The 138,593-nt window shown below is 50.1% G+C and overlaps 7 protein-coding genes across 15 annotated transcripts; 5 read left to right on the forward strand and 2 right to left on the reverse strand.

Moving 5' to 3' along the window:
* The first annotated feature begins 426 nt into the window (after nt 1-426).
* On the forward strand, nt 427-54,189 carry SLF2 (SMC5/6 complex localization factor 2). 3 transcript variants are annotated; one of them, XM_075533583.1, is made up of 20 exons: nt 427-706; nt 3,814-3,857; nt 4,345-5,072; nt 6,767-6,824; nt 12,285-13,258; nt 14,197-14,267; nt 17,725-17,847; nt 19,820-19,987; nt 20,874-20,976; nt 26,471-26,546; nt 27,516-27,657; nt 34,223-34,328; nt 34,761-34,937; nt 37,016-37,113; nt 38,079-38,166; nt 40,957-41,088; nt 41,821-41,898; nt 46,435-46,521; nt 48,341-48,409; nt 50,945-54,189. In XM_075533583.1, the coding sequence occupies exons 1-20, from the start codon at nt 567-569 to the stop codon at nt 50,978-50,980; spliced, it is 3,498 nt and encodes a 1,165-aa protein (XP_075389698.1). In that variant the 5' UTR covers nt 427-566; the 3' UTR covers nt 50,981-54,189. The 3 variants fall into 3 exon arrangements, with proteins under 3 accessions (XP_075389698.1, XP_075389699.1, XP_075389700.1); XM_075533584.1 differs by having other exon boundaries at nt 34,226-34,328; XM_075533585.1 differs by having other exon boundaries at nt 12,288-13,258.
* Nucleotides 54,190-62,644: 8,455 nt separating this feature from the next.
* On the forward strand, nt 62,645-74,378 carry SEMA4G (semaphorin 4G). Of its 2 annotated transcripts, XR_012780403.1 has the most exons (15): nt 62,645-63,140; nt 63,236-63,384; nt 63,642-63,704; nt 68,309-68,407; nt 68,504-68,597; nt 68,705-68,818; nt 69,007-69,176; nt 69,260-69,429; nt 69,724-69,868; nt 69,962-70,184; nt 70,741-70,856; nt 70,959-71,119; nt 71,292-71,353; nt 72,829-73,878; nt 73,979-74,378. XR_012780403.1 is itself a non-coding variant. In XM_075533735.1 (14 exons), exons 1-14 carry the CDS (start codon nt 63,017-63,019, stop codon nt 73,662-73,664), a joined length of 2,526 nt encoding a protein of 841 aa, XP_075389850.1. In that variant the 5' UTR covers nt 62,645-63,016; the 3' UTR covers nt 73,665-73,966. The 2 variants fall into 2 exon arrangements, 1 of the variants encoding a protein (XP_075389850.1); XM_075533735.1 differs by lacking the exon at nt 73,979-74,378 and having other exon boundaries at nt 72,829-73,966.
* Nucleotides 74,379-76,282: 1,904 nt separating this feature from the next.
* Nucleotides 76,283-77,444, reverse strand: MRPL43 (mitochondrial ribosomal protein L43). The gene is made up of 3 exons (XM_075533737.1): nt 77,264-77,444; nt 77,070-77,176; nt 76,283-76,964 (listed from the first exon to the last, which is right to left on the reverse strand). The coding sequence occupies exons 1-3, from the start codon at nt 77,392-77,394 to the stop codon at nt 76,732-76,734; spliced, it is 471 nt and encodes a 156-aa protein (XP_075389852.1). The 5' UTR covers nt 77,395-77,444; the 3' UTR covers nt 76,283-76,731.
* TWNK (twinkle mtDNA helicase) lies at nt 77,076-84,706 on the forward strand. Its single transcript, XM_075533736.1, has 5 exons — nt 77,076-79,585; nt 79,747-79,987; nt 80,210-80,317; nt 80,567-80,708; nt 83,593-84,706. The coding sequence occupies exons 1-5, from the start codon at nt 78,343-78,345 to the stop codon at nt 83,911-83,913; spliced, it is 2,055 nt and encodes a 684-aa protein (XP_075389851.1). The 5' UTR covers nt 77,076-78,342; the 3' UTR covers nt 83,914-84,706.
* A 2,138-nt stretch (nt 84,707-86,844) lies between these two features.
* Nucleotides 86,845-97,260, forward strand: LZTS2 (leucine zipper tumor suppressor 2). Of its 4 annotated transcripts, none has more exons than XM_075535125.1 (5): nt 86,845-86,991; nt 92,545-92,994; nt 93,614-94,282; nt 95,018-95,275; nt 95,984-97,260. In XM_075535125.1, exons 2-5 carry the CDS (start codon nt 92,587-92,589, stop codon nt 96,665-96,667), a joined length of 2,019 nt encoding a protein of 672 aa, XP_075391240.1. In that variant the 5' UTR covers nt 86,845-86,991; nt 92,545-92,586; the 3' UTR covers nt 96,668-97,260. The 4 variants fall into 4 exon arrangements, with proteins under 4 accessions (XP_075391240.1, XP_075391242.1, XP_075391239.1 ...); XM_075535127.1 differs by lacking the exon at nt 86,845-86,991 and adding an exon at nt 88,401-88,518; XM_075535124.1 differs by lacking the exon at nt 86,845-86,991 and adding an exon at nt 89,538-89,692.
* On the reverse strand, nt 96,300-115,255 carry PDZD7 (PDZ domain containing 7). The gene is made up of 16 exons (XM_075535123.1): nt 114,800-115,255; nt 110,527-110,667; nt 109,987-110,161; nt 109,368-109,544; nt 108,950-109,097; nt 107,393-107,453; nt 106,784-107,194; nt 105,949-106,146; nt 104,662-104,712; nt 103,907-104,082; nt 100,628-100,719; nt 100,425-100,516; nt 100,187-100,258; nt 99,116-99,706; nt 98,732-98,832; nt 96,300-98,317 (listed from the first exon to the last, which is right to left on the reverse strand). The coding sequence occupies exons 1-16, from the start codon at nt 115,020-115,022 to the stop codon at nt 98,081-98,083; spliced, it is 2,946 nt and encodes a 981-aa protein (XP_075391238.1). The 5' UTR covers nt 115,023-115,255; the 3' UTR covers nt 96,300-98,080.
* Nucleotides 115,256-116,454: 1,199 nt separating this feature from the next.
* SFXN3 (sideroflexin 3) lies at nt 116,455-134,326 on the forward strand. 3 transcript variants are annotated; one of them, XM_075534947.1, is made up of 11 exons: nt 116,455-116,954; nt 118,198-118,361; nt 119,013-119,187; nt 119,491-119,585; nt 119,946-120,021; nt 120,169-120,254; nt 120,680-120,807; nt 121,002-121,051; nt 122,174-122,223; nt 122,661-122,708; nt 130,582-134,326. In XM_075534947.1, the coding sequence occupies exons 2-11, from the start codon at nt 118,201-118,203 to the stop codon at nt 130,802-130,804; spliced, it is 1,092 nt and encodes a 363-aa protein (XP_075391062.1). In that variant the 5' UTR covers nt 116,455-116,954; nt 118,198-118,200; the 3' UTR covers nt 130,805-134,326. The 3 variants fall into 3 exon arrangements, with proteins under 3 accessions (XP_075391062.1, XP_075391061.1, XP_075391063.1); XM_075534946.1 differs by having other exon boundaries at nt 116,941-117,079; XM_075534948.1 differs by lacking the exon at nt 130,582-134,326 and adding an exon at nt 122,969-124,380 and having other exon boundaries at nt 116,941-117,079.
* Nucleotides 134,327-138,593: the final 4,267 nt, after the last annotated feature.

Raw genomic sequence — 138,593 nt, forward strand, 5'->3', positions numbered from 1 at the left:
GGGACTTCTTCGGGACAATTGCGCGGCCCAGAAAGCCCAAGTGTCGGTCCATCTCCGCCAGGGCAGTTGCCGCGGTTTGGCTCGCTGCTGCAAGCCTGGTCTTGCGCCCCGCCCCCGGCGAGTGTCGCCGCTGCCGCAGCGCCCGCAGGCCCGCATCTTCCCGCCCCCGCGCCTCAGCCAAGGCCAAGAGCCCGCGCGAGGCGGGGCGCGCTCCCCGCGCACGTGACGGGGTGGGAGGGGCAGTTTTCATTCCCGCCCCCTTTCCTTCCCGAAACTCCGCCTTCCCCCGAGAGGCTGCGCTTTCTATTGCGCCACGACCAGAGTGGCAGCTGAGCCAGCCAATCATAACGCGCCTCCGGGAGCACGGCCCGCCCCCCGGCTGGTCCCCAGGTTCCTTCCCGCTCGCACAGGAGTCACTTCCGAAGAGAGAGAAAACGCCATGAAGAGAGAAGGGGGTGCCGCCCACCTCTGCTCCGACAGCCTCCCCGAGTCCCAGCAGCAAGACGGCCACCACGCACCCAACTTCGCCTGCCACAGCCCATGCCGCCGTCGCCAGCGGCGCCGACATGACAAGGCGCTGCATGCCCGCTAGGCCAGGTTTCCCCTCATCCCCAGCCCCGGGGTCGTCGCCCCCGCGCTGCCATCCGAGACCCGGTAGTACCGCCCCTGCTGCAGCGGGAAAGAGAACAGAGAGTCCTGGGGACAGGTACCGTGCAGAGGGCTTGAGAAGGGGCCGGGTCGCGGGGGCAAGGGTAATGAGGGAGGACTGCAGACGGCCGCTTTTCCAGTTCCCGCCATCCTCCGCGAGCTCAGGTCTGGCGTTCCGGGGCCTAGCGATCCCCCGCCCCCTCCGCGCAGGGGCCTCTGGGAGTGTGAGTTTCCTTTGCTGTGGTGGGAAGCCCGGTCTTGGGGTCTGGCGCCCGAAGCCTGGCTGCCCGCGGAGGGGCTTAGCCCGCCTCATAGGTAGACCGAGATTTCGGTTTTCCCGTAGCCTGGTCCAGGGCCCCCACCGGCCTCGGGCTTCTTCAGGCGGTTTTCTCGACCTCGTCAGTTCTGCTGATGCTCGTGGTGGTGTGGTATTGGGGGTGGAACGATGGGACGATGTAATGAGGAAATCCCTTCCAGGAGTTACCTGAGAAGCCAGTAGACAACGATAATTCATACTTCCCAAGCATACAGCTTGGGAAGATGATCGTGGTTTCACTTTCAGTAACTTTCCGCTTCGGTGGCCAGGTTTTGTTTTTTTTGGGGGGGTTTGTTGTTGGGTTTTTTTTTTTGCTAAAGATTCCGTGGACCAACTTCGTGAGAGCTATGTAACGAGATGAAGATTTTTACCAAATGACACACTGACAATAAAATATGTTTAAGTTCTATATGCACTTGGTTCTGTCTTTTTTATCTATCATAAGTTTCAAAGCCTGTGACAAGTTAAACAGTAAATTCGTGTTCTACTGCAGTTTGCTATCTAAACAGGTCCACAATCCCTTATTTTAATTCATTAATTTATTAAAACCATAGTTCCCAGTTAAGTTTGGCACCAGATCTCATCTCATTTGGCAGCTTATCCTAACCAGAACTAATCATGTAAGGCTGTTGAGGGCCTTTATCCCATTACATACGTGCTTTGGTGGCACAGATGTAAGTGCTTTTGGCTACCAGCTGCTTGCTTTCTGCAGGAAAATCATGTGGGATCAGCCTGCAAAAAAGTCAAATTCACTGCTATGGAGTCGATTTCCAACTCACAGCGACCCAGTGGACGGAGTAGAAATGCGCCTTGGGAACGAGGAGGCCGAAAATTTTTTTTGTTTGTTTTTTTTGCTGAAAAGTTTTTTACTGGAGCAAAAGGCCCCATGTTTGGGGGAGCAGCTGGGGAATTCAAACTAGAGATGCTGTGGCTTGCAGCCCTGGACAAAATCTACTAGGCCCCCAGGACTTCTTTCACAAAAGTCAGTATGTAGGACAGCTGTACGAAGCCTGTACACTTACTAGGTGTCTGAATACGGGATGACACTGATGGGTTGGGCTTGGGTTTTGTTTATTATTTTTAATACCATTAAGAGTGAATATTTTAAAAAAGGGAATGTTCTTAAATTTTGCGGAAGATGAACGTACAGCTCCACGCCCCACTTAAGGCGTGCTGGTGGCGCCGTGGGGTAAGCTCTGCTCACTGCAGGTTGGGCAGTTGGAACCCACCAACTGCTTCATGAGAAACAGGCAATCTGTTCTCAAAAGAAGACTTGTGGCACAGTGGGTTATGTGTGTGCTGGCTAACAACAGTCAGCATTTCAAAACCACCAGCATCTTAAAAAACAAAACAAATGTTCACTACACAGGAAAAAGATGAGGCTGACAATTTTTTAAAAGAGGCTGGCTACTTGTGCACAGATTTTGTTTGGAAATCTCACAGGGCAGTACTGCACTGTCCAGTAGGGTCACAATGAGTCAGAATAGACTGGATGGCAGTGAGTTTGGTTTCTTTTAAATTCCCATAAAGATTGAGCCACTGAAACTTGATAGAAGGTTACTATAAGTCCAAATTGACTCACTCAGAAGTACTTGGACATCCAAACTAGACCTCTAAAATAGGGTAAATTCAGTGTGCCCAAACACTTCACCCCAAACATTTTCAGATAAGGGGTTGTGAGACTTATAACTGGTTATTCAGAACAATTATAAAAGTAATAGATGTTTCTAGTAATAACTTTGAAAGTTAAATTCATGGTTATTTTACAAAATTGTTTGATCCCAAACCATTTTTTTCCTTTGTGATATATATGTATTGGAAAAGAAGTCTTAAATCTACTTCGGTGGCAAGAGAGTATATTTGGTATTATAAAAGCATGCTATTAAAATATCTTGGTTTGAATTAATTTAGTTGCTTCTCTGTTCTCTACTACCTCTCAGCCAACAGTGGAAAACCAAATCCTTCCTCTGTAGCACCTCTAGCAACTTCCTTTACTCTGGGAATTTATTTGCTTAATAATTTATGTAAACCAGTCCTCAGATGCTTCTATAGCTCTCATGCCGTCATTTCTTAACCACTTAGCCTTTCTACCAGCATCTAAGACAAACATGGACTCTCAGTAAAGATGTACATGCTTCTAATGTGACCAGTCAAGTGTACAAAATGTAGAAAAAGCTTGACCTTCTTGGGACTGGATTGTTTTGAATTTTCTGTGAGCATCCTGACCTCTTAGTAAATAAATGTTTAGGGAAATCTATCCTCTGCAGCTTATCTTCGTTCAGTAAAATGAATATACTTAGTCAGAAATACTTTTTTGTTGCATCTCCCCTTTAGTAACAAAGTAGATGAACAAATCAGAATGAAAATAGAGCAATATGGTCCTGTCTCACTTTGGCTGCCTACTCCTTGTCAGAGAATCTGTTTTAATAATCTCCATTATTTTATTTATTCAGCAAACCTCAATTGAGAGTGGTGGTGTGCCAAGCATTGGAAAGAACAAAATAGAAATAGATCCTTGTCCCTAAGATCTCTTCTGCCCTGCGGTAGTGAGCTTTGGAGTCTTACAAAGTACAACTCTACCAATTCCTTGGCTCCACAGTCTAATCTTAACCAGTTTATAAATTATATAAACCCCATTGTGTCCACATAAATTAGCTCCTGCAGGAAGTGGCAAAATTCTATTTTCAGGCTTTTTATAATGAATTTAGCAAAGCCTTATTGTTCAGAACTTGGTTAATGGAATCTAGTTTATGTTCTATAAATCTGCTAGAAGTTGCCAATTAATTTGAATTAATGAGGTTTTAGTATTTGATTATGTGATACCATATTAGTTATGCTTTTATTTTCAGGACTCAGTCAATTATAGATTTCTTCAAACCGGCTACAAAACAAGGTATGTATACCATCAACATATTTCTTGCTAAGTCTTTTTGGAGGGAAAGGATAGATTAACATTTTAAATCTAACCTTTTAGATTAATTTGATTAAACATAATTGAAAATAAAAAAGACATGGTATTTTTTCCAAAGATAAACTTAAGTTCTTAACATAAAATATTTGCTGTTATGCGCTCATCAGTACAAAATTCTTTTCTAGTCTGTAATTTGATGTCCATCATATATACAATTTTGATTCTCCAGGACAGTTAATGCATAGCCATAGGAAGGTTGGGTGATGGTGCAAAAAAAAACTTTGTGAAAATAAAGCTCTTAAAAATAAACCTTGTCTTAATTCTCTTAAAGTAATTTTCCCTAGTAAGACTTACATCACCATCCAGATATAATCTGAGCATTTCTGTGGTAACTTGTATCATTTAACATTTTGCTATTTCGAATAATATAGTTTCTGTGGGGTTTTTGTTTTTTTAATTGGCATTTTAGACAGACCTATGTTGGATTCTCCACAAAAGTCAAACATCAAATATGGAAGAAGTGGATTGTCCTTTACAGGGACGGAGCAGTTTGAAAGGAAGCTATCCTCACCAAAAAAATCCAAACCCAAAAGGCTTCCCTCAGACAAGAGCCCTATTTTAAAAGCTTTCATGAAAGGTGTGAAAGAGCAACGTAAAGATTATAGCGTACATGAGTCACGTCTGCCTTGTGTGTCACTGGACACCACATTTCCAAAAGGGGTTACCAAAGTCTATGCTCCTTCCTATCGGTTGTCCAAAGAGAAAGCCCGGAAGAAGAAACATCGTTCTCCAGAGAGACGGAAGTCAACGCTCATGCATGAGAATAACAGGAAGGAGGGTGAAAAAGGTCAAGACAAAACCGGTACCAGCGGCAAAAAGCAAGCTCCTGGGGCAGAAGCAGAAGTCTTCAAGAACAACTCTCGAAGTCTAAGCCGGAGTAGCCTATCTAGGCATCACTCAGGAGAAAGCCCGCTTGGAGCCAAGTTTCAGTCATCACTGGCTTCTTACCGCAGAGAAAGGGAACTAAGGAAGATGAGAAAGGAAAAAATCAAGCAGAGAATCAACTCAGAAAATTCCTTCTCTGAAGCAAGCAATCTTTCCTTAAACTCTTCTAGTATTGGAAGAGATTCTAAAGCAGCGCAGGGACAAAGCAAGCAGAACAATGTCATACCTGGAAAAAGTAATCTTTCGACCCTGGTAAGTACACTGGGCTTACTGAATTAATCTTGGCTATGGCTAGATCATATTTAGGAGTGCCAGTGGCACGGGGGTTAAGTGCTCACCCACCAGAACAAGAGGGAAATGTGGCAGTCTGCTCATCTGAATAGTACAGCCTTGGGAATCCTAGCGTCCCTAGGGTCAGAATTGACTTGATAGCAATGGATTTTGTTTTAGCTCTTAGATCATCTTTAGAATACTAAACCCCAAAATAGTAATTTTTACATATACATTGGTATCTTTAAGGAAATATTAATGCACAGTTTTGCAGAAACACATTTCATTCAATTTCCCCAACTGTCCTTCACAGAATTCACGAATTTAAATTCTCAGACAAGGGAAAAGTCCTTTCTTAATCAGAATAAGGATTCTTTTTTTTTTTTTTAAACAAGTAATATACTTCCTAAAATTAGGTATTACTGAAGGAGGACACTTGAGGGCTGGAAACGTAAAACAACAGGAAATGGTTTAGAACTGGTTCTCAAAATGTGACCTCTAGACCAGCAGCATCAGCTATAAATTCTCAAGTTCTGTTATAGCAGGAATGGGCCGAGGGAAGTGGGTACTGGGTAGCATGGTGACAATAGAGCCATCTGTGGTTAACAAGTCCTTCATATTGTTCTGGTACACTTAAAGCTTAGAGAACCAGCAGTTTAGAGTATATACACACATAAGTGAATATGGATCTTAGAAAACTTAGATGATGACAATATTCCAAATATTAATTTAATCGGATTTTTCTTTTCAGAATTATAAAAAAGTCAAATTCACTGCCATTGAGTCAATTCCTACTCAAAGTCACCCTTTAAGACAGGATAGAGCTGCCCTTTTGGGTTTCCGAGACTTTATATCTTTATGGGAGTAGACAGTCTCATCTTTCTCCCTCTGCTCAGCTGGTGAGTTCTAACCTCAGACCTTATGTGTAACCTACTACTCCACCAAGGCACCTTCCTTTTGGAATAGACCACATTTATATTAAATGAGTATAAAAGTTGTCCCTCTCCCCATGAACAGTCAACAATTGTTAAGTCTACCCTTTTCAAAGAGTTACTCAGATAAATAGGACTAAGATAGATCAATACCAAGAAAGTGCTCTGTTGATAAAATACTTTGAAATTTTAAAGCCAGACAGGCCAAAAATAACTCCAACTCTGAAATTCTAGGAGTAATTGGTACTTGGGGTTGTATATTGCTGGAAAACATATTTGTAGATCCTTGGGCTCCTTTGAATGGAATTTGAGGCTTTTCCCAGCGGGGCTTGCTAATAGAGGTTAGCCACATTTGGGTCCATTTTTATAAGATTTCAGTATTTTGTGGTGCATCAGTATTTAAACATTTTGAATGAGTTGAGTTCATCTGATTGGCAAATAATAAGCTTGTTCTTTCTGGGTTAATGCTTTATCATAATACTGTGATGTTAATCTTGGGTTATTACAAATTTCTAAACTAGTATTATGAAAGCTGCTTTAGAACATTTTTCCATTAATGATAAAATGCTCTTCATTTTTATACTAAAACTTAGTACCCCTAAATATTTTGTTATGGAGGTTGGGATTTGCCTTCAAATCTAAGTGCTTGCTTTCTTTAATCTAGAAATTCATGTTTAAGTGTCATGAAGAAAAGTCTGTTTTCAGCTCCAGCTCCTAATATAATATTTCTCAATTTGTTAATAGGAAAATGGACATCTTTCAAGAAAAAGATCCTCTTCTGAGTCTTGGGAACCTGCTTCAGGTAGAATCAAAATATTAAATATATACCTCCAACTTCAAATTAATTCACCCCTTAATGGCACTTTTTAAACTCAGTTTATTTAAATACACAGATCCCTTCTTAGAAATGGAGTTGCCTCAGATTAGCTAAGAACATTGGTAAAAAATATATTAAGGAGAACAGCTCTTGACTGTAGTATGTCTAACCCTTAGTTGGTCTTGACCCTTCTCTCCCTTCTTCAAAACTTTCTAACAATGTGTTCCTCATCTTGGCATTAAGTGCTCTATTTTTGAATCCTTGATGATTCAAAAGCATGATTTTTTAATGCTTGGAATTGTGACTTCCTATCTAAGGTGTTGCCAGTATGCTGAAGATGCTGTGCATACGCTTGAAACTGTTAGGATGGTCCACAGCAGTGTTTCCTCATACTCTCAAAAGAGCCCTTTTTAATATTGCCTTTCAAGGACCTCTCCATGATAACTAACTTGTACCTTTAGTATCTGTTCGTTGAAAAAAAATACAACAAAGCAGCTACTGTTAATAAATTTCTAAGTATCTTTCTTATCTTGTTAGAAATTAGGACATTAGCTGATGCCAGGGGCTTGGGTGGAGAGCGGATGTTTTGAGAATGATGAGGGCAATGAATGTACAAATGTGCTTTAGACAATTGATGTATTTAGTTCACTTGAGTTTTTCCTTAAATTGATTCATAACTCACTTGATTATTCCAACATTTATTCTATGCATTTGTGATACTAAATATTTGCACTAGGTGAATGGAGGAGCATAATATTTTTAAGGTGTTCTGTCAGCTTAAGGAACTGCTGATGGTGGTATTGCCACCATGTTTTTCAGCTTTCTTTTTCTCTGATGAGATGACAAGAATTCTTCACTACCTGGATTTACAGGTTTTATCAGTGGTGGCCTAGAGAGTTGTGTGTATGTAATCCTACGTTCTGAATTTTTTGAGCACTGCTTTTAAGAAGTTCTTCTTTAGTGTCTTCAGAGGCAGAAGATTTGTGAGACGTATTACCACTGTCATACTGATCAGGTGATACATATGCTTATACAAGCTCTGGGTTTTCAGAAAAGTTGGTAGGGTAGGATTTTGGTTCTTTGGTCTTCCAGAATCCCTGACCTTTTGAATTTTGAAGTCAAATGTAATTTCATTCCATAGTTCATAAATAACCAATCTCAAAACCAATTTTTAAAAACAGTTTTATTGACATATACTTCACATTTCATATATTCTAATCATTCAGTCACATTAAGATTTGGGAAATCTTTACCACAGTCCATTTCAGATCAATTTTTTTCTCATTCAATTGTAAACTCTCCATTTCCCCTCATCCTTCTCTGTCATGCCCCTACCCAGATACTGTCTCCATAGATCTACCTATCCTGGATTTTAGATTCAGAAAATCATATAAAATGTAGACTAAGCTGACAAAAACAACAGTAACTAGACAAAACAGAAAAACCCTCAAAAGAAAGCAGAAAATATTAAAAACTGAAACAACTTTAAAATAGGTCAAAGGGGAGATCATATGATACAGTATTACCATATATACTCAAGTATAAGCTGAGTTTTCAGCACTTTAAAAAAAATTAATTTTCTTGGGAGCTCATAAAACTCTTATCACAATCCATACATAACCATTGTGTCAAGCACATTTGTTGCCATCATTCTCAAAACATTTTCTTTCTACTTGAGCCCTTAGTATCAGCTCCTCATTTTTTTCCCTCCCTCTCCTTCACCCTCCCTCTTCATAAATTATTAGTTTGTCATGTCTTGCACTGTCCGACGTCTCCCTTTACCCACTTTCCTGTTGTCCATCTCCCAGGGAGGGGCTTATATGTAGATCCTTGTAATCGGTTCCCCCTCTCTACTCCTCCTTTCCTCCACCCTCCCAGTATCACCACTCTCAGCACTGGTCCTGAGGGGTTCATCTGTCCTGGATTCCCTGTGTTTTCAGTTCCTGTCTGTACCAGTGTACATCCTCTGGTCTAGCCGGATTTGTAAGGTAGAATTGGAATCATGATAGTGGGCCGGGGGTGGGGGTTGGGAAGCATTAGAGAACTAAAGGGAAGTTGTATATTTCATCATTGTTACATTGCACCCTGACTGGCTGTCTCCAACCCACAAGGGGATGTCCAGTTGCCTACAGATAGGCTTTGGGTCTCCACTCTGCACTCTCCCTCATTCACAATGATTTGAGTTTTTGTTCTTTGATGCCTGATACCTGATCCCATAGACACCTCGTGATCACACAGGCTGGTGTGATTCTTTCATGTGGGCTTTGTTGCTTCTGTGCTAGATGGCTGCTTGTTTATCTTCAAGCCTTTAAGACCCCAGATGCTATATCTTTTGATAGCCAGGCACCATCAGCTTTCTTCACCACTCAGCAGATTTTTTAATGCAGTTGTTATGGTAAAATTAGGTGCCTTGGCTGATATTTGGTCGGCTTATACTCGAGTATATACGGTAGCTTTTGACCTAACTACGTCTGCCGTGATTGACTTTCCAATATTCTGTCTGTAGCAATGCTACTCACTCACATCCCTTGGCTGTGATCAGGGAATTCGTTCACTGAAAACTTAATCCCTGCAAATGGATTTGGAGCATCCACTGTCATTCATCACCTTCTTCAACCCAGATATTCACAGTTTAAGCTCTGATACCATTCCCTCCTTCACAGTTGGCCAAAACCAGTTATTAATAACCAATAACAGACATTTGCATTTTTCCCCTTACAAATTTGATCCCACTCTGACTTGACTGTTTAATAACATTCATGTTCTGACTCCTAACTCATGGCAACCTCCACATCCTACACCATCCCATGATGGGTTGGGAATTTAGACTACTGTGACTCATATGGGGCTTTTTGTTTGTTGGTTTTTTTGACTCAGGGTTTTCATTGGCTACTTTTCAAAAGTAAAACTGCCAGGTCTTTCTTCCTAGGCTCTTAGTCTGGAAGGTTCACTGAAACCTGTTCTGCATCATAACAGTCCACAAACCTCCACCGCCAAGCAGTGATGGCTGTGCATGAGTGCAAGCTGGGCTCAAATCCAGGTCTCCCCCATGGAAAGCAAGGCTACTACCACTGGACCATATTGGTAGATATTTTAAAATCTGTATTGATTCTAACCCCAAGTAACTGTAGGACAGAGTAGAACTGCCTTATAGGGTTTCCAAGGCTGTGAAGTATTACGAAAACAGATTGCCATGTGTTTGTTTCATGGAGCAGCTAGTGGTTTTAAATCCACGTAACTTGCCTTGCCAGGGCCCCCTTCTACAGGGTGTAAAAGAGTCGTATAAGAGGAGTCATGAAGATAAACAAGCGGCCATCTAGCTCAGAAGCAACAAGTCCCACATGGAAGAATCACACCAGCCTGTGTGATCACAAGGTGTCTGTGAGATCAGGTATCAGGCATCAAAGAACAAAAACTCAAATCATTGTGAATGAGGGGGAGTGGGGACCCAAAGCCCATCTGTAGGCAACTGGACATCCCCTTACAGAAGGGTCATGGGTAGGAGATAAGACAGGGTGCAGTGTAGCACTGATGAAACAACTACTCTCTAGTTCTTTTTATTTTCTTCCTCTAGTTATTAAATGCTTCCTCCCCCCCCCCACCCTCCCCCACTATGATGACTCCGATTCACCTTTGCAAATCCGGCTACACCAGAGGATATACACTGGTACAGATAGGAACTGGAAACACAGGGAATCTAGGACAGATGAATCCCTCAGGACCAGTGGTGACAGTGATGATACTGGGATGGTGGAAGAAAGGTGGTGTAGAAAGGGGAAACCGATTACAAGGATCTACATATAACCTCTTCCCTGGTAGATAGACAACAGAAAAGTGGGTGAAGGGAGATGTCAGACAGTGTAAGACATGACAAAATAATAATTTTATAAATTACCAAGGAGGGAGGGGGTGTGGGGAGGGAGGGGAAAGAATGAGGAGCTGATACCAAGGGCTCAAGTAGAAAGAAAATGTTTTGAGAATGAAGATAGCTACAAATGTGCTTGACACAATGGATGTGTGTATGGGTTGTGATAGGAGTTGTAGGAGCCCTCAATAAAATGATTTTTTTTTAAAAGAGAGAGGCTCAGTCCCAAGAACTCAAATAGAATGTAAATGTTTAGAAAATGATGATGGCAACATGTGCAAATATGCTTGATACAATTGATAAATGGAATGTTATGAGAGCTATAAGAACCCCTAATAAAATGATTTTTTTTAAAAAAAGGAATCATGAAAGAATTTTAAGCTAATTCACTGCCTCACAGGTTGCAAGCAGGGAGCTTAACTGTAGTACCAGTTCACCTTCAGTGGCAGATACTAAACACACTTAATAAGCTGATTTGTCCTAACTATTGCCCACAGTGTATCTTCCTTCCAGGACTCTTCAGTTCCTGAACAAAGCAGGGTTTCTCCTCATTACTAGCTGTATGGAAATTATCTGACTTTTATAGGAAAATGAAATAAAACTTCCAACTGGCAGCTCCATAGCTATCTTCTCTTTAACCCCAAACTTAAAATGGGAATAATGAGTGTAGGTTTACCTACGTTGTTTTCTTTTTCTGAGTTATTTGCTTTCTCCTCTTGCACTGTAGTGGCCCCAGTCATTTACCCACTGAAAGCTGAGTGGGCATGGAATGCTTTCTTGAGGTAATGGAAACATCTGTATCAGGGCAATGGATTGTTTACAAATTGCTTGGTTAAGTTTTTATTGTTATAAATGAAATTTTCCAGATTGTGAATTAGTCAAGCTATCCAAATAGCAGTTGCTTAACCCTTGACTCAGTTTATTTTTAATCAAATTGTTGTGAAGCAGGGACATCTGTCCATGTGAAGAAAGAAATTTGATAAAGGGGAATTTGAGTCTAGGTTAATGGATTTCTAATGTATAGTGAAAAGGAAGAATGAAGTCATGAAGCATTCCTTATTTGAGCACTATGGGGGAAATGTTATTTGGCTAAGTTAAATGTATGTGGTTATCAAATTGCTAGGGCTTGGGGCACCTAATGTGGACAACTAGAGAGATACATGGGGAAAATAGTAATTAAACACTAGGAGGTGAGACTTGGATCAATTTGGGGGTGGGGAATTGACATTTGAGTATCTTTACTAGTTATTCTACGTATCTTTTAAGGAGCTTTAAATGCAGCATTGAAGTGTTACATTTCTGAACCTAGGTAGTAGTTGATCTCAAAAGCAGAGTAGTGTGTCCACTTTGAGAGCAGGTACCTTGGGATTTCTTTCTTAGGTGTAACTCCGTAATATTTGACACTGATATTGTATAATGCTGTATAATGCTCACTTTTCCCCCCATTCCGTAAGTGGTCAATAATCTTTGCCTGTTTAGAATATAATCACTTCTTCAGGGTGTTCTAGAAACTCATTGAATAGCCTTTACTAAGATAAGCAAGGATACTTTTCACTAATCGAGCAAAAATTAAATTTTAGCAGGCTCTAAGAATAAATTACCTGACAAAAGAAAAAGGAACTCTGTGAACTCAGATCTGAAAAGCACCAGGGAATCTGTAATACCGAGAGCAAAAGAGGCCTTCCCAGAGAAGCGTCCCAATGGGCCACCTCGGAAAGAAGAATTTGTGAAACACATTGCACTGAAGATCCCTGGTGAAGTCTTGCGCTTAGAAGAAATGCCGTCCAACAAACCAAGCATTGAAGCTGATGGCTCCTCGGAGCGCCTAGCACCTTCAAATTCTAGCCGCCATTCTTCCAAGATCAGTGACCAAATTCGTGCGGCAAGTACCAAAGAGACTAAGATGCTGAAACCCCATTTACCTTTACCTCAGGAAAAATCTGCAGTCAAGAAAGGTAGCAATCTTCAGAAGAATAAAACTGCCACCTCTGTGACATCAAAGGAGACAAGCCCTCTGCCTTTACTTTCCCATGTTCCAAGTGCTGGTTCCTCTCGGGTACCATTAGATGCTAAAAATTGCACTCTGCCAGTGTCTAAAAAAGATAAAGAACGCTCTTCATCTAGAGAAGGTTCTGGCCATTCTGCAGAGTCCTCCAAACACAAGGAACACAAAACAAAGACTCAGAAGGCTGATTCTAATCACGCTTCAGGGAGAGTTTCTGGGGAATCTTTGCATTCAGAATATGGCACTCCTGCCAAGTCTCCTCCAGCTACTTTGGAAGTTGTGCCATGTCTCCCACGTTCTACTGCTCCTTCAGATAAAGAGAGTTCAGGAGATTCTAACGCAGGTAGCAGTGCACTGAAAAGAAAACTAAGGGGTGGTTTTGATAGTGATGAAGAAAGTTTAGGTTACAACCTAGACAGTGATGAGGAAGAGGAGACACTAAAATCACTGGAAGAAATAATGGCTGCGAACTTCTGTCAGACTCCTTCAACCACAGGAAAGCCTCCTGCTTTTCCCAAGGGGCTTAGATCTCAGTCATCAGATTATACAGTAAGTAGTTCCATGCCGTTTATCTGTACTTGAAGAGGGAAAGATGGGTTGATTCATGAAAGAATAGACTATTAGAACTTAGTTTAAAATTTAGTATTTGATAAGACTCATAACTGGACTGAAACTGGTGTAGTTTCCAATATCATTAGATTCATTACTGTAAATCAGTGGTCTCCAAACTTTTTTGATCACATACACTTCTATTAGTTTAAAATTTTTTTGAGCATGTTCTCCTATATGTGCATATTTGTAGATTATATACATGTAGCACTATACGATTGTATACTTTCTAAAACATACAGAAACAATTTAAAAGGAAGAGGAAAATAGTATTTTCCTATAGAAGTTATATAGCAGTTACTATAGGCTAAGTTCTACTGGAGTTTCTGTAGACGTTCCATATAAATAGAAGTTCTATTATTTTCTTCCTGCACCCCAATGGATCACCTTGCACACCCCCTGCTTTGGAGACCACTGCTGTAAATGAAGGTAGAGTGTAGAAATGTTGTTAATTGTGGTGTGCAGTTTTATTTTAAAGGGTTTCATTCTATCTTGGGAATTGGCTGAATTAAGTTCTAAGATGCCTGTGAAAGTTGGTGGGGAAGGTGATAATGTTCCATGATAACAGCTAAAAATTAAGAATTTGAAAGTACATACAGGGTAGACACTGAGCCCTTGGGTATCTGCGATCAGTCCCTCAAAGCTAAGCCTAGCAGGATTTCATAAGTAGTGCCTTTCCTAAGAGATGGCAAAATGGAATTGCCTGTGGAATAAAATGCTAGATTTAATTAAAGCATGATGGTGAAAATTATCCTGTAAGAGGTAGCCTGGCTCAGGTTATTAAAATAGAAAATAATCTAGTTCTCTGAATAACATAGAACATCCCAATTCTTCGACTGAGATACGTTATGAAGTATTTCTAAATGTTCTTGTTTTAGGAACGTGGTCACAGTGGAACTTACACAAATACTTTAGAGCGTCTGGTGAAGGAGATGGAAGACACTCAGAGGTTAGTTGGCATCAGGCGCGTTACCTTCACGATGGTTGTCTAAAGCCTCGTTTGTCCCAGGTTGATAGCAAGTTTTCAGTTGCCCTATCAGCCCATGACTAAGGTGCCCAGATGTCCTGCTTTTTGGTGGGACAGTCCCGATTTTTAACAATTTGTCCTGCGTCCCACGGCGTTTTAAAAATGTCCTGATTTTTGGAAAGAATGCACGACAAGCTAGCGAACGGCGGGAGAACGGGAAGGGAATCTACATAATACATAACGCCATTCAAACAGCTGCTGATTTGTTGCCCGTAGATGTGGAAAACATTGTTATTAAAATATATTCTTATTTATATATATATACACCGTGCACATTGAAATGCCTAAAGAATTTTGTGAAACTGCGGAAGTCGAATATCAGAAAATACTTGGATACAATAAAACGCGCTGGTTAGCTCTTTTGCCAGCTGTCAAAAGAATTTTGAAAATATATGATCCTTTGAAATCCTGCTTTCTATCACAGGATAAATGTCCTAGAATTTTAGAAGAGTTTTTGAAAAAGATTCTTCAAAAATTTGGCTACAGTGTATACACAATCAAGCAGCTCTTTTTCAAAATTCTATAAAACTTAATTGAAGGTGACAAAATTTTGGTAATCAAAGTAGCAAATGAAGTTAATAATTTAAAATTTTAGTGTCAAGACCAGTTAGAAAATAATTTTATTCTGTTAACTCTCCGTAATAGTATAAGCCAGCTAGAAGAACAAGGTGTGCAATAAATCATGCAGATATCATGAATCATGTTGAAAAGTTCTATAGTAACTGCATAGATTATTTAGAATAGTGGACGGTACATTACAAAGATATTGAACATTTTCATTGGGTTACATTAAAACAAGAAGTTAATTGGAATGATGTGCAAAAATCATTAGATCATATTACTCAAAATTTCCCATATAGTAATATTTCTGAAAATGATCTTTTTAATGAGGTTTCATTATTTTAAAAATATATTGATAAGGAAAAGGTTAAACCTTGGGCATCAGCAAAAATCACAATAGAGAACAAATGGTTAGAAATATTTCATCATTTGAAACAAACCACGTTCCATACAATAGTGCACTAAAAATTGTGGAATACGCGCTGTCTTTACCTAGGAACTAATGCTGCGACTGAACGCGTTTTTTCTACAGTAAATAAAGTGTGGACATCAGAAAAATCACAATTAAGTGTTGAGACTTTGAAAGCCATTTTATGTGTGAAATATAATTTAACAAATTCTTGTGAAAAATTTTATGACCTTTTAAATGACAGCAATCTACTAAAAAAATTCACTCAAATGAGAAATATGCCAAAGAATAAAATAATACTATATAGTTTTTAATGTATTATTATTTGTAAATTGGACTTATGTTGAAATTAAAAATATATATTACAATACTATTTTTACGTTCTGAAAATTTTTGTTGCTCCATATAGACCAAATTTTTAATCAAGAGCCCCCCTGCCCAACCACCCGCTTTACCAATGTTAAAATCTGGTCACCTTACCCATGACCTTTCGAGTTTCTTCTCTGTGGAGCACCCTTAACTTACTGTAGTAAGTCATGGGAAAGAAAGATGCCCCTTCTGCGCCTACACTTGGAGCTGTCCAGCTGTTGTGAGCTTTGTTAGGAATGAGGTGTTCTTTTTTGCCTCATACAACTGGATCAGAAGATCCAGGTTTCTAAGATATATATTAATTGATACTATAAATTACTTTCTGTTTATCACCAACTAGTGTCTAATTCATAGGTTCCCAAACTATTTGACCTGCTGTTTTCCGAACTAGTTCACTTTTCAGGGAGAAAAAAAAAAATTACCCCCTCCCTGCCCCCTGGCATTTAAAAAGCTATATGATAGCGCATATCCATGATGAAATGTAGGCTTCTATCTGCTTTTGCAGTCCCCTGGATCATTCACGGTTGCCCTCCCCCTAGAGTAGAGGTGGTATTACACACTCTGGGGGGGGGGGGGGCAATTTAACTGATATCTGAACATCTTTATCCAAAGAATTTTGTTTTAATATTTGTAGTTTTGCTGAGTCATTTTATCCCAGACATACTGTTTCTCTCTCCGGCTACTCTTAAAAAAATAAGAAGAATTATAACTCATTGCCTCCCTTCCCACACCCTCTGTACACACACAGAGAGAGATCAGAAAGTTTGAGGGTTGATACTGACCCTAGTGAAATTGAGGTGCTTCACAGACGGCTCTTGCTGGTGAGAGGGGCCTTGAAACTAGCCCGAGAACTTCGCTCAGAACTCAGCTGGTTAGAGTACATGGAAGTTGGTATAGGTGTGTTCCAAACTTGATAACCAAGTTTAAGGATTTGGCAGAGAATTAATCAGTAGGTCGAAATTGTTCCCTCTGTTATAAAATTATCTTCATATATCATGAATTCATTGATCAGGGATATGAAAACAATATTCCACAGACCACACATTGAATTGCTAGTTTGATTTAGTTGTTGATTCTCTCCTGTATGGATTATTGGTTAATATCGATTGCTTTTGTTTTGTTTTTTCATTTTTAAATCATTTTATTAGGGGCTCATACAACTCTTATCACAATCCATACATACATCAGTTGTGTAAAGCACAATTTGTACATTCATTGCCCTCATCATTCTCAAAACATTTGTTCTCCACCTAAGCCCCGGGCATCAGCCCCTCATTTTTCCCCTCCCTCTCCACTCCCCCGCTTATTTGATATTTTGTTTTGTACTCAGATTACTATGAATCAGGATCAATTCAGTGGCAGTGGGTTTGGTCATACTCAGGTAACTTAGACATGAAGGGGTGGGGTTTTTTGTTCTCTGAGCGGCTGGGAGCATGGATTTAGAACTGAGAATGGAAACCTTGATTTTAAAATCTTGAGGAAGCTGTAACAGGCAAGCGATGCCAAAGACTCTGGAGCTAGACTGTCTTTGAGTCCTCATCTGTAAAACGGGGTAATGAAAACCTGCTTGGATGTGCTGTGAAGGTTAAGAGAGTTCCTAATAAAAAGCCCTTCCAGTACCTGTCAACAGAGTAAGGCTTCCGTGGGTGTTATTTGTGAGGTGATGATGACGGTGATGGCAGCAGTTGCTGCTGGAAAGTCTGCTTGATTTACTGTGTTGTCGGACTTCTGGAATTACAGGAGCTTCAAAATCAGAAGAGATAATCAAATGAGTGTTGTTTTCTTTGCTTTTTTGCTTTCCCATCCCATCTCGCTAAGTGAATTAGATAATTCTGGACATTCAGGCTATAAAGAAATACTCACAATCTTCTATGCAGTGGCACACGACTGATAACTGAGTAGATGTTAAAGAACTAAAATAGATTATGTATTTCTTAATGAGACAGACACTACGTGTGGATATGAGTCATAATGAGCTGCTTTTAGACAAATCATTTTTAAGGTGAGCTGTCTTTACTGTAGCGTTCTTTGAATATGCAGGCTAGATGAACTGCAGAAGCAACTACAGGAAGATATAAGACAGGGCCGAGGCATTAAGTCCCCTCTCAGAATCGGAGATGACGACAGTACAGAGGATGAAGATGGCCTCCTAGAAGAGCACAGGTAGAGTCTTTTTAACAATGTTTGTCCTACTAAGTGTCTACATTTTTTAATGCTGTTTGTCAAACATATGGACATGAGTGGTTATTTTACTTATAGTAAGTAATATGTGATAAATCTTATCCATCCATCTCTTGATGAATTAGAAAAGCAAAATGTTAAGGCTAAGTTACGTCCTTGGTCTTTTATCTTGATTGCTGTTGTTCTTACAAACAGCGGCTTTTGGATCAACTAGTCGCAAAACCTGAGAGAAAATGCCTTTTTTCATGCCAGTCTTCATGGGGTCCATATGAGTCGAAAGTCCATGACAGTTGAGTTTTTGTTTCTAGTTTACTAATCTATGATTAGCTTTGGCCTTTTTAAACAAGTTGTTCTTCACAGCATTTCTACATCTGTATTTATGTGTGCTGCAGATTGAGCCGTACGGAGAGTAAAGCACGTGGAGAACAAAGTTCTCAAACCTCTTCAGCCATAATCAGGCATCATGAGGAAAGGCGTGACTTGGTCCTGGGGGCTCAGGACTTATGATTGGGGACACTGAGGTCAATTGGTATAACACAATCCACAAAGACAGTGTTCTATGTCTTACTTTGATGATTAGTCACTGGGAGTGGCCTTCTAAGGTCTGAAGTAAAGTTAAAAAGAGTTAAAGATGCATGGACATAATTAGTCCAAAGTACTATTGGACCATGTGACCTCAGGTTCCACCACCCTGAGACCAGGAAGAACTAGCTGGTACCCGGTTATCACTGCAGTCATTTTAAATGGATCACACCAGGAGGTCCAGTATATGGGGGAGTAGTCCTAAAGACCAGGCTTCTTGTCTGGTAGAAACTGGTGGAGCCTCACAGACTATGCCCCTTAGCCATTGGGCAAGCCTAGCAGCAGGCAGAGTTCACAGTAAGATCAAAAGGAAGAATAAGGACCAGAAAACTGGAAGGAAAGGACCAAAGGATGAATGGAAACTGTACACAGAGAAGAAGTGAGGAGTGTTGCTGTGGTGTGTGGATTGCAGTCAGTGTCACAAAACAAAAGGATGAATGGAAACTGTAAACAGAGAAGAAGTGAGGAGTGTTGCTGTGGTGTGTGGATTGCAGTCAGTGTCACAAAACAAAAGGATGAATGGAAACTGTAAACACAGAGAAGAAGTGAGGAGTGTTGCTGTGGTGTGTGGATTGCAGTCAGTGTCACAAAACAAAAGGATGAATGGAAACTGTAAACAGAAGAAGTGAGGAGTGTTGCTGTGGTGTGTGGATTGCAGTCAGTGTCACAAAACAAAAGGATGAATGGAAACTGTAAACAGAGAGAAGTGAGGAGTGTTGCTGTGGTGTGTGGATTGCAGTCAGTGTCACAAAACAAAAGGATGAATTGTCGAATGGAAAATCTGTTTGCTCTGTCAGCTTTCACCCAAATCACACTAATAAACAAAACCCAATGGAGCACAGCTCTGTTCTGACATACATGGGTTCTTGGATCAGAGTCAACTCAATGGCACTTTAAAATACATGTACTTTTTCCTTCTCAGATCTTAAAAATGACCAGACTAATGGATTATATCTGGGAACAGAGACTCTAAAACTAATGGCTTGAGACACACTTGGAACCAAAACTATTCCCTGAGAATCTCCTCAGCGGAAAGTAGAGTGACACACAGAGTAGAGGCCATTACCCCACAAGAGAGGCGCTTTCTTCAGAGCAGATCTCGGCCAGTCCAACAGGTCACTGTTACGGCAAAGATGAAAAAAGGGGGCAGGGAGACTAGCGTGCTGAAAGGGGAACAACCAGAACCCATGTTGACAGGATGTGAAGAAGGTAACTGATTGTCAAGAGGGAACCTAACTTACTAGGTACACTTTCACCAAAAACATAGAATAATATTCAAGAAAAGTTGTTTTTCAATTATAAAACAATTGCAGTATAACTATTTGGTCATCAATGCCTCTCCCACCCACACCCCCTTTTTTTTTAATTTCAGGGAATTTTTAAAGAAATTTTCAGTTACAATCGATGCTATTCCTGATCATCATCCAGGCGAAGAAATATTTAATTTCCTCAACTCTGGAAAAATTTTTAATCAACATACGCTGGATTTAAGAGACTCTGGTTTTATCGGCCAATCTGCCGTCGAAAGACTTATTCTTAAGTAAGTAGGAAAATAGTCACTTTACCTTTTGTATAAATAACTTAAAAAACATTGCTGATATAACTTCTAAAAGGCTAATTTCTTTATGACCCACTCAGTTTCCTTTTATTAAAATTACTCTCTGTGTTTTCCTATAAAATTATAGATAGCACCATAAAGTACTTTAACGTACCTCATGCTTTTCTTAATTAAGATGAAGATTGAGACATGTAATGACACTGACTGTGAAAATAACTGTGATTGAAGGGAAAACTGTATTTCCTTCTGGTGTGAAAGAAGCTCAGGACTAGTGTGTGGGTGTCACCATATGTTTTTGTTCCATCTTCTCCAACACAGGGCTGGCAGGGCTTTTGCCTTCATATACCCAGCAATCCCAGGCAACGTTTCCACTTGGCAGTCCACTAGCAACACCACAGGAGGCTAGGAAGTGCTTTTATTCTTGGCAACCAACGTGCCTGGCTAAGTCACATCTGTCACCCAGGAGGCAGGCAAGAGTAGCTGTTTAGTATAGGCAGCAATCTGCCACGATGCCTGAGCTGATTTAATCCCCCTCTGTGTATAGTTTCCCATTGTTTCTGGTGTCATACGTTTTAAAGAAAGACATCGTCCCCAGGTTGGCAAAAAATCAGAAGATGGCTTGAGAGTTGATAGGTGCCCTCTGGACATCCCCAACAAATATATATTTGCCCACCATGTAAGTCTGAAGCCAGTCCAGCAGACTGAATCAGCTTGAGGCTAAGCGTGGCCATCCACATTATAGCCCCGTCCATCTCCATACTCTGAGAATGATACACTTGCTCATCTCTCCCATGATGTCAGATATGGTGGGAGAGGTGTTTTGTTTTCATAAAGATAACAGCCCTGTTGATCTCACTGTATTTTGCAGATCTGGGAAAAGAGATCAGATTTTTTTGACAACACAAGGCTTCCTGACTTCTGCTTATCACAATGTCCAGTGCCCTATACCTGTATTAAAGTGGCTATTTCGGGTAAGAGAGATGTTGGGGGGCGGGGTGGGTTATCGTTGGCCCCTGCTGTATTTTCTACTCACAAGTCAGAAAATAGTGCTGCTAGGGCTCCAGGGTATACATGCACGGGGGTTTTCCCCAAACAAAATTTGTTTAAACATGTTGGAGTGATCAGTGGCTGGCTGCATACAAGTTCTCCCAGTCGTAAACTTGTCATCGTCTTGTTAGAATGCCTTCCAAAAAAAGCCCAATCAGATCAGTGGTATCTGAGGGGATCTGCTGGCTAAGTGCAAATCAAGGCAGAGAGGTTAACTCAAGGTTATAGTGATGAGGGAACTTAAAAGGATTGTCGATAGATTTTTCTCAAAGGACACGGGTTGAAGACAGGGCCATATCATGAAGGAAGTTGGAGGCTCTGTTGGTGAGCAAAAAGTCAAAGTTGCAGTGAGGAATTTTTTCATCACAACACACGTGCTGATTTTTCAAGGGTTAGCAAGGGCTGTCCCTATGAGAATTTTGGGGGAAACTTTACCTCGTCTACCTTAGAGTCCTGGTCTTGTCCCACAGATGGGGTGGTGTGTGTGTGTCCCAAACTCAACTTGGGAAAATTGTGATTTGAGTCCCTTGAAAATGCCCAAACTGCCATTTTGATGTGGTGTGACTGGAAGAACACAGCATTCCTTAGGGAAGAGCTAAGGAGATGGAAACACCGCCTTCAGAAGTATGTAGACCTAAGTGGAGAACATGTCAAGAGATAGTAGCTTGACATTTTGATATTTTTGTTCTGTGAATTTATAGCATACATACCTTTGTAATTATAATTAGCATAATATTCATTTAAATGATAACTTAGCAATGGTATTAGTAATTAAAAAGGAATGCTGTTATATTTTAAAGTCAGAGGAGTTAAAAAGAGTTTCTACTCTGGACATTAAAGTGCAATTTCAAGGAATTTCTTAGTGGTATTTTCAATCATCTCATGCATATGAAAGTAGGACCGTGCATACAGAATCAGTGCCTCTGAAGTATGGTATTGGTTATTATTGAATTCCAAGAATGGCCACAAGAATGAATAAATCTGTCTTAGAGTAGTGCTCCTTAACAGGGAGGATATAGCAAGACTTCATCTTACATACTTAGGGCGGCATCTTCTCAGGCGGGAACAGTCCCTGAAGACGAAAGGGATGATGGGTATAGGAGACCAATACAGAAATAAAGGCCTCAGCAAGATGATTAAACACAGTGGTTACAGCAACGGGCCCAGTCATAGCAGTGACTGACGATGGCGCAGGACTGGACAGTGCTTTTGTTATACATCTAGTCACTGTGAGTCAGATCTGAGTCTGTACCTAACTACAACACATTTAACTGGTAAAATGTAATTAAAATTAAAATTTTTGTCACGAGTGTCTAAGAGTAGTAAACCAGGAAAGCAGCTTGTTTGTTTTCCCTGTTCTGTTTCCAAAGGGAATTTGTTTGATGATGAAAAAAAAAGTTCAAGTAAAACGCAAAGGGACTATAAAAAAGAAAGCAGACCTCCTTTTAAGTCATTACATTTCAGGGTCTGTTATATTATGGTCATTGTTCTAGATCGCCCTCTGGGTTCATAGCTTGCTATATAATTTCACGTAAACAGAATGTAAGCTATTTTACAACTTGTTTATATCGGTTAACAGGAACTGTTAAGCTCCTTTCTGGTGGTTTAGTGAGATATCCATCGAGCTGCTAACCACGCCATCAGAGGCTCTAAACTGCCAGCCGCCCACAAGATAAAGAGGAGGGTTTCTACTCCCGTAAAGTTACAGGCTCAGAAACCCACGGCGCTCTACTCTGTCATGCTGGACAGACGGTTTGAGGCGGAATCGACTTGATGGCACTGAGTTTTATCATGATATATTTAGCTCAGTCCCAGTTGTTATACCTTCAGTTATATACTTATTATATAAGACACACACAAACTTACATCAGATTATTGTGTTGCTACTGCACGTCCGTTAAGATTCACTTCCCAAAATCATTTAGGGAAAATTTGTCCTGTGTTCAATATCCTAGTGATTTGTGCTGCCCCCTAGTGACAGAGTTTAACAGGCAAACATTTTGTACATCTGGGTTTGTGACATTAATGACACAGACTATGGTTTTGATTGAAAGTAGTTTATTACCCCCTACATGCCATGACTCCCAAGCACAAGAAACGATATTTTTCCCTCTATGAAGACTACCTTAAAATTGATGTCAGTTTTCTTACTTTAATTTTTTTTTAACATTTTATTAGGGGCTCATACAACTCTTATCACAATCCATACATATACATAAATCAATTGTATAAAGCGCATCCGTACATTCTTTGCCCTAATCATTTTCAAAACATTTGCTCTCCATTTAAGCTCTTTGCATCAGGTCCTCTTTTTTCCCCCCTCCCTCCCCGCTCCCCCCTCCCTTATGAGCCCTTGATAATTTATAGATTGTTATTTTGTCATATCTTGCCCTATCTGGAGTCTCCCTTCCCCCCCTTCTCTGCCGTCCATCTCCCAGGGAGGAGGTCACATGTGGATCATTGTAATCGGTTCCCCCTTTCCAACCCACTCACACTCTACTCTCCCAGTATCACCCCTCACACCCCTGGTCCTGAAGGTATCGTCCACCCTGGATTCCCTGTGCCTCCAGCTCCCAAATGCACCAGTGTACAACCTCTGCTCTATCCAGTCCTGCAAGGTAGAATTCGGATCATGGTAGTTGGGGGGAGGAAGCATCCAGGATCTGGGGGAAAGCTGTGTTCTTCATCGGTACTACATCGCACCCTGACTGACCCATCTCCTCCCCTAAATCCCTCTGTGAGGGGATCTCCAGTGGCCGACCAATGGGCCTTGGGTCTCCACTCTGCACTTCCCCCTTCATTCACTATGGTATGTATATCTAAATATACACACACACACATACATACATATACACATATATACATACACACACACATATATATATATTTTTTTGCATGATACCTTATACCTGGTCCCTTTGGCACCTCGTGATCACACAGGCTGGTGTGCTTCTTCCATGTGGGCTTTATTGCTTCTGAGCTAGATGGCCGCTTGTTCACCTTCAAGCCTTTAAGACCCCAGACACTATCTCTTTCGATAGCCGGGCACCATCAGCTTTCTTCGCCACATTTGCTTATGCACCCATTTGTCTTCGGCGATCGTATCTTGGAGGTGTGCAGCCAATGATATGGTTCTTTGTTCCCTGATGCCTGATAACTGATCCCTTTGGGACCACTCGATCACACAGGATGGTGTGTTCTTCCATGTGAGCTTTGTTGCTTCTGAGCTAGATGGCCGCTTGTTTATCTTCAAGCCTTTAAGACCCCAGACACTATCTCTTTTGATAGCCAGGCACCATCAGCTTTCTTCACCACATTTACTTGTTCACCGGCTTTGGCTTCAGCAGTTGTGTCGGGAGGGTGAGCATCGTAGAGTGCAGATTTAATAAAAGAAAGTATTCATGCATTGAGGGAGTGCTTGAGTAGAGGCCCAAGGTCCTTCCGCCACCTTAATACTAAGCCTATAAATATAGATACATAGATCTATTTCCCCATCCTCATATATATATTTGCATGTACATGTCTTTGTCTAGACCTCCATAAATGCCCCTTGACTCCTAGCTCTTTCCTCCATCTCCCTTGACTTTCCTCCTGTCCTGCTACCATGCTCCGTCCCCACCTGGTCTACAGCTATACCTCTTCTCTACGCAACCTTACTCTTGGTCATTCCCCACCAGGCCTGCCACTCCCCCCTCACTACCATTTTGGGTCCCATGTTGTTCCCTTGTCCCTGTGTTTGTTAACACCACTTCCTGACCCACCTACCTCCGCCCACCCCAAGTCCCCCCGGAACTGTCGGTCCCATTGTTTTTCCTCCAGATAGTTCATCCAACCTGTCCTATTCAGACAGACCTGTGGAGACACTAACATGCACAAAAACAAGACAGAGGAAAACAAAGCAACAGTATACAACCAGACAACAAAACAACAAAAACAAACCACTGACAAAGAACAAAACAAAACATTTCACGAAAGGAAAGCTTGTAGTTAGTTGAAGGATCGTTTGTTGGCCCTTAGGAGCGTTTTCCAGTCCAGTCTGTTGGGGCACCACGCCCTGGCCCCAAAGTCCACTTTCAGGATTCCCTGGGGACCTTGCCGCTCCATTCCCTTGCTGTTCCGCTGCACTCCCCCAGTGCTTTGCCTCGGTGTGGTGGGATCAGGTCAGGTGCAATTCCCACACTGTGTCTCCGGTGCTGTCCCCTGTATCGCCCTTAGTCACTGAGGGGCATCATGTCTCATAGTAGGGCCAGCCGTGTTGTCCTCTCTGTGGACTGGCTGCTCTACTCAGGAACATCATCATCACGGCCTGGTGGGCCAGGCTGTGCTCCACTCTCTCCTCCTGCCCCTTCATCTGCTCCCGTGTGCTCTGATCAGATATCTCCATCTCCCGGAGCTGCAGAGTCAATGACGTCCTTTGAAACAAATTCTTCTTGGGGGAGGGGCAGGAATCCACTTAATTTTTGGTGCTGGGGCCAGCCGCCCAGACCTCTCCACTGGTTCCCTACTCCACGCCGGGATATTGCATCCACACCTTGCGGCACTGGGTTGAAGTCTGGTCCCACTTTCCCTGTGGAGATATGAGCAATTCTTAAGATTCTGTTCCCCAAAATGTGCCTTATCTGGTTCCACTTCTAAATTTCTCTCTTTGAAAAGGCTGATTCGACCAAAGCATAAGTGTAAATAACTTTGCATAAATATTTCCAAATCACTTAAAAGATTTCACATTAAACTCATATATTAGTGATGCTAATTATCAGTGTTCTTCTTTGCCAATCTCGATGTCACCTAGTGATCTTGTCCTTATGTTCTTGGCATTTCTGGTATCGATAATTGAACATTTTTCCCCCAATAAAGTGATTTTTAAAAAAATTTTGAAAGTTTTATTGTCACATTAATTTGCCTATTTGGAATTTTTAAATACTTTTACTACATGTTGGACTACTAACTGCAAAGTCAGCAGTTTGGAACTACGAGCCACTCCATGGGAGAAAGATGGGGCTTTCTACTCCCACAAAGAGTTACGATTTCAGTTCAGCCTTGTCCTATAAGGTCTCTGTGAATCGGTGCCCCCTTGCTGGCAGTGAGTTTTGAGTTAGTGTAAACAAACCTTAGCAGCATTTTCTCTATGGTTTTGGAGTTTATCCTATTATATACTCCAAAGGCATTTTTCAGTTGTTTCAAACATTGTGTTTGTCTAATTATAAATGATAATGGTAAAAAGCAGCAGCATGTATCATGACAAGACTCCTGACTTCAGAATAAGATCTGGATGAAAATTCCAACTCTCTTCATCTATCATGTTGGATAGAGTATTGAATCTCCTGAGCCCTTTTGTTCATTTCCTGTAATGATCAACTAGTAATAAATGGTCCCTGTTGTCTTTCTTCTATCACCCTTTCACTGATTTACTCTTGACAGATGATGTCGGTTCATACAGACTGCATCGTGTCTGTGCAGATTTTAAGTACATTGATGGAGATAACGATTCGAAATGGTAAGCGATTAGCAGTATTAACTGCTGTGTACATGGGGTCTTGATGGTCTGAGTATATTTGACAACGTTGACATTGTTTTTGTCGTGAAAGTTTTTAATAATGAAAGAAAACTCCAGTAAAGCAGAGTTGTCTGTATTTTTCTAATTTTATTGAAGAAAAAAGGCCTAAAATTTTGCAAGTTGCAGCCCAAGTCCTGGTTGACTTTGCTGAGCAAGTGAGTGGTAGTTGCAAGGTTTTTTTTTTTTTTTAGTAGCTGCAAGTTTTATTCACCTGTTAAGCTAATCAGTTTTAATTGGCTCTTTAGCAAGAGGCCTGCACTGGCAATGTGCTGAGGCGAATGAAGCATGCAGCACAGAAGTGTGCCAGTTGGGTTCTCACCTTTGAGAGCTCTTTTAATAAGCATGACAGGGTTACCTATTTTGAGGACTGGGAATATGAAACCACCAAAGATGATACAATCTTCCTGAGTTAGTGGTAATTGGGATTTTAGCATTGTTATTCCCAGTTGTTGCAAACTTTGTTATTTCTTCCTGAGTTATATCCTTTCATCAATACTGTTTTTTCATATGGAGCCCTGGTGGCCTAGTGGGTTAAGTACACGCTGAACTGCTAACCACGGGTCAGCAGTTCAGATCCTGCAAGTCGCTCATCTGGAGAAAGATGAGACTGTGCTCCTGAAAGTATTTAAAGTCTTAGAAACTCCAAAGGGCAGTTCTACTCTGTCTTACCGGGTTGCTATGAATCAGAATTGATTTTGTGGCTGTGAGTTTGGGTTTTCTTCATAAACGTCACTTCCTTCACTTTTATGTGGACATGCATGATTCCTAACTGTACTACTAGTATATTGTTTGCAGCTGTCAGTTCTAGGAAAGCATTCTAATAGTTCAGGTCTCACATGCAGTTCTCAGTGTGAAACCACACGTGTGCAGGCTCAGACCCTGGAGTAAAAGCTCTTCTCTTTTAACTAGATGTCTTCAGTGACTCACCAGCTTGGCCCTGGGTCCCCTCATTAGCTGACATAGCAGCTGTGTTTCTCAACATGGGAATTGATTTCAGGTCTTTGTTTCCTCTTGAGGATCTGCAGCCGGACTTCAACGAAGCCACTCTAGTGTAAGTTTTTCTTCATACATTAGCACAGTATCTCTAATACTTAAGATGTTTCTGCAGAGGAAACGCTACATTCTAACAATCTTAATAGATTCAAGTGGATTGTTTGGTATTACTTGTATTCTGATTATAACATTAATACAGACTGATTAGGGAAATTTTGAAATACATAAAGACTGTATCATTTCCTACCACTTAAAGAAAAACACTGTTAACATTTTGGTTTTTATTCCAGCCATTTTTATATGCATATATTTTATCATATTCAGTTTTCGCTATGTATATTTATTTAACATTTTTCTGTCAATACTTGTTAGAATCAGATTTTTCAAATTGTATAAAATCTCATTTTGACATAACCATCTTTTCCTCTCTGGTGTATATAGAAAAACTATAAACATGGTCAGTGGTTCTTAGACTCCTATTGGATAGAACCAAGAACTCAATATTTGCCACTCAGTTAATAAGGAGTGAAGACTATGGAGGTACTTTTTCCCTGGCAGCCCCAGCACACTGTTGCGGGATCTCTGTGATAGTTAGTGTGGCACGTAAACAACTGCTATCTTTGTGCGGTTGACCCTTGAATACGACAGGTGTGAACATTGTGGGTCCACTTACACGGGGGTTTTCTTTAAAATTCTGTGTGATACTAGTCACCTGTACATGAGCAGTAAACTACATGTAGCAGTAAAACATGACCTCAACATTCTCGTGTATTTTTCAACATGTTTAGTATAATATAAATGTTGAATGACATCATGGAACTCTGAAATGCCCCTAGTGATGCTGAAAGTGCTCTCAAGAAGCAGAAAAGTCATGATGTTGTAGATTGAGGTCTGCAGCCGTGTTTGTGGACCGTTTCAAGAGAAATGAATGGCTGTGAGGACCGTTATTCAAAGGGGAAATGCATGGAGATGTTGCCGCAGCTATGCTAGCAGGCATGAAAGCCTTGCACTGTTTTTGAAATAGCTTTTAATTGTATTGAAAATGCCGTTTTTCTGTTGATGCAGTATATTAATACTTAGGTCATACCAAATATGTGTTAAATCTACCGTTCATGTTATCAGTAAGTTGACCGATCAATAGTGCTTAAGTTTTGGGCAAGTCAGAAATTATATGTGGATTTCCTACTGTGCCAGGGCGCCAGCGCTCTTAAATCCCCTACGTTAGGCAAGGGTCAACCACATATGCTAAATAGAACATGGTCATTATAGCATCCCCCCTTTTTTTTTTTAAGAAAATCTTTTTATTTTTAAATAATGTATATTACCATGCCGTTGTGAGCCATAATACAGAGATCCTGGTTATACCATTTCCTCCGGTGGGGTAACAGCTTGTGTACCTGTAGTACAGTATCGCAACCCAAAAATTGACGTTGATACAGACCATCAACCTTTTTCAGATCACACCAGTTTTTCAACAGCAACTCAAAAGGTTAGACAGGAAACAGGGAGGAGTGAGTTTTATGTTCATGGAAAGAATTCCGCAAAGGGTGAGACTGCACAGCTCGAATATCGTCAGTGTCTCGGGGCTGCCAGCCGCGAGCACCAGCTCAAACAGTTCACCAGTTTTTGATTTGATTTGATTTTTTCACCAGTTTCTTGGGCACTGCTCTGTGTGCGTATATTTTAACCAATAAACCCATGTGACCATCGTGGTCAAGATTATGTCTTCCCTTACACATCCATACTAAAGTGTTTGGGGACCGTGTTAATGTAGAGCATTTTTAATGTTAGCCGTGGCACCAGCTTGACATTGGGCTACGATCGGCGTGTCCAGTTACTGCTGTTGGTGGGCAGCGAGGACTCTCGCCCGGGTGCTGGTTGCGGTCGAGCCGCCTGTGGCTCATGGCCCCTGAGCGATGCAGAGTGGAACTTCTCCACCGAGGGGCCCGTGCGTGACGCAGTGACATTTCATACCTGCACAGGCCTTTGCAGACCAAGGGCTTTGCTCTTGCTAAAATAGTGAAGACAAATTAATGATTGATCTTCTAAGGCTATATCTTTCTAAATGACAAAGATAATAGCTATTCATTTAAGAAGTTTAGAAAGATTACAAGTTAATTGTGAACTCTTTCCACGTAGAGATAACCCAACACCCAGCATGTGTATTTTTTAAGTAAAATTGTACTACTTATAGTCTTATAACGGACAACTTAACACTTTAAGTACTTTTTCACATGCATGCTTTATAGTGACACTCAGAATGCTATGAGTCTCATATTCACCTTAATTTATTCCACTGATTCCTATAGGCAGCAGGTTTTTCCAAGTTTTTGCTGTTATAATAATGTTTTTATGAATTTTCTTTTACATAAACAATTGAATGAATCCATTTTTCAAAATAATCGAAGGTGCAGAAATGTTTTAATGTCTCATTAACTTCAAAAAACATTTATACTGGCCAATTTAAAGGAGCTCCTACTGGCACAGTGGGTTAATTGTTGGGTTTGCCAACCGCAACGTTGGCAGTTCAAACCCACTGTCTGCTCCGTGAGAGAGCTATGAGGTTATCTGCTCCTGTAAAGATTTATAGTCTTGGAGATCATAAGGTCTCTGAGGTAGAATTAACTCAGTGGCAGTGGCCTTGTGTTTATCTATTAATTAGTTACCTTAACAAATTCTATATTGATCAAGACTTGTCATCGTCATGTTTAACAAAGAACAGAAATATTCCATAAAATATTCCAAAAATCACCATTATTACTTAACATTATTTTGGAGGATTAGGTCAAAGCAATTAGGAAGAAGAAAAAGTTATAAAAATTGTAAAGGAGTTGGTTAAAGAGTTGTCATTTGCAGAACTATTAATATATACACAGGAACCTAAGAGTGAACTGAAAAATTATGACAGTAAATTTGATAAGGGTGCCTAGGTACAAAATTACTAAAAAGAAATTTAGATATATGAACTATAGCTAAGATATTCTTAAAGAAAAGACTCCATTTATAACAGCAAGGAAAAAAGTTGAAATATGTGAGAATGCTCTAAAGCTGTGTGTGTGAAAGAAAACATCACTACGGGACAAAAGCGGGAGAGCGATGAGGCTTCCTTCCCGCGTACAGAGTTACCATCTCGGGAACCCACGGGGCAAGCTACCCTACCCTGTGGGTTCATGATGAGTCCGAATTGACTCTATGGCTGGGAAAGAAGGTACAAGGAAAGAACTTAGGAAATAGAGAAGTCGCCTGTAGTTTCAAATAGGAACATTCAACAGGTTATTAGAGCTGTGTTAGGTTGACTGCTTTTAATCAAGTTCTAGTAAGAAATGGAAACAGGATGTAGGGTTAGGGGAGGGAACAAACAAAAACAATTGGGATGAAACAACTGATTCTAAAGTTCTGTGGAAAACGAGTTATGGAGCAGGACTGGCCTTCACAGGTATTAAAACAGTATAGCACAGGTCCAGAGATATAAAGTTCCATCATTGAAATAAGATGACTCTAAAGTAACTGAAATGCATGTAGGTAGTCTGTGGGCAAGGGAGCATTTCAGAAAGAAGGAAGCAGGAAAGTAGACTGTTCAGAAGCTGTTATTGGCATAACTGGCGGCCATCAGGGGGCAAAAATGGAATCTACACCTCACACTTATAGCTAGCTCAAATATTTAAATGTATACAGTGAGACCATAAAATACAGAAAAGTAAACCCTGTATAGAACAGAACCTGTCAGAGAAGGAAGACTCATACATTCTACTAAAATGAGTACTAGAAAGGTGGTAAGTCTGATCCTGTCCCAGGCAGCAAACTGTGTGTGTGGGGGGGCTGCCATCGAGTCTGTTCCGACCCATAGCGACAGCACCCTGCACTGTCGGTGCTCCTGCACGAGCCTGGCAAGTGGTCCTCTGCTGGAGCCCTTGTTACCAAACAAAGCAGCTTCAGGTTTCATTTTGGAACAAACTCAGAATTTTTTGGTAATCTTCGGAGAAGAGAAGATAGTTTCATGCATGAACTAAAACCTGGAATCCATAAAAGTTCTCATCAATTTAAATAGGAAAAAATAATTTTCTACCCTATCCAAAACCCCCAGCCGTAGCCCCTACTTATTCTTACCCACCTATATACAGAGGAGCCTAAAGTTTTAGAGATTTCTGCATTATATAAATATTTTAAAATACCAGCTACTTTGAGGAGGAAAATGTGGGACAAAATTCAAAACAAACTTACTGATCTGAAACCCCCAACACTCCCTTAGACACCCATCTGCACTGGATCCGAACTCACCCCAGTGATTCAACTTTTGCCCAAATGATAGGCAATCGACCATCCAGGATCAGAAAGGCAGAGTCAGCCCAGGAAGGCATCAGGGGGATAGAACTGATGGACAAGTAGAAGCAAACATGGGATGATAGGGCTTGCAATCCATGTCACAAAGCAAAGTATGTATGAAACCACCTACGTTATAAGCGTTCCCCAAAATCACAATAAATAGCTTGAAATAAAATACCAGTGACTTAGTTATTTAACATAACTGCATTCACTAAAATCAATGAACAAGTCAACTTGTTCATGATGACTCCTTGTATGTCAGACTAGAACTGTGTTCTGTTCTATAGACTTTTCAATGGCTGATTTGCCCATAGTGGATCACCAGGCCTTTCTTCCGAGGTGCTCTGAGTGAACTCCCACCTTTTGGATAGCAGCTGGGCATGTTAACCATCTCTCCCACCCAGTGGCTCCTGTGAACTCACTAGTGAGTGGTAATTTTTTAAATGCTTATATCTAATAGGAGCCCTAGTGATGTAATATTTACATGTTGGGTTGCTAACTACAAGGGCAGCTGTTCAGGATCCCCAGCCACCCCACAGGCATTCTCCTCCAATCCAATGTCAGTCTGCAAAACCCACAGGGACAGTTCTACTCTGTCATAGAGTCATTGTAAGTCAAAATCAACCCAATAGCAGTGAGTTTACTTTTGACTTTTTCTACGCAAGACATTTGAGTTTTTGTTTTTATGTGTCATCTCAGTGAATTTAATAACTTTAAAAAAAAAGAATGGTTTCAGTAAGGCACATAACAGATGGAAACCATATTTAGCAAAATAATTTTTTATTGGTTAATTACTAATTGAAGAGCTGTTGGCGATCTGGTGACTGGAACAAGGAGCTGGTAGCAGGGGCCATTATGGCTACATAGTGGGTGACAATGAACTTAAGAGTGAAGGAATGAATAAACGAAACAGAAAAGTAGGCATGAGATTGGATCCTGTTGAGATGCGGCAAGATGCAGTCTTTCCTCCGGTTTCACGTGCAACTTACCCATTTTGAGACAGGCAGGCACTGCAGCTTCTCCACCAGGCCACTGCAATAAAGCAGTTAACACAAAAATGAGCTACTCCAACTTTTTGGCTTTCCAGTGCACATAGAAGTTGTGTTTATTCTGTAATCTAAGTATTCCGTGGTATTATAAAAAGTGTGACATGGGGAGAATTATGTGATACAGAGACAAATAAAGCACGTGCTGTTAGCAAAGTGACACCAAGGCCTAGCTCGATGCACTATCTGAAGGACAATAAAATGAGGTATGCCTATATATGTATGTTCTGTCTCAGAGATGCTCGCAGGTTGTTTAAATATTCAAATAGAGTTTGGCTATTGAGAGAGTATTTCAATTCTTTTTTTGAGCTTTATTCTGCAAGTTACACAGGCTCAGAATTTGAGTCCTGCTACAACCTAATCCCATGGAAGACAGTCTGCTTCCAGAGATATTTTTAAACAATTTTTTAAGTTGCAAATTAGGTGGGGATTTACATTTCACATCATCAACTTTGTATTGCGTAGTTTAAACTACTAATCAAACCCCACAATAGTTTACCCTTTATACTCCTTGATTTCTTTTCTCCTTTTTGGGAATTATCATCTTCCATTTCACCCCAGTTATGCCCATTGGCGGTCTAGCCTGTTGGTTTATCTTCCCTCTCTTGCCCTCCACCCCCCACTCCCACCCCACCCCCACCAACCCTTGGCAATCTCCAAAGTCTGTTCCCTTTGGTATGAAAGGCTTTATCTTGATGTTTTTTCCCCCTTTAGATCAATAGTCTAATATTTGTCTTTTTGTGATTGATTAATTTCATTCAGTGTAATGCAGTGTTTCATGGTTTTGTCATTGTTTATTATCGAAGCATACCCATCCCCTTTGATGTCTTTGGTTTTTTAAAATTAGAATATAAACGTATTATGTTTTGCAAAACTAAAGATAACGTCTATCTCTTGAAAGTCAAGTTCATGAGTCTCTTTTCGTGCACAGTCATTTGTACCTCCATGCCTAGAATTTGATTTCTCTGTTGCCATGACAGTTTCTAGAGGCCGTTAACTCAGTAGTGTGAGTTCTTTTTAGTTAGGCAGCACCTACTTAGCTCTGACACCAAAGGCAGTGAGAGTATTAGTTCTATATGAAAAGTAGCCATCCAGGGAGGACTAACCATCAGGAAAGAAATCAGACCAGTGTTTGCCTCCAATGGGTGGCAATGATTTGGATCTGGCGAGAAGGAACTTGGGGTGGGGGCAGTGAGGGAGTTATACTAGTTTACATTTATCAAAACATAATTTCATCTTTATTTCACTTTTCAGAAGTTTTGAAACACAGGGGACATCAGCAGGGAAAAGGACTGAAGAGTCGTCTGATGAGCCAATTTTTTCAACTCTTCCTGAAACCAACATTGTAAACGTGGTTAAGGTAGGGAGAAACTCATTTGCGTGTTTTTCAGATCAATTTTAGAAATCACTTTCTAAAATAGGATGCATGCAGAAAAAAATTACTTTGTAGTGGTCCAGGGGCTTACGTACTTGAAAATGTTTTAAGGTAGAAGACTTTGCCCTACCTAGAATGGAAGTGCGACTGCGGAGTGGTAGCATGTGAAAGCATGTTTAAGTGCTGAATCAAGTCGGTAACACTGAACTCTTAAAAAGAAACTTGTACATGGAGAAAGCACTCCTCGCGGATCAGGCCCCGTTTAACACGCTTGCGCTCCTTGCCTTTTCTCCTGAACACCTGGTGCTTTGCTTTGCTGCATAGCCCTCTTACATCTTTAGTCAAAGCCTTTTGTAACGAAAACTCCTCAAGCAAAGTGCATCGCCTAAAGTTGTTTTGTATGTGCGTTTGTTAAAGTTTCTAGGCCTGTGTACATCTATATATCCAGAAGGTTACCAGGATCGTGAAATCATGTTGCTGATTTTAATGTTGTTTAAAATGAGTTTGGAAAAACAGCTGAAGCAGATTCCTCTAGTGGACTTTCAAAGCCTCATGATAAACCTGATGAAAAACATCAGAGATTGGAACACAAAGGTAATGCTACTGAAAGCTTGCGCTGGTTTTATTTGTGGTCTCATAATCTGGTTTTCACAGGGCATGGAGAGTTCATGCTACTTCCAGACTCAGTTGCGAGCTTTGCCAGATGAAAAATGAACCGAGAAAAGGACTCTGTTTGAAACGGGATTGTTTAAATTTATGGTAACGGCGTCGTTTCTAAAGCTGCAGCGGTTTCTTCATCAAAAACAGGTTCTGAGGGATTTACTATGGGACTAGCTTTCATGTAAGGATGCTAGAGATACACTGTGGAAAGTAACCAATCCTCATCCTCATCCGGCTTTCCCTCCGGGCCGAGTTACGTTAATCACCTAAGTATGTATTAGCATACCATGTCAGGTTGAGATATACATTGCAAAAAAAAACAAAGCCCCCCACGGTCCGGAGAGTGGCTGTGCAGAGATCCTGTGTTATTTCAGATCATGTGGTCAGAGAAGGCCTTTCTGAAGTAACATCTAAGCAGAGATCTCACCGAGATGACCGAATCACGCTTATATCCACCAACAATTTGAGAGAGAAAGACAGGGCTTTGTAAACAGTGACAGTCTGGGAAACTCCCAGGGCCAGTTCTACCCTGTCCTGCAGGGTCACTGTGAGGTGGCATTGACTTGATGGCAGTGAGTTCTGTAGCCATTTTGAAAGTAAATGTGTCGTTTTTGTTCAGACCTTTTTAAAAATGAGTCAACCTCTTCTGGTAATTTCAAATGTGCAGATGTAGAACGATAGTAATGAGTCCCAAGGTTCCCATCACAGTTTCAACATGTCCTTCTTGAGTATCTGCTACCCCCATCTTAGCCTCTGCATTATTTTGAAGCCAAGCTGTTTGTTGTTGTTGAATACTAAAATAGTGTGCTAGAAAATGAAACGTATATGGAGGTGGGAACTGATTTCCTCTGGCTTCACAGGGAGGAAGGAAAATCACAGTGTACATCAGCGTTGCCTGAAGGAGTGAGTGCCCTCCCCCCCAGGCACTCTGCTTTTAGCTGGGTTCAGTAATTCATTGCTGTGGCCACACACAACTCACTGGAGATGCTCATGATCATGGGGCTTATTCATGTGAGACATGTGTAGACAATAGTTTCTTCTGTGCTCTGCCTGCAGGCAACCCTGACTCTGGCCCTTGGCTGCTTTGCCTGGCCTCTGGCCAGCGTGGGCAATGTCACAAAGCTCTTACAGGGCTGCTAACAAATGCCCAAAGTGCATGCTACTCTGCTATATCGTAGTCTCAACCCAAGAGCACTTGGGCCGCTTGCTCCAGTTCAGTGCTCAGAGGTACCTCTACAAGCTAGCCTCCTGTCCAAAAGTACTCAGCTTTGCTTGCTCTGTGGGCTGGGAAATCCACCACTCTGCCTCTTGCTCCTGATTCTGCTTTTCCTGCACCTCTGTCTGTCCTCTGGTGTTAAAGACATTGTCCTGGACCAGAGATTCATTGTACAGGGATCTCAGGATTCAAAGGGCTTGTTTCGTACCTGACTCTTTTTTCCCTAGTGGTAGTGAGGTTCCTTCCTTCCTGTTTCTGAGATGGCCGGTTGGCAATCACAGCTAACCCTGTTAAGAATCACTCACAGCAGAATCATAACCCAGTCAGTATCTTCCCCCACCTACGTACCCAGACCCATGAAGAAAAAAACAGAGGCTGTTTGGTGGGTTTAACAGAGGTGTGGCTAGAAGAGCCATATTATATAATTGACTGCATTGCAGTGGGGGTCCCTAAAGTGCAAGAAATCCCAAATCAGGAACATCCATGATCTTGTCCAACTCAAGTTATACAGATTAGGAAACTCATACCTGTGTTGAGATCACTCTGTTCTTCCAAGATGAATTATTTAAGTATATATATGTAGTAGTAATTCATCAAATGAGATCCTGATGCATTTTTTTCAGAATTTAAGATAAAACATAATTATACATTCCAACAGGTGCTAAACTTTACACATTTATTAAAATAAAGTTCTTTTTTATAGTACCAGGCAATACAAGAAGGGGTATAGGTGATCCGTTAAATGTTTGATGCCACTGACACATTTGAAAAGAAATCTTACTCTCTTTATTTTCAGGTGCCTGAACTCTGCGAAGCCATAAATGACCTCTCCAGTCACCCCCACAACCTCCTGTGGTTGGTTCAGTTGGTTCCTAACTGGACATCACGTGGAAGGTATTGAAAAGTGAGGGTTAAACATGAAGGACTTTTAGTGTTTGTGATAATGAAATGTTTTAGGAGCCTTTGTTTTCCATCATTGTTACTTGAATGTTCAGAGTACTTTTTTCATGTTCACTTGTGGGAAAGGGCATTGAGTGCTGAATTATACTTATCTTAGATCACTGTGTAATAATCTTAAATTTAAAATTTGTAGTTGATATGGAAATTTAATATAGATGATATATACCATGAAAATAAATGAATTAGCATGCTTTTGTTTCAGTAAAAAAAACTCTAGCAATAAAATCTTTTTTTTTTCTTCTATCAGTAAACCAGCTGGATCAAAGATTAAACACCCTTAATGTTTTCCCTGAATGTCAGGCAATTCTGCCTGATATAATGTACAAGTATTTTTTTTTTACATTTTATTAGGGGCTCATACAACTCTTATCACAATCCATACATATACATACATCAATTGTATAAAGCACATCCGTACATTCTTTGCCCTAATCACTCTCAAAGCATTTGCTCTCCACTTAAGTCCTTTGTATCAGGTCCTCTTTTTTTTCTTTTCTTTTTTTTCCCCCTTCCTTCCCCGCTCCCCCATCCCTCATGAGCCCTTGATATTTTATAGATTGTTATTTTGTCATATCTTGCCCTATCCGGAGTCTCCCTTCCCCCCCTTCTCTGCCGTCCATCTCCCAGGGAGGAGGTCACATGTGGATCCTTGTAATCAGTTCCCCCTTTTCAACCCAGTCACCCTGTACAAGTATTTTACATGATTTTTTTGGTTGGTGTTCAGTTAAAGTTTATCCTTTTTTTCCTTTTTTGCGCTCTTTTTTTTTTTTTTAACAATTTATTGGGGTATTTGCGCTCTTCTTAGAACAGTTACTGTGTGTTCCAGTTAGAGGAACTGGAATAATTCTTGGAAGTATTGATTGAAATATATTGTAAATATTTTTACATTGTAATTCCAGGCAACTGAGACAGTGCCTCAGTCTGGTGATTATTTCAAAACTCTTGGAAGAGAAGCAGGAAGATGTCCCCAATGCCAACAACCTGCAGGTGCACCTGCATTTTCTTTTCTTTCAGTAAGGGGGGGGGCAGTTTAATTTGAGGGAAAACTGATGGGCCCTCATTCAAAAGCCCTAGAGTTAGAGGTCAACTCTCAAAGATAATACTATTTATCTCATCTTCAAAACGGTATGCAACTAACAGGATCGCTTCTTCATCTGTGAAATGGAGACTGTCCTACCTGCCTTACCCTTCTGCCTCCTACAATGGAATTAATGTACAAAAACTGGGAAAGTCATAATGTGAAAATCCTACCCATATGAAGTGATATTAACCAAATTGATTCAGTTCTTCAGTCTTAATCATTTTATCACAAGATTAAAAATCACAGAACTATTATACATTAATTGCATCTTGTACCTGGTTTTAATATTAAACAGTCTTTAAATCTGAGAGCATAAATGTAATTTCCTCTCAGTACTTGTTCAGTAAGGAATATGTCATATAAGTGAATGTATCCTGAAGGGTTTTTTGGGTAACTTTTTATGGTAAATTCTGTGAAGGTTGCCAGAGCAGATCATTACTTTTACATTCAATTCATATGCATTTTTTCATCCCATTGATTACAATCCCTTCAATGTAAACTCACTTATCCTACTTCCTCCCTGTGCTTTCTATTTCCACACCTTCTTTTCTAACCTTCTGAACTTGGTCTTTGTGTAAAAATACTGCCCTTTTGGTCTCCAATGGTTGATTGTTCCGATGTGTTCTTATCTCACAAATGTTGTTCCCTTATAAACCACTTCTTGGGCTGAAAATTGAAGCCTGGGGGTGAGTTCTTCTCTAGACTTGCAGGTTGACTAGGGGCCGTTGTCTCGGGGGTCCCGCCCACCTCTGTGTTTCAGCATTCATGAGGTTATCCTTACTTCGATTTGAAACTAACCCGAGCCTGATCTGAATGTCCCCCTATGTTTTGTTTCAGTTGCAGTCAATACAAGGTGTTGTGCTAGGCCCTAGGGATAAAGATGCAAGTTAGATATAAACTCTGCTTTAAAAATGCAAGCCACCCGGTGTGGTATGGTGTGAGGGTTCAAGTGATAGAAGCGAGTATGCGGAAGGTGCTGTTAGGGAGAATGGTTGGTGGACTGTTGCGTTTTGCTGTAATAGACTGATGTTAAGTTTGCTTCCAGATATCAAAGGGATGACTCTTGAGCCAGTGGGTGGTTTACAGAGCAGATTACTGTCTGTTCAATTCATACACATTCTATTTTGTGACATGGATTGCAACCATTGCTATGTAACAGCACTCTTCTTACTTCCTCCCTGCGCCTACCATTTCTGTTCATTCTTCCTTCCTCCTTATTTCTTGCCTGCTGACCTTTATTCCTGGACAAACAGTGGTCTAGTTTGTTAGATTATTCTAAGAAATGTATAACTCTCTGGTATTATGGGTCACCTCTAGACATATATCTATTATTTGGCTGAAAGTTGAGTCACAACGTGAGTTAGGTTCCAGGCCTCCTAATGAGTGTCTAAGGGCTGTAGCCTCCAAGTTTCCACTTTTAAAAAAATCATTTTATTGGGGGCTTATACAACTCATCACAATCCATACATCCATCCATTGTATCAAGCACATTTGTACATTTGTTGCCATCATCATTCTCAAAACATTTGCTTTCTACTTGAGCTCTTGGTATCAGCTCCTTATTTTCCCCTCCTCCCGATGAACCCTTGATAATTTATAAATTATTATTATTTTGTCGTGTCTTACACTGTCTGATGTCTCCCTTCACTCACTTTACTGTTGTCTGTCCCCCAGGGAGGGGGTTATATGTAGATCCTTGTAATCAGTTTCCATTTTCTACACTACCTTCCCTCCACCCTCCCAGTATCGCCACTCTCACCACTGGTCCTGAGGGGTTCATCTGCCCTGGATTCCCTGTGTTTCCAGCTCTTATCTGTACCGGTATACATTCTCTGGTCTAGCCGTATTTGTAAGGTAGAATTGGGGTCATGATAGTGTTCGGGAGGAAGCATTTCAGAAGTAGAGGAAAGTTGTATGTTTCATCGGTGCTACACTGCACCCTGACTGGCTCGTCTCCTTCTGGCGACCCTTCTGTAAGGGAATGTTCAGTTGCCTACAGATGGACTTTGGGTCCCCACTCTGCACTCCCCCTCATTCACAATGATAGGATTTTTTGTTCTTTAATGCCTAATAACTGATCCCTTTGGCACCTCGTAATCACAGAGGCTGGTTTGCTTCTTCCATGTAAGCTTTGTTGCTTCTCAGCTAGATGGCCGCTTGTTTATCTTCAAGCCTTTAAGACCCCAGACTCTCTATCTTTTGATAGCCAGGCACCATCAACTTTCTTTACCCACATTTGCTTATGCACCAGGTTTCCACTCTTTATCTGGCCAGTAATCCTAGCCTTTCTTTATGTTTTGGATTTTGGTCCACATTGTCTACTCCCCCCCCTTTATCCCACCCCCACCCCCTGCCAAGACCACCTGTTGGAATGACTCTCAGAGAGATCAGTAGTGGTAATCAGGCACCATCTAGTTCTTATCTCAGCATCAATGGTACTCAAATCTTCCCGTGTCATAGATTTTCTTCACTCTTCTTTGCTCTACTGGGGAAGAAACCAGTGGTTACGTCTGAATGTCCACAAACTTAAAATCCCATTTAAGCAATTAAGGATTTCAAATAGAGGGGAAATTGCTATCATTGCACTCAAGGAAAGCTAAAGGCAGAATTAAGGAATGTAACACACTGCTAAAAGTAGCCTAGACACAGCTACTGTTGGGCAGCACTGCTTAATGTATTTTTCTGCTTCTTGATAGATAACAGTTCTACATCACTATCTTGTGCAAATGAAGCCTTCTCATTTGTTAAAGAAAATGGTCTTGAAGAAAAGGGCTGAGCAACCAAATGGCACCATTGATGAGAGTCTTCATTTGGAACTTGAAAAGCAGGTAGGTATCCAGGCCTAGAAGATCTGAAGTCTGACACCTGCACTCTTACTGGACAGGCTGAAAGGGCGCAGATGTTTCTGACTTAAAGACTACGTATATTCTAGCAAACATGGATTATAAATTGAATGTACTTATTTATTGATACCATGACATTCTTAAACTTGAGAGTTGATTATTTAAAGCAGGGGTCCTTAAACTACAGTCCACGGGCCACATGCGGCCTGCTGAGGACATTTATCCGGCCTGCCGGGTGTTTTTGCCTCGTTTTGTCTTTTACTTCAAAATAAGGTATGTGCAGTGTGCATAGAAATTTGTTTTTAGTTTTTTTTTTTTTTAAACTATAGTCTGACCCTCTAACAGATCCGAGGGACAGTGAACTGGCCCCTGTTTAAAAAGTTTGAGGACCCCTGATTTAAAAGAATGGTTGTTAATACTTTAATACTGGGACTATTGTTTTTTAGCCCTAGATGGTAAAAAGAATATGCTTGACATAGAAACCAGAAAGTCTAGAGTCAGTGCTTGTCTTTTTCCCGCTTGCCTGTTGGATTAACGAGCAAATCCTTGAGGCTTCTGGGACAGCATTCCCACATGTAAACTGGGCTGACGTCTTTATTAGCTAGAAAACATTTTCCGTGACCTCAATTGTACTGCCATTTGATGCTTTCCGTAAGTTTCTCCCCTAAACCACAAGTCCTGAATCTGGAAATTAATTTTATTCATTTCTCTTAACAGGCCTATTACCTGACCTACGTTCTTCTCCATTTAGTCGGTGAAGTTAGTTGCTCTCATTCTTTTTCATCTGGACAGCGGGTAGGTCGTTTTTACTGTGTTTTCTTCTTTTCTCTCTCAATAAGCATGGTTATTGCCATGGCTGGATGAGTGAACATCCTTTGTATAGGGGAGAAAACTATTTGAAAGTTAATTTTAAATTTGCCATAGAATTCCTAGACTATTTTGGAATAGAGCAGCAGTAGTAAGCGTGCAACCATGTCATACTGGCATATTACTTGTCGGCAAGTGTTCTATGTGTTGGTGTGGAACTTAACCATCATAACTTAGCAACAAGGTAATACAGTAAAAAAAATATCAAGGCCACCAAGCGTTATGTGAGCCAATGCTTAGCTGGTTTCTTCCCATCTCTTCTCCCACCCCACTCCGTTTTCCTTCAAGAGTAACATAGGCCTTCAAAATCACACTGAAGATATGGCCTCGTCAAAAATGCACTTGTAAATTTCCAAGTTACCTTATCTCCCCATGGCAAGAGTTTCACTTTGTAGTCACTTCGTGCTTAATTTCTTGGGTTTCAAATTTTGGTAAAACCTAGTGTCCAATCTTTTGAACCATGGTGGGTGTTTCCTAGGCATGATAAGATGGAAATAAGCCTGGTTCATTTTCTTTTAAGTATTTGCTCTTCTCATTGAAACTTAATGTCGTCATCTACTTATAGTTTGTACATGGTCATAACAGTTTTAAAAAAACAGTTTTTAAATTTTAGTTAAAAAAAGCTAATTATTATTATTTAAAATGTCAGTTACAAAGCCTTGTGAGGTAAATAGTGAGCCTCCTATGATCTAGTTTCCTCCTGTAAGTTTATGCTGAATTTATGCATAGCCAAAATAGTATTTTGCAAAGAGTCATACTATTTTTATTATTTATATATTTTTGTTCATGTTAAGATATTAGCCCGACTAACTGTTTAATAATAGTAGCAGTAAAAACCCTTGAGAATTGCTAGGTCAAAGGATATATATCATTCAATTCTTCATTATTTAAAAATAGCTATTACCACATTTCCCTCCTCAGAAGTAATCATTTATATTCTCTTCAACTATAAATGAGAGTGCGCGCTAGATTATGTATTTCTAAAACTTAAGGTTTTTTTTTTTTAAGTGGTTTGGGTGAAGGCTATGGAACAATTAGTATTCCATTCAACAATTAACACACTTTTTGTTTCATAAAACTCGTTACAATTCCCTGCGTAGAACAGTACTTACTGCTTCCTCCCTGGGTTTCCTGTGTTCATTTGCCTTCTTTCCTGACCCTTACAGCCGCTGAACTGTGTTTTGGGGCATATATTGCCCTTTGGGGCTTATCTGATTTATTATTCTGAAGAGCACATTCTTCATGAGTGTCGTTGTTCACTTTATAGATGTCTGTTGTTTGCCCAAAAGAAGCCAGGGGGTGGGTTTAGTTCAAGATTTGAAGGGTATCCCAGGGCCCCCATCATGAGGGTTCCCCTAGTCTATGAGACAAGTATGTCTGGTATTTGTTGTGATTTTTATTTTTTTCCCATTGTCTTCAAGACCTTCTGTGGTCCAGAGCAGAGCGGTCAGTTAGAGTAGCCAGGCACCATCTAGTTCTTTCGGTCTCCAGGTAGTAGCAGCTAGGGTTCAAATGATCCGCTAGCCCTTTGGAGTGATTGTTTCCTTGAAGCTTTGATTTTACTCATTCTTCCAAACTCAACTGAAGAGATAACCGATAGTTGCTTCTTAGGTGACCATGGGCGCACCATCACTTCTCAAAGCCCACTTGCTACTCAGCATAGTAGGGTGTAGAACATTGTCTTTGTGAACTGCGGTGTATGCTGGTTGACTTAACTATTACCTAAGACTTAATTATTAAAAGAGCACTAATAAAAGTTTGTTTTAGTCACAGACAAAAATAAGTTAGCTAATGGTTGGAAACTGATTGTGGTAGCAATTATAAATTTATACTTGATGTGATTAAAATATGGAATGATCTGTTGTATTAAATCTCAACTAATAAAAATAAGTAAATAAAACATAATATTTTTTAAAGTTAGCTTGTATTTGAATAGTCCACCAGAGGATGTGTTAAAGGAAGAACTCTTCAAATTTCCATGAGTGAGTTTTTATTAACATGTCTCAATGCACAGCAAACAGCCTTTTTTTGTGTTTTTTTCAGAGGCAGGGTGGCATAATTTCTAAATTAGCAATAAATCATAATAGTCTTTTTTTCTATTTTTCAAGAATTTATGAGTACAATCTTAACTATCGTTGAAAGTATTTAAATATATATATATATATATATATATATATATATATATATATATATATATATATATATATATATATATATATTGGACTTTTGGAACTTTCTATCCTCTTTTTTTAATTATATTTTTCCCCCCATACTTTTATTGGGGCTTCTTATAGCTCTTATCACAATCCATATACTCATCCAGTGTGTCAAGCACATTTGCACATATGCCACCATCATCATTTTCAAAGCATTCTCTTCCCACTTGAGCCCCTGATAATCAGCTCCCAATTTCTTCCTCCTCCCTCTCCCACCCTCTCTCTCTCACGGGCCCTTGATAAGGTATAGATTATTATTTTCATATCTTACATTATCCTCTGTTGCCCCTCACTCACTTTTTCGTTATTCGTCCTCCTGGGAGGGGTGGTGGTTATAGATTGATCCTTGTGATAGAGTCCCCTTTTCTCCCTCTACCCTTCCCTAATCCTCCTGGTATCTCTACTCTCATTATTAGCCCTGAGGGTTTTTTCTTTTTTTACATTTTATTAGGGGCTCATACAACTCTTATCACAATCCATACATATACATACATCAATTGTATAAAGCACATCTGTACATTCTTTGCCCTAATCATTGTCTTTTCTTTTTTTACATTTTATTCGGGGCTCATACAACTCTTACCACAATCCATACATATACATACATCAATTGTATAAAGCACACCCCACATCCGTACATTCTTTACCCTAATCACTCTCAAAGCATTTGCTCTCCACTTAAGCCCTTCGCATCAGGTCCTCTTTTTTTTTTTCCCCTCCCTCCCTGGCCCTGAGGGGTTTTAGCTATCCTGGATTCCCTGTGTTGGGGGCTCTTATCTATAGCAGTGTGCATGTCTAGTACAATTTGTAAGTAGAATTAAGGTCATGATAGTGTAGGGAAGGAAGCACCAAAGAACTAGAAGAAAATTGAAAGTTGTTTCATTGGTGTTATACTGGTCCCTGACTGGCTCATCTCTTCCCTGTGACCCCTCTGTGAGTGGATGTACAATTGTCTACAGATGGTCTTTGGTTCTCTACTCCATGCCCCCCCCCCCGCTCTGCCCCTCCCCCCCATTCACATTGGGTATGATTTTATTCTGGGTCTTAGATCACACAGGCTGGTGTGCTTCTTCCATGTGGACTTTGTTGCTTCTGAGCTAGATGGCCGCTTATTTATCTTCAGGCCTTTAAGACCCCAGATGCTATATCTTTTGATAGCCGGGCACCATCAGCTTTCTTCACCACATTTGCTTATGCACCCTTCTTGTCTTCAGCGATTGTGTTGGGAAGGTGAGCATCACAGAATGCCTGATTATTAGAACAAAGTGTACTTGTGTTGAGGGAGTACTTGAGTCAAGGTCCAATGTCCATCTGCAACTTTAATTCTTAATATATAGATATAAGTCATAGTTTTATTCCTCTCATTGTATATATGCTTACATATGTACATGCCTATACATAGACCTCTATAAGTGTTCTTTACCTCCTGGTTCTTTCCTGTACTTCCTTTTTACTTCCATCATGTGCCACCATCATGGTCAGCCTTCATTCGGGTTTAGTAATTTCTCGCTGCTACATTGCCCTTGATTAAGCCCCACTAGGCATCCTACGCCCTTGATTTTAGTTCACTTGTTCCCTTGTCCCTGGGTTGGTTCCCCATCACCTTTTTTTCTCCCACATCCCTTTCTCCTGTATGCCCCTGGAACTGTTGGTCCCATTCTTTCCATCTCCAAATTATTTATCCCACCTGTCTTATCTAGACAGACATGCAGATACATTAATAAGTGCTAAAACTAGGCAAAGCCAAATAAAACAACAAAGGAGGTCAACACCAACGCTACAATAACAACAACCAGGAAAAAATAAAAATAACAAAAAGAAAGCCACTGACGAAAATGGAAAAGCCTATAAATAGCTCAAGGTCTGTTCGCCTTTGCGAGTGTTTTCCAGTCGAGTCTGATGGAGTGCCACACTCAGCTCCCCTTGCTGCTCTGTTGCATGTCCTCAGTGTCTCGCCCCAGCGTGATGAGGTTAGTTTGTGCACTCTTCCTGCACGGTGTCTCCAGTGTTGTCCTCGAGGGACGTCGTGTTTCATGGTGGGGCCGGCCCTATGGATCATAATAGTCTTAAAGTCTTGGCAGTTACTACACTTAGTCATGTAATTTCTAGTTTGTTGGGTGGTTAATATCAGCAATTTCTAACTGGGAATGGTAGATTTTTAAGTGATAGTGAACTGTTTAACTGTGTAATCTGTTCTTTGTTCATTTTTAATACGTTAGACTAGCTTTCCTCCTTGTGTTTTGTACAGAAACACCTAGTGAGACTCTGTGGGGCTTTGGAAAAACATGTTAAGTGTGATATCAGAGAAGACCCCAAACGTTTTTATCGAACGAAGGTGAGTGTGGTTTTTCTCTAGTATTGGTAGTTTTTTTTAGTCATGGTCTAATTTTGGTTACATTATATTTGAAGAGGAGGAACATATAAGCCCTCTCATTTAAAGAAGTCATTTAAGATTACATACAGAGTTTCTTCTTTAATAATGGAAATCAGCTTTTGCTAAATACTTCTGGTTAGATTTAAAGTGAGAGGAAAATCTTTAAAGTGACTCCATTTTTCATTGTAGTGTACTTTCTGATACCCAAGGGAGGGACATTAGTCTTCCAGGACAAGTGGACCGTCCTCATTCTTTCTCGTTGTGCTGAGATCGTTATTCTAAAATTCATCTCAAGGACTAAAGCAGTGTTTTTTGGCTTTGGTTTGTTGCGGAAAGAAGACACATGTGCTGTTATTTGACTATTCCATTGGTGGCTATCTCACGGGAAGGGCTCTCTGAAGTTCTGCATCACCCAGGCTCAGCTCCAAGGTGGAAATGATGTAGCAGAAACTTGTTCATCTTTTTCCTCTTAAAGTTTCAAAATATTCAAAGACAGTGGAAACACTAATTATATGTATATGTGCTAGAACATGGGCTTCTTATTAAAATGACTTGGCAAAACATAAAATCAGACTGTTTAAAAAAGTTTGTATCTAAGGATTTTTCTACCTACCAGTCATCTTTTTCTTTTCTTTTTTTTTAACCTCTTGTGCTGGACAGTCACTGGATGTAAAGTCTCAGCTTTGTAACTGTATCTGACATGAATTCACCCGCAAAGGCTAGTCATTTCAACAATGCCCATTTGGATTATCTATATTTTAGTAAATTTAGGTTAAATACAGAAACGAGCACCTAATGGAGTTGTATCAGATTGCAGCTACTATGCATGTCAGAGGGATAGCACTGCCTTGGAGTGGAAACCTTGGTTTTAGGAGCACTTTGTTCTACACATTGGCTAGAGTTACTGGCCCGTAGAGCTTGGTAGTAGTGGCTGCTGTTGACAGACAGGCTAAAAGAGGACCACCCAAGGCTTTTGTTCTGGAAGCCAGGCCCAGGCCCAGACTGGTGCCAGATCTTCTCTCACTTGGAGTGGAGAGGGACGCAGTGGTCCGTGGCAATTGCTTTAGGAATGGTCCTGTTGAAATCAGTGAGTTGCATGACTCTCCAGAACCGTCCGGTAGAAAGGTAGTAATTGTATTTGGAGAAAACAGAATTGCTGAACTCTAGATAAAAGAGGAAAGCAGAGCTAGCCGTTCACTTTATACACGTAAGGCCTCTCCAAAGTCCCTGACCTGTTTAAAATATTTCCCAAGCAGTCACATTTACCGCTGTGTTGGAACTCTAGGAGTGGTAGAGGAAAACTTGTATTTGGCCCAGAAAACTTGTGATCGTATAGAAATGAACAATTGACAAACCTTTCTTAGTATCTTTAAGTCTCTCAAATGGAAGCTGGAAGACTGGGAACAGCCAAAATCTTGGGTCTGCCCAACCCATAACTCAAACCACCCTTCAGCTTCTCTATCTGGGTGTTGTAGCCACCCTGTTGAAACTTGATGAACCTTGAAGACAGGGGATGTGTTTTTCTGGGTGACTTTGAGTAAATAATGGGAAAATGCAGTCCTAAGCATCTGGTGTGATAGAGTATAGTGGTAGAGTTGATTAATGATCATGATTCAAAATCCACACCAAAAGATAGTGTTTGATCTTTCTTGACAAAAATTAAATTGAGTTGTTGGATGTGGACCAGTCACTGCTATCAGATCTTTGGTATCAAGCAATCATTTGACATTAGGTGCGGATATTTTTTTATTTCATCCTTTTCCCCCTTTTTGTTTTTAAGGTGAAAGACTTGGTTGCCAGGATACATGGAAAATGGCAAGAAATAATCCAGAACTGCCAACCTACTCAGGTGTCATTTTATTAAAGAGTTTTATTTATTTATGCCAAATGATACTTTTCCATACTGTTTAAATAAAGTATACCAGAGCCTTGCTTCTAAGTGTCTTCGGATAAACAAAAAAGATCAGAATAATACATGCAAAATACTTGGCTTGTCTAGTTGGTTGGTTTGTTTGTTTTTATAGTTTTTGTTTACTTTATATTAATTTATATCAGGAAGGGATTGGAACTTAGTTTTTAAATGTTACATTGTATCAAATGAAGGTTATTTCAAGAAGAACATTTTGAACAGCTTTATTCAGATATAATTCACATCACTTAAATTTCCCCTAGCTGAGGTATACAAATGGCTTTTAGCTTATTGCTAGTTCTACAGCCAGTACAGGACAGCACTATATACAGCCCTTCTATCACCCCGTAAAGAAGCCCAGTGGCCATTGGCAGTTACTTGTGATTTTTTTTTCCAGCCCCTAATAGCCACTCATCAACTTTCAGTCTCAGAATTTGCTTCTATTAGACTTTTCATGTGAAGAAGCTCAACCATTGTGTGGGCTTTTGTGACCAACTTCTTTTACCGTGCCTAATGTCTGGAAAGGTTTTGTCTGACATAGGATGGATGTCTTTTTTCATTACTGAATAATATTCCATTGTGTGCCAATGCCACATTTTATTTATCCATTCATTACATAGTAGACATAATTTGAATTATTTCTATATTTGGCTACTAATGAACGGTGCTTTGGGAACATTTACGAAGTATTTCTTGTGTGGACATGTATTTTTCAATGAAAGCATCTTAGTTATAGACCTAGAATTACTTGGTCATGTGGTAACTCCACATTAAATTTTGAGGATTTGCCAGACTATTTTCCAAAGTTTCTGCACCATTGCATATTCCTTCCAGCAGTGTATGAGAGTTTTAATTCTTTCACATTCTGCCAATTCTTACCGTCTTTTTTCATTGTAGCCTTAACAACAGCGGGTGTGACGCATCTCATTGTAGTGTTAGTTTACATTTCCCTAGGGGCTGATAATGCGGAGCGTCTTTTCATGTGCTTATTAACAGTTTGTATAGCTTCTCTGATGAATTGTCTATGCAACTCTTTTGCCCATATTTTAATTGGGTTATTTATGTTTATTGAGTTGTAAGTTTTCTCCATGTGTTTTAGATACATGACATTCAAATATTTTCTCCCATTTTGTGGGTTGTCTTTTCACTGTATTGACCTATCGGATGCAACACCACAGTTTTAAATTTGATAGTCCAATTTATCTAAATTGTTTGCTGTTATTATTTGCACTTATGGTATCATATCTAAGAAAACATTACCTAAGAGGGACCTTCCATATATCTGCTGTTAAGTTGATCCTCCTGCTTGTTGATAGGGCTAAAACGATGCTTCTCACATTTTAATATACATAGAAACCAACTGATGTTAAAGTGCCAGAAAGTCTGTTTCTACCATAGTGACCCCACATGAGAGAGTCAAGATGCCCCTATGGTTTGGGGGGGCTGTGATCTTTATAGAGACAGATGGTCTGGTCTTTGTCCTGTGGAGCTGTTGAGTGGGCTCAAGCCTACTTAGCAGCCAAGCACTGTACTGTCGCACCACCAAGGTTCCTTCGCGTCCACTCGGAATGCGAAAGCGCAGTGCTCTCAGTAGGTCTGGGCTGGGACCTCCGTTATTGGGCCTTTCTAATGCATTGTCAGATTGATGGCAGTACTGCTAGTCCAGAGACCTTTGAGTAGAAAAGGGCTAGAGATTGCTTACTTTTTATATTAAAATAACAGGAAGATTAGGAAAAGCAATCTCACTGATTTTTAGCATTTTGAATTTTGCCCCTTGGGTGTCTTTCATCAGATATGGAAGTCCTCTTTGAGAAATCTTGAGCTGTATTGTTGTATTTTTTCACCTTAGAAGACTCTAGGCTAGCCATTTTTGGTTTGACATTAAAACAAAAAAGAATTCAATAGAAAAACTTTAAAACAGCTTAACATTTTTACTTAATCTCCTTTAGTATGACTCTCCCAAGTGTATGCAGTTTAAGAAAAACATCCTGTGCTTCCAATTGCTAGGACTTGTTAGACTTGAAGTCCCCACTCTGTGACCCCCCTCCTGCTTAAGTTGCCTAGGGCAGTGAGGGAGAAAATGTTCACTGCAAGAAAATGCCAGGCCCTTTGGAGAACTTAGCAAACAAATCTTGCACTGAGTGATGGTGTGTTTGGCAATATTACTGTGCCCAAAATCACCGTATCTAGTTTCTGGCTAGGCAACATCAAATGTATTACCCTTAGATGACCCTTAGTACAAGCCGAAAACTTAAGGTACTGTGCTCATGCGTTTATGTGGTAGGACCACGGAATGAGGTGTTCTAGTTACCCCTCAATCTGAGTGAAATGTATAATATATTGTATTTATTTTCATTAGCAAAGCCCAATGTCTAATGATTAGTAGTTTTGTAAGGATTAAATAATAATCTGCTTAAAATTTCCTTCATCCTGGTTGTCTTTTTGTTTGTTTGTTTTGCCTGTTTCCTTTTCTAGGGGCAGCTTCATGACTTCTGGGTGCCAGATTCTTAACAGGAGTTACAGCAGCATCAATGTGAACCAAAAGAAGTTCAACCAGAGCGTTTTCTAGAAGGGTGTGAAAGATGACTCCAGAACCAATGGGCTGCTAAGCCACTGCAGCTATGCCCGAGTGACTAACTGGTATGAAGCTGGTGATGATGAAATTGCCGTTTCCCGTGTGGATACAAAACGTGATCTGCTTAATTGTTAAGGCAACTGAACTTTCAGAGGAACGGAGTCTTTTGAAGGGAGAGGTGAAGTAGAACAGCTTATCCAACCTGCTCTTATTAAGCCCTTGTTGAATTGTAAGCGAAGACCTTTTCTTGGATTCTGTCGATGCCACTTGGGTAATAATCACAGCAGGTGTGTGTGAATAAAAGGGTTTGGACCGGCCTGAAGGGTTGGACATGGGAATTAAGACCAAGTTCCAGATGAGTCCCTTTTTTTTTTTCCCCCTCTTTTAAAAAAAAAAAAAAAAGTAGAACTAAGTTTCATATCAAAAGACGTGAATCTGCTCTGTGTCTCCTGTAAACCACAGGGAGCTTTTTATCCATATTTTTCCTGCACTGTTCACTATAAATGTGTTCGGTTTTTAAAATACATTTAAACAAATAATTGGAAACTAGAAATTTGATGGTGGTCAATTCCCCAGAAAGGGGAAGAAGTCCAGCTATAAAGTAAGGCTTCTGTTTTGATGCCAAAACATCCCTTGCAGTTTGTTTTGGATTTCTTTTAGGTGCATACATTTTGTAAACTACAGATTACATTTTAGATTCCTTGCTAAATTTTAGTAGTTTGGCTCTTGGTAGCCATGTTATAAGGTTTAAAGGTCTAGACAAGTTGCCAAAAATCTTGTCATTAAGAACATGACCTTGGCAGAGCTCTGGATGGTGTTGATTCTTTAGGGTGTGTGTGTGAGAGGGAGAGAATGCACTTAGGTACACGTGTTCATGTGTGCTTGTATCTTGAAGTTGTTGCACTTGAAAACCATAGCTGCTCTGAATTCTTAAAACACTGGAAAGCCATCCTTTGGTTTAAATGGTGGAGAGTTCGTAGAGGTGCACGGGCTGGTCTTAGTCCGTTCAAAGGCCCTTTGAAGCCTTTGGTAGTGACACACTCTTCTTACTAGCTAACTGATCAATTCTTTCAATGACTGACTGCCCCTTTGGGGAGGGTTTCTTTCCTGAAAGAGAATGTCAGCTTAATTTTGGTTTTTCCTTTTTTCGGTCTCCCTGCTCTCTTGAGCACCGTCATGTCTGTCGTCACGCTGCCCCCTCCCTCCCCCAGTTGTCAGGGGGGAGAGAGTGAAGGGAAAGGGAACTGGACTTAATTTGAGGGGATAGAAAATTTTTTAACAAGAGCTCTCTACCTGGAAATTGAAGCTTAGAAGTAAAAAGCATTCTATCTTAGTCATCATTTAAAATCACACAGTCACATTCAAGCCCGCTGTCAGGCATTTGGGCAGTTAGAGATTTTACAGTGAAGACTTACCTAAATCCAGTTCCCAAGAAAGTTGGCTGAATGAGGTTCCAAGAGTCAGACCAACAAGTTTTGTTCTGTGTTGAGTTTACTGGTAAGAAAATTATCTTGATACTACCTCTCAAGGGTATTGTTACAAAATGCCACTTAGGGTTAAAGAGATAGATACAAAGAGTTATGTTTAACAGAAGCTTGAAACTCTGGCATCTATCTGCCCAACAATGGGGGCTTTCACTCTGTAATTTAATACTTTGTAGATACATTATTTGTGTGTAATTTTATATAAGTGTTCATATTTTTCTCATTTTGCATTGTGTAAAGTGTACAAAACCTCAAAGTATAAAATACTGCTATATTGCTTGTAATTACAGTGTGTAAATATTTTCTAATCGTGTACATTGGCGGGACAAGTGGGTTATTCAGGTTTGGGTTTTTGTTTGTTTGTTTAAGGTGACCCCTTTATACGGCAGTTTCACCAGATTACTGCTCATCAAATTTAGAGCCACTTTGATACATTTTTATTTAACAGTTCCACCAAAAAAAAAATATTTTAATTGACTTTCTCTATTAGGGAAAAGCATTTCATCAATTATCTTTTAAGTAAATGGCCAAACACTCGTTTGGGCCCTTGCATTTGTACGTCGGGTATATGTCTTCAGTAGCCAGGCCATCGCCCAGGTAGTATTTTGCATTTGAGTTCCCCATAAACTGTTTTGATTCTCTTTTAGCACAATTGGCCCATGAATTTTCTCCCAAATCAAGTTATTTCCCTTCGCCCTCTTGAGTCCCCACGCTGTGACTCCCTCCTGCTTCTGTTGCCTAGTGGCAGTGAGGGAGAAAATGTTCATTGCACAGAAAATGCCAGGCCCCTTTGAGGACCTGGCAAACAAAGCTTGCACTGAGTGGTGGTGTGTTTGGCAATGTTACTGTGCCAAAAATCACCTAATCTAATTTCTGGATAAGCAATGTCAAATGTATTACCCTTAGTGCAAGCCGAAAACTAAGGTACTGTGTTTATGCTTTTGTGTGTAACGTTTGCCTTTTCTAAACTGCTTTTCTTGTTATCTGGAAATAATCAGTTATATTATCATGTTATGTGAAGCAGCTCTCTCTGGACAAAGCGCATCGATGTAGCAGTAAGAGCAGCGAATACTTTCTGTTTCCTGATGGCAGTGGTGCCTTTGTCACCTCTCAGAAGGTTGGCATTCTGTCTTTGTTTTGAAGTACCCATCGTCGCTTGCTTGTAGACTTCGCACAATCTCCCCAAATGTGAAAGACTGTGGTGGGCTGCTCCCAGGCTCAGCTGGAACGTTGGCATTTGTATTCTATCAAACAAGTATAATTAGTGGGGACTGGCCAGTACCAAAGTGTGAAGTCTTTTAAGTAAAAAATCATTTTTAAATAAAAAAAAAAGAGGTGACCCATTAACAACTGACACTGAGCTGGAGACTGGGCGAGGCCTGCCCTGGTTTGCCAGGTGCAGGTGGGGGTCAGTGGAGCGGCTGGCGTTACCTGTGGTTGTGAGTGCAGACCCATTACCAGTGTCTTTTGCACCTCTCGTGTCTGCGTCCATCTTCTGGCAGCCCTGTCGGTCACTTTCCACCAGCTCTGAGACAGGCAGCTCACAGGAAAATCCGGAGTTGTTGGGTGTTTTTTTTTTCTGTTTGTTTTTTTTTAAGATTTTATACTACATCTGTTTATGAATGTATGTGTGTTATTAAAACTGCTTTTTCTCAGTTTAAGCCTGTGTTTGGTAATATTTGGGAGTGCGGGTGGGAGGGTTGGGGTAGGCCAAGTGATTGGAATGCCCCGTCTCTACCCCAGTCCTCATCTTTTTTTCCTTAAATTTAGATTCCTTTCTTCCTCTTCCTTTGGGCTTTCCAGTCAGTGTAGCTTGATGTCTCCTTCATGTGGAAACTCAGATTTGATCGGACTCAGTTAATAATTCGCTATATACTTTGCAGACAAGAATCTGGTTGTGTCATTCTTACATGAGCTCATTTGCTGTGTTCATTCAACCACAGTTAACTGAGCACCTGCCACATGGCAGGCACTTCCAGGCTCAGGAGCCAGTAGTGGCCAGCACAGACAGAACTCTGGGGTCTTACCTCCAGGTCTTCCTGCTAAAAGCAGTCTGTTCTTGCACAGAAGGCCCTTGAGACCTGGCTTCTTTATCCCTGAGCCTGGGGGCAGGGAAAGGGGAGGGCTGGGAGCATCTCCCACTTACCAAGCTGTTACAGTCCTGGATGTGTTCGTTTGGTCTACCACCTAGAGGGGAGGAGGCTAGGTTGGCGTCTCCTCACTGGAGAGACTTCTCTTGGGAGCTCATAGAAGGTCTGGGCCTCAGGTTCTAGAATCTTGCCAGAACTTCTCCTTTTTGGCAGGCAGGCTGGGAGGAGGCCCCTGTAGGCGTTTTTCGCTGGCAGTGGTGATTGAGGGCTGGGGCACTAACTCAGGCAGAAGCAGACAAGCTGCCCTAAGTACTGATTGGCAGCAAGCGGGCAGCACAGCTTTATACAAACAAGGCAAGGGTTTCAGTGTATCTCAGATCCCACATTCATCCTGCCAGCTGATCTGCACCTTGGACACAGCCCGTCGTGCTTTGAGGGCCTCCGTTAAAAAGAATAATGCTATGCCTACACGGGGTCTGTGAAGCCGATTGAAGATCACGAATGGACGGTGTAGCACAGTGCCTGGCACAAAGTGGGGACTCACAAACTGGCCCTGACTTCCCCTCACTGGAGGCTCTTCTCAGATGACAAAATTGGTTTGGAACAGGCACTTTGGGGTTATTGCCAACTGAGCAAACCGTTTCTCCTGAAATGGTAGTGAAGGCTTTAGAGGTCTTTATCCAGCTCTATTGATGCTGGTTTAAAAATCAAAACAAACCACCGTGCTAAGGCTGAGAAAGGGGTGATGGGTAGGGGTTTTCCAGGGTTTGTGGACATGTCCAGCCACTCCCTTTTCCTTGCTAACCATTCCCCAGGCAGAGTCAAGAGAGGGCATGCCAGAAGGCCCAGCTCTGGGTCTGCCTCCAAGGTGACAGGCAGGGAGGAAAGTTTAGAACACGGCGGGATCTGAGGCACCGAGGACAGACTGCAGCCTTGGAGCACTGGCGAAGGTACTGACAGAAGAAGCTTCTCAGCATCTACGTGGCCAAAATAAAGACACCGCCTAAAGGGAAGATGCCGGGCAAAGCTGAGGTGGGGGTGGCAAGGAAGAGCATAAGTGCCATCACAGGGAACAGATGCTCAGGACAAGAAGTTGACTAGACCAGAGTTCTCTTGCCTTGGGGACCCTCCACTGAAGTTTCCCTCCACCTAAGGTCCCTGCTACAGTCAGTGAGCTGCTCTGGAGAAAACCTGGAGCCAAGCTGGTGGGGAAATGGCTAAGAAACCACGCCACGGATAGCTTCTGACAGAATTGGGGAGACTGCCTAACAAAAACAAACCCACGTTTTGTGTGTGTGTGTGTGTGTGTCACTCCAGAAGGTCCCCAAGTGTGTGTGTGTGTGTGTCACTCCAGAAGGTCCCCAAGTGTGTGTGTGTGTGTGTGTGTGTCACTCCAGAAGGTCCCCAAGTGTGTGTGTGTGTGTCCAGAAGGTCCCCAAATAGGATCCTATTGCAGCCTCCCCCGTGAGTAGCCTGAATAGTAACTTGAAGGGTGAGTAATAACCTATCTGGGTCCCAGGGCACAAGTGCAAGGCTAAGTCTGATCAAGTTCTTGTTGGACTTCAAGTCTCTCCTACTGTCTGTGTTCTCATTCATACTCAGTCTTGTCCATCTAGGTTCCTACAGACAGTGCCACTGACTGTCATCACATCAGATTGAGTCAGAGACCTAGAGATGGCAGTGGAAGAGCCAGGATTGAAATGTCTGATTCAGCAGAGGTTCTGAAGTCTAACTGTCCAACTAGTTTAGCAAGTTGACACGGCAATGCAAATGAAATCACATGTTCGCTCACACACAAACCGTGTGAGGTCCGGACTCTGCATCCGAGCCTCAAGAGAAAGAAAGGACTGCTTCATAGAGTTGGTGTGTAGGTTGACAGACCCACCCCCGAGCCATCTTGGCCTGCTGAAGTCAGCACTAGGGCTTCTGTAAGAGCGCAAAAGAGCTTTGCTAGCTCCCAGGCCCCATTTCTTCTTCTCCTATCCAGCATTGTGGGACCTCCCCTCACGGACACCCAGCGCATTTTCCCACAAGGACTGCCAGATTCCCTTTGCTCAGTGCTCTTAGCTTACCAGCTGAGACATCCTTACTCAGCATCAATGCTCTGGAGTCTTTCCTGTGATCTTTTTTTTTTTTAACAATTTATTGGGGCTGATACAATTCTTTTCACAGTTCATACATATACATACATCAATTGTATAAAGCACATCTGTACAGTCTTTGCCCTAATCATTTTTTTCTCTTTTCTTCTTTTACATTTTATTAGGGACTCAAACAACTCTTACCACAATCCATACATATACATACATCAATTGTATAAAGCACATCCATACATTCCCTGCCCCAATCATTCTCAAAGCATTTGCTCTCCACTTAAGCCCCTTGCATCAGGTCCTCTTTTTTCCCCCCTTTCCTGTGATCTTAACTGTTAGCTAAGTTGTTCCCATCTATTCCCCCCATCCCCACCCCACCCCCAGGAATCCACCTATCTCATCAAGCGGAACTCACTGTCCCCTCAGATACCCTTCCCTTCTCTACTCCCCCAACAAAGACTGGTCAGTCACGTTTCTGCCGTTGCTCCTGGTGGCTTCCCGTCCCGCTTTTCCTGCCTCTGTCCGCCTTCTCCAGCCCATTTGCCCTGTCTCTGTAAACATAAAGGGACATCTCAAGGCAAATTATTTAACCACTTCAGAGCCGGCTGTCCTCCCTCTAAAATGGAGCTAGGGACTTCTCAGAATGAGATGAGGGGCCGGTGAACAAAAGAAAACTACACTATATGGAAGTATGTACATTTTTTTAATTAATCATTTTATTGGGAGCACTTCCAGCTATCATAGCACGCTATCGTTCAACCACATCAAGCAATAAAGTACAATTGCTACGGTAGTATCAAACCATTTTCTTTGAACTTGATATCAGCTCCTCTTTATCCCTTCCCTCCAAGCGTGGATATTTTTTATGTATGCCTTTCTCCCCAGCTGCAGTCCTGACCCATTTGCAGAGTACTGGGGAAGAAGCATGTGGGGAAAGTGGAAGTGTGCCGTGGGCCCAGCCGCCTGACAGCCCAGCAGGCCCAGCAGCCCGAATGACAAAATTGTACATGAGTAGGTGCCCAACTGTGACCTGTAAAGAATTCAGAAGGGACTCGATGTGTCATTCCCAGGGTCCTTTCCGTTAAATAATAAAAGAGCCACTTGACCATTGCACTGTCCAGCCACTGTTCTTTCCACCAGGAAGTAAAGGGAGCCGTCCACCGGTCCCCAGCCCCTGTCCTTCCTGTCAGGACGAAGGCTCAGGCACATGAGAAAATCACCTACCAATGTCCCTGTGTGCTCATTTTGTATCTTCTCAGAATAGGCCAGTATTAATACCGTGGTGAACAGGATGAGGGTACAGGGGGGTCAAACTCCTGATTAAGGAGGAATAGATCAAAAGATTGAATAAAGCACTCGATGGCCAAAGCTCAGGTTTGACTTGGACTTTAAAAGCTGAAACCAAATGATTTTTTTTTTAAGCTGGAACCACTTAAATACGATGGGAAGGAGGCAGGCCCGAAGTGGACGAACCACAAGGCCACAGATTGCATGGAAGGCCCATCCTAGTAGAAGTAAAGGTGTTGAATTGATCCTGAAGGGATTCCTAGCTTCCTGCTTGTGGCCGGTGACAGATTGAGGAAGACAGGATTACTTAGGAATGGTGTTCTGAGATGGACGGGAGCAGAATGCTCGTGTCCCAGGGACTCTGGTGCAGTGGCCAACTTGCTGAGGGGACATATGGTGCTTGGTTTATTCTGTGTGCGCTTCTGATCAAGCAATTCCTTCCAACCTGACCTCTCAACCCAGCAGCCAGAGGGAGCCCGCCCTGTCGCAGGCCAGGGGCAGATGACCCAAAACGCAAGGTTAGCAAGTGTTTAGCGCTCTTTAATGAATGCTAAACATGGGGAATTGTTTACTACGAATGAGTCAGTAAACCGCGTTTACCTTGCTAACTGGGTACTCTGCCTTTGTCTGAGATTAGACATGTGAACAGAGGCGTTGATTCCGTAGGAAGGTGCTATGGGGTTGGGAGAGAAACATGCCAGCCGTCCCTAGAAGAATCTTTGATGGGAAAATAATGTGTCCTTGTTCACCACAGCTCAGTAAATAAGCCCCGTTTACCGCCCATCGCAGCCCTGGCGGCGTAGTGGGTTAAGCCGTGAGCTATAAGCCTCCAGGTCCGCATTCGAGAACACCCCGCTGCTCCGTGGGAGAAAGACGGGGTTTCTACCCCGTAAACAGTGACCGCCTGAGAAACACGGGCCGTGCGACCCTGAACTAACTGTAGGGTGACCGTGAGCCCGCATCGACTCCCTGGGCAGGAGTTTGACCTGGTTGGAGTCATCTGAAAGTGCCTCGGGGTGAGGGCCAGGGTGGCACGAGGAAGCGATGGACGGGCCAGGGGGGCTACAGGTTTGCCTGCCCTTGAGAAGCCCCAGTCGCCTCGTGGTTCCACAAGGTCAGCAGCCTCCTCCAGGTAGGAAGACAAGGCTCTCCGCACCTGTAAAACTCGCAGGGCGGTTCTTCCCTGCCCTATAGGCTCTCCATGAGCCCGGCGGGCTCAGTGGCAGTGAGTGTCCTGGAAAGCACGTGGGAGGGGTCTCGAGGACGGGGAAGATGGCGGAGGCACCGCCACGGGGAGATCTAGGGGCTGCGGCGGGGGACAGGGGTCCTCGCATCCCCGGAGCTGGGCAGGGGACAGAATGCCAGACCCCTAAGGCTGTGTGTGAGCCTCCGCCTCAGACCGGCTTTCTTAGCTGCGCTGGGGCGGCGCGAAGCAAGAGCGGGGCGCCCAACCCCGCACCCCGCCCCATCGGCCCCACCTCCCCGGTTCCCGCCCACCCGGACTCCGCCTCCGCCCCGCCTCCAGCCCCGGCCCCGCTTCTGCAGCCCGGGCCGCGGGGCCGCGGGGCCGCGCGGAGCTGTCTCCTGGCCTGGGATCCCAGCGCAAAGGTGAGGGGGTGGGGAGTGCGGGGGACAGGGGCGCCGGGGTGGGGGGCGGCCGAGCGAGGCCTTCTCCGCATCCAATCCACCCTTGCAGCTGAGCCAGGCCTTTCTCGCGGCCAAGCCCCCCATCCCACAGAAGGGCTGGAGAGGGGCGCGGGCCAGGCCGCGGGCGCATCCCGCACCGCGGAGTCGGGCCGTGGCGCGGGGCGGTGGCCCGCGTGGCCAACAGTGTTCTCCGGGATCTGGGTCACGGCGCCCGGTGCCCGGCGGGATCGAAGGAGAGCTTGTCCTCGAGCTGCAGCTGTAGAGACTGAGGTTAGACCTGACAAGGGAAGGGAGCCGCGGGCTGTCTAGGGTATGGGGGTCGAGGGGGCAGGGCAGCGGCTCGCTCAGCCAGGGGGGACTAACATCCCACAGGGCAGGCGGAGATGCCCCGACAATAGACAGGTGGACAGCTGGGAAGAAGGTCGAGAGCCTGCGGATCCTCCATTGATCCCGATTGGGGGTCTCCCCTCCCAGCTCCCTCCGCCCTGGGGTCTAATAGCGGGAAGGTGGTTCGGGTTCAGGGGGCAGAAAATGGACTGTGGAACTTGGTTGGAGTGTGGGGTCTGGGCGAGAGACCTTGAACCCTCTTCCCCGACTGCCGTGGGGATGCATGCCCCGCCCCACCCATCTAGCTCCACCCTCCCAACAGGTTAAATGGAGGCTGAGTGCCCTGGCCCAACTAGCCTATCTAGAACTGCAGTGTGCTTGGTGGGTAGGGCGGTGCTAAGTTACCCCATTCATTCTCCCTGCCAAAGCTGGGGGCCTGTGGCCGGTCAGGGTTAAATACCCCTCTCCCCTGGCGCCGCCCCCATCCCCCACTAGCAGAACTGCCTTGCCCGTGTCAGAAGTCCCCTCCTCCCATGCACACGTACACTTGGAACCTGGCCTTGGGAGTTGTTGACTTTCCGGAAGGGAAGTGGGGCCCTTGGCAGCCGCCAAGTTTGTGTGGCCCTGAGTGTGTACTCCTGTATGAGGACGCTGGGTCAACACAGGTGTGCTTCACTCTCGGGCTACCTTGAGCTTACCTACTCGTCTATCTGCAGTGAACCATTTCACATTTTTTTCACCGCATCCAGAGCTGGATGGCACCTGTCTCTCCCCCAACCCCACCTCACCTTCCTTCAGAATCCAAACCTCTTCAAAGTTACAATCCCTTGCAGGGACAGAGCACCCAGACAGCAAGATAAGCCTGGCTAACTTATGTTTACTTCCTAATCTCTAGTGAGCTATTTCATATGGGTTCACCCCTTGCTGCCTAGCCCCCTACACGAATGGACTCGGAGCATGACCCTACTCCTGTGTGTGTATATGTAGGGCCCTCACAGGCTGCAACCCTGAGGACGTGTAACCTACTGAATGGCACATGAATGCCACCCCACAGGTGACTCTGCGTGAACCATGTGGCCACGGCCTTCTGGGTGAGCAAGCATGTGCAGAAGCCTTCCCGAGGTGTGCACGGGCTCTCCTGTACGTACACATAGGCACACAGCCCTCCTCATGAACATTACCCTCCTCTGGGCACGTGTGTGCCAGCCACCACACACTTGAGGGATTTCCCTGACCTGGGGTGTTGTCCTCCTCCCTAGCCAAACAGTCCCTGCACCCAACTAGCACTGAACAAATAAGAGGCCCCAAAGGTAAACAGGTGTGCCTCCACAGAAGGGGGTGGGGTGTGAGCAGCTTGCCTGAGGCCTCCTGCTGCCCCAGGTGCCAGACGAGGAGCTGGTGCCCTTTCTGTAGTCCAGTGGCCCCCTTCTCCTCCTCTCACACTCCATTTGTTCATCTCATACCTTGTTGACCCCAGCTACACTACAGCTCAGACTTTGACTTCTTGAATAAATGCTCCAACATCTTGTTCTCCCCTCTTGCCCACTCCTACTCAGCACCTGACCCCTCCCCTCTCCTCAAGGCCAGATGGTTAATATTTGACATGGAAGGGAGGGGAGAAGCTGTGGTGGCCCCTGTGGCCCCATCTGTGGAACTTTCATGAGATGGCATGGGTCAAGGTCTCCTCTACACCTATCCCAGCCCAGGAAGCCTCAGAGACCCCTCTGATCAGGAGGCCTCTTCACGGGGACCACAAACACACACACAGACCCAGACCAGGGATCCTGACACGGCGGTACCCGACTGGGTATGTATGTGGGGTAGAGCTGTGCTCTGTATGATTTTCAAGGGCTGGTTTTGTTTCGTTTTCAGAAGTGGATCGCCAGGCGTTCGTTACAGGGGTCGAAGAGGCCCATTACAAGAGTTAGAAGACTTGCCACCCATCCCCACCCTACCCATAACTGGGTGGCTTGAGGGCAGGTTCAGGTGTGGGATCCAGCCATGGGCTCAGGAACCCCCTCGTTTTCCTCCCCCAGGTGTACCCGCACACTAGAGCCTCCTGCACTGGCACTATACCTGAGCAGCTAGCGGGGCTCAGGTGCCCAGGTGCCTGTGAGTGCCTGCTGGCAGGTAGGGAGACATGTGGCCTCCATACCAGACGGTGCAGTGCAGACTCGCAAGGGCAGGACAGAGGTGTACACCCGCTCCAAGAGGAATGCTGGGGAGGAGAGGGAAAGTGTCTAATTAAAGAGAAATTCCAGAGGGAGCTCTGGAGTCAGGGAGAAGAAAAAACAAAGGGAAAACAGGACAGAAGAAACAAAGGCCCATTAAAGCTCAGCTCCGCCCTCCTGCCTAAGACACCCCCACAGCCATGGGCCGATGGGAGCAGCCTGTTGTGAGGAGCCAATGTCTCCCCAAGAAGCCGCCTGCAAGTGTCTGCCATCGGCCAAAGAAGGGCAGTCCAGAGAGTGCGGGGTCTTGGGAGAAAGACAGTCCCACCCTCACCTCCTGCATCACAGCAGACAGGTGACCCAGAGGACTGGGGCCTGTCCTGGTCAGGGAGCTTTGGGGCTCCTGGGCTACCTTCCTCAGTGTTTCTAGGAGTCTGGGCCCATGCTACCCCACATACAGACCCAAAAGCCTTTTTCCTGCTTTTTTCTTCAGAAAATGAACCTCAGAGAACCAGGACTAGTCTCGCTGCCAGTGAGAGGGTGACCCCATTCAGGACCTACAAACCTGTCTGTAACCCTACAACTCCCTCCATCATGGAGTTTGATGCAGAAACGCTGTGTGTGATACGTCCCTCCCTCTGACCTCTTCGCTGGGAGTCCATGGCCACACAACCTTGTGACCCCATGTCGCCCCGGTTCCAGGACCCCCCCTGGCCCCATGACTCGTTAACCCCCGTGCCCTCATGACCCCTAACCTTCCAAGTGACCTCCCTGTACCTTGACCCCTGAAACTGTTCCTCCCATAAAAGCCCCCTGGTGGCTTTGGCCCTGGCTCCCCTTGGGGGCCTTGTTGGTCTGGGCCACCCCAGGAAGATGTGGGGAAGGCTCTGGCCCCTCCTCCTGAGCTGCCTCATAGTCACGGCCGTCCCTGGACCCTCACCACAGAGACCATCCAGAGAACTAGATGCTACCCCTCGGATGACCATCCCCTACGAAGGTGAGCTGCCCATCCTGCAGAGATGGTGGGAACCAGGGCTGGGGGTGGGGCGGCAGCTCCAGAGGCAGCCTTACAGCTCCCACTGTCCGCCCCAGAGCTGTCCGGGACCCGGCACTTCAAAGGCCAAGCCCAGAACTACTCAACGCTGCTGTTGGAGGAGGCCGCCGGGAGGCTGCTGGTGGGCGCCCGAGGCGCCCTGTTCTCTCTCAACGCTCAGGACATTGGAGATGGGACTCATAAAGAGGTCAGTGTGGGACCGGCACCACCCAGAGAGTCTTCAGCCTGATCCAGCTCCCTAGGGTCTCAACTTTCCAGAAACCCTGCCAGCCCTCCAAGCCACTGCACAGCCAGGTTGACCTCATCCCACGTCTCCCTTGTAGCCAGCATTCACCCCAACTTTCCCAGCTCCCTGGGGTCCTATTGGCCATCCCTGGCCCCCAGGGGAAGCGGGAAGGAAGGACATTGGGACCCACACATCCGCCCATTCTCTTCCTCCTTTAGATCCTCTGGGAGGCCTCCCCAGAAATGCAAAGCAGATGCCATCAGAAAGGCAAGAACAACCGGGTACGTGTGTTTCGGTCCTGGCCCCAGCTCCTTCCCTCGCGCTTGATTGGGGATGTCAGGATGGGTGGGGGACAGTGAGGAGGTACAAAACCACGCCAAACACTGAGTGCTGGCTGAGCAGTGGGCGCTGGCCACCACACTTCTGATCCAAACATGTGGTGATTGATGTTCGCCTGGCCCGTGAGGGGCATCTAACTCCTCTGGCCTCCCAAAGAGTACACATGACCACACTAATAAGCAACCCCTAAGGGGCGCGGTGGTGTAGTGGTTATGATTTGGGCTGTTTGTGGGAGGAAAATGAAGTTTCTAGTCCCATAAAGAGTTCCCGTCTCAGAAACCCACAGGGGCAGTTCTACCTTGTCCTATAGGGTCGCGCTGGGTGGACATCTCCTCAATGGCATGAGTTTGGTTTTTGTGGGTCATTTACTTATTGTTTTTGGAAGGAGCCCTGTTGACATAGTGGTTACGCGGTGGACTGCTGACCTCAAGGTCAACAGTTGAAACCACCAGCTGCTCCGCGACAGGAAGAGGCGGCTTTCTCCTGCCATCGAGAGTTAGTCATGGAAACCCACGGGGCAGTTCCACTGTGATCTACGGGGTTGCAATTATCAAGGGTTCATGAGGGAGGCGACGGGGAGGGCGGGGGAAGGGGCTAGGGGAGGGGAAGCTGAAAGAAAATGTTTTGAAAATGATGATGGCAACGTGTATACAAATATGCTTGACACAATGGTTGAATGGATGGATTGTAGTAAGAGCTGTAAGAACCCCCCAATAAAGTTATTTTTTAATGAAATATATAAGTGCTGACTTCCTCATTGCCATGAAGTCAACTCCTAGCAACCCTGTAGGATGAAGTAGAACTGCCCCTGTGAGTTTCCCAAACTCTAGGAGTAGAGAGCTGCAGAGCGGCTGGTGGTTTTCAACTGCTGGCCTTGTGGTTCGCAGTTCAATGCATAATCCACTGTGCCACCAGGCTCCTTACGTGCTGACTGCACTCTTCTAGTTAAAAAATGACCCAGTGAGGTCAAAGGATCCCCCATTATATGGATGAAAAACAAAGCTTTGGTCAAGGAACAGCCCAAGTGCCCTTTATGGAAGGGCGTGAGTACAGAAAGGGGTGTGTGCAGGGCACTGACCTCGCTAGAAGGGATGTTGGGAGTGACTACACTGGGTGACCCTCTCAGAGGGAGTGACTTCACAATGACAGTCTATCACATCCTAGTGCAGTACTTTAGCAGCAGTGTGTTATTTTTAAGAAAATGTCCCGAACTACAACGAAAACCCTGTTTGTAAGCTCAGCTTACACGTATCAGTATACCCAGAGGGCTGCAGGTTTATAGGCTCATTTACTCTTCGAGGCTTCTAATGCACTCTGGTCAGAGCTGTGCTTATTGCCTATGACAACGATGCGTGTGTGTGTGTTTGTTTTTAATAATATTATTGGGGGCTCTTACAGCTCTTAGAACGTCCATACATCCTTTGTGTCAAACACATTTATACATATGCTGCCATCCTTTCCAAGCATTTTCTTTCTACTTGAGCCCTTGGTATCAGCTCCTTATTTTGTTTCCACCCTCCCACCCTCATGAACCCCTGATAAATTATTATTTTCATATCTTACACTGTCTCCCTTCACTCATGTTTCTGTTGTTTGTCACCCAGGGGTAGGGGTGAGGGTGGGTTATCATCGATCATTGTGATCGGTTCCCCCGTTCTCCCCCAGCTTCCCTCTACCCTCATGGGATTGCGGCTCTCATCAGTGTGACAAGGAGGCAGCTTCGTCCATATGCACGGTTGTTTGTGTTGTTGCCACTGTCTTTGTGGTTGCTGCTTTTGACACATTCTCTGGTGTTTCAGCTGTAATATTGCGGTAATCAGTGTGTGTGAACCTAATGACTGTTTTGAAAATGAGGAGAAAAGTCAAAATAGACTTTCACTCAGCTACTAATAATGTGAGTCAATGCCAAATGCCCTTACGAAACTCTTATTCATAGACTCCAAGGAATGGGATGTTTGAGCAATTTATAGCAACATTTATTAATATACTGTTCTGTGATTAAAATTAATAATAAACATTACTAGGGATTCCGTACTAGGGACCCTGGTGACACAGTGGTTACTTGTTGGGCCTGCGATTCGCAAGGTCCACAGTTTAAAACCACCGGCCACTCTGCCGGTGAAAGGTAGGGATTTCTACGCCACAGGGATTTCTCTGCCTGTACACAATTACACTCTCAGAAACTTTCTCACAGGGGTAGTTCCACCCTGTCCTACAGGGCTGCTGTGCGCCTGCGTGAACTTGAGAAAGATTCTGCATGGCCTGCTGAGAGGAGGTCCATGCTGGGGCAAGGACCTCGGGAGAGACCACCATGGGAGACACCACCCTTGGTGCGGCCATGTACAAGGCGGGGTTCCATGTCTGGCGATACAAGGGATCCACTGGATCCCTCTAAAATACTTATTTCCAAGGCTCACCATAGGAACCCTACGTACAACTGAATGAAATGTCACCTAGTCCTTGCCATTGTTTAATTAAATCCATTGTTGCAGCCATTGTGTCCATCTGTCTTGCCAATATTCTTTGTCTCTGCCCTCTGCTTTCCCAAGCACAAATGTGCTTTTCCAGAGACTGGTCTCTCCTGATAACATGTCCAACGTATGAGATCAGGTCTCGCCACCCTTGCCTCTAAGGCGCTTTTGGCTGGAATCGGTCCAGATCTCTTTGTTCTTGTGGCAGTTCACGTGCCGGCAGTGTTCTTCACCCGCACCATAAGTGGCTGCATCCATTCTCTGAGAGGTTGGCTCTCCTTAGTCACTGGCAACTCTCACATGCCTCTGAGGCAATTGAAATACCAGGGATATGAACTGAAACAGCTCACTACCACCGAGTCGATGCAGAGTCATAGCAATGCTATAGGAGAGGTTAGAACCGCCCTGTACTTTCGGAGACTAACTCAATATTCTCCCACACGGCGACTGGTGGTTTCGAACTGCTGACCTTATGGTTAGCAGCCCAATGTGTAACTACTATGGCACCAGGGAATAGGAGCTTCTAACATGCTGTAAAGGCTTCTAAGGCTATAGGCCTGGGGAAGGGCCTAGGTTCTGCATTTCTAACACACTCGCTGCAAAGCTGGTGCTCCTGGCCTCCGGGCCACTGTTTGGGCAGAAGACCTTAGGTGAACATAGCCTAAAGCAATCAATGTTCTGAGGAACGGTAATTTTCGTAAGAGGGCTTTAATTAATTGGTGAGATTAGTTGGGGAAATACACCGTGCTCAATCCCACAATGCACAGCAAGATCCTTGAGGCTCTGAAAAGTCCTTTGGTTTAGATAGGTTTTATCTAGTGCTTTCCAAACGTGTATGACCATAGAACCCACACCCCTTTTCTCATTTTCTTTCTTTTTTAATGTAAACACCCTTGGGGAAACACTGTGGAGTCTGAACCAGACTCCGTCTGGAGGCAAAAAGAGCGGTGGAGAAGAGACAGCCTGAGCAGAGCAGGGGAGTGAAAGGGCTGCTGGGCTGAGGGGAGGAGAAGAGGCCAAGGCCTTCAAGGACTCAGCCCTGACTAGCAGGCAGCAGGAGGCATTGAGATGGAGGCAGAGATGTCCAGAGAGCAGCAGTTCAAGGCCTTTGGTAGGCAGAGACTAATGTGGCCAGAGTTGGGGGTGGGTGCGTGGGGAGGTCCTAGGACCGGGCAAGAGGGATGGGGGGAGGCTAGAGAAAGAAGCTCAGCACCCGCAGCATGAGAGGCGTCCTGGCAGGACCCTAGTGAGCCACGGAAGGGCCTTTTCAATATAGTGACGTGAAAACCTTCCCCTAGTTCACAGTACAAAGTTAATAAATACATGCAGGGATGTGATCTCTTTACATTTTAAAAATATGCCCTGGCGAGTGGGCTGAAGAAGCAGCGGTCACTTTGAAACGCTCACCAGGGGAGCCAGGGGTGTGGAAGAAGAAAGGACACTTGATCTTTACCACACGTCCCTTTGTGCCTCTGTGCCAGTGTGCATGCCCGCCTCGTTCCCTTTGACATGAGCCAAGTGGTTCTAAAAAGAGTGCAGAGGGGCAGCAGAGCCACCGGGCGGGCGGTGGCCACAGTGGGCCGGTGTCGGTCATGGAGAAGGCAAAGGAGGTCAAGTCAGGAGGCCCTGGGGCGAAGGCTTCCTCCAGGAGAGGACCAGGGTGTGGGGGCGAGGGAGAGGGAAGCATGCGGCTGACTCCCATTTCTGGACTGAGTAATCGGATCTGTGGAAGGGCTGAGTCAGTGGGAAAGACTGGATGGACAGGTTTAGGGGAAGGTGTAGGTGAGGGAGGAAGTGATGGCGTGGTTGCCAAGGTGAGCCTGGTGGGTCTGTGGGATCTCAGTGGGGAGCAGGCTGGAGCCTGAGGGTAGAGTTGGTGGTCCTCCCCTGGGGCTGCAGGAGCTCCCGGTTTGGGGTGGTTGACAGGGGAAGCACCCCAGCAGCTCCTGAGGGGTGGATGGAGAGGTGGGAAGAGAAGTTGGCCGAGTGGAGACATCTACCCAGGGTGCAGAGGGAAAGGCCAGGCCTCTCACACTGCAGGGATTTCCAGTGGAGTCGGTTCTCTTCCTCTGCAGACGGAATGCTTCAACCACGTGCGGGTCCTGCAGCGCCTCAACGCCACCCACCTCTACACGTGCGGGACACACGCCTTCCAGCCGCTCTGCGCGGCCATCGTGAGTGTGCCTGCCCCAGCCCCAATGCCAGTGCCTAGGCCCGGAGCGTAGACTGGTCCCCGGGACCACTGACTTCTCCGGCCCCTCCTGCCCTAGGATGCCCAGGCCTTCACCTTGCCGACCACCTTTGAGGAGGGCAAAGAGAAGTGTCCTTATGACCCTGCCCGTGGCTTCACTGGCCTCATCATTGGTAAGCCCCTCCCTGTTGGCCCAGGGGCCGGGTGGCGGGTATGTGGAGTTTGCTGGTGGGATCACATGCTCTGTGTTTCCCTCTTGCCTGGCGCGCCCCTGCCCCAGATGGGGGTCTCTACACAGCCACACGCTATGAATTCCGGAGCATTCCTGACATCCGCCGGAGCCGCCATCCCCACTTGCTGAGGACCGAAGAGGCCCCGATGCACTGGCTGAATGGTTAGAAGGACGAGGCCCGGAGGAGCGTTTGGCAGGGGACGCTAACTTCATTCCCCTGCACCCCTGACTACTCTACCCCCAAAGCCTTGGGTGGGCCTGTTCATTCCTGGGGGCTATCAGGTGGGGGAGTGGAGGGGAAGAGGAGCCCTTGCCTGTCCCACAAGCCTCCGCAACTGCCCTGCCCACAGATGCTGAGTTTGTGTTCTCTGTCCTGGTGCGGGAGAGCGAGGCCAGTGCGGTGGGGGACGATGACAAGATTTACTACTTCTTCACCGAGCGGGCCACCGAGGAGGGCACTGGCAGCTTCACCCAGAGCCGCAGCAGCCACCGGGTAGCCCGGGTGGCCCGTGTCTGCAAGGTGGGTAGGGCCCAAGGCCAGGGCAAGGATGTCCAAGCTGGATCTTGGGCTCTGAGCCATCACCCTGTGTCCTCCCTCCCCAGGGAGACGTGGGCGGTAAGAAGATCCTGCAGAAGAAGTGGACGTCCTTTCTGAAGGCGCGACTGATCTGCCACATCCCGCAGTATGAGACTCTGCGCGCCGTCTGCAGCCTCGATGCCACTGCCTGGACCCGCACACGTTTCTACGCGGCCTTCACACTGACCACACAGTGGTCAGTACAGGAACAGCGGGAAAGAAGACAGGAAAGGGGGCGCGGGGGGCAGGGGCTGGAGACAGTGGAGAAGTCAGTTAGTAGACTCACCAGAGGTTAGGGAGGCTGAGATCAGACCGGCTGTAGAACATTTCAGGCCTGGCCAGCTCGCCTGGGCCAGGGGCACAGAGGATTGCTAAGCCACAGGTCTGGCGCTGGGTTGTCCAGGGTAAAAGTAGATACCTGGCTCAGTACGGGGACCAGGTTCCACCTGGCGTGACTCAGTCCCCTCTCCTCCTGACATCTCACCCCTAGGAAGACCCTGGAGGCCTCAGCCATCTGCCGCTATGACCTGACTGAGGCACAGACCGTCTTCACGGGCCCCTACATGGAGTACCAGAATGGTGCCCGGCGCTGGGGCCGCTATGATGGTGGCGTACCCGAGCCTCGGCCCGGCTCGGTGAGCACTTAGGGCAGGGGCTGGGGCTGAGCTGGTGGGAAGGGCAGACAAGCGGTGGAGTCCCGAGTTTTACCACCCCATCCCCACCGGCAGTGCATCACAAACTCGCTGCGCAGCCGAGGCTACAACTCGTCCCGGGACCTGCCTTCCCTGGTCCTGGACTTTGTGAAGCTGCACCCTCTGATGGCCCGGCCTCTGGTGCCCGCACGAGGACGGCCCCTGCTGCTGAAACACAGTGTGCGCTACACACACCTCACAGGGACACCCGTCACCACGCCTGCCGGACCTACCTATGACCTGCTGTTTCTGGGCACAGGTGCTCTCAGACCCCTGGCCCACGCCCTCTGGTCACTATTGGCCCGTGATCCCGCAAACCAAATTCCCTGCCATTGAGTCAATTCCGACTCCTAGCGACCCTCTAGGACCGAGTAGCACTGCCCCTGCGAGTTTCTGAAACTGTAACTCTTTGGCAGTAGAAAGGCCCCTCTGTCTCCCTTGGAGCGAACGGTGGTTTATAACTGCTGACCTTGGGGTTCTCAGCCCAATGCATAACTACTAGACTACCCTTTATCACAGAACTCTGGTGGCCACCATGTTGATGCTTCAGTGAATGTTCAGCCCCTGGTGACCACTGACTCTTGCTGACTGTTAGCTCCTGTCACCAACCACCATGATATTTAACCTGAATTTGGACCCTCATGCTTCTGAACCCAGTAGTTGCCATCGCTAACCTAGATAGAGTTCCCAGTGTTCTAAGGGCCTACTGCTACTGGCTGATTCTTTGTCCCTGACCCCAGGATAACCAAGCTGCTCTTGACAGACCTGTTTGGGGGGGGGGGGTCTGACCTGCCCCTCTGCCCTTTCCATGCTAGCTGATGGCTGGATCCACAAGGCCGTGGTCCTGGGCTCTGGAATGCACATCATCGAAGAGACACAGGTGCTGAGGGAGGCCCAGCCGGTGGAGAATCTGGTCATCTCTCCAACACAGGTATCCCCTGACCCTCACTCAGTAAGGCCTTCTGGGGTGGGAGACTGGGCAGTGGCTGGGCCTGGGGGAAGAGGCCGACCAGCTGTCCTTTCTGGCTCCCAGCACAGCCTGTACGTGGGGGCTGCTCATGGAGTCCTCCAGCTCCCATTGTCCACCTGCTCCCGCTACCGCTCCTGCTACGACTGCATCCTGGCACGAGACCCCTACTGTGGTTGGGACCCCAGCACCCATGGCTGTGTTGAAGCCACTACCGTAGCCAACAGGTGTCAGATAGAAGGGGGAAGATGGTGGCAATGGGTTCTTTCTGCCCAGGGATTGGGGCCTGAGGGAAGGAACCCCTGCTATGTGGAGGGGTAAGTGGGGGGCAATCGATCACAGCCTGTTGCGACTTCTTCCAGGGGAGACCATTCATGGATCTCAATCCTTTGTCTCTAGGACGGCACTGATCCAGGACATAGAGAGAGGAAACCGAGGCTGTGAGGGGAGCAGGGACACAGGTGAGTGGCACTCAGGTTGGTCGGAGTGCTTTTGGAGAGTGAGCAGTGGTAACGGATGAGCAGAGCGGAGGACTCTGAGCCAACTGTGTCCCGTCAGCCCCATGACACCTCTGGATTTGCAGCCTCCGGCACAGAGCCTGGCACATCCTAAGTGCTCAAGCGGCGTTGGCAAGAGGAGACAGGACCAAGAGAAGTGGCTGGTCACTTCCGTGGTGGTGCAGGCGGCAATCAAATGCTCACACAAATAATCAACTGCAACTAGTTTGAAATGTTTTTTAATCACAAAGAGAATAATTACAACTCTGATAAGTACTCAGAAAGCTAATGGGCACCTCCCCTAGGAAGCACTGATGACTGAGGTGATACTTGAAGGAAAAGTGCATGTTCATGTTCCTAATTGGACTCTGTTTACTATGGATACTGAGTGCCAGGTCTGGTTGAATGCTTAAGTGCCTGATCTCATTTATTCTTGCCGATGCCTAGAGCGAGTTGCCCTACTCTCACCACACCTATCGGTCCTAGAGTGAGGGCCCCAGGAGCGGCAACCTCCCTGAGCGAGTTACGTAAACCGCCCAAAGTTGATCAGCACTACTAAGCAGCAGGATCAGAATTCAAACCTGACCCCAAGCGGAGCAACTCCTGAGTTGGTGCTTTGAATTCCTAAGAGCTGCTAGACTGATAATAAGGCCAGTGGAGGGCTTGGGGTGGGGGAACAGCACCCAAGGAGAAAAGTCTTAGGGTGTTTGAGCCTCAAGAGATAAGGCTAAGCAGCAGGCAGGAATCATCTGGGGAGTCTGGTCTTCATCTGAACAGCGACAGGAAAGCTCTAAGGAGCCCACGGCAGGAGAGCCACTGACAAACATCCGGATGGTCAGTGTTTGTAAGACAGGGCTTCCCAGCTGTAAGGAGACGGATTAGATGGGATTCAAGGGCTGCTGGAAGCTATGGAAGGAGAGAAGCAAACCGGTCTGAGAGACTGTAGAAGCAGAGTCTTGGGGAGGGTTGGATAAGAAGAGGGGGAAAGAGGAGGCCAGGGAGACCCCTCAGGTTCCTGGCTTCAGAAATGGAGTTCTGGTGGTGACATTCATGGGCCAATAGCTGGAGGGAGACGCCAGTCTGTGCTTGAGGCACCTCAGAGACTGCATGTGGAGATGTTCAACACAGGCGAAGTGGTCCAGCCCGGCACTCAGCAGCGAGTCCTGGGCTGGAGGAAGTCTGGGGAGTCGCTACCAGATGGCAGGAACTGAAGATGCAAGAGAGAAGAGGCCCGAGGCCCTGCCAGTCTCGAGTTGCACAGGGTCAGTGTGAGCCTGACTTGGTGCCAAGTGTGGACAGTGCTTTGTCGGCTGTCACTGGGCCTCCAAGTACGGTGCTGGTGCAGTGGCCTCAGCCGTGGACAATTTGGCCTGCCATCTCCACTGGTGCCCCCTCCAGGATAGGCAGGCTCTGACCTCTCCTCCTACACCTCCTCCCAGGGCAACCACCACCACTGAGGACCCGCTCCGTGCTCCGGGGTGACGATGTCCTGCTGCCCTGTGACCAGCCGTCCAACCTGGCCCGGGCCTTGTGGCTGCTCAATGGGACCAGGAGCCTGAGCGACGGACAGGCTGGCTACCGCGTGGGCGTGGATGGGCTGCTGGTGACAGACACCCAACCCGAGCATAGTGGCACGTATGGCTGCTACGCTGAGGAGAATGGCCTCCGTACCCTGCTGGCGTCCTACAGCCTCATGGTCCGGCCGGCCACCCCGGCCCCGGCCCCCCAGGCCCCAGCCACCCCTGAGGCCCAACTGGCCCCCGATGTGAGGCTGCTCTACGTGCTAGCCATTGCTGCGCTTGGTGGCCTCTGCCTCATCCTGGCCTCCTCCCTCCTCTATGTGGCCTGTCTGCGTGGAGGACGACGGCGAGGGCGGCGCCGACGGAAATACTCCTTGGGCAGGGGCGGCCGCCCAGGGGATTCTGCCGTGCAGCTGCAGACAGTCTCCGGCCAGTGTCCTGGGGAGGAAGATGAGGGTGATGATGGGGAGGGGGCTGGGGAGTTGGAGGGCAGCTGCCTCCAGATCATCCCTGGGGAGGGAGCCCCAGCCCCACCACCACCGCCCCCACCGCCCCCGCCGGCTGAGCTGACCAACGGGCTGGTGGCCCTGCCCAGCCGGCTGCGCAGGATGAACGGCAACAGCTACGTGCTCCTGAGGCAGAGTGACAATGGCGTGCCAGCCGGACCCTGCTCTTTTGCTGAGGAACTCAGCCGCATCCTGGAGAAGAGGAAGCACACGCAGCTGGTGGAGCAGCTTGATGAGAGTTCCGTCTGAGCCTGCCTGGACAAATGCTCCACCCGCCAGCCCGTCAGCTCCAGGCCGGGCATGCCTCCCCAGTCCATGTGGCCACCCTGCCTTATGTCCCCTGCGCCAGACCCTTCTCCCAATTTTTTGTTGTTCCTATAGGGCTGGCCAATCAGGCCCAGCCAAAGCCCCCCCTGCTCAGACCCGGGTGTCAGCAGCCCAGGCCCACTGGTGCTTCTCAGAGGTAGGTGCTCCCAAGACCCAACCCTGGTGCCTGGCCCTTAACCCAGCCCCCTGTGGAGGAGCTGCGGCCATCCCCCTGCTCAAACCCCTCCTTTCTCCAGGCAAGGCTATGTGGCTCCGGATGGCCTCGTGTCACCACTTTCTGCATGGCCCTGGGTGCTGGATGGTCCTGAAGCCAAATGAGCCCTGTCTACCCACATGTGCACATGGAAGACTCCGTCTAGCTGCCGGCTGCAGCGCCCCCACCCTGCCTTCTCCTGTGTTCTTAGGTTCACCCTCTGGACATTGGGGTCCCTGGCAATTGCCACATCCCATCCTCTCGTCCCCTCCTCCAGTGCCAGCTCCATGTGGTGACCTCTGGCAAGAGCTTGGGCACAGGCCAGCCTGCCAAGGGCAGACAGCATTGCCTCATTCCCCTCTTCTCCCTTCCTGTGCACCGGCGTCAGCCTCCCCACCTCCCTTGGTCACTCTCAAATGACGACAGCTCCAGGCATAACCTTTCCTCACACACACATGGGAACACATTGTACCACAACGTGCTTACATTTCCACTCACATGTACCTTTGGGGCTGCCCCTTGCCACCACATTAGTGTCTGTCCGGTGTGGTCCAGGGACATATCAGGAGGTCCCCTCCTGTTTAACTCTCCTTGCAGACCCTTCCCTAGGGCGGATGACCAACACTGCACTCAATGAGCCAGCCTCCCTTTCGGAGCTCAAGCATTTGCTACCCCAGACCAGTGCAGGGGGAGGCAGGATCAATCTGACATCCCCTGGCACATGAAGCCCTTTCTCGGAACTATGCAAAGGGCAGAGGCTGGGAGTTTGGATGCTTGGCTCCCACCCCTGTCCTACCTCACCGGGGCACTTTCAGGGCCCAGGGGTTTCAGAGGTCTCCAGGCCCATATGGGACAATCAAATCCCTACTGAGCTCCCCAGCCCCCCTTGGGTGAGGATGACTGTTATTTTTGTAGCTGAGAACGTGGGATCCCACGGATTTTTACTGCCCTTCCGTCTCTCCCACCTGCCCGACCCCACCCCAATGAATGTAGTTATTGTGAGAATGGCTGTCCTTCTTTAGGAATGCCCCACCCGCCATCCAGGGGGTGAGACGGGCATATGACAGACAGTGGGGAGCCTGGGCTCTGCTCCTCCCCTGTTGTCGGTTAATAAAGCCTTCCTTTCCCACAACTGTGAGTGGCCTGACTTGCTTTTCTCTGGCCACTGGTAGACCAGCTTCTGAGCTAAGCAAACGCAGACTTGTGCCTCCAGGTTGTACTTGCCCCAGGACCACTGATAGGAAGCTGGGACCTTCACCTTCCATCTGGTCTGCCCTGGGCTCACTATTTGTTGGCCATGGGCCTTAGGGTATGACAAAGGAGCTGCAACAGTTGCAATTCACAGAAGGGTGGCTAGTTTCTCTGGTTTGGTTCATTTCCCCTCTGCCCCTTATTGCCAAGCCTGGAGGATACTCTTATTTACCTGCTCTCCTAATCTTCCCCCAAGCAGCTTTTCAAGCCCCTGTACCCAACAAGGAAAGCCACTAATTCATCTCTGAACAGAGGGGCCTGTCTAGAGGGGCAGGGCAACTGGAGCACATAAATGCTTGTTAACCTGGTACTTGACCTGAGAATCATGCCCTGCAGGGGTCAGGCCCACCTTAATTACAGGGCTTTGGACACTAACCCACCCTGAAAGGGCCGAGATGCTCTGCTTTGGGTTTTAAGAGACTGATAAACTGCAATTCCTGGGGGGATGTGGAGTGGGGACCCAAAAGCCCATCTGCATGCAACTGCACATCCCCTTAGGGAAGGGTCACAGGGAGGAGACAAGCCAGAGTGAGGTGTAGCAACAATGAAACACAACTTTCCTCTAGTTCCTAAATGCTTCCTCCCCACCCACTATCATTACCCCATTCTACCTTATAAATCTAGTTAGACCAGAGGATGTACACTGGTACAGATAGGAACTGGAAACGGAATCCAGGACGATGATCCCTTCAGGACCAGTGGTGAGAGTGGTGATACTGGGAGAGTGGAGGGAGGGTGGGGTAGAGAAGGGGAACCGATTACAAAGATCTACATATAACCCCCTCCCTGGGGGACAGACACAGAAAAGTGGGTCAAGGGAAATGTTGGACAGTAAGATATGACAAAATAATTTTTAAATTATCAAGGGGTCATGAGGGAGGGGGGAGTGGGAAGGGAGGGGGAAAATGGGCTGTCAGGGACTTAGGTAGAGAGCAAATGTTTTGAGGATGAGGGTAACGAATGTACAAATGTGCTTTATAAAATTGATGTATGGATTGTGATAAGAGCTGTATAAGTCAACAAAATGATTTTTTTTTAAATAAAGAACTTCGATTCCTGTAAAAAACAAGCACACCTTTTGCAATAAAACCCCAGGTGAGGTGCTGGTAAATTTATTAACTTCCGTTTTCCCATTTACATGTATAAAGCGCCGAGCTCCATGCCAGGATCACAGCTGAGAATATGGCGCTGGCTCTCAGGGGCTCAATGGTTGCAGCAAATTAACGAGGTTCTTCAAAATCCAGGCTTGAGCCCCTGACCATATTTTGAGATGACACCACCATTACTGATCCGGATCTCGCTAAATGTGAGCCTTGTACAGTTTCTGGAAGCTTCACAGATGCCAGCTGGACGACGGTTCCGTCACTGTCCCTAGCAGCTGGCTCGGAAAAGACGTCACTAACTGTATCCCAGGCAGAAAGCTTTGGCGTCTCCTTCCGCGTACAGGGTTCCGTTTGGCGACTAGGGCACCGCATCCCTTAAACCTAAAGAGGGCGGGAGGGCCACCTCCTCGTGCCGGAAGAGCCCGAGTGCGGGGTGCAGCGCTCACTGCGCTGACGCCGGGGCTGCCGCGGCCTCGCGGGGGCGCAGCCGGCCGGGCGCCGTCGGTTTGTTGGTGAAGGGGTGCCACTGGCCCTGCACACTCGGGTTGTCCGTGTGGTAGGGCTTGCGGATGCGGATCACTTCGAGGCCCGACTGGTTGGCCAGTTTCTGCACCAGCGCGGCGATCTCCTGGGCGGACTTGCAGTGGACGCGCTCCTCGCGCACGGCCCCGTTCACTGGCGGGACGGGAGGGGAGGGAGCGAGGGGAGTGAGCCCGGGGCGCGCGCCCGCCCGCCCCTGCCCGCCCGCCCTCGGCGCCCGGCCCGGCCCGGCCCACTCACGGTATTCCGCCACCACTGTGGGCACGCAGCACGGCCGCGGGTTCACGTAAATCACGACCCCTGGGTTCCGCCGGGCGAAGTCGGTCACCTCGCGTTCCACGAACTCCCTGAGGGCCGCCGACAGTGAGCAGGGTGGCCCCCGAGCCGGGACCCCCTCCGCCGGGGCGTCTCCCCGCCCTTCCCCGCCGGCTCACCTGGCTCCGCGGGACGAGGGCCCGTCGCGGCTGAGACAGAAGCTGAGACGCTGCAGCTGCTGCACGTAACGGCCCAGCCCGTTGTGGAGATCGCTCGTGAGGAAGCGGCTGGCAGTCCCGCGCGCCGTCATGGCGACCGCTTGTGGCGCGCCGAGCCCGGCGGGGCCTGGAGGGGGCGGGGCCCAGCCCAGGAGTTTCCGGTTCCGAGCCGCCCGGCCGAAGTTTTGCTTCCGGGGTCAAGGAGAGTGGCGCGTGCAGATCTCCCACGCTGCTGGCGCCCGGCGGGAGGGCACCCGTGGGACCCGGAGCCGCGGTCCGGAGCCGCGGAGCTGCCATCGGCGGAAAGCCCGGGCGGCCCGGGGGGTCGGTAGGGAGGTGGACGTCCCTTGCGGCTCACAGGGGCAGACGGACCGGGAGAGGCGCGCTAGTCGGGTCGCAGGCGCCTAGAGCGGAGGGGCTTGCACGCAGGATGCCCATGGCTTCTTAGGCTCGTCGGTAGCGATGGGCGCCTGGAGACTCCGGAGGGGAACCGTAAAGGCGAAGACATGAGCACGTAGGGAGACCGTAGTGATGAGCGTGGCGGAGGCTCAGAGAGGCGAAGGGGTGGGAGAGGGAAGCTGTAAAAGGATCGTAGAGGTAGGGGAGCCATATAGAGGGACCTAGACGTGCCAGAGCGGCCTTGAGGTGGCACAGAGCCGCTAGAAAGGTTGCACGTGGGAACCCATCCAGAGGACCCTGGGGAGACCGGCCTGGTGGCGGCCTTGTGAAAGGTCAGCGCTTTGACAACCCTTGGCAGTTCTCCCCACCATGGGGGCGACATGAGCCCCCATCCCCTCGGAGCAATCAAGGCCAGACGTGCAAGGCTCGAGTGAGGCGCGTCGGTGTGAAGTGTAATGCAGAGGGCTGGAGAGGGTCCCGAGGGAAGTTTGAGCGGGACCAAGTGGGAGAAGCGAAAGAAGCCAACTGCAGGGAGCTCTGCAGACTGCTTGTAGGGGGCGCTCCCACGCCTGGCCAAGTGGAGGCATCCGAACCCGGCCCCTCAGCCTTTTCAAGCGGGCACCTCCACCTTCTGACCAAGCATGTGGGTCCTCCTCCGAAGTGGATACCCCCTCCGGACCCTGCTGCCCCTGCGTGGGGAGTGGATGGGTCGCAGGGGCCTGCCCCGAAGCTTGGTCCCAGGATCTCCTCGCCGACGGTACAGGAAAGAGGCTCTTCCAGCCCTAGACGCACCGGTGCTGCCGGTAACTGTGACTGAGATCCGCCAGTATTTGCGGACCCATGGGATCCCCTTCCAGGATGGTCACAGCTGCCTGCGGGCACCCAGCCCCTTTGCAGCACCCCCAAAGCACAAGGACCAGGCAGGTGTCGGCCCTTCCTTGGGCCTCTTCATTGACAAGACCACAGGCCGCTTCCTCTGCATGGCCAGCCTGGCGGAGGGCAGTTGGGAAGACTTTCAAGCCAGTGTGGAAGGACGAGGGGATGCAACTAAGGAGGGCCTCCTGCTCAGTGAGGCCCCCGAAGCCGTGGACAGTGAGGAGGTCCGAAGGATCTGGGACCGAGCCATCCCTCTCTGGGAGCTGCCTGACCCAGAGGAAGCCCAGCTGACTCGCTTGATGTTTGGTCTCAACAAGGTGACAGACGACACACTGAAGCGGTTCGGTGTGCGGTATCTGCGGTCCGCCCGCAGTTTGGTCTTTCCTTGGTTCTCTCCGGGAAGCCTGGGATTACGAGGCCTGAAGCTTGTAGGGGCTGAGGGCCAGGGGGATGAAGTGCGCTATGTGGAGACTACCTTTCCGCGGCCTGGGGCCTACCACAATCTGTTTGGGCTGCCACTCATCACTCGCCGAGATGTCGAGGTGATCCTGACAAGCCGGGAGCTGGACAGCCTGGCTTTGCACCAATCCACTGGGCTGCCCACCCTTGCCCTACCCAGGGGAACGGCCTGCTTACCCCCTGCCTTACTCCCTTACCTTGAACAGTTCAGGCGGATCGTGCTCTGGCTGGGCGATGACCTCCGGTCCTGGGAAGCTGCCAAGCTGTTTGCCCGAAAACTGAACGCTAAGCGATGCTCTATGGTGCGGCCAGGGGAACAGCAGCCCCGTCCCCTGGAGGCCCTGAACCGGGGCTTAAATCTCTCCCGTGTCCTGCGCACTGCCCTGCCTGCCTGGCACAAGTCTATTGTGTCCTTCCGGCAGCTTCGGGAGGAGGTGCTAGGAGAACTTTCCAATGTGGAACAAGTGGCTGGTGTCCGCTGGAGCCGCTTTCCGGACCTCAATCGCCTCTTGAAAGGACATCGGAAGGGGGAGCTGACAGTCTTCACAGGTGACCCTTTGGGAAACTGCTGTTCAGGGTCGACGGGCATGTGGCTGTGGGTTGCTTGATGGTGAAGAGAGGGGTCCCCTTCCTCACCTTGGCACCCTGTCTCCTGGTAACAGGAAGGCCAGGACTTTCCTCCTTCACTCAGCTCCTTACTTCTCCTTCAGGGCCAACGGGCAGTGGGAAGACCACGTTCATCAGTGAGTACGCCCTGGATCTGTGTACCCAGGGGGTGAACACACTCTGGGGGAGCTTTGAGATCAGCAACGTGAGACTCGCCCGGGTCATGCTGACACAGTTCGCAGCGGGGCGGCTGGAAGAGCAGTTGGACAAATATGACGAATGGGCCGACCGCTTTGAGGACCTGCCCCTTTACTTCATGACTTTCCACGGGCAGCAAAGCATCAGGTGAGTTTCCCAGACCGAAACCACTGTCCCAGATACCCCCCAGCACTCAGGACCTTTGGTTCTTTTTCTGATTGCCAGGGAAACAATTATGTCTTCAGGCCTAGCGTTCCCCTAGGAGAACTAGTCCCTGGCAAGAGTTTAAAGATGCTGACTCGTTTGCCTGGGATGGCCTGGAGAGTGCTTATAATTAACTCTTGGATTGTTGCCTCTGCCTCTCCCTAGGACTGTAATAGATACGATGCAGCATGCAGTCTACGTCTATGACATTTGTCACGTGGTTATTGACAATCTGCAGTTCATGATGGGACACGAGCAACTGTCCACCGACAGGTGACATTCCCCTGGCCTAACTGGCACCCATTAGAAGGCACATGTCGCCTCTGGCAGCTGGCCTCTAGGCACACAACACCTGTACTCTTGTTTTCTGGGCTCAGTGGGAAGTAGCAACATAAACCTGAATGATTCCTCAGGCAGAGGGAAGTGGAGCCGGGTTAGGTGGATTATGGGAGAGCTGGATGGATAAAGAATGTCTGTATGTCCCTGTCCTCCTCCAATAACTCTTTTTTGGTCTGGGGGCAGGATTGCAGCTCAAGACTACATCGTTGGGGCCTTTCGGAAGTTCGCTACAGACAATAGCTGCCATGTGACACTGGTCATTCACCCCCGGAAGGAGGAGGATGACAAGGAACTGCAGACGGCGTCCATTTTTGGCTCAGCCAAAGTGAGTGGCCTTTGGAGGAGCCTAAGCTTTGGGGAGTGGAGAGGACAGGTGGGATCTTGGACAGCCGCAACTCAGCTGCCTTTGAGACCAAGACATGAGGAATGCCAGAGGGGGCTTCAAAAAGTTCACAGGAAATTCCATATATATATATATGCTGCTAATCTCAAAGTCAGCAGTTCAAAATCACCAGCTGCTCCAAGGGTGAAAAGGCGAGTCTTGCTCCAAGGGAGAAGAGATTTTACAGTCTTGTAAACCCACAAGTGTAGTTCTGCCTTGTCTTATAGGTTCACTATGAACTGGAATCGACTTGAGAACAGTGCATTTGGGTCTAGGGGGTCATGTATGCTTCTCCTTTATAAAGTTGGGAAACAATAGGACAATAATTCTAATTCAGTATGCTAAGAGCTGTGATTGACAGCACAGGCATTTAGAAAACCAAAATGAATTGTCCTAATCAGCCTAGGCCATCAGGAGACTTCCCAGAGACAGGAAGGAAGTCAAGGGAAATAGAGGAGAGCTGGGAGGCAAAGGGCATTTATAGAGATCTAGAGAAACACATGTACAGATGCAAATATATTTATATATGAGGATGGGGAAATAGATCTATGTACTTATACTTATAGATTTAGTATTAAGGTAGCAGAAGGACCTTGGGCCTCCACTCAAGTACTCCCTCAATGCAAGAATACTTTCTTCTATTAAATTGGCATTCTATGATGCTCACCCTCCCGACACAACCGCTGAAGACAAAGCGGATGAATAGGCAAATGTGGTGAAGAAAGCTGATGGTGCCTGGCTATCAAAAGATACAGCATCTGCGGTCTTAAAGGCTTGAAGATAAACAAGCGGCCATCTAGCTCAGAAGCAACAAAGCCCACATGGAAGAAGCACACCAGCCTGTGCGATCACGAGGTGTTGAAGAGATCAGGTATAAGGCATCATCAAAACAAAAAAACCTTACCATAGTGAATGAAGGGGGAAGTACAGAGTGGAGACCCAAAGCCCATTTGTCGGCCACTGGAGATCCCCTTGCAGAGGGGTCTAGGGGAGGAGATGAGTCAATCAAGGTGTGATGTAGCACCAATGACAAATACAACTTTTCCTCTAGTTCCTAAATGCTTCCTCCCCCCTCCCCCCACTATCATGATCCGAATTCTACCTTGCAAGTCTGGCTAGACCAGAGGATGTACACTGGTACAGATAGGAACTGGAAACACAGGGAATCCAGGGCGGATGATACCTTCAGGACCAGGGGTGTGAGTGGTGATACTGGGAGGGTAGAGGGAGAGTGGGTTGGAAAGAGGAAACAGATTACAATGATCTACATGTGATCTCCTCCCTGGGGGACGGACAACAGAAATACATAAATAAGCAAGGGCTCAGGAGGGAGTGAGGGAGGGAGGGGAAAAAAAGAGGACCTGATGTCAGGGGCTTAAGTGGAGAGCAAATGTTTTGAAAATGATGAGGGCAACAAATGTACAAATGTGCTTTACACAATTGATGGTATGCATGGATTGTGATAAGAGTTGTATGAGCCCCTAATAAAACATTTAATAATAATAATAACAAAAAGAGATCTCCCAGAAGACTGATCAACAAAGATAGGGTGGAGCACTGACAAGACAATAGGCTGGATGATGCAAAACATAGGAAGCTGCCTGGGTAGCAGGATTAGCCTGATTCTGAAGCTTCCACATGTACACTGAGTACCCTATCCGTTACAGACCAGACTGGGCTGGCCCAGGGAATGTAAGGGGAGGAGCCCAAACCCTCTGCCAGGATTGAACAAGGAGCAGGGGAACAGATTAAAGGCAGTCCCCAGATTATGAATGAGAACCATTCCGAGCTGTGTCAGCAGGTTGTAGGTTAGTTGGGACAGCTACATAGGGTTCTTATTCGCGCTTTAGTGCAAGAGAAGGTCCCTGCAGTGGCCTTGCAGGGTAGACATTTAGTTGACAGGTAAGCAGTTTAGATCCTCGGGTGAAGAATGAGGCTGCCAACTCCCTTCGTTTTGGTCTTGGAAATCCTGTATGGGGTCAATCTGCAAGAACAGCTTCAGTGATTTAAAAGCTGCACTTGCAACGAGTGAGCGAGTGAGCGTGTTTGTGGTGAAGACTCCAGTAAACGTTCATTTGTTTCAAAATTAGGGCAAATTTACATAACATTAAAGCTAGGCCTCAGAGCCGGATGTGTGTACTCTCCGCAGTCCTGCCAGTAGCTAGCTGGTCTCAGGCATCAGGCTCTTGGAAGGACTTGCGGTGCCTATTCCGGCTTCCATTCCAGGGTTCTGACCCATGATTTTTCCTGTACCAGTTTGTCCGACTGTGGTCAGCGCCTCTTTCACTTTGTTGGCCATGACAACTGGTTCAAAGCCCCGAATTAAAGGGCAAGTAGAAGCCGTGGTGACACTGTCGAGTAAGCACTGGACTGATGCCCCAAAGGTCAGCAGTTCTAACCTACCAGCTGCTCCCCAAGAGAAAGCAGATGAATTATTTGCCTCCTCGGAATCCCTGTACCCGGTTGCTCTGAGCTGGAAACAATGGCAATGGGCGTAGGAGTGCTAAGTCAGGCCTTCATAATGTGAGGACTGCCTGTCACGTGGAAATGCAAAGTTCAGCCTCCTTTATTGCGAGTGGCTGAGAATTGTCTCTGATCAAATCGGTGTGTGTGTGGGGGGGGGATGGGCAGCTGTACAGAATGCTAGAAGCAGAGGAAGCAACGGGCTGAATGTCACAGAACTGAAAGATTCAAGTGGCCCCCGTTTTGTGGCTAATAGCTGCAAGTGCTTTCTCCCCTTCCAGACACTTCTCACCGCACCTGCACCCCTCCTTTCTGCTTCTCTCATCTGTCATCCCGGCTTTCTTCTCTATTCTCCAACCCCCAGGCAAGCCAAGAAGCCGACAACGTTCTGATCCTGCAGGACAGGAAGCTGGTAACTGGGCCAGGGAAACGGTACCTGCAGGTGTCCAAAAACCGCTTTGATGGAGATGTCGGTATCTTCCCACTGGAATTCAACAAGAGCTCCCTCACCTTCTCCATCCCACCAAAGAGCAAGGCCCGGCTCAAAAAGATCAAGGACGACAATGGACTTGTGGCCAAAAAGCCCTCTTCTGGCAAAAAAGGGGCTGTGTCCCAGCACTCTGAGCCGGGCCCAGGCCCAGCCCCTGACTCCCAGCAGCCGGGCACCTGCCAGCCTTCGGGGTAGAGGTGCAGACTAGACACAGAAGTGCGCCTGATGGAACAGGCTGAGGCAGCAACTCTTGCCTGGTCTTGAACTGTGGGCCTTTCTCAGTTTGAGGGAGTATCTCAAGCAGTGTTTCCACAGTGAGAGAATCCGTCAGCAGATCCCTGAGAACGTACTTGATACCAGACTTTGTTCTGGACCCTTCGGGTAGGGCCCTAAGTTTGATAGGTGCAGTCCTTGTTTCTGGGAAACCTGCCTCCTTGTGGAATTCTCATGGTAGGCAGGCATCAAGCTCTGAACACAGCAGAGAAAATCAAACTTGAGCTAGTGAAAAGCCTGTACAGACTACCATCGTAGTAACGTGACCGACAGGACCTGTGAACACCTGGAGGAAGAGGGTACCTGGCAGCTAGAAAAGGACAACTGACGGCCAGCCCCTCCCTGAAGTGGGACTTAGCGAGTTGAGCTGTAGGCCCCTGAACCTGGGGGGGTGGGGCGTAATTTCAGAACCACCAAAGCTTTCAGAGTCCAGGCGTGGTGACCTGGTGGCGCCACTCCCTCGGCTGTCCACTGTGGAGCCTGTCCTGAGAAAGCTGGGTGCTAGAACTGGCATCCTTGGTGCTGGCCCTAGAATATTAGGGCCCCCAAAGTGGGAGCTATCTCTCCCTGGGCTGCACAGGAAGTTGGGTGCCCTGAATGCCACCCCTGGGCATGATTCTAGGGTTTGTGCTCTCAGGCAGGCAGCAGTTGAGTAGTTGCAGTCATGACTTTTATAGTTTTTTCCAGTTTTACTCAAAAAATTTTTTTTCTTGTGGCTTTGTTTCTGTGCATTTCCTTATTTGTCCACCAGGTGTCCCCACTCTATAACTGGTCTCCCTTTGACTGTGGGTGAAAAGGGTCCTTTGCCATTTCCAGTATTTGAATTGTGGGCTCCCAAGGGACCAGGGGCATTGAAGGGCCTTTACCCCACCCCCGCCTCTTGGGTGAAGGAGAGTGGGGATGGTGTGTCCTTAGCTCTTAACATCCCTGAAGATATCCATGACAAAGGAGGCTCACCTGGGTCCCATGCACCCGGACCTTGCCTGGCCAACTGTTCCATGAATGTGACCCCCTCCCCTGTCTCTGGGACATGGCCTTGACTCAGTGTGTTATCTTGCGTATTTCTTTCCCTGGATTTGGCGTTTGGGTGCTGGTGTCCCCCTGGGCATCTTAGTACTACCTAGGTTCTACTCCCCACCTCCATCCTGCCACACAAGCCTGTCTAGTTCTGTATTTCAGCTCAGCTACAGGAATCTTTTATAACAAGCCCCACAGAAGATTCTGAAGTAGGGGATCCAGAGATGCTGCCCCGACTGCTGCTAGCTGGGGAAGTTTCCAGCTCCACTCTTGTGCTCTCAAGCCTGTCCCAATTTCCCTTAGAGCACTCCACTCTCAAGTGGATGTGCTGAGGGGTCTAGGAGAAGCCTTTCATAAAGGTGGGGTGAAAGGTTCCCTGAAACTAGGGCTGGCCTTGGGGAGTTCCTCCTGTCAACCTACGGGGTGCCGCTGGGACCCTGTATGAGAATCTGGCTCTCTGATCTGCAGAATGTGGGCTACAGATGTCTCCTGGGAAGACCCCAGAGCAAAGCTGCTGCAAAGCTGTTCTCGAACAAGAACCTGGGGTGGGTGGGGGGGTTGGTTTCGCTCCTCGGGGCCTCCTTTCTTGGGGGTCTCTCCCAGACTGGCTGGAGCCAGGCCTCCCTAATCCCGCAGTAATCACTCCCAGCCGCTGGCTGGCCTCGGCCTCCACCAGGGTCTGTGACGTTGGCCAGCAGCCATGCCTTCCAGACGCCGAACACCAGGTCAGTCCACGTCCCTAAAGCAAGATGGAGTCTCAGGAACGCCTCCAAAGTTTCCAGGAGGGGAACCTCTTCGGAATTGGGGACACAGGGAGAGATACATACCTGCCTATTTGTCTCACCCCACCCTCCTAGCAGACACTCACAGCCCAAGCCAGGAGGAGGAGGGGAAGCTAAACGCCCCCAGCCCCACCCCTACACACATTCCACGCCACACCTGCCTTAAATTCTCCGCAACAAGATGTAGCCCAAAGTACATACAGGAGTCCCTGGAGTCTAGAAAGCAGTGGGGGACCCCTGGCTCCTGTGAACGACTTATTCACCCTTACCTGGGATAGGACCTCCTTTGCTTGGCCCCACCTGGATGTACACACCTCCCTGCACTCAGTCTGGCCAAGTGGACCCAGGTGGATTTGCAGCTCAGTTTCTGAGGCTGACACTGCTCACATGGTGAGAGGAAGGGTCTCCAGGGCGAGGGGCCAGCTTTGGTCTTGCAGAAGCTTGGCTAGATTTGAGAAGGTAGCGCTCACCACGGTTTCCTACAGCCCAATCAATTATGGCTCAGCTACCTGCACCTCCAGGTGCCAGAGAGGGAGGGGGTCCCTTGGTGCCTTCCTGAGATACAGGCCAGCTTCCTGTTGGTGCCTGTGGGTGGGGCTACACGGGTCTAAGAAGCTTGGAGGTGCCCCATGGGGGCTAAAATGAGCCAGCCGACTAGGGCAGACACCTATGCCAACGCAGAAGATGGTGCTGGTTCTGCTGGGGCAGCCCCCCACTGAAGTGGGAGGGGGGACTGTTTTGGTGAAACCCGAGCCTTCTTTGCTTCCCAGGGGTTTTCCCTGTTTGGGGAGTGGACCGCATTCAACTCCCTAGGGACCAAGGAAGGCGGCTGAGTCAACTCTTAAAACAGCCAGCTTAGGGCGGCCAGTCGCTTAGCTCGGTAACATGCAGAACTCCCCTGCTCCAGGTTGAAAGCCAAGTTCAGGCCAGAGGGGCAGCCTTGGCCTCGGTCCCTCGTCTGCTGGGCCGGGTCACTGGGTTGGCTGTTTGAGGGGGTGCAAGACAGACCACTCCCCTCCCCGGGTCGGGGGCGCGGCCTCAGCCGCCCCGCCCCGCTCTACAGACCGGGCCAGGCGGGCGCCGGGAGCCCGGATCCCGGAGCCCGGAGCGGGCTTAGGAGCCGGCAGATGTGCGGCGGCGCGTAGGTGGCCGCGCCGGAGCAGGAGCCGGCCGGAGCTAGAGCGGCGGGGCAGGTGGTTTGGTGAGTGGTGGGGCCGCGGAGGGGTAAGAACGCCAGCCTCCAGCACATCTCTGCTCCGGAGCGAACTTTCCCAGCCCCGGGAAACTAGGAGTTGGGGTATGATGGGCGGGTCCCCACTCCGTAGGGCGCATTAAATAGTCGGCACGGGAAGGGACACGGAAACTCGCGCCAACGGGCCCACACGCGAGCCTCCGGATCCACGCACGTACTTGGGACCCGAACACACGTGCATTCAGGAAAGGCGGTGCCCAGGGGGTTCCCCTTGCAGACACAGGGGCAGGGCCACCGGCCGGGTCTCTCCCCCGCCCGCCCCCCTCCGCCTGTGGGCAGGACACTCGGCTGTGGCGGGGGTGGGGCCAGGGGGCGTCCCGTGACCTGCGGGTCCGGAGGCTCCTGCTTGCCGGCCGCTTGCAGGTGAAGACTGAGACCACGTAAACAGGCGCCGAGCACGTGATCGCACCGTCGCGAGCGGCTGTGCTCTGACTCCAGCCACACGCGGAGACAGCCCCCTTCCCCAGGCCGGGCGAGGGTCCACGTTTCCTCGGCGGGCTGTTTTCCATTCTACGTCTTCAGCCTTGAGCGGTGATTGAACCCTCCCCTAGAAATGGGGGGCACAACGCCTCCTAGAGCCAGGGTAGCGCAGGACTGGAGATTCAGGGCTGGGGTGGGATTGCCTGGGCTCCTCGCCTTGCCTCCCTCGAACCCATTCGTGGTGTCCCCACACTTGCAGGCATGAGAAGGGGGCTCTTCTTGGCGGCGTGGTCCTCTGTCCCGGACCACCTCTAGTCCTAGACCAGGGAGCAGCTTGGGCTTCCTGAGTGTTCCCTAGATCACCTTCGGACCACCAGAGACCCCTAGGCAGGAGTGGGCATTCCTCCCCTCAATAGAGGAAAGGGAAGTCCACCCATGCAAGAGTGGGAGCCCCCCCACACCCCGCCGCCGCGCCGCCAAAGGAGTACATCGGTGTAAACACCCCTTCATACCGAGTGAGCCTACCCCCTGGTGTAGACAAGTGGAGGAGCTTCCCCAGGGTGGTGGCCAGCGGCCCTGACCCTCTGCCGCCCTCCCCTCCCCCCCCTCACACACACGCTGAGCCCAGCTGCTGCCCGAGCTTCTGGGCAGGCTGCCGGCAAGGGGAGGAAGTTCTTGGTGTCCCTGGAGGCTGCGAGCAGGACAAGGCCAGAGGAGGGGGCTCTGCGGAGGAGAGGGTCTCGGTCTGTACTTGTGAGGCTGGAGATCTGGGATGCGCCTCAGGGTGGCTGGGCTGTGTTTTCCCTTTCCAGGGAAAAAGAAAGAAAAACAACCCTTTCCATCGAGCTAAAAATAGAGCTGAGAGCTGGCCAGGGCTGTGGCCTGGAAGGGGGGTATACTCCTTCCTGGGGCGGAGTCCAGCTCTGCAGGCCTTGGCCCAGGGGGCAGGGAGGCGATTCCTTGCCCAGGGTGCCAGCATCAGCTGACCCAACCTGGGTCATAGAGACCCCTACAGGAACGGACTGTGTGGAAGACGACGCTCGCGAAATACAGCGTGTATGTGGAAGACGTCGTCTCGTGAGCAACTGTGAATAAGTCCGCCAATGTGTGAACAGCGAGGGTTAGGAGACTGGGGGGATTCAACATTCGACTGGGGTGTGGAAGAGCGTGCAAAGCCAAGCGTGTGCCCCTGTGCGTTAGTTGGCCTGCGAGGTCATGGGCCTGTGTGATGGCTAAAGCTGTGTGACTGTGGTTATGTGACACAACGTGGGAAAGACCACGTGGGTGTTAAGCAGTCTTTTTGGGAGCCTGAGATCTGGGAGGCTGGTGTAGGTTTGGACCAGGGATTGTTGGAAGGCCAGGGGCCACCTTTTCCCGAGCATTTTAGCAAATTGTTCCGAAAGAGGGATGGAGACTACGGAGCCTTGCCAGGGACAGGCGTAGGCTCAGGGGAGAAAAAGTACAGAGCCCCTGAGTGAAGTCGGGGCTCCCCTGGTGGGGGCGAGGCGGCGGGTGGCCGGCTGGTCCGGAGCTGGGCTTATTCTCCGAACGCGCCGCCAGGTGGCGCCGCCTCCCAAAGTGTGAGCGTGCCGCGCCGACCGCCCTCGACCTGCTGGGGGGCGGGGGGGGGAGCCGGCGCCGGCCGAGGGTCGCCCCCAGACTCGATCTGGGGCATAGAGGACCCAGGCAGACCTGGGAAGGGACAGCGACGGCTGACCCTGGGCCTCCCTTCCTGGACCCCGAAACGCGAGGGTCTGGAGGGTCAGCTCCGACTGGAGAAGTGGGGGGGAGGGGCGGCCGCCGCCTCGCCGGGCCCTTTGTGCTCAAACAATGACCAGCTGCCGCCGGCCCCAGAGCCGGGCTGGAGGGGCGAAAGGTGGCCGCCGCCCTCGGGTCCTGGTCACCGAGCCCGCCGACACTCGGCCTCGGAGGGAGGAAGGCCGGTTCCCCGCCGTGTAGCCCCCAGTGTACGCCCCGCCGGACTCGAGTGACGTGAAAGGGGGCTGCGTGGGCCCGCGCCCCGGGGGCGGGGCCGCCCTCGGACCCCTCCCCGCCCCGCGCCGCGCCGCCCCTCCCACGCGGGCCGGGCCGGGCCGGGCTGGGCCGGGGGGCGCCGTGGAGGCGGGGCCGGCCGCTCCGAGTGGCGGCGCGCGAGCTGGAGCCGGGCGGCGCGCCTGTGGAGCGCGGGCTGGGGGCGGCCCGGGGCTGAGCATGGAGCGGCGCCGTGGAGGTGAGGGGGTCGCAACAGGGAGGCGACGCGGGGCGCCCCGAACTTCAGCCGGCCGCCCCGGAGGGCCCGTGCGGGGGGGGGAGGCAGCATTCCACAGCAGCCCCCACTTTCTGGAAGCGGGGGAGGGGTGCTCTTTTCTGGACTCGGGCGGGTGGGTTGCAGGCGCTCAGCTTCCGGTCGCGGAAGGAGAACTCGTGATTCCTGACTGGATCCCGCTTCACGGGTCCCTGGAGTTTGGGCCGGGGCCGGGAGACTTTCCCCAACTCTTCAGCCCCCCCAGACTGAGTCCTGGACGGTGGCCATACCCTCCCTCTGGCTCCCGCTCAGCACTTCCCCCACCCCCAGCCAGCCCCCAGCCCGCGCAGCGGGGCTCCCCGTACCACCGAGATTTCCCAGGGAGCACTGGGAGGGCGAGGGGTTCCCTCTTCCACAGCCACAAACGCATTTCTCAAAATGGAGCCTCCGCTCGCCCCTCCTGGCCGGCTCCCCGAGCGGGCGCCCCGCCGCCAGCGGCCTGGTTGCAGACGGCTGGCTCCAGCTCCCTGGGCAGCTGGCTCTGGGGACCCAGCTTTGTCCCGGGGCTCGCTGCTCCTCGCCTGGTGGGCCCAGCCTGAGCCTCTGGGCCTCTCCGAGCCTTTGTCTCCTGCCTTGGGGATCCCTGCCTTTCTTTCTTCGAGCATACCTCTTCCCTACAGTGCTCATGTTCTCGGAAATGTCGCCAGAAGTACCATTCCGGCCCCCCTCCCTCCGTTGCCCCCCAAAATAATTGAGACGGACAAGGGGCGCTGCTCTCCTTGCTCAGGGCCTGGACTAGTGGGGTGCTCTGAGCCCAGGGCCTCACAAAAGGGCCCGCCATTTCTTTGTGAGCTCTGCTCACCCTGTACCCCAGCTCTTCACCCCACCATCTGGACACCTTCTTGTGGAGGAGTGGGGTGGGCCTAATGGTAGATGGGGATCTGAGTCTCCTGTCACCCTCCACTCCAGTGGGGGGCAAAAAAAACAGCGCCCACCCTGCCCCCCTCAGACTCACGCGCACATACAGCCCTCTGAACACACCTGCTATTCACAACCCACTGCTCATCCTATTAACTCAACACACACACAGACATTCATGCCCATGAATGTACTGAGACATCTGTCCAAACAGTTCTCAGGCCACTCATACGAAGGGGCTTCCACAAGTGTGTGGCAGTGTGGAATGGAAAGAGAATGAAAGCTTCCCGTGAGCCTGGTGATGCCCCCTTGTATTATTCACTCATCTATAGCTATGTTTTTATTGTGGTCACCCCTGTTCACTGTTGCCCTCTGTTGAGATACACTCCTGTTGGCACACGGTCCACGGTCCTGATGTTCCTCTTCCTAGGGCACAGTTGGGTAAACAAGAACCTGCTAATCCCAAAGTCAGCGGCTCAAACCACCCCGGCCCTCTGAGGGAGGAAGATGAGGGTATCCTGTGCAGAGTATAGCTTCAGAAACCTTCTAGAGTTGCTATGCGTTGGAATCAACTTAAGGGTAGTGAGTTTGGCCTTATCTGTACAGTCAAGGAACCTTAGACATTAAACTGAAAACTTAGTAGTACGAGCCCACCAGCTGCTCTGTAGGAGAAAAATGAGGCTGTCTCTTCTGGTAAAGCTTTCTAGTCTTGGAAACTCAGGGGAGTTCCACTCTGCCTTATAGGGTCACTGTGAGGTCAAGTGAACTTGACAGCTGTGGGGTTTACATGTGCTTGTAGGCAAGGCGCTCTGGCGGCACAGCGGTTAAGGGTTCAGCCGGTAACCAAAAGGTCAGCAGTTTGAGTCCACCAGCGGCTCCTTGAGAGAAAGCTGTGGCGATTTGCTTCTGTAAAGATGACACCCTTGAAACTCTAGGGCAGCCCTGCTCTGTCCTGTAAGGTCTCTGCGCCGGACTGAATCTGGGGCCAGGCTGTGCACACAGGCGCCCCTCAGCACTCTGTCCACCTCTGACGACTCCAGCAGATGCCTGGGTTCTGGTCAACGGCTTCCGAGCTGAGGGGGCAGTTCTGGGTGGAGGCCTACTGTTGTCTTCCAGGAAGGAGCGGGGCCTGGGTAGGTGGAGCCCTTTTCTCTGGACTCGGGGACATGTCATGTAGGAGCAGCTGCCAGAGGTGAGGGTGAGACCTTTGGTTTGGAAAGCTTGACTCAAGGAGGGGCTGCCCCTTCATCCTAGAGGGGTTCCTTTGGGGTACTAGCTGGAACAGGCCGTTTCTTAGAGGTTGGCAGTAGGGCAGGGTGGTGGAGGCTCCTGATAGATGGGCACTGGGGAGGCTGGGAGTTGTCATGGAAACAAGTGTGTGACTGTATCCACCTCTGGGAGGCAGGAGACCCCAGAGGGTACCTGTGAGCTCCCTAAAAGGGCCGGGGTTTCTGGTTTAGCAGGCTCTACCCTGGCCGCCTCTCTGTCTGGGAGAAACTGAGGCCCCGCTGGGGGAGCCTGAGCACTGCCTGGCCTTAGCTCTTTGTTCCCTAATTACCATCTGAGTTGCTGATGGCGTCCCTGAGGTGGTTTCTGTCCAAAGTGCCCTGTAATGAGGCCACCTGTCCTAGGGACCAACCCAAGTCCTGGCCTCTATGGGTGACACAGGATTGGGCTCAGGCCTTGACCTGGGCCTTGGCTGCTGGGGTGGGGGGGCCCCTTCAGCCACGTGAGCCCTCCTGCCCCGGCACTGTCTCTGCCCATTAGACTCAGTGCTCAGCCCTGTCCAGACCAGAGTTGGTGATCTGCGGCCCAGCCTAGGGAGGTGCACATACTTGCTTTGAAGGGGAGTTGGGGGCTTGGGGAGTCGAGCTCCAGGTGTATGGAGGGCAGATCCAATGTCATGCCTCTGTCCACAGGTTGCCCTGGAGGCCCCTGGCCCGGCCTGAGCCCCCACTGTCATGGCGATTGTGCAGACCATGCCGGTGGCACTGGAGGCCACCCCTGAGGCCACCACTGCCCCCCACGCTCCAGCCATGGGCAGCGTGAGCAGCCTCATCTCCGGCCGGCCCTGCCCAGGGGGCCCAGCTCCCCCTCGCCACCACGGCCCCCCCGGGCCCACCTTCTTCCGCCAACAAGACGGTCTGCTGCGGGGTGGCTATGGGGCACAGGAGCCACTCTGCCCAGTTGTGCCCCCCAGGAAAACCGTCCCTGCTGCCACCTTCACCTACATCAATGAAGACTTCCGGACAGAGTCCCCTCCCAGTCCCAACAGTGATGTGGAGGATGCCCGAGAGCAGCGGGCACAAAACGGCCACCTCCGCGGCCCCCCACCAAAGCTCATTCCCGTTTCTGGGAAGCTGGAGAAGGTGAGGACCAGCCTTTTCTGTGGGGTCTGGGTGGCGTGCGGAGACCTCCCAGGGAAGCTATAATGGGAAGGCTGTTCAGAGGACAGCATGGGCTCCGGATTCACCAGACCCAGGTTCTAACCTGAGCTCTGCTTCATGTGACTGTGGGACCTCAGCAAACTCATGTCCCTCTCTGGGTCTCCCCAGGGGGGTCTGGGCATTGGAGGTCATCGGTCAGCCCGAGAAAGAGTGGTTCTGACCATTACAGACTGTGTGGAAAACACTTGGACTAGAGCTTGCCACGTGGCACATCCTTTTAAAAAGTGTTTGCTCTTCAAGTCCTCCTGCCGCAGCCGTGCCTTTGGCTCAGGGAGAGGCATTTCGTCTTGCTGAGCCTCCCTTCCCCTACCTGGGATAGTGGGACAGGGACAGGATCTGGCTTGAGCGGCTACTGTAGCGATTAGGGATGAGCCTTTTAGAATTACTTGGCACAAAGCTGACACTCCTTGGGCCCACAGCTGGTGGTAGCGGTTGCTGCTAATGTGTGGGATTGGGACTCCTGGTGGGAAGCCAGGGACTGTGATGGGGGCTTGGAAAGATGGGGCAGCTCACCCTGTGTCACCTGGTCCCCTCCTTTCAGAACATGGAGAAAATCCTGATCCGCCCAACAGCCTTCAAGCCAGTGCTGCCCAAACCTCGTGGGGCACCTTCCCTACCTAGCTTCCTGGGTCCCCGGGCCTCAGGGCTGTCCGGGAGCCAGGGCAGCTTAACACAGCTGTTTGGGGGGCCTGCCTCCTCCTCCTCTTCCTCCTCTTCCTCCTCCTCGGCTGCCGATAAGCCCCTGGCACTGAGTGGCTGGGCTAGCGGTTGTCCATCTGGGACACTCTCCGACTCTGGCCGAAACTCACTGTCCAGCCTGCCTACCTACAGCACGGGGGGCACCGAGCCGACCACCAACTCTCCCGGTGGACACCTGCCCTCCCACGGCCAAGGGCGGGGGCCACTGCCTGGGCCACCCCGAGGGGCCCCAACTGGGCCCTCCCATTCGGACAGTGGCCGCTCCTCTTCCAGCAAAAGCACAGGCTCCCTGGGTGGCCGCGGGGCTGGGGGCCTCCTAAGTAGTGGGCCCCGGGCCTCCCCCGACAACAGTTCCTGTGGGGAGCGCTCCCCGCCCCCCCCACCCCCTCCACCCCCCTCGGACGAGGCCCTCCTACACTGTGTCTTGGAAGGGAAGCTACGTGACCACCGGGAAGCTGAGCTGCAGCAGCTGCGGGACAGCCTGGACGTGAACGAGTCCACCGGGTGCCAGGTGTGGTCCGTGGCCGGCGTTGGTGGAGGTAGGGGGTGGGAGCCAGGCACCCAAGGAGCGTTTCTACTGGCGATGGTGGGGTGGGGTGGAGCGGTTGTTGTTGTGGCCCCACCCCTACCCCAGCTGTTTGGCAGTACCTGTAAAATGATGAGTCAGGTGGTGAGGATTTCAACCCAACTCCCTTAAAAGTTCACTGTTGGGCTGGAGCAAGGGTCAGCCTTACAGCACCTCGGGTGCTGCCTCTGAATCGCAGGGCTTCTGGCCTCAGCCCTAGTGTGGAGATTAAATAAAGCAAAGGGGATAAAGGACTGAACCGAACGCCTGCCACCCCAGACGTGCTATCCTAAGTCCCTGCTTGTGTGACTGCCACTCTGTTGTCACAAGCACCCTAGAGGTGTGGTGGGTTAAGGACTGGGCTGCTAGTCACCAGGTCAGCGTTCAAACCCACCAGCTGCGCCGTGGGAGAAAGATGGGGCTGGCTGCCCTCGTAAAGGCCTCCAGCCTCGGAAACCCGTCCAGGGTCACTGTGAGCCCGTGTCGACTGGAAGGCGGTGGGTTTGGGTTACTGTTCTCAAAGAAGGTAGCTGCTGTTTCTGTTATGGTGGCTCCTCCCTCCCCGAGCCCAGACCAGGGGCCCACCAGAGCAGGCAGCAAGTGAGCAGGGCACGGGGTTGGGGCAGACCGGCTCAAGGTGTGGGAGCTGAGCAGGACCCAGAGCTGCCTTCTGGCCCACAGGTGTACGAGGACCGGCAGCGGCACTGGCAGCGGGAGCGGGAGCCACTGCGAGAGGACTGTGCAGCGCAGGCGCAGCGGGTGCAGCGGGCCCAGCAGCTGCTGCAGCTGCAGGTCTTCCAGCTGCAGCAGGAGAAGCGGCAGCTGCAGGATGACTTTGCGCAGCTGCTGCAGGAGCGCGAGCAGCTGGAGCGGCGCTGCGCCACCTTCGAGCGGGAGCAGCGGGAGATGGGACCCCGGCTGGAGGAGACCAAGTGGGAGGTGGGGGCCAGCCCAGGAGGAGAGGGGAGCAGGGCACTCAAGCACACCCTCCCTTGACCTGCCACTGCAGAAGGACCCCCTTCCTCTCGCTGGGTGCCCCTTTTCAGTGGGCACCTCCTCGTGCCTAGCTTTCTGTCCCAGCCACCTTCCTTCCAGGCAGGGCAAGAATGTGCTGCTTGCGATGTGCCGAGCGCTGTCCTTAGCATGTCACTTTGATGGATTCATGTAACCCTTACTACCACCCAGAAGCATCGTTTTCATAGAGGAAGCTGAGGCCCAGAAAGGGTGGAGGGCAGACGCCTGCCTCAGAGTGCCTGGGCTGAGATTAGAATCGAGGCCAATCTCTGAACCAAGAACTACACTGTACCTCCTGCCAACCTGGCTGGACGCGGCCCTCCAGTGCTGCTCACGTGCAGTAGCCGGCCCTCACCCTCCACCCTAGCACACACACACACACCGCCGCAGGCAGTACTTCTACCATGTTTGGTGATGGTGTGACGACCAGCATGACAGACAGGATGTGGGTCTGTCTGCCACTTTAGCCTTGTAAGGGCTGTAGCATCACTCGTGCCTCGGTGTCTGCATCTGTAAAATGGCTGGAGCAGTTGGCCCTCCTCTCCCCCAGTTGCCACACAATGCTCAGGACCTGACCCCTGGGGCAAGCCCTTCTCCCTACCCTGCCTGACCACTGGCTCCATTCCCCCACAGGTGTGCCAGAAGTCAGGCGAGATCTCCCTGCTGAAGCAGCAGCTGAAGGAGTCCCAGGCAGAGCTGGTGCAGAAGGGCAGTGAGCTGGTGGCCCTGCGGGTGGCACTGCGGGAGACCCGGGCTGCGCTGCGGGTCAGTGAGGGCCGGGCACGGGGCCTCCAGGAGGCAGCCCGGGCCAGGGAGCTGGAGCTGGAGGCCTGCTCCCAGGAGCTGCAGCGGCACCGCCAAGAGGCAGAACGGCTGCGGGAGAAAGCAGGGCAGCTGGATGCTGAGATGGCTGGACTCCGGGAGCCTCCTGTGGCTCCTACCACCGCTGACCCCTTCCTCCTGGCAGAGAGCGACGAGGCCAAAGCGCAGCGGGCAGCTGCTGGGGTGGGGGGCAGCCTGCGTGCCCAGGTGGAGCGGCTGCGGTCCGAGCTGCAGCAGGAGCGCCGGCGAGGGGATGAGCAGCGGGACAGCTTCGAGGGGGAGCGGCAGGCCTGGCAGGCCGAGAAGGAGCAGGTGATCCGCTACCAGAAGCAGCTACAGCACAACTACATCCAGATGTATCGGCGAAACCGGCAGCTGGAGCAGGAGCTCCAGCAGCTCAGCCTGGAGCTGGAGGCCCGGGAGCTGGCCGACCTGGGCCTGGCCGAGCCGGCCCCCTGTATCTGCCTGGAGGAAATCACCGCCACGGAGATCTAGGGCCACCTCAGCAGCTCTTCAGGGTGTCCTGCTGACGGGGCGCCACCTCACATCCACTCCACCCCAGGTGGCCCTGAGGCCTGGAGGAGCAAGACCAACCCCTGGATGTCCCCATGTGTCCTGTCACCCGGAGGTTCCCTACCCACTCCACCTGTTACACTCCCTATTACCCATGCCACTCCGCCAGCCTGCCACCCCCAGACGCTCACCAGCTCACCCCAGCCTACCCGGGAGCCACAAGGACAGAGGGACCCCCTCATCACCACCACGCGCTTCCCCACCCCAACGCCAGAGACAGCCAGATGGTGCCAGCTGCCCCAGATGTGCCTGCCCTCACCCTGTCCATGTTGGGGCTCAGGGCTGGCCCTGGGGTCCGCTCCCCAGGGTTTCCGCTCTGCAGCCCCTCGTGGGGAGAGGGGGCTGTAGTCAGACCAAAGGAAGAACTCAGAAATGTCTTGTTTATTTGTGACCAAGCGACCCTTTCCCAACACCTAGTTGATGGCCTCGCTTTCACTTGTATATTTTTCACACTGTAAATTTCTTGTACAAACCCAAAGCGGGAAAAATTAAAAATTTGTTTTGTTTTTAAAAAACGTGCTGGATGAAGATCGTAGGGACTCGTTTACCTTCCTTCCCCGGACCCTCAGAGTCCTTTGGGAAGAGAGGAAGTCCAGTAGAAAATCGTAAGACCCTAGAGGACCACCACAGGAGATGAACTCGGCTCCAAGGCAAGTAATAGCCATCCTGCCCTTTCCACGGCCTGGGCGTGGGTGCTCTGGTGCCTCCCTAACAGTGCCTCCAGGCTTACAGGGACCACATGGGGCATCATGAGAAAGTGCTTCCAACCCCAGGCTTCAGATTTGGGTGTCTGGACCCTCTTGAGGTGGGAGGTGGGGTGCTGAGCACAGTTGGCCAGCAGCACCTCATACTTAGGAACCAAGCTTCTCCGGAAAAGGCAGTGCCTTGGGCACTCGTGGGAAGAGGGGGAAGTAGGAAGACCAGGCTATTAGTATGGAGTTGAGGGTGTAGGGGTCCTGAGCAGGGGCCAGGTCCAGGAGACAGCAGGAAGCTTCTAGAGCAGCGGTTGTCAACCTGTGGGTCGCGACTCCACAGGGCTTGCCAACTTGTAACAGTAGCAAAATGACAGTGATGAAGTAGCAACAAAAATTTTTATGGTTGGGGTCACCACCACATGAACTGTGAACAGGTCACTGCATGAGGAAGGTTGAGAAGTGCTGCTCTGGAGGCCAATGGGCTGTGGGCATGAGTAGGAAGTCTGGTTGGTATTTTTGCATCAAGTCTGGAGGGCTGAAGAGGGGATGGATGGGCTTGGAGGTCAGTCTGCAGAAGGCATCTCCTGGACACAAGTGGGCGTGGTCTAGGTCAATGAATGGGCCTGCAGGGGGTTATGGACTAGTGTAGGGGATCAGTATGGTCAGGGGGTGGGTCAACAGGAAGATGCTGGTCTGCGGCGAGGAGGGCTGACAAATCAGAGGGTCTTGGAGGTGGTGCGGGCCCAGGGACCCTGACCACAAGCTCCATGGGTTCCCGAGCCTTGTTTCGATAGGCCCGGCGGATGGTGTCCACCGCCCGCTGGTGGGTCACCTGCTGCAGGCTCTCTCCATCCACTGCCACAAGCTCAAAGCCGGCCTGGGACGGGGGTGGAAGAATCACAGCCCACCCTCAGGTCAGGCTCACTCCACCACCCGACATAGAGGCAGAGTCCTTTCACCTCTAGCAGCTAGGCCACTCCTCCCCCATCTGAGCAGAGGGATGGACAATGGGACTTGTGTGCCTGGAACCATTGGGGGCAGGGTGGGGCACAGACAATAAACCTTTGTCCCTTGAGGCTTGGGGGTGGAACTGGATGGGCTGCCCTCGGGCTTAGCCTGGCAAGAGGGGACAGATTTTTTTCCCTTAGGCCAGCTCATCTTGCATGCCTGACCCCTGGCCCTAAACCTCCTCCCACAGCCTGGTCTCAACAGGTCTGGCAGGAAGAGGCCTTTGTCCCAGCCCCCACCCCCTGCTCTCAACTGGTGGGTAAGCCAGGCACTGGTCACTTACCTCAAGGGCCCCACTGAGGAAGGCAGCTCCCCCGGGGAAGATCTTTTCTACCTTGACCATGGGCTGCACCTTGGACTCAATGCCCCCAGAAATGCTGATGCCTAGTGAGGGAGGGAGTCTGGGTGAGCAGGCAGACGCACCCCAAAACTCAGGGTTCCTGGTAGAAACTCAAGGCAGGGCATCAAACCTCCCTCCACCCCACCCCCCATTTTGTTGCTACTGCAACCTCAATTCACTCCAAACAAATCTATACCCCCGATTTACCCTAACACCCCAGGGGTGCTTTCTGACATCTAGACCCACTAAGTACACCCCCACAACCAAGCCCACCACCCTCACTCAAACTTGAGTGACCCTGCCCGCCCCAGTGCCGCCTGAACTCACCCAAGGACTGCTTCATCTTGGACAGAGTGACTGTCCTCAGCTCCCCACTGGAAGTCTTTGGGGCTGCCTCCTTGGCTAGGATTCTGCCAGTCCCATTCTCAGATGTCCCTTGACTGTCCCCTGTTTTGGCTGGCTGCCCGTCCAGAGGTCGTGGCAAAGGGGGCCTGGGCTTCCGAGGCTTGTGGTAGCGCCCATTGGCAGTGCTGATGGTGGGGACAGGCGCTGGAGATGGGGAACGTCTTCGTCCGGGGGACTTGCCTCGACCCCGGCTGCGGCTGCGGCTCTGGGCTGGGCCCTGGCTGGGAATAGGCCTAGCGTCCTCTCGGGTCAGGGACTCGGGCTCCGTCAGCAGCCAGTTAGGCCGTGGGGGCCGTGGAGCGACGGGAGGAGGCCGGGGCTGGGGTGCACAGGCGCTTCGACGGGTAAAGGCATCTACTGGCACATCTTGCAGAGGGGGGAACCCTTTGTGGGAATGGCGGGAGGCAGAGATACCTGGGGAGACCTTGAGGCCCCCTAGTCTCTCCCTCAGCTCTCCCTCATCTTCCTCTGCGAAGCCATTCACAGGCAGTAGATAGAAGCCTCCTCGGCTGTCTGGGGAGGAGAATCAAGGTCAGGCTGTCCTGGCATCTCTCTGGGCGCAGCCCACCCGGCCAGACTCCAGCCCTTGGCCAGGAAGGGCCTGTGGGAAGCCAGCTTGGGTTTGCCCATCCCTAACAGCAGCCTTTTCCTGAAAGCCTTTTGCCACCAGAGCAGGCAAACAGTTCCCACTGTAATAGTAATCCCACATGCAGAAGTAGTGTTCTAATACTTTTTTTTACATAGTTACAGTTGTACTTGAAGGTGTCTAGGGGTGGGGGTGAATTAGCACAGCTGATGGTTTCTCAGAAATTTAAGGAGTGATTTATAAACGATTCAGTAAATCAGCACGGGTGGGACGCCCGAGGCTCCAAACTCCCCTGCAGCGGATCTTCAAGTCCCTCCCTCAGAAGCTGGCAGGATCAGGAAGCCCATGGACCCGCCCCCGCCCCCCCAGGGTGTGCCCCCTCCTCAGACCCTAGAATTCTGACTGACCAGGCACAGGGGTGATGAGATGTCGCTTGGGTGGGGTGTCCTGCCGGGCTGGCCGCAAAGCCGGAGGACGAACTGGTAGGAGGAGACAGGTCAGAGGTGGGGTGCCCCTACCAGGCTCCCTACTGGACACAGCTAAAGGGTCTCCAGCAAACTCTGTCTCCCTCTCCCATGGGGAAACAGTACCCTCACCTGGAGAGGCAGAGCTCAATCTACACCCTCCCACCCCCCACCTGCTGACCTGCCCTGCTCTTGAGAGCGTCAAAGGCCTCGAGCTCCACGGGCATCACCATGCTGTCGAAGCGACCCAGGTCTGTGGGGGCCACCACACTCCTGGGAGAGGCCAAGCGGGGGTTGAGCTGAGGCTCAGTTCTGAAGATGGGGAAGGATTCAGTCCAGGAGCCCCTCCCTGCCCCGCAAGCCTTTGTCAAAGCCCCTCCCCACCTGATGTCCCGCAGCAGCAGTAGCTTCTCTGGTCTGTCCAGAATGGCCAGCAGGGGCCTCACCAGGTCCTCCACGCCACCCTCGTGCACATACTGCAGTAGAGGGGTCACAGGTCAGACGGCCGGCCGTGGGGGACTTGCAGAGCTCGGTGAGAGCCGACCGAACCGTCCCCCCAGACCCACCCAGCTTTAGGACAGCTCCCCACCCCCAGGCTGTCCACAGAACACCGTATCTTAAGGAGATTGGAGTAATAACCACAGGCTTTGTTAGAGACAAACCAACAGTAAGTGCTAGCTCTGGGACAGACCCTGTTGGAAACATTTCTCCACATACTCTCATTTAGCTCTGCAACCACAGTAATGAGGCCCGTTTTAGAGATCAGGAAACTCAGGAGAGGACTTGGCCCAAGGCCACACAGATTAAGGAAGTGTGAGGAGGGAGAGACTGGCTGGGCTGAACTGTTAACTGTAAAGTCAGCGGTTGAAACCCAGCAGCTGCTCCACGGGCGAAGGATGAGGCTGTCTACGCCCCTAAAAGACTGATAGTCTCAGAAACCGCAGAGGGCAGTTCGACCCTGTCACCGAATAGGCTCCGGAATCCACTCGCTGGCAAGGAGTTTGGGTTTTGAGTTTTGCTCTGGACCGAAAGGGCTGTGCAGGAATGGACTCTCCGCCCACTCTCACCTCCCAGGCCCAAGGAAGGAATTGGAGACCAACACCCGAAGGTGGGCCTGGCCGTCTCCGCGCTGTGTCGCAGACTAGGCTTGGTTTCCGGCTGGGATGGGGACCCGGGAGCAGGCTGCCTCTGTAGCAAGGCTCTCCAGTTAGTGCCCTGGATATGGAGTCCCTGCTGCCTGGCACTGCCAGGATGCCACCCCTGCCACGGGCGCAGGCGAACTGAACTCTGGGAGCCCCTCCTCGGCCGCCCGCCCCCTGGTGGCCAGAGGCACACACTGGTCCAGACGCGCACTCGGGCGCAGAGCGCCCTCTACCGGCAGCCACTCCCATTCGCAGCATGCGGGCGGGCAGGGCTGGTCACTCCCGCGTCTGTACTTCCGGGGGAGAAAGGCCGCCTGGGCTACCTTCTACTCACAGGGACAGCTCTACCCTGTCCTGCTGGGTCGCTGCGAGTCGGCATCGACTCGATGGCAGTGAGTTCGGTTTGGTTTGGTTTGTGTTTGCTGAACCACATCAAGTGAGAGGGACACACAGGTCTGAACAGCACCCTACCTGAGTGCATCATCGCACTAAGCCGGGTATCACAGCACACCCATCAGTGCCACAAACTTGGTCCCACCGGCCCTGTACGGGGCAGTGGGGGCACAATGCAGGCCCAGTCGCAGACCCCCAGGGGCTCAATCTAGCCGAAAGAGAATGAGCACGTGCCGCAATGGACTACAAAGCCCCAGCAATGGGGAGGGTGTCTCAGTGGAAGGTGGAGTTCCCAGAGGCCTCCTGGAGGTGGGGCATTGCAGGACAGCTGGAAGGAGCAGCATGGAGGCGGGAAGAAGGCATAGTGACCGTAGGGACAGTGATTGTATACAGCAGTGGTTCTCCACCTTCGTCAGGCCGTGACCCTTTCCTACAGTTTCTCATGTGGTGATGACCCCCCCCAACCATAAAATGATTTTGTTTGCTACTGTTAGGAATCGGGCAATTTCTGGAAAAGGGTCGTTTGACCTCCAAAGGGGTCACAACTCACAGGTTGAGAACCGCTGGCATACAGGTTTCACGGGCTGGGGGGTGGGGTACCACATGGAGGAGCTTCCTAGTGGAATGAGCAGACCATGCTGTGGCTACATGTGTAAAGTTATCAGAAAGGTGACTTCAAAGGTCTGGCCTGGTGGCGGTGGAGAGCTGGCTGGGAGCTGGAGAAGAGTGGAGGACTAAGCATCAAATCACTAGGTGAGCTTTACTGTGGGTGTGTTTTGGGTCCGGTTTGGATGGTCTGTAAAGCTCCCAGGTGACGGAAGGGGACAGTGAGAGGCGGTCCCCGGTTTGGCTAAGTGGGGCCACCGGAGTGGAGGCGAGACCGAGGAAGCGTCAACGGAGGAAGCAGACACAGACTTCCACCTTGTGGCCACATCTCGGAACTGCAGGCTGACCAGAGGTGGGGCACAGCCCCACTTAAGGTTCAGTTCAATTCCTGCCTGGCTGCACGCTGGCGGGATGAACAACAGAAACCGTGGGAGAAGGGAGATAGAGGTCGGTGTAAGATATGAAAATAATAATAATTTAGAATTTATCCAAAAAAGTTCAAAGAATTTATCAAGGGGTCACGAGGGTGGAAGGGAGGGGAAAAAAGAGCTGATACCAAAGGTTCCAGTAGAAAGTAAATGTTTAGAAAATGATGATGGCAACATATGATACAATTGATGTATGGATTGTGATAAGAGCTGTAGGAGCGAGCCCCCAATAAAATGATCTTTTAAAATAAATAATAATAAACATACCACCTAAAATGGAAAAAACAGGACTAGTCAACATGTGCAGATTCACAGAAGCTTTAGCCAGACCCCTGCATGCTCACACCCTGAGACGCATCATCGTCATGTCAACACAAACCCAGAGAACTGACATCCAACCCCACAGACACGTGAAGCAAGCACCATGCAATGGGGAATCCGCAGAGGGTTTCCTGACACTCCCCTGTTCGCCCTCGCCGTGCTCCTGTGGCCACCCCAGGAAAGCCAGCGGGAGAGAGTGTCCAGCTATGGTCCAGTCAATCCCCACACACGAGGATCTTATACAGGGCTGGAGGCGGAAGCGCTTTATAGGCTCAGAAGACCTCCTCTTTCTTCCTCAGAGTGGTTGGTGAGCAATGTGCAACCCACGACACCACCAGGCTCCGGAGCCCCAGGCGAGGCAGAGCCACGGCTCCGGCAGCCTGTCCCCTCCCCGAAGCTTCCACAAACTCCCTCAAATCTAACGCCCATCCATCCACACTGTGGTGGAAGGCTTTGGTTTCTCCTGTCTTCCTCCTTCAGAGCCTTTGCCATCATCTGTCACTCCGGAAGAGGTTAGTTGCCAATGGTTGGTTTCCACCCCGTGTCAGGTTCTAGCTATTGTCTGTTGTCTGCCTCCCCTTACTGACTTAGCTGGGGGGTGGGGGTGGGATTCGGATGCTGGGGGCATTTGCTTTTATTGACCGCTGGCCTCTCAGCAACTGGGCCCAGATACTGGCCAGGGGGTAGGTAGTGAGTTGAATAAATGAAAGACTAGCTGGCTGCGGGTCTTGAATTAAAGAGTGACCAGGGGCTGGGGCGGAATGGGAACTCACCCGAGAGCAGTGACGAGTGACTGCCAACACCTCGTCATCTGTCAGCAGCCGCCGGGCCAGGTCCTGAATTAGGGGCCTTCGGCTCTCCCAGGCCTGCACCTGCTCATCCATGTTGGGGAGCTGGCTGGAGGGGCTCCCAGACCTGGCAGAGAGCAGGACCCGGCCCCTCTCCCGGTCTACGGAGCCACAACAAAAGGGATAGTCAAGCAAGCAGGACCCACGAGGGAGGGGCTTTCCAGTGCCCGGAACAGACCAGTGAGGGCCCCCGATAGCAGCCTGGCTCAGATGCTTCCCATCAGTGTCTCCCACCAGTGCTCACAAACCCCAATTTCTCTGCTCCCCAACAGACCGCCATACCAGTCTGTCCTCTAAAGGGCCTTAGCACAGTGCCCTTGGCCCCGAAACCAGTGTGTCCCCCACTGGAGTCCAAGCAGAGGCACCCTCACCTCCCCCAAAATCTTTCTTTTGGGCATACAATCCAAGCCCCTTAGTCCCCGACAACGTTCTCCCCTACAACCCGATCTTTCTGTTTCAAGCCTGTATTTCCAGTAAATTGAAGATCCTTTTGGCAGCTGGTCCCAATATATGTGCTCATTTGCTGAACCCCCTTGTTGGCCACCAAATGAGTTTAGCCCCAAACCCCAGAGTTACCCCACCCTGTCCCCCAACTCCCAAGCCCCCACCCCCACACAGCACACACTCCCATCTGTAGCTCAACTGTAAGCAAGGCCCTGAGGAAGGAATGCGTGACTTACCCCGTCTAAGTCTCCAAGTGACAAACTTCTGCACAGGGCCGACTCCCCCTGCTAGGGAACAAACAAGCTCAGCCTCAGGCCCTGGCTCTCATCTGAGAGTGGCATTTGGGAGAGCTCAGGCCGGGCTGCACAGGGAGGCCACAGGACAGGCCCCGAGAGTCTTCTGCAGACAGCTGACCTCAGTCGCTGGTGATGGACACGGCAGAGGATGTGGTTCCAGAGAGAGGGTGGTTTGGGCTTCATTTGGAAGCAAATGTTGAAGGGAGGGAAGACCCCCTAGGGAACAGAGCTTAGAGGGGCACCTACCTTCAGGAGACAGAGGGAGAGAGAGGAGCCTTGGAAGAAGAGAGAGGAATGGCCAGAAAGGTAGGGGGAGAATCCAGCCAAGGCAGAGCTGTGGGGAGAGAGAGGTGTTGAGGTAGTGGGGGGTGGGTGGGGAGGGGTAGGGGTGAGGTTGGCCTGACATAATTTGAAGAGCTTGTCTGTCCCATGGGACCGTCACCTTGAGACCCCTGGACATTTAATGCCCAGAAAAGGGAGCACTAGCTCCTTGTTCTGTTTCCACTGCCCAATACCCACACCCCCCTTTGAAAAGTCTAGAATAAAACCACAGCCATCAGGTGGATTTACACCCATAAGGACCTGGGGGTCAAAGTAGACACCACCTTTGGGTTTCTGAGATTGTAATGCTTTCTAGGCCCAGAAAGCCCCATCTTTCTACCTGAGAGAGGCTGGTGGATTCGAACTGCTAATCTTACATTCACAGCCCAACTCATAACTCATTACACCAATACAGAAAAACTCATTGCCATGGAGCTGATTGTGGCTCATAGTGACCCTATAGGACAGGACGTAATGGTAACTCTTTTTTTTTTTTTTAACATTTTATTAGGGGCTCATACAACTCTTATCACAATCCATACATATACATACATCAATTGTATAAAGCACATCTATACATTCTTTGCTCTCATCATTTTCAAAGCATTTGCTCTCCACTTAAGCCCTTTGCATCAGGTCCTCTTTTTTCCCCTCCCTCCCCACTCCCCGCAACGGTAACTCTTTGCAGGAGTAAAAATCTTGTCTTTTTTCCCCAAGTGGTTGGTGGTTTCAAACTGCTAACCTTGCGGTTAGAATCCCGATGGGTAACCACTATGCCAGCAGGGCTACTATCATGACTCCCAGAGTACCCTGGTTTTCAGCTCTCCTCACAGCCCGCTCCCTTTCTCAGAACTGCTGGATGCCACGTCAGCTACGCCCTCCCTCTCTGATCCCACCAGCATTTACCTTTGTCCATGTCCAGGCGAGGACGTGGCTTGGCCAAGCTCCCCCTGTCCAGGGTCCAAGCTTCTCTGCGCCTGTCCCCTGCTGGCCGCCCCTGCCGCCCTCCCTTGAAGAAGAGGTTCATCAGCGTCTTGGATCTCTGCAAGGCACCCTTCTCCCCAGGGGACCCCGACTTCTCCTTCTTCCGCTGCTTCTTCTCCTCTGCAGACACGAGGGAGCACCCGGGGGGCTGGAGGGGTGGGCAGAAAGGAAGGAGGGGCAGCAGACAGGGGTGTGGGAAAGGGCAGCCAGAAGGGGGAGTAGGGGAGGCAGACAGGATCTGCAGCCATGGTGTGTGTGGGGGGGGTGGCCCTCCAATCTCCGACGCCCGCCCACTGCTCACTCCCTGCCATGGAGTGGCTACTGATTCACAGCAGCTCTAAGGGGCAGGAGCGGGTTTCAGAAACAGACTCTACAGAGGTAGAAAGTCTCCTCGTGTTTCTCTCAATTAGCAGCTGGTGGTCTTGACCGTATGGTTAGCAGCTCAATAGTGACCACTACGTCACCAAGGCTCCTGACCCTCCTACTACCTGTGGGCATTTCCATTGAGGGCTGACTACTTGAAGCCCGCGTGCGTGCACGCGCGCACACACACACACAATGCAGGGTGCAGCCTGTGGTGGAGAGGCTGAATTAGGACTGGTTTGGGACCCAGACTGGTTAGGAACCCAAGACTGAGGGTGGGTTTGCGTCCAGCCCCAGTTGGAAAAGGAGCCCAGAGTAGCCTAGGGTTGGGGTGGAGCTGGGGTTGGGCCAGGGGCTGGAGCACCCGGCAGCCATCTGTTCCCCACGTACGTACCCCACAAGGTCAGGTGGCTCTGGGAGCGAGTGATGGGGGGCCGGGGTCGGCTGAGCGCCAGCAGCAGGGCAGTCTTCGGGGACTCGGAGAGGGCAGAGTCAAGACGGCGGGCTGAGGCTGGACCCTCCGAGCGGATAGCGGTGTCCCTGAGAATGACCGTGGGCCTTACGCTGCACCAGGTCTCCACACGGCCCCCCATATCGGGCTCCGTCTGCATGGCGGTGTCCGCCCGGCCCCAGCCGGGCCCCTGGCTGCCCGGTGGCTCTTCGGGCCCCAGGCAGACATCCAGGCGGTCAGAGGACAGGGAGCCCGACCCCTCGGCCGAGCTGAAGGGGACGCTGGAGGCATAGGAGGAGACACTGGAGCTGCTCTCGGAGGCCTGCGACAGCTGCTGCAGCGTCCCATTGCTCACTGCAGAGAGGGGAGGCAGGGCTGGCTCAGGGTCTCCCCTGGGCTTGGCAGGCACGCAAGCAGGGGAGACCGGGTCTGGAGGACCCACTGCTCAGCCATCTGCCCCTGACTAGCTGAGCGGCAAGGTCAAAACGTTCAGAGATCCCACCAACCTGGGCCCATTCCTGCCCTGCAAACTTGGAGCCTTGGGCCACTTACATCGGTCCAGCCAACAGTATTCCGAAACCATCTCCTTGTAGGCAGGGTAGCGGCCAGTCTCCTGGGGAGGACACAAAGGCAGAGGAGGGCAGGGGCAGCAAGCGAGAGCCAGGAATAAGCCTCTCAGCCGCCTCTGTCCCCCAAGGTCACCACGCCCTGTGGCTCCCGCAAACCCTGTGGGGCTCTCCCAGTACAGGCATGTGACTCAGAAGAAAACTGAAAAAAAAAAAAAAAGAAGCTATTTTTCAGATAATGGCGATTCCATTTGTGGGTAAAACAATTTGTAGGGCTCTCGGGGAAATTTTTAATTGGTGTGAGGGCAGGATGGATGGGCTTTTTCATCTCCAAAGTTTGCCGACCGCCTGATCTAGTCATGTGAGCCACTGTACTAGTGAACGTCTCGGCGGCTGGGCACACGCTCCTGTTCCCAGAGTCTCTGTCTTTCTCCATTTTACGGCTAGCTCCTTCCGTGGTCCCCCGCCCCACTGCCCCCCTTCGGCTTTCCTCGATTTCTCTGCCATCTCTTTGCTAATGGCCTTATGCTTGGAGCACTAGCATCCTCTGCAAGGGTCTCGCTGTCTCCTTCGGTAGCAGAGGCTGTGTCTGGCCTCTTCACTCTTGCGGCCTTAATGCCAAGTATCGGAGCCTCGATGGTGTCATGGGTTGTGTGTTGGGCTGCTAGCCACAAGGTGAGCAGTTCGAAACCACCAGGCTCCTCTGAGGAAGAAAAATGAGGCTGTCTGTTCTAAAGAGATAGCAGTCTCAGAAAGGCATAGGGGCAGTTCCACTCAATCCTAAAGGGTCGCTAGGAGTCAAAATGAACTTGATGGCAGTGAGTTTACCGTGCCCAGTCTAGTGGCCGACTCACAGTAAGTACTCACAACTATTGTTGAGTGAATGAGTTGGGGTGGGGGTGGGGGGGGCAGGAGTGAAGAGGGGTGTTTGGGATACTTTGAAGGGAAAGGGAGTGGAGAAACAAGATGTGGGGGAGGTGGGATACCGAGGTGGGGTGGGGTGAGGACTGCAGAGGAGGTCCTGGATGGTGATGGGGGAAGAAGGCCGGGGGCGCAGGGGCCAGGACTGGGCACTGGATGAGTGTGAGGCATCACCACCTCCAGGAGCCAAAGCAACAAAGACCTGATCCCCAAGCGAGTGTGAGACCTGCATGAATAATGAATCTAGCTGCCGCCCCTGAAATCCAATCTGCAGCCCCAGCACAGCCCTCCTTTGGAGCGTCGAGGGTGCCCACCACCAAGTCCTGCCCAGAGCCACAGCTCCCCCCATTCTTCTCCCTTCCACCCAAGGCCTCCCCCTCTCCTCAGAAGGAGCACACTACCCTAGGAACCTGGGCAGCAGGACCGGGACCAGACCCTACCCACTGGGCAGCTGAGTAACAGACATTGGTCCCTGAGTGGCTTGGTCTCTCTGAGCCTCAGTTTCTTCTGCAAAAATAAGAATGAGCACAATGCCCACCCTCCCTCCCCTGGCTGCGGACATGTCCTTGTAGAATGCAGAGCAATGGGTGGACCTCTCCGTGACCCCCACACCCCTGCCCACCTTGATGGTCAGCATGATGTGCGTCTGGCTCTTCAGCACCTCCACGGCCTGGCTGTGGCTGATGTCATCAAATCTGACACCGTTGGCCGCCAGGACCTGGTCCCCCACCTTGATGCCATTCTCTTCGGCCAGGCCACCATGGTCTACTCTGGGGACAGACGGGCATCAGACTGGTCAGCCATCTCTTGCCTTTCCTTCGCCTCTTGCAGACTCCTGTCTCTTGGACACAGGCTTGCTCCAGTTGGTTGCCTTGATCCTCCTCCTGGTGACTTCTGCCCCCTCCCTAGCCCCACCCTTGACCTAGACCTTCATTTGGCCCATAGCTCCCTGGCTGACCTATCCCCAGGCCCCACTCCAGGCCGCTACTAGCCCTCCCCCCTCCTCTGCTTCCCATTTCACTCCCTCCCCCAGCTCTCACTTGGACACATAGATGCCCAGGCCAAACTCCTTGCCCCCTCGGATATTGAAGCCCAGACAGAAGTCGTCGGAGGTCGTGTACAGGTGGACAATGCGTCGCGCGCCGTCCTCAGAGCTGCTGTGGGATGGGGTGGAGCTGCACTTCTCCACGACCAGCCGCCGGTTTACCACATCCACCCTGGGCCAACAGCAGGGGTCACTCAGTCAAGGTTCCTGCCCTGCCATCAGGGCCCCCTCTCCTCCCAGCAGGTGGACACATGCCTGGGAAGATTAGGGGGAGAAGGGAGCTATCCCTGGGAGACTCCCTGGGCCCAGGGACTTCTGGGAGCCCCTCTTTTTAATTGAGCAGCAACACTGAGCCAGGCCCATGACTCCCCCTTCCAACCTCCCTGGGGGGTAGGTGCTCTATTATCCCAAGATTCAGGACCACCAGTGGCTGGGGCAGCAGAGCTGGGGCAGGAGGGCGGTGGGGGTTGGGGGCATCCCAAGTTCAAGGTCAGGTCTGAGAATGTCAGTGTTTCCAGAGCCCCACTAGCCAGGCCCTCTGCCAGTGAACTCCTGGGGGGAGGTGGTGGGGTGCAGGCGGGGCAGAGTCTGGGTCAGGGCTGGGCGCTGCTTACCATGTGGTCTTCTCCTTGGAGAACTTAATGCCGGGCACCCGGCCCATGCGGCGGACCACCATGTGCAGGTGGCTGCTGCCCGTCAGCATCTTCACGGCACTGCCCATCGTGGTGCTCTCCAGGCTCAGGCCGTTCACCTCCGTGATCTTGTCGCCCACACACAGGCCGGCCCGCTCTGCGTACAGGGAGGAGGTCGGCCGGCACGGGACATTGGGAGAAGGGTCCCCCACCCAGGGTGGAGCTGAGCCTCCCCATCAGATTAAGGGCCCCCAAGGGAAGACGGAGTCACGGCTTCCATCAGATCAGGGGTCCCCAAAGGAAGAGGCTCCACTTCCCCAGGGCTAGGAGCCTGTCCCTTATTCCCTCCCCTTCCCTGATGGTGAATTCTGTCTCTCCATGGACCAGGCCCCCAGACCTGAGGACGCGTTCCCTTATCATCACTGACAGCAATGACCCTCATCTTGCCATGACGAGATGAGTGTAGGGGTGGAGTGTCACTCCCAAAGGCCAGGGTCTCCTTCACGGGGGGTCCCCACTCACCTGCACTGCTCCCCTCCTCCACTTTGCTGACGAAGATGCCCAGGCCATGCTCAGAGCCGCCCCGCACACTGAATCCCAGCCTCCCCGCAGGGTTCTTCTCCACCCGGACCGCGTGGATGATGTCGCTCTCATCACTGTTGGCTGTGGAGATGGGGCCACAGACAGGCCCCTACACTCAGGCTGGCCAGAGGAGGCCCCGACTCAAGCTCTCAGGTAGGTACCTAGGGCCCTAAGGAGGAGGGAGGTGGCCAATTTCTGAGTTCCCCTCCCAGATGTTTTGGAGAGTATGGACCAGGGGAGATACAGGAATAAGCGGAAACAGGACAGGACTCTGCTGAAGAGATGCTCTGCTCTTGCTATAATGGGTAGGGGGCAGTGTGGAGGCCGGGCCTAATAACTGAGCTTCTGTGTCCCCAAATTCCTAAAAGTCCTGCCCCTCGAAGGGTCAGCTGGATGGGGTCGGGGGTGTTATTCCATATAGGAGCCCTCGTGGGATTCTGGTTTCGTTTGGACCCACCCACAGCGCTGCAGGAGAACAGCCGAGCTTCCTACTCCCGTAAAGAAACCAGTCCCAGAGACTCCCGGGGGGCAGGTCAAGCCTGTCCTTTAGGGTCCCTATGCGTCATCCTGGAGTCATGGCAGTGAGTAGTGAATGACTCCATCCTGTGGCACAGGGTCGACAGAGCCTGGGCTTCTCAGCCTGCAGATTCACCTATTTCCAGGCAAAGAACTCACTCGATGCTTCTTGTTTCTCCCTCAAACCTGGCACCCCTTTCGTGTGCTGGCCCCAAAAGCTCGCCGGGCAGAGAGAGTGTGCCCCTTTTGCAGGTGCGCTCCATGAGAAGAAACATGGTGGATCTGCTCTCTCTTCAAGACCTCTCTCTCCCTGAAGAGCTATCTTGTGGAAGCCAGCGGTGGTCTTGCCCAGGTGGCCCAGAGGACAGACCCAAGCTTCCCTTGTCATGGAGTCCACAGCTGCCCCCACCTAGCCCCACGGTGGGAGCTTGTCCCTGTCCTCTGGGCTACTCCGGGAAGGCTTCGTGGAGAAGGCACTCAGGTGGAGGGCTTAGGAAGGGCCCTGAGGAGGTCTGCGCCAGGTGAACAGCTGAGAGTTCAGTGGTAGACAAGGCTTCCACTCGGGGTGCTTGAGAGGAGAAAAGAAAATCACCTGGGCACCTCCCCACCCCGACACACACACCTCTAGTTGATCTAAGAGAAATCAAGTTACAGGGCATGACCAGGGCAGCTCAGGAAAAAAATTCCCAAGGACAGCCTGTGGGCAGGGATGGTGCAGGATTACACTCGGGAGATCCCGGGCCTTCCCAGCGGGCTGGAGCTGCACAGGCCTTGGGACCTTTGTGCCCTTTCCTGTCCTCATTCCTCTCGCCCTTTCTCCTCTGTCCCTCGGGGTGGGGGTGGGGGGCTTCTTAGGGCCCTGGGCTAGGGGGATGGCAAATCCAAGCTTGGGATTCCAAGACTGGTACCTGTTCAGCTTTCACTGCGCGGGGTTATGCTATGGGTTTCTTTCTCCTTCTGGTACTCTAGGGGGACATTGTAGCCACTGCCCCCTATTCTTATTCCAAAGTCCACTTTTAAAATGAGATCCTGCCTTCCCCCTAAGGAAAACCTCCCAACCACTCCCTGCGCTTCTAGAATAAAACCCAAACTCCTCCAAGGACATGGGTTTTCCTCTGTCCATCTCTCTGCCTTCACCATTAGCCACTGTCTTCCTCCTACCATGAGATTTGGCCACTGACCTCTTTTCCATTCCAAGTGCAGGGCAGGTCCCAGCCCTCTGCCTGGACTACTCTGGCCCACACTGAGATATAACAAAGTCACTTTCTTTTCTTCATTCTGTTCCTGCCTCCAGTACCACTTTCTCCAAGAAGTCTGCTTGCTTGTATGACCCTACCTGTAGAAAGCCCATCCCCTCCTCCCAGTTCATCTCTGTTGGGGTGGTTCTTAAAGGGTGGTCCCCAGACTGGCCGCACCCTTACATCACCTCGGATGTTGAACATGTGAATTCTTGGCTTACCCCATAGCGGCATCGTGCCAGAAATTCTGGAGGTGAAGCCTGGTCACCTGTGTCTTAACAAACCTTCCTGAAATTCTCGTGCACTTTGAAGTCTGAGAAGCACAGCGCTAACCAGTTCCTCAAAGTTTTGCCTTCAGGAGTTCTTACTAACCTTTCTCATTCCTGATTTATTTGTATATGACTTACTGTCTCCTCATAAGACTGAATTCAATCACAGTAGGGATTTTGTCATTCTCTTCCACCAAGGCATCCCTCATGTTTGATACAGGGCTTGGCAAGTGATTGCTTTTAAATGAATGAATGAATGAATGAATGAATGAATGAATGAATGAATAAATGGAGGAACTAGGAGAGGTGGGGAGTGGGCTGCTTTAGATTAAAGAGAGTACACTTTCTCTCCGACAGGTTGAGTTTGAGGAGCCAGTGGAACTCAAGGAGTGAAGGGAGCCCTCAGCGTTTTGCTCTCTGCTGCGCCTCCATGACCAGGGACTATTTCTCTGGACTGGGCCTCACTAGCAATATGACTGAGGCCAAGGAAGATGCATGTGCTCAGGAGCAGTGGTGAGTGTCCTGAGCTCAGAGGCTCCCAGCCCAGGCATCTGGGGCCAGATGGGTATAACAACAAGAGGAGTGGTCAGTTCTGCAGGGAGGACGAGGGTGAGGGAGAGGGAAAGGGAAAAGCGATCTTGGAACCTTCTAGAAGAGTATCTTTAAAGGGACAGCATAAATGATCCTTGCATCAGAGCTGGGCAGGGTGTGGATGTGGGGCAGGGGCGGGGGTCAAGCTAAGGACTAGGGTGGGGTTGGGGGGCTCTTTGAATAAAATGCAATTAGTGCCTTTACTGCCATTCTCTGAACTCTTCCGGGGACTGGAGGCTGGATGAGAAAGATGGCAGGGACCCTCAGCAGTGCGTGGCCGCTGACCTGAGGGTCACAGAGTGGGGAGGACTGGTTGAGCATGCTGTGCTCCCTGGACAGCATAGTCCACTGCTGCCTCAGCAGGAGTCTTGATAGGTGGGCCCCGGGGGAGGGGAGGACAACAGGCTGCACTGCCACCTAGTCCATTTTGACTTCTAGTGATGCTAGCGGGCAGGACAGAAGCGCCCCTGTGGGTTTCCCAGACTGTAACTCTTTACGAGGGTAGAAAGCCTCACCTGTCTCCTGCAAGCAGCTTGTGGTTTCAAACTGCTGACCTTGTGGTTAGCACCCCTTTTCGTAACCCACTATGCTGCCATGAGGGCTAGAGAACAGGGTCTGAAAAGTTCTGCCTAAGTGCCAGCTGGGAGTCCTGCTGGATGAGACAGAGCAGACAGACTGGCGATGTTGACCTTGTCCTGCCCATGAAGGCCCAGGCTGAGGGGACCCCTGGCTCCTCCATGGACATTCAAGCTCACATATGCCATGCAGTCAGGCTAGGTCCCTGAAGTGCCATGCCTGTGCTCGCTTCCAGCTGTGGCATAAGATAGCCCCCCCACCCCCACCCCCACCCTTGCTCCAACCTGTTGTCTCTAATCCCCACTAACTTGCACACTTCTAAAAGATGAGGAAGGAGCAGGTTTCTGTAAGGGTCCCCTGCAGGGCCCAACCAGTGCACGTAGGGAACTGGTGTGCAAGGAAGCACGTGCCACCAAGCAACCACGGTAGTGTAGGCCTTCACCCTGTGAGGCTCAGTTCAGGCCCGGAAGCCCACCCTGCTCAGCCCTCCTGGTCTCCCCTCTTCCCAATGCTGGCAGCTCTACTCACATCCGGCACCCCCAGGAAGCCTTTAATACTGGCAGCTCAGCTGGGCCTGACTCCACACAGCCCAGCACAGAGCTAGCTAGCTGGTCACCCAATGGGAAGTCCTTCCCTACCTCTCCCTGCCCCCAGCCCCAGCCAAAACCAGAGTCGGATACCAGGAAAGGTAAGCTCACAGGAGGGAGGGAGGGCCAATTACACACTGAGAGATGCCACAGGGTGCTGCCCACACCCTGAGGGGGAAGAGACAGACACTCACTCACTCACTCACTCACTCACTCACTCACTCACTCACTCACTCACTCACTCTTCTCTGCCGCCTGGTCCTCCCTCCCACCTCTGGCCCCTCTACAATCCCGGAGGAGAGGCCGGGCAGGTGAGGGCCCCCACGGCCCTAAGACACTTATCTCCCAGGTCCTCCCACTCATATTGCCTCTGCCCCTCCCTCTGAAGTCCCGTTGTCCCAGGTCCCCGCCTCCCTTCGCAGCCCCCCGCCCCCACCTTCAATGGGGGAGTTGATGAGGATGACTCGGCCCATGGGCGAGGAGGCTCGGATTCCGTGGTGGGGCCCATTCAGCAGCCGCTGCTGCTTTCTCAGCAGGTATCGCGTTGCGGAGCCCGAGTCGCTGCCCAGGTGGCCCCGGGAGGAGACGGAGCTCAGGGAGCCGGAGCTGAGGTCGCCTAGGCCCAGGGGGTCGAAACCCACTGTGAAACTGTGCGCCATGGCAGTGGGGGCCCTACACGTTCAGAGGAAGGCTGCCAGCCCCCCAGAGGCGGGCTATGAGCTCCGGGGGCTCCATGGGCCTTTTGTGCAGGTCTCGGGGAGGCCGTGGTCCTCAGCGGCAGATGCTCGGTAGTGTGCGCTCCAGGCCTGGGGATGTGGGATTGGGACGGGATGTGGGTGCTACCCATGGCCGACCATCCTGCTACCCTATGTCTTAGATCCACCCCCACGGGCCCTGGTCCTGGCTAGAGAACTGCCCGTTCCTGGCACCGTGGTCTTTGGCTCACCCACCAGAGCTGGTGGGGACATCTTGTTCACCCCTCCTCTGAGTCATCTACTCCCTCCCCGCTCATCCTCAGAGGCTGAGAGGGTGGCCCTGGGACTGAGGAGGGCCCTGCGAACTTGATGCAGTGGAAGAAAAAGGGGCGTCGAAGGCCACTCCCCACACCCCCACTAGGATGCATGAGACTGTGGGCCAGCCTCCCCGCCCCCCGCTCGGACTGCAGGGTAGGCCTTCAGAACAGAGGACAGCTGCAGCAGAGACTCCTCAGGGATCCCTGGGCCTCAGGCGCGGTGGGGGGGGGCGGGGGGAACCCCATTCCAGGAGGTTGCTTGGGCCTAGGGGGGGGGGTGGGAGCGCGCGAGGAGGAGCTGCTGGCTAGAACCACAGCAAACCAAGGCCCCAGAGCCAAGCTCGGTCTTCCAGAACCCCCATCTCTCAGGCCTGGGCCCCCATTACCTGCTCACGGATCCCGCAGCCGACAGCCTCACCCGCCTGCCCGCCCGAGGGTGTGAGGGACTGCAGCAGCCGGGGAGGACCCCGCCTCCTCTCTGCCAAGGCTGCGGGAAGGGGGCTGGCCTGGGCGGCCGAGGGCTCCCATTGGCTAGTGGGGCCACCAGTCACTCTCTCCTGGAACCTCCCTTGGGCGCCCAGGGCTGTCGCTGGTCACCCTCCTGGCTGCAGCCGCCGACGCCCTGCCCAAGCACGTTCGAGGCAGGAGTTGAGGTTCTTCTCCAGCGCACTTGGTGTTTAGCTGACCCGCGTCTTCTCCAGACCAAGCGAGCTCCCTGGGCTCCTGGAAGTGTCACCCTCAGTAGGGGACTATCACGGGGCAGAGCGGGACTTGAACCTGCGGTGGGCGGGAGTGGGGCTGGCATCTGGTGTGGGGTGGTACAGCTTTGTATGGTGGTTAGCAAGTGTGTAGGTGTGTGTGTGTCCGCCTCCTGTGATACAGGGGTCCCCCTGGCCACTCTGTTCTGAAAGGACTACAGGGCGGGCCAACTGGCCCCAGGACACTGGAAGCAGGAGCATCCTGATCCACTTGTCTGGATGCAGTTCCCCTTCAACGTCTGTCCCCGCCGCCCCGCCCCAGGGAGGAGACTGGGACTCGAGCTCTGCGGTCCAGGCCTCCGTGCTGGGGCCACTAGCAGGCTGGGGACACGGTGGACGAGCAGAGAGGGACTGTGGCTGGTGACAGGAGGTGGAGATGCCAAGGCGCGGCGGTGGCAGGACCGCGTGGGTCCCGGGGTGCCAGGGGACCAGGGGATCAGATCGGCGGAAGCCACTGCCAAGGTAGCCACCAAGTAAACAAAGCGGATGGTAAGCCGAGCCCTCGGGACCCGCCCTCCACGCCGCCCACCTGCGCCCTGCACGAGTTCTCCCAGGGCGCCCTGACCCCGCGCCGCAGCTGCTGGGTGCCTCAAGAGGCCCTCCTGGGAGCTGCAGCCTGCAGGCTCAGCGCTGGCGCCGCCGCCGCCTCTTTCTGTCGGAGAGACCCCGCCAGGACTGGACCGCTCCCCGCGTTCCGATTGGCTCTGGAAGGTGGAGGAGCAGGGCCACGGCCTGGGACCGGGGCCGCGGGCGTAGCCCCAAATAACACCCGCCGCCCCTAGGCTCTGCCAATCCCGGGGCCCAGCACACGGACGCATCGGGTGAGTCCACCCCCCTCTCTAGTCAACGTCACGCGTCACGTCCCCTCTAGTGGCTGGGAAGGCCGGGGCGACTCGGAGAGGAAGGCAGGTTGGAGAGCTGCAGCGACCCAGGAGCCCAGGAAATCGTGAGTCCTGGGTTGGGGGCTGGAGGTCCGGCCTGAGGCCATCTCTTTGTTCTGTGGATCCAGCAAGTTCGGCTCTGGGGAGGCCCCAGGACGGTAGAGAGGTGGGCTGTGGACAGAAATGCCAGGGTGGGACTAGTTGGGGAACCAGCTCTTAATCAGTAGTTGATGGGTGTGGGCTGTGTGTTCATGTGTCTGCACTGGTGTGTGTAAGTAACGGTCTTTGTGGGCTGATTTGTGTAGAGTGTCCGCCTAATTTGTCTGTGTGTCCATCGTGCAGGATGGTGTTTGTGTGAGGCTATGCGAGTGTGTAAGAGAGCCAGCCTAGGGCGTGCCTGTCTGTGCAGCAGGAAGTGTGACTGGAGGGGATTAGTCATTCTGTAGGATTTTGCTTCTCAGCACCAGATGGCTGCTTCAGCCCTTTCTGTGTTGTGTGTTGAGAGTACCTACTGAATCCTCTTCCTTTCTGGACTGGATGCCTTCAGGGAGAGTTGGTGGGTGCCTGCTAACCCTGCCCTGCTATGGGACAGGGCAGAGTTTAGGACTTTAGGTGCAGGTTTGGGGAAGATGGGTCTGGGGAAGGAACATGTGGGTGAGAGCACCCACAAAGCTGGCATGAGTCCCTTGGTTGGGGTTTGCAGTGGATCAGCCCTGGGGTGACCAATGAGCCGGAGTTCTCCTCCAATCATGAAGGAGTGTGTGGGATGGCTTTGTATCTAGGTTGCAGGGCAGCTGGGCCCTACAGCTGTCAGTGATCCTGCATATAGTTCACATGTTTGTGCGTCCAGAGCTCACGAGCCAAGAAATGCTGGGGAACTAGTTACCGCTTGGGCATCAGTCACCCTCATGAGACGCCACAGCAGGCCAGAGGACAGGAAATCTGGTGTCCTGTTCTGTTCTCCTTCCCCTCCTCCAGTGGCTGCAGGTGACTCCCAGGGCCAGGGCATTGCTAAGGAAACAGCTCCTCCCCTTACCCTTGCTTACCTACCTGGTGTGACCTAGAGCTACAGAAGGGACTCACCTTCAGCTTGGAGAGAAGAGCAGGGCCTCCCAAGTCTCCTCCAAGAGGAACCCTTAAGTGCCCTACTGGGGTCCCTCTGACCCTTGACCCTGCCCTGCAGAAAATGGGGGAGTTGCCCTTAAATATCAACATCCAAGAACCTCGCTGGGATCAAAGCACGTTCATGGGCAGAGCCCGGCACTTCTTCACTGTCACCGACCCCCGGAATCTGCTGCTCTCTGGAGCCCAGCTGGAAGCTTCCCGAAACATTGTACAGAACTACAGGTAACCCCCCCCCCCACTATCAGCTCTGTGCCTCTGGCGTTCTTCTCTGTGAGGATCATAGGACCCCTCACACCTGCTTCGCCCAACCTCAAAGTGTCCTCTCCGGAACCATCCCCCTCTCCTGAACCATCCCCCTCTCCTGAACCATCCCCCGACTCCCAATCTACTCCTGTTCATCTCCTAGCATCACAGATAACTGGCCAAAGCTCTAGCCCAAAGGGCTATAGGGAGCTTTCACTGAAGAAAGGGCATTTGGAATGTATGGGTGGAGCCTGCTCTGTGCTTCCCAAACCCTCCGAGAAGAGGGCCTAAACCACTGCTGAGCCACGCTCTGTAGATGAGATGAGCCTCCAAGTTCAAAGACAGGAGGAAGTGGAAATCCTTACCTTCACCCTTTTGACCCATCGGTAACCACCCTTGGCCAGGATCCAGCCTTTAGACAGAAATAGAGAAGCACATCTCTGTGTGTGGCTGGAGAGGGCATAGAAAATCCCTGAGCTCTGACCCACCCCAAGAGGCAGGGAGCGCCTTTATTCTGAGATTTAGGGGCAGAATTCTGAGCTCATTCTTCAGCTGCTTTCTAAACTGGGCAGCTGGGCCCAAGAGAAGTTTGGGTCTCAGAATCGCACATCTTTTCCCTGCCATCTGCAGGGCCGGTGTGGTGGCTCCAGGGCTCACCGAAGACCAGCTGTGGAGAGCTAAATACGTGTACGATTCCGCCTTCCACCCAGACACGGGGGAGAAGCTTGTGCTGATTGGCAGGATGTCGGCCCAGGTGCCCATGAACATGACCATCACTGGCTGCATGCTCACCTTCTACAGGCAGGTCCTGGCCCAGGCATCTCCTTCCTGTGTGGTCCATCGGAACTAGAGGAGGTGCTTGCTCTCTGGTCCGGTTTGAGAAGAAGACCGTGGGTGGTGAGAGTCCTAGAGACTCCAGTCCTCAGCTGTTGGCCCGGGGTGTCCTTTCACCCCAGAGAGAGGGGAGGTGTTTGTGGAAGTAGCCCTCAGCAGGTTCTAAGGGCATCCTCTGAGACCCTCCTACAGGTTGGGTTTGATCATAGGGGTCCAAGGGTGATGAGGGACACTGTAGGGAGACCGAAGTACATGTCCTTATTTCTTCAGGAAGACCCCGACTGTGGTGTTCTGGCAGTGGGTGAATCAGTCCTTCAATGCCATCGTCAACTACTCCAACCGGAGCGGTGACGCTCCCATCACAGTTGGGTGAGAGACAGTCCCCCCACCACCCCCCTGGCACCCACTCTCCTCTCCTTTTCACACCTCTTCCCTGTAGCACCTTGTCTCCACACCTGCCTCTCCTGTCTTTATCCTCCATCCTGCTTCCTCTGCCTGACAGAGACCATGAGGCCCTCCTCTGTATGACTTGGGGGTCAATCGACCCATCTTCAAGGGCAGGGAGTAGAACTGTGGGACAAGCCTATACCGAAGGTGGGGCACGGCCTTTCTCTGCAGTGCCCCCCCCCCCCCTCTGCCTCATGTGCTGAGTTCTTGGCTGGTCCTTGAAGGAAAATAATCACCTCTGACTCTTCACCTCCCCTTGTGACCTGGCTCTTCCACCCACAGGCAGCTGGGAACAGCTTATGTGAGTGCCACTACTGGGGCTGTGGCCACAGCTCTGGGCCTCAAATCCCTCACCAAGGTAAAGCCCTCCTACCCCCTAAGCCATGGTCCCCTTCCTCCCTTTCTTCCTTTCCCACCCCCTTCCCTGGCACCCATCCATCGCTGACCCACAGACTCTCCTCCATGTGGCGCCCAAGCCCCTGACTCCTTGCATTTTCTCCCCTAGCACCTGCCCCCCCTGGTGGGCAGATTTGTTCCTTTTGCAGCCGTGGCTGCTGCCAACTGCATCAACATCCCCCTGATGAGGCAGAGGTGAGCTTGTGGGCACACTGTCCGCCCCACCATGGCAGATCAGCCCAGAGTGGGGGTGCTCCAGCCCCTCCCTGCCTTGTTCTCATCACAAGGGTCCCAGGGGTGGGAGCATCAGTCTTTGCATCCTGAATAGCAGTTCTCAACCTGTGGGTTGTGACCCCTTTGGAGGTCCAACAACCCTTTCACAGGGGTTGCCCAAGTCATAACAGTAGCAACATTTCAGTTATAGAGTAGCAACAAAAATAATGTTATGGCGGTAGGGGGGGAGGGTCACCACACAGGAGAAACTGTATGAAAGGCTTGTAGCTTTAGGAAGGTTGAGAACCACTGATCTAGAATGTCCAGAGGCCCCAGGTAGTAGCTGTCTATCAGGACACTGCAGGTGGGATTTGGGGCCTCCGTCTGACCTCCTCTTCCCTTTGCAGGGAGCTGCAGGTGGGAATCCCAGTGACTGATGAGGAAGGTCAGAGGCTTGGCCAGTCAGTGGCTGCAGCCAAACAGGGAATCTTCCAGGTGGTGATATCGAGAATCTGCATGGCCATTCCTGCCATGGGTGAGGCTGAGTGGCTGAGTGGGGTGGGGCAAACTCTACTGGAAGCCATGAAGTGTTTGGAGTTCAGGGTGGGGTGGGGGCTCTGGGGGTGGTAAGACTTTGGAGAGTGGGAAAGGCACTTCCCTCTTTCTTAGGGCTTCCTATTTTCACCCCACTAACTCCCTCCCTGCCTGCTCCCCCACCCCCACCCCCAGCCATTCCCCCTGTGATCATGGACAGTCTGGAGAAGAAGGACTTTCTGAAGGTAGGTGATGCACGCCTCTCCCATCCTGGAAGTGGGGATGGCTGGGAGCAGAAGTGGCCAGCCCTCCACTCAGCCCCAGCCTGACCAGAGTCCAAGACCTTTCACCTGCCCTCCCCACTCCCTCATTCACCTCCCCACCACCTCCCCAGGCTAGCAAGAAGAACCTGAACCTCCAGGGGTAGGCCTGCGGGTGGGGGAGGGGCATGGGAGAAGGTGGGAGGAGGAGAAAAAGGGCTGGAGGGGATGGTTTCTGCTCTGAAGGAAAGCCTCCGCACTCTAGGGACCTCTGCTAGATGCAGCCACCACGGACCTTCACAGCCACACCTGGCATCATTTCATGCCGTCACCCAGTAATCATGGGCTACACCTGCACAGGCACTAAGCAGACAGGGAAGCAAGGCACAGGAAGGCATGGGCTCCTGCCCTCATGAATATCTACTGAGCGTCAACTATGCCCCTCGCATGTCCTTGGGCTGAGGAGGCGGCGGCATTCAGAATCTGCTAGTAAGGACACAAACCCACTGCTCTGCTGGAAACCAATGGGGCAATTTCATCGACACGGGGGACGGGGGACAGAGGGGTGCTGAGAGAGAGTGGCTCAAGGAGGTACCTCTGAAGACTCGGAGGCTGGGAAGGAAGAGAGTGGGGAAGGGTGTTTGAGTTAGAAGGAACAGCAAGGACGAAGGGCCCAAGGCAGCGGCTTACAAGAAACAGAATGGGGTCCCTATGGTTGGAGCTGAGAAGGGTGTGCAGAGCAGATGTGTTTGACAAGGGACATATTCATGCCACTGGGGTGGGAGGAAGTGAGCGGAGGGTTAGAGGAGGCTTCCTGGAGGAAGTGAGGAAACAGAGGGAGGGATGAGGAGGGCTCTGGAAGCTAACCTGAGGCTGGAAGACAGGCATGGGCGAAACAGCAGAGGATGGTCACCAAACAGGCCTGGGGGGGGGGTGGGCGTGCGTAGAGTGGATCTCCTGGAGGTCACAGCCCTGTGACTGCTCGAGAGAAAGTGCAGAGCCACACACCTGAGGGCTCAAAGTCAGGGCTGATGGGTACAGTGGCATGGGGGGCGTGGAGAGAAGGGGACATATGCCATGCTACTGCCATTCTCTGTCTCCCAACAGCGCCGCCCCTGGCTGGGGGCACCCCTGCAGGTGGGACTGGTGGGCTTCTGGTAAGTGTATTGGGACTCAGAGCGCCTGTTCTGTGGTGGGCTTGGGTGGGGGATTGTTGTGCTCAAGATGTTTATACGTATTGAGCTCATGGGTGCCCTGAATGCCTGGTGGTAGGTGTGCTCTGTGTGTTTAGGGGGTGGTGCTCCCCATCCTTGACGATCATGGTGTCTAGTTGAGGGGGTTCAAATCTCCATATTCAAGAGACATCACAGACATGATCTCTCAGCATCAGATCCATTTAATTTCTGATTGCCACTTTCTGATGAGGGGGCCTTTGGGTCCAGGCCCCAGAGACTATTCTCCTTTGCCAGAGCAAAATGTCTGATCCTTCCAGTTTTACTCCACCTCCATCTACTGGGGCTGTCCCCAAGGCTGCAGGGAGGGAGCCCCCTTAAGCCAAAGCTTCACCAGTCTCTCCAACTGTCTCCTCCCTCAGCCTGGTCTTTGCCACCCCCCTGTGCTGTGCCCTGTTCCCTCAGAAGAGGTAAGTGACACCCCGGGGTGGGTGGGTTCTGGTCAGATATCTACTTATCAGGACCCACTGTCCGTGAGGGTCTTCTGCATTTCCTGAGAGGAGGACTGGCACGGCTGATTCTGAGAGTTGGGGAAGGTGGCAGTGAGTCAGCCCTGCTAGCAAAGAAGGAGAAAACTCATCAGGCTGGCCATCTAAAAGGAGGGGCAGCCGCTTAGCCTGAGAGGGCTGGGTTCAGGGGACACTCAAGTGGCCTTGCTGTTCTGTTGCAGCTCCATCCATGTGAGCAGGCTGGAGCCGGACCTGCGAGCTCAGATCCATGAGCAAACCCCCAGCATCCAAGTGGTTTTCTACAACAAGGGGCTTTGAGGGAGGGCTGGCCTTAACACCCTCCTTAACCTCCTTGGGTGGCTGCTGGAGTGGGGCTTAGCCATCTCCGACCCTTCTCTGGCTGCCTGGCACTGGGTAAGGGGCTGTGGAGGGAATTCTGAGAACAGCAATACGTTAGGCCCAAAGCAGTGCTCCCATAACCCCCCTCTCTCCACTCTGGTACCGATGAGCAGAGTCAGATAACCACTTCCTCTGTGCATGCATGTGTATGTATGTGTGGTCCTGGGGTGTTGTGAGATCCCCTTTTCCCCCACTTGCCAGCTAGCCAGCTTGTAGCACTGTCTTTCCTAAACTGTTCTAGTCACCTTCCCGACTGCCCTCCACACTCTCCACAGACACTGGGGGACACTAGCCAGCCAAAGTCAGTCTAGATTCTGATTCATGGCTTCCAAAGCTGACTCAGGAACGGGGCTGGCCAGTGAAGACATGTTAGGATCATGGAGGCAGGGGGTGTATACATCCCCACATCCTGAAATCTATTCACTTCTCTCCTCTCTTCTCCCACTCCTCTCCCCTCCCAGAACAAAGATGGTCCAGAATCCTCTCTTGCCCTCATCATCTCCCCTACTCCCCAGTATGAACATCACACAATCCTAGGAGCCTTGGTCTGCTCTGACACCATAATCTCCCATCGAAATCCTGCACTCCCACCCCCACCCCCAACTCAAAAGCCACAAAGGCTGTGCTGGCACTCCCTTCTATGAGCTCTCAGCAGACCCTCTTCCAGAGGGACGCAGCTTGGGCGCGGTGCTTGAACCCCAGGAGTAGCTGAGTGATTGTAACTAGAACACTTAACTAGCCCCAAGGGTGCCCTCCTCATTCAGGGACTTTTGTGCGCCGTTGACCTATGTGAGTCATTCAGCAAAACTCCCTCCTATTGCCTTCTCATTCTTATGGCTTGGCTCTGCCCCTACCCCCAACCCACCCTGGAAAAGAGGAAGGGCCTGGGCCCAGATGCCGGGTCCAAATGAAAGGTGGGTGTGGTGATGGAACTGGTGGTGCCAGGCTCAGCATGAAGAGAGAAAAGGACTTTGGCTCTGACTCCCATGACCTCTGATTGAAGGTGTTAGTGGGACAGGTGTGTAGGGCCCCCATGGGACTCTCTGAGAACATTTTCTTGCCCTTCCAATCACTCTCCACCAATGATGACAGCTATGATGCCAGTGTTACTCAATAAACCATAAAGCATCCAAACTTTGATCTTCATTTGATTCCCTGACCTAAATACCCAGGAAGAGGACTGTGGCCTAGCTGCTTCTCCCTACAAAATCTGCCAGGCCTTAAGCTTCTCCCTCTCTACTCTTGTAGGAGCCTCGATCTCCCAGCAGAGGGCGATCTAAGATTAGAAAATCAGTTCTATCAGCTCCTGTTGTGTCCTAACGCCCAAACCCCTACCACTTCCCCTGTAAAACAGAGTAGAGCTGTCTGTCCCTGTTGAGTTTGTAAGGCTGTAAATCTTTATGAAAGTAGACTGCCTCATCTTTCTTCCATGAAGTGGCTGGTGAGGCCCAACCACTGACCTGAGTCCCACATCCTTTACTAAAGTAAAACCATCCACTGCCATCAAGTGGATTACAACCCAAGGATTTCCACGGATGTAAATCTTTATTGAGCAGATAGCGTCATCTTTCTCCTGTCGAATGGATGGTGGTTTTGAACAGCTAATCTTGCAGTAATGCAACATGAAACCACTACACCACCTGGGTTCCCATGAATGGTCCCCAGAATAGTCTATTAAATTGACCTGTGGGTCACTCACTCTTCTTTGGGTATGTAAAAGTTTCCTTGCACAGAAAGGGAGCACCATCATCTATTATTCATTGAACCCCCGTGTATGATGTCACTCAGTGGTGTCAATCTCAATAAAGCCAGGTGCTATAAACCTACTGTCTCTTCTGATCTTCACCACAACGGCAGGGAATCTGGGCAGATGTGCATTCTCAGCAAAGAAGCATGCTTAGAGACACTGAGAAGTTGCCCTCACTTACACAACCAGGAGGTGATGGGCCCAGGACTCAGCTGAGGTCTTTGTGACTGGAGTTACTGTGTACTGCTTCCTCCTCATTAGGCATCCTGTCTAGTGCCAGACAAACTGGAGGCAATAGACACCCTGGTCCCTTTGACATCCCAGGATAGCTCCTCCCTGGGCCCAGGTGGTTTGCCAGCCAACAAAATGGATAGGTCCACAGGTGTATCTAGCCCTTTTCCCAACTTGAGGGTTTTATAGCTGAAGGAATAAGCAAAGAATGTCATTCTTGTTTAAGTATGGGAGAACACCAAGATCATTCAATGTAGCTCCAATTCCATCCCATTCTGCCAATCTAGACTGGCACTTCCCTCCCAGCTGGCAGAGGCCCTCCATTCTTTCTTGAAGCCACTTTTGGCAGTGATAGTTTTGCCTTTGATGATCCTTTTGAAAAAGAATACATGCACATAGATATGTATCCTTTATATAGATAGATGTATATAGGCCCTGGAGCTATAGTGGTTACACACTCTGCTGCAATTTCCATGGTTAATAGTTCAAAACCACCTGCAGCTTCATGGAAGAAAGACTAGACTTTCTACTCCCATAAACAGTTACAGCCTCGGAAACATTGACGGGTAGCGACGAGTCAGCATTGGCAGTGAGGCAATGAGTTTGGTTTATTGTGTATATGTGTGTGGTGAAAAATTACCCATCAACTTAGGTTTCCATCTAATAGTTTTTGTACAACTTGCTCAATGATATTGGTTAATAGTCCACTATGTGACAACGTTCTCATGATTTCTGTTCCGGTGTCCCATTTCCGGCCATCTAGTTTTCCTGACCCTTACTCTCTCATCTTTGCTTTAGAGCAGGGGTGCCAGACTGGTGGCCCACGGGCTGCCAGTTTGACCCCTTTGCTTTAGCGTAATTATGGACCATCTGGTCTCATAGCGGTGCTTCTTTAAACGGAGCTCAGTACTCATGGGATATACACACGCATACTTGTATATAGATCTCCAATCTGTTATTAGCAAAAGAAGTGAATTCGGGAGAGTTTGGGTTCAGGGTTAAAGAGTATCGCAGGGAGTCCTCTAGCTTCAACTGGTCCAGGAATCTTGGACTGTTTTCTTTCCCTTTCTCAGAATTTAAGTTCTGTTCCACATTTCCCGCCCACTCTTTCCAGATACTCTCTTAAGCTCCATCCATCGTGGTTTTCATCAGAACAGTCCGCAGTGGTACCTGGGCACCATCTCTCGCTTCTGATTTCAAGGTTTTATTGCAAAAAGCTATGTCATAGAAACCCACTTGGAAGTGAGGTACAAGAACCTCTGTAAAACAAAGCCCCTCCAAACTGTCATAACAGAAATATCGGAGCCCTGCAGGCAGTAGAAACCATATGAGAGGAGTGGTCAGTCCTCCACTGGGTCTCTTAGAGTGCTTCCCTGTCTGCTTTCCGTCCTAACTTCTCAAACACACCCGAAGAGTTCATTGCGGCCACTTTACAGGCTCTCTGGGGGCAAACCCTAGCCAGCTATGTCTTCCAGACTGCCTCTCGCAGGCTTCATTTTTTCCGCATAAGTCAGCCTTTGGAAGGAAGGGGCAGGCCTTTCTCGCTGCCCGGTTCTTGGGCAGGCCTCCTCTCTCCCTCCCTCCCTCCCACTGCTCGGACTTCAAGAGCTTTTACTTCTGGCCTTGGCTCTCCTCCCAGGTTCTCCCCCATGCCTGGCCCAATCTGCCCCATTCTTAACACCAGAAAGACCACAGCCCTTCCCCCCTCCGCCCCCTTGCTCCAATGAAAGTGATCGCTTGAGCCTGGAGCGCTAGCTCGATCGGGCCGTGGGGAGGGGCCCACGTGGGCATAATCTGCTCCTTCCTTCCCTGGGCCACTAGGACTGGTGAGGCCCCGATTCGGACAGCTGGGATCCCAGGGGGTCCCTGTAGCTAAACGGTAGTCTAGCGGACAGGTGGTGGGCTCGCAATCAGAGTTAAGCCACACCTCCTCACCGTCAAGCCTGTCAGTCACAGATACTTTGAGCCCCTGTGCTGTCAGTCATAGGCGGGCCACGCCTCAGGAAAGAGCCAATCCGATGCCGAGTCCCGCCCCTGTCCTGGCAGCTGTCAATCAAGGCTAGGCTCCGCCTCCTCAGGCCTTGGTTTTTGGGCTGCCGCTAGGCGTCCTGGTATCTGTCCCTTTCTGAGCGCACAGCCCACTCGCTTATTTGCTCCAAGGGTCTCTGGGTCCCTGGACCGCGAGGTCCTCCAACGCCACTTCCTCTGTTTCCGTTTGGAAACCTACACATTCCCCACCGCCCTCCCTGTGACTTCCTGCCCGGAAATCCGCGAGGTTTTCCAGGAATCACGGGAGGTCTCTCCTGCAGGTTCCCAAGATTGGTCCTTTTTTAGTGTCTGTAGAGGCCTGGTGACTCTGCCGCCCGGCCCGCCCGTTCCATCAGCCCCCTGCCCTCACCCCACCCTTACATCCAGTTGGTCAGGAAACAACTCTACCAAGAGTTGGGGAGAGATGGACAGAATAGCTACCTTCCCACCTGCAGGAACACAGCCTCCGCCCTTTCACGCCACTTTATCGACCTGCTCACACCTTGCTGGAATCTCCAGGTGTCCTGTTGTGGGAGACATCATTTTGGTAGGCACTATGGAGCAATCTTGGCCCAGTGACATCATTCCCCACAAAAGGGAGCTTCCTGGACGAATCCCTACCCTATTCAGAGAAGGGGCATGCCCTACTCTCTGCCAGAGAGCCATTGGCAGCCCCAGGTCCCTGCCTTCCCTGTCCAGTCGTCCAGACCAGAGAGGGTTTGCGATTGAATTATGACCAGGAGAAAGTAGGGGGGCAGTTTTCCAGACACACACAGATGGGCACTCCCACCACCATACAGTAGGAAAACGAGCCCCATGCCCCTGAGAAGCATCTTCCAAATAAAGGGCCTGTTCACAGGGCGAGAGCTTGCTGTTTTCATCTATCAGTCAACCCTCCCAAAGAGAAAAACCAAACACACTACCCTCGAATTGATCATCCTCAATCAATAGAAGAGTTAAGAAAGGAGGAATGGAAATGAGAAATAGGGAGGACATGGGAGAAGCAATTTCACACTGTGGAAATTGTAATCAATGACATGAAAAAATGTATATGAGCTGCTAAATGAAAAACTAGTGTGTTCTGTAAGCTGTCGCCTAACTAATAAGCTTTTTCTCCCTCCCCCAAGGAAAGGTTAGGTATTTCTTTGGACCTACGATTCTGGTTGGGGCGGGTAGAATAGAAAATTATTCCATGAATGGATGGTGTTTGGGACCCTGCCCTGGATGCAGGAAGAAATGAAGGAATCTGGCTGGGTTAGTTGGCCTCCCGCCTTCCCTCTGCAAATTCGCCAGGTACTGTGCCTTTGTAGGACATTTGCTCTTATTGGATTCTTAATAATTCCTTCTGGAAGCTTGGACTTCATTTCAGTGATCCAGGGTCGTTCACAGTGGGATCAATTAGTGTGTTAGAGCGCCCCTAGGGACCAGGGGTGGTGGCTGTGGCTCGGCAGCGGGAGCTGAGCGGGCAGGGCTGTCTCCGAAGGTCAGCTGCCACGAGAGGAGGCGGGCTGAGGGCAGAGAGCCCTCTCCCCTCCAGGCTCTGCTCTACAGGCCCTGCGATCCCCAGCGACTCGCCCCACAATGAACCCCCATTAGGCCCTGCTGGGTCCGTTGGACAAGAAGGTGTGCCAGCCTACCACCCCTCCCCCACGCCCTAGAAATCTGGGGACTGTGGAGGGGGATGTGGGTCCCTGATGCCCCGTGCAGGTCCACGCCCCTCCCTCCATCCCTGACACCGGCATCCCCTGGTGACTGACAGGGCGCCGTCCCGACGCGTAGGCGGCAGAACTCGAGGGTCCCTAGCTCCCCAGCTCATACATTAAAGATGTGGAGGCGCCGGCACTACGGTGCCACAAACGTGAAGACAAATTTTTAATCCCGAGCAAGAAGATGCCGGGAGATGGGGCGCGCAGGAGAAAAATGAATTAGGTTTTTATTATGTGTTTTATTATGCTGTAATTGAACCGGATTAGCTGAGAAGATATTTCTGTTGCCTCTGGAGGCAGATCGGGCGGGAGCGGGAGGCTGACTGCCAGGGAGAGGCCTGGAAAGCCTAAGACCCTGGGTTCCGGGGGTCCCCCCACCCCCTGCAGCAGGTCCCAAGGGAGGGCTGAGCCTTGCCCACAGTCTCAGCCAGTGGTTTGGGACTGGATGGGAAGCGGGGTGGTGGTGGTGGAGGTGACAGTCTTTGGAGAGATGAGGCAGGGTTAGTGACAAGTCCCACTAGTGTAAGCGGGGAGATAGGGACAGGCGTAGGTAGGTGTTGGCTTGGGGAACTCACCAGCCTACCCTGATGGGAAACCGAGTCCCAGAACGGGCTCCTTGGCCTGAATTCCTAGCACACACTTTGTACCTGGTCCTTGGGCTCTCAGGAATGTCCCCCCAACTCCAGACCCAGCACTACTCGCCTGCCAACAGCGTCCCCAGGTGCCCTCCACCCCCAAAGGGCAGCCAGGTGAGTCCTGGGACTGTGGATGACTGCTGGGTGGGCAGGCTGGCGGTTTGGTCCTTTCAGCCCGGGATTGCCCTCAAGGTGGCCCCTCAGAGCCCCCAGGCCGCCGTGCGCGGCTTCATTAAGGGCCGGGCTGCCGCCAGTGAGAGCCGCGTGGCTCACCTGCAGCAGCGCCCCTCGCGTTCCACGGGGGACCGGCTCCTGGCGGTGATGAAGAGGCCCATTAGCCGCTTCTACCTTTAGGGCGGACTGGGCTGCTCTCCCCACCTCCCAATTAGGACATTAGAAACTGTCAACCAAGATTAATAGTTGCCCCGCTCCGGGGCAGGGAGAGGAGCCCAGATTCAGGGCTGCGCCGCTCGCTCTGCACGGGCCAGGCGGGAGGCGCCTGCTCCTGTCCTGGGCCTCAGTAGCACCCAGGCGCACAGGGCAGCCCAGAAGCCAGAACATAGTGCGTGCTCGCGCCTGAGCGTGCTCCAAGGCACGTCAGGGCTTGGGAAGTCTGGGAGGAAGCCCCCTCATCCACCCTCCTGACCACAGGCTGGGTTTCAGGAGCTCCGACCTGATAGGAGGGCTGGCCATCACTTTCTTGGAGAGACTTCCGTGGTCCCCTCTCCCCCAAGTCAGTCTCTCCTCTTACTTCCTCTCTTTGCTGTCTATCAAGTATGGTTTGTGAGATTATGTATCATTGGGGGGTGGCTCCACTGGGCTCTGGGCCCCCGGAGAAGGGGACCATAATTTGCTCCTACCGGTCTCTCAGAGCTAGTGTAGTTGACCTTGACCACGAGTTGAATGAAGTCAGTGAGGCAACAGGTCTGCTCCCGGTGCTGTCACTGGGACATCTGTGGCTCCGTGAGAGGCCCTGAGGCCAGCGCCCCTTCTCGGGGGAGCACCTGCACTCTCCCCAGTAACTCAGCCCACTTGGAACCGTCCATTAAGTCCGTGATTAGTACTTCCCGCCTTCCCCCCCCCCCCAGGCCAGAAGCTCATGGAGGGCAGACCAGACCTGGACACACAGCGCCATCCATCCGCAGCTGGCTGCCAGGAGTTGGGAGCTTCTTGGAACAGACTGAGTGTCTCCCTGGGGTCAAGCGCCTGGGGGCTCTTCCAGCCCCTTCTTCTGAGCCCTTGGGGGTCTGGAGAGGCAGAGGGGCTAGAAGCAAACTAATCCAACAGGCACCAAGTAACCTTCCTCCCTAGCACACGGTGACTTTTCTCTAAAGGGTATGCAAGGAGCCCCCTTCTGGAGTCTGAGGTCTCCAAGCCTTGCAAGAGGCCCCAGGCATCTGCGAAGTGGACTCCCTCCCCTCTTTGTCACCAGGGCAACTCCTGGCCATCTAATCCCAATTCTGATTCTCCTCCTTGGACATAGAAATCAGGGAAACCCCCTCCTTCTAGGCCTCAAAGGGTTGGTTGGATCAGGGAACGATTGTGATTTAGGAGTAGCCAAATGGACGAGTCAGAAGTGTGACAGAGAGTGGGTTCTGAGCGCTCCCTCTGCCCCCTCACCCCTGACCCCGGGTGTCACCTCTCTAGACCCCACTTCCTCCACAGGAGAGGGGGCGGGCCTGGGTTTGGGGAATGGGGCAAGCGATCAATACACCGCTGGGTTTGGATGACCGCAGGCTTTCACCTTGCAGATAATGGGGTGAGCAGCGGTAAAATCTCCCCGACCGCGCGGGCTCCCCCGGCCTTAATGAGATAATCAATACTTGTTCTCGGCTTAATTTCCATCTAATTGCTCTTTAACGACGCCGGATAATGGGCCGCCTCCCGTGAGGAGGGAGCTGGCTGGGAATCCGACCGGCCGCGGACTCCCGTCCTCCTCCCCCACCCCCTGTGGGTGGGCTGCCCTCGCGCAGGTGGGCTGGGGCTCCCGCCGCCCCCGCGCCCTGCTGGTGGGGTTCTCGGCCCCGCCAGGGGCTGCTCCAGGCCTTGGATGCGGGATTCCGCGAAGGCGGCCAGTTGTTTCGGGCTGCTGGCCACCCACCTGACTGGGTGAAGGGCTTCAGCACAAGGCTTTCCACGGTTCCCTTCTCCCTGCTGCGCGGCCTGGCGCTAAGCTGGCCCAGGTCTCGGGAGTCGCCGTGCTTCTGGGGTTACCGAGGGTCCTGATCCCCTGTAAAGCAGATGACTTGCCCCTTGCAGAGGAAACCGGTCAGGCACGGAGAGTCAGAGTGCGAAGGCGGTGAGGGCACCCCTAGGCCCACGCTGCTCTTCAGCTGAGAGAGCCACACCCTCAGCCTGGGAGCGAGATTGCTGGAGGTACCTGCAGTTCCCATATCATCTTTGACTTTTCCCATTTCCCTTCTCACTAGGAAGCCCTAGGGGCAATGTAGTGTTGGTCTGCAAGGTCAGCATTTCGGAACCACCAGTGGCTCCAAGAGAGAAAGATGAGGTTTTCAACTCAGAAAGATTTCGCGGTGGGGGGGGGATAGTCAGAAATTTTTACAGCCTCAAATTATCTACAGGGACAGTTCTTCTGTGTCCCATGGGGTCACTTGGGACAGAGTAACCTTGATGGCAGTGAGTTTTTCCCCCTAGCACTCGCAGGTGCCCATGGTCCCCGAGGCTTCTGAACGAGGGAAGGGGGGCGTGAGGGGGGGAGGAGGGAGTTGCCCTGTCCTCCAGGCCACCCCCCAACCCCAATCTCTTGCTCTCTGGGCACACACTCCCCTACATTTATTTCTACCATTTGGCTGCTCGCTGTGACAGCTTTGACTGCACCAGGGCCCAGCTGCAGCCCTGCTCAGCAGTAGAGCATGGTCAGGCTGACAGGGAGCGACTGAAACACACTGGGTTCAGCTCTTAGCTCTGCTGCACACTCAGCTCACGGATCTGAACCTCAGCTCCCTCATCTCAAAAGTGAAGTTAGTAAGCCTCCAGCAGACTTTAGTGAGGCGGAAACAAGCTCGCATCTGGACGCTGTGTGCCACACTGCCTGGCACATGATAACCCTTTGCTAAGTGCTAGCTAGTCTTGCTGCAAGTCCCTGCTGGTATAAGTGGTCAACACACTCTTGGCTGGTAACCCAAAGGGTAGACCAAAGCGGTTCTCAACCTGTGGGTTGAGACCCCTTAGGGGGTCGAACGACCTTTTCACTGGGGTCGCCTGATTCATAACAGTAGCAAAATGACAGTGATGAAGTAGCAATGAACAAAAATAATTTTTTTAAAACATTTTATTAGGGGCTCATACAACTCTTATCACAATCCATACATATACATACATCAATTGTATAAAGCATACCCGTACATTCTTTGCCCTAATCATTTTCAAAGCATTTGCTCTACACTTAAGCCCTTGCATCAGGTCCTCTTTTTTTCCCTCCCTCCCCGCTCCCCTCTCCCTCATGAGCCCTTGATAATTTATGGATTATTATTTTGTCATATCTTGCCCTATCCGACGTCTCCCTTCACCCCCTTTTCTGTTGTCTGTCCCCCAGGGAGGAGGTCACATGTAGATCCTTGTAATCGGTACCTCCTTTCCAACCCACTCACCCTCTACTCTCCCAGTATCACCATTCACACCCCTGGTCCTGAAGGTATTATCCACCCTGGATTCCCTGTGCCTCCAGCTTATGGTTGGGGGTCACCACCACATGAGGAACTGTATGAAAGGGCTGCGGCATGAGGAAGGTTGAGAACCACTGGGTAGAGGGTGGCATCCACCTAGAAGAAACACCTGACTCTCCACTCCTGAGGATCAGCTGTGAGAGACCCCAGGGAGCCCAGTTTGACTTGGGCACCCATGGAGTCACCAGGACTCAAACTCCACTGGTTTGGGATGTTTACTGTTGTTGGTATAATTACTACGTGTTGGAGCTGACCCTTCAGCTCCATCTAGTTCAAGGATCATAAGCTCAAAGGAGACAGTGACATCCTGGAATCTTTGGGATCCCTCAGGGAAGTCAGAGCAGATCAGCACTGTGGAGAACCAGAGTGGGCCTCGAGCGCCTTCTCTGCCATAACGTCAGTGCTGACTCGTGACAGAAAACATCATCTTTCTCCTACTGGTGGCCCCAGCTGTGGGCCTTGTCTGCCTAGTGCAGAACCCATGCCCCCGCCGGGGCTCCTTACCCTTCAGAGAGCAGCCAGCTCTCCTCTCCAGTTGTCCCTGGGCAGGCCAGGGGATCTTACTCCCAAGACTGCCTGAAGGAAGTACCACAAACGGAGAGGCGGAAACAATAGAAATCCCCTTTTCTCACAGTTCTGGAGGCTACACATCTGGGATTGGGAGGTGTTGGAAGGTTTGCTTCCTCCCAAGACTATAGGAGGCTCCTTCCTTGCTTCTTCCAGTCCGATGGTCCCAGCCATTCCTTGGCTTTTAGTACCATCATGACAGCCTCTCTCCTGGTCTTCACAAGGCTGTTTCCCTCGGTGTCTGTGTCCCTTCTATTTAAAATTGTATTTTATTTTATTGGGGCCTCTTATCACAATCCATATGTCCATTTTGTCAAACTCATCTATACATATGTTGTCATCATCTTTTTAAAAACATTTCTTTCGATGTGCTTTATACAATTGATGTATGTATATGTATGAACTGTGATAAGAATTGTATGAGCCCCAATAAATTGTTAAAAAAAAAACAAAAAAAACCCCACAAAAAACATTTTTTTCTACTGAGCCCCTGGCATCAGCTCCTCATCTCCCCCAGTCCCTCACCATCCCTCCCTTCCCTATGCCACCTTGATAATTTATATTAAAAAAATTTCATGTCTTACATTGTCTGCTGTCTCTTTTCACCCACTTTTCTGCTGTCTGTCCCCCTGGGATGGGGGTCGATCATTGTGATCGTTTTCCCCTTACTCTATCCCACCCCACCCTTAAACTCCTAGTATCCCTGCTTCCCTTAATGGTCCTGAGAGGTTTGTCTGTTCTGGATTCCCTGTGTTTCGAGCTCTTATCTGTACCAGTGTACATGTTCTGGTCTAGTCACATTGGTTAAGATAGAATTGGGGTCATGGTAGTGGGGTGGGGGAAGCATTAAAGAACTAGAGGAAGGTTGTGGGTTTCATCGGTGCTATGCTGCACATTGACTGGCTTGCCTCTTCCTTGTGGCTATTTTGACTGGGGTGTCCAATTGACTACTGATGGGCTTTGGGTCTCCACTCTGTCCTCCCCTCCATTCACATAGATATGATTTTTTGTTTTGGATCTTTGATGCCTGATGCCTAATCCCATGGACATCTCCTGATCATATAGGCTGCTGTGCTTCTTCCTTGTGGGCTTTGTTGCTTCTCAGCTAGATGGCCTAGTTCCTTCTTTTCTTATAAGAGCATTGGTTTTATTGGATTAAAGACCCACCCTACTCTGCTAAGACCTCAACTTAATTAATGATGTCTACAAGGACTCTATTTTCAAATCAAGTTCTTACCTTCTGAGGTTCTGGGAAGACCCTCACATTCTGAGGCTCTGGGAAGGACATGAATTTTGGGGAATACTATCCAACTTCATGCATCCAGACTCCAATTCCCCTCCTCCCCCAAGGTCTGCCAGCACGGACCACTCAGAAACGGACTCTGATTTAGCTCACCTCCCACCTCCCCATCTCCTCACTAGGAACAGCTGTGGGGTCTCCCTCACGACCTCTCTGACAATTTGGGCCAAAACAACTTCTGTATTTTTACAGAAAATATTTCAGGGCTTGAATATTGGCAATTAAATGAAACAAATATAAAGCATTGTGCCAAATACAACATGTCTGTAGGCTGAATTCCATCCTCAAGTCTCAGAAGAAACTGAGGTTCAGATGGGTCACGGCTGTTGGCAGAGCTGAAGCTGGAGGCGTTGAGGCTAATTCAAAACAAGAACATCTCCTAGGAGGCCCGTTAGGAAGGACCGTGGGGGCATCGAGACGGGCTGCAGACAGCGCCCAGTGCCTGGGCCAGGGTTAGCCCTCAACAGTTCCAGAGACACCTCTCTTGTGGGAAACGCAGGATCTCGGGGTGTGGTAGAGTGCGGTGTGACAGCAAGCCAGCAGACTGGTCCCAGAACCCAGGAGGCCGCAGCCCCTGAGGGACAGTGCCTTCCTTCAGCACACTTCTTGAGTAGGGGGGCCTCGTCTCAACCAATGCCCCCCCCTGTGGATTTCCCCAAGCCCCCATCAGGGGACAAAAGCAACGGGAGGTTTGCTGGCCCTCAGTTTTGTTCTCTCTCTTCCTTTACTTCTTTGCCTTGAAGGAACTAGCAGAAGAGGTGCAAGGGCATCTAGGGCTTGGTGGCTCAAGTCCATCAACCTGACAAGGTTTTTTAACATTGGGACATGCTTAAAGGTGCATGCTGGGCCTTGTTTGCTCCGTCTAGCCCATCACTTGTGCTGGTATTGAGCTGCCCGCATTGAACAGAGAAGTGGGCATTACACTCATCATACTCGGATGCACGACTAGAGCTCAGGTTGCCTCGTGTGATTTGGGTCCCTAAAAACAAAGTAGCTCATGGCCAACTTTCCTCTTTATCTCCCATCGGCCTCAGAGGAAGCATTTCAGTTTCTTCCTCGGGGTTCTGAGCCTACATTTACCAAGTTCTCTGGTTTCAGGAAACAGGGGAGTTATGAATGTTAACCTGGCATCCAGCTCCCTAGCAAGCTAACGCTCTTGCTGTGTCTTCACCAGTGACTAGTGACCAGTGTCTTCACCACAGTGACAAGCACCCACCAACATTTGCAGCCTCGCAGGTTTCTGGGGAAATTACTAGGGGTTACCATCTGACAGAGACTTGTATAACTTTGTAACTCACACTGCCTACTGGACTACACTTGAGACACATGGTCATTCCTTAAAAATATTACAGGTTCGGTTCCAGACCACCACAGTAAAACAAATATGGGGTAAAGCGAGTCACATGAAAGGTGTGGTTTCTCAATGCATATAAAAGTTATGACCACACCCTACACACTAATAAGTGTACAACAGCATTATTTGTGAGGATTATTGAAATGTGACATAGGGACAAGAGGGCACAGGCTGATGGGAAAATGGCACCAAGAGACTTGCTTAAAGTAGGGTGCCGGAAGCCTTGCCTTTGTTAAAGCAACAACAACAAAACCTACACTGTGTGGAGTGTGAGAAAGCAAAGCACACAAGGTGGGCCTGTTTGTCTCTCACACAGTTGTATCAAAATCTCTATTACCTCCAAAAGCTTTTCTCTGATTTCAGCATGCGTTCCACTACTGAAAACATATGGTAACAACAAAAAATTCAAAACTGAAAATGGCTCAGCTATGTGTTAGGCTGGGTGGACTAGAGAAACAAATCCAGAGACACTCATATATAGGTATAAGAAAGAGCTTTATATCAAGAACAATTATGCATTGATAGAACATCCCAGCCCAGTCCAACTCAAGTCCATAAGTCTGATATTACTCCATAATCCCCTCTTCAGGCTCATGCAGCCACATGCTATGGTGTAAAATCCAGGAAGATCACACGCCGGTGGTGAAAAGTCTTGTGGATCCAGTGGTGGTAGAAGCATCACAGGGCTGGTGCAGGTCTCAGCGTGACTCTCAACATGAAGGTGAAGGCAGAGAGAGTGCGGCATACCACTAGGGAGAAAGAGGAAGTTCCCAGAATTCTCATGAAAATTCCACGCCCACAAGGCAGCATCATCAGGCTGTGACCTGACTGACAGGCTAGACTCCACTTCTAAGCTTATTTATTAAGTTGACATGAAATATCACAGGTCATGAAAGATTAAGAGCAAAGATTAAAACTAGGATGTGGGAAAAAAAGAAAATGGGATGTGAACGAGGATATTGTCACAAACAAGTGTGGTTTGGGGGTCCAAACTCTCTTCATGGTTCACAAGTCTTTTAAATTATTTTATTTTTTTCTTTAAATTAAAAAGATCATTTTATTGGGGGCTGGTACAACTCTTATCACAATCCATCCATCCATTGTGTCGAGCATATTTGTACATTTGCTTCCATCATCATTCTCAAAACGTTGGCTTCCTACCTGACAAAGTCCTGATGAGACTCTGAGGACACACAATGACCTCCCTGTACAGGTGGTGTCTTAGTTTTGGTTCCCCCCAAAGGAGATCTTAAAACAAGGATTTGGATAAAACCAAACTCACTTGTCATCGAATCAATTCCGACGCATAGTGACCCTATAGGACAAGGTAGTACTGCCCCCTGTGGGTTTCCAAAGCTAGAACTCTAAGGGAATAGAAAATCTTATCTTTCTCCTGTGGATGGTGGTTTTGAACCATTGACCTTACAATTAGCAGCTCAATGTGTAACTGCTATGCCACCAAGCAAAGCACTGTATTTGAGATCATATCCCAGAAAACACAGTAAGGGAGGAGGGAAATGACAGGGGAGAGGGAGGGAAGCCGGTAGAGAGTGCATTCATGTGTAGGTCTCCACTGAGGGCCACTGGACTCAGTCATACCACCCGCGTTCCCCTGCAAGGCTGTATAGACTACACCTCCGATGTATCCCACTGAAAGGAAAGGATGCAGAGGTCTTCACCTCTCTTCCAGTGAGGCTCCCCACTGAGCTGTTAACTCCACAACATTTCCAGCGGGCGGGCGCTGAGTGCCAGCAGAGCTCACTCATCCGACAGAGACCTATGAGAAGAAACAGGAACTGTCTAGAGGTAACCTTCGGGGTATGCCAAGGACAAAGGGATGGGGGTCACAAGAGCATCTGCCACAGGAGGGGACTAAGGGTCTGGGTCCATCTGTTTGAATATATTGATGTGACATTCAGAAGAGAGACTTGGGCCAGAGATAGAAGTCTGGGACTTTCCAAGGCATCCGATGATGACGGAAGGGATGTGGGATCACCGGAGAGGTGTTGGTATTGGGCTCACCTACTGAATACTGTTTGTCTGGTAAAAGGGGGCTGGGAGGGTGAAGAACAGCCATTGGATTCAACAACTCTTCTTCTGGTTTTGTCGGAGTTCAAAGTGGACTTCGACCGAAGACTCGGAGGCCTTCCTCCTGCCCACCGTTTGCAAGCAGGCAGATGCAAAGTGTGGCCT

Source organism: Tenrec ecaudatus, chromosome 16 (genome assembly GCF_050624435.1).
Source record: "Tenrec ecaudatus isolate mTenEca1 chromosome 16, mTenEca1.hap1, whole genome shotgun sequence".
NCBI classification, from domain to species: domain Eukaryota; kingdom Metazoa; phylum Chordata; class Mammalia; order Afrosoricida; family Tenrecidae; genus Tenrec; species Tenrec ecaudatus.

Bases quoted from the DNA above. Each gene is read 5' to 3' on its own strand.
- SLF2 (XM_075533583.1), top strand. From the start codon at position 567: ATGACAAGGCGCTGCATGCCCGCTAGGCCAGGTTTCCCCTCATCCCCA. The intron at 26,547-27,515 runs GTAAGCGATTAG...TCTTTTAACTAG, and splicing joins GGAGATAACGATTCGAAATG to ATGTCTTCAGTGACTCACCA. The intron at 48,410-50,944 runs GTGTCATTTTAT...TTCCTTTTCTAG, and splicing joins AGAACTGCCAACCTACTCAG to GGGCAGCTTCATGACTTCTG.
- SEMA4G (XM_075533735.1), top strand. From the start codon at position 63,017: ATGTGGGGAAGGCTCTGGCCCCTCCTCCTGAGCTGCCTCATAGTCACG. The intron at 68,598-68,704 runs GTAAGCCCCTCC...CCCCTGCCCCAG, and splicing joins CTTCACTGGCCTCATCATTG to ATGGGGGTCTCTACACAGCC. The intron at 69,869-69,961 runs GTGAGCACTTAG...CCCCACCGGCAG, and splicing joins CCGAGCCTCGGCCCGGCTCG to TGCATCACAAACTCGCTGCG.
- MRPL43 (XM_075533737.1), bottom strand. From the start codon at position 77,394: ATGACGGCGCGCGGGACTGCCAGCCGCTTCCTCACGAGCGATCTCCAC. The intron at 77,177-77,263 runs GTGAGCCGGCGG...GGCGGCCCTCAG, and splicing joins CCCTCGTCCCGCGGAGCCAG to GGAGTTCGTGGAACGCGAGG. The intron at 76,965-77,069 runs GTGAGTGGGCCG...CCGTCCCGCCAG, and splicing joins CACAGTGGTGGCGGAATACC to TGAACGGGGCCGTGCGCGAG.
- TWNK (XM_075533736.1), top strand. From the start codon at position 78,343: ATGTGGGTCCTCCTCCGAAGTGGATACCCCCTCCGGACCCTGCTGCCC. The intron at 79,586-79,746 runs GTGACCCTTTGG...CTTCTCCTTCAG, and splicing joins GGAGCTGACAGTCTTCACAG to GGCCAACGGGCAGTGGGAAG. The intron at 80,709-83,592 runs GTGAGTGGCCTT...TCCAACCCCCAG, and splicing joins CCATTTTTGGCTCAGCCAAA to GCAAGCCAAGAAGCCGACAA.
- LZTS2 (XM_075535125.1), top strand. From the start codon at position 92,587: ATGGCGATTGTGCAGACCATGCCGGTGGCACTGGAGGCCACCCCTGAG. The intron at 92,995-93,613 runs GTGAGGACCAGC...CCCTCCTTTCAG, and splicing joins TTTCTGGGAAGCTGGAGAAG to AACATGGAGAAAATCCTGAT. The intron at 94,283-95,017 runs GTGTGGTCCGTG...TCTGGCCCACAG, and splicing joins ACGAGTCCACCGGGTGCCAG to GTGTACGAGGACCGGCAGCG.
- PDZD7 (XM_075535123.1), bottom strand. From the start codon at position 115,022: ATGGCGCACAGTTTCACAGTGGGTTTCGACCCCCTGGGCCTAGGCGAC. The intron at 107,195-107,392 runs GTAAGTGGCCCA...CCCTCTCTGCAG, and splicing joins ATACTGTTGGCTGGACCGAT to TGAGCAATGGGACGCTGCAG. The intron at 100,259-100,424 runs GTCAGCAGGTGG...TCCTCCTACCAG, and splicing joins CGCTCTCAAGAGCAGGGCAG to TTCGTCCTCCGGCTTTGCGG.
- SFXN3 (XM_075534947.1), top strand. From the start codon at position 118,201: ATGGGGGAGTTGCCCTTAAATATCAACATCCAAGAACCTCGCTGGGAT. The intron at 120,022-120,168 runs GTAAAGCCCTCC...TTTCTCCCCTAG, and splicing joins GCCTCAAATCCCTCACCAAG to CACCTGCCCCCCCTGGTGGG. The intron at 122,709-130,581 runs GTAAGTGACACC...CCCCCCCCCCAG, and splicing joins GCCCTGTTCCCTCAGAAGAG to GCCAGAAGCTCATGGAGGGC.